The 134,600-nt window shown below is 53.1% G+C and overlaps 6 protein-coding genes across 26 annotated transcripts; 5 read left to right on the forward strand and 1 right to left on the reverse strand.

Annotated features, from left to right (window-relative positions):
• Positions 1 to 8,983: 8,983 nt before the first annotated feature.
• CCDC136 (coiled-coil domain containing 136) lies at positions 8,984 to 36,279 on the forward strand. 13 transcript variants are annotated; one of them, XR_005029583.2, is made up of 19 exons: positions 8,984 to 9,141; positions 9,927 to 10,034; positions 11,631 to 11,894; positions 11,984 to 12,058; positions 18,292 to 18,615; positions 20,780 to 20,891; positions 21,454 to 21,622; positions 21,860 to 22,000; positions 22,339 to 22,497; positions 22,758 to 22,928; positions 23,314 to 23,499; positions 25,132 to 25,326; positions 25,790 to 26,017; positions 27,393 to 27,848; positions 28,209 to 28,430; positions 29,470 to 29,748; positions 30,394 to 30,693; positions 35,594 to 35,822; positions 35,941 to 36,078. XR_005029583.2 is itself a non-coding variant. In XM_036909082.2 (19 exons), the coding sequence occupies exons 1-18, from the start codon at positions 9,084 to 9,086 to the stop codon at positions 32,366 to 32,368; spliced, it is 3,546 nt and encodes a 1,181-aa protein (XP_036764977.2). In that variant the 5' UTR covers positions 8,984 to 9,083; the 3' UTR covers positions 32,369 to 32,373; positions 35,941 to 36,076. The 13 variants fall into 13 exon arrangements, 12 of the variants coding, with proteins under 12 accessions (XP_036764977.2, XP_036764979.2, XP_036764975.2 ...); XM_036909082.2 differs by lacking the exon at positions 35,594 to 35,822 and adding an exon at positions 32,270 to 32,373 and having other exon boundaries at positions 35,941 to 36,076; XM_036909084.2 differs by lacking the exon at positions 35,594 to 35,822 and adding an exon at positions 32,316 to 32,373 and having other exon boundaries at positions 35,941 to 36,076.
• A 5,352-nt stretch (positions 36,280 to 41,631) lies between these two features.
• FLNC (filamin C) lies at positions 41,632 to 68,586 on the forward strand. Of its 2 annotated transcripts, XM_036909078.2 has the most exons (48): positions 41,632 to 42,262; positions 46,411 to 46,659; positions 48,216 to 48,313; positions 48,462 to 48,612; positions 48,701 to 48,819; positions 49,011 to 49,088; positions 49,259 to 49,421; positions 49,538 to 49,738; positions 50,872 to 51,009; positions 51,396 to 51,522; positions 51,672 to 51,808; positions 51,970 to 52,163; positions 52,257 to 52,370; positions 53,009 to 53,152; positions 53,370 to 53,493; positions 53,645 to 53,805; positions 54,006 to 54,096; positions 54,181 to 54,350; positions 54,555 to 54,672; positions 54,761 to 55,023; positions 55,360 to 55,957; positions 56,680 to 56,853; positions 56,967 to 57,129; positions 57,412 to 57,572; positions 58,229 to 58,396; positions 58,476 to 58,599; positions 59,067 to 59,223; positions 59,299 to 59,488; positions 59,657 to 59,680; positions 59,797 to 60,044; positions 60,460 to 60,540; positions 60,850 to 60,949; positions 61,242 to 61,382; positions 61,638 to 61,766; positions 61,862 to 62,035; positions 62,640 to 62,801; positions 62,914 to 63,117; positions 63,544 to 63,696; positions 63,776 to 63,898; positions 64,013 to 64,252; positions 64,441 to 64,710; positions 64,811 to 64,948; positions 65,229 to 65,344; positions 65,968 to 66,100; positions 66,188 to 66,364; positions 66,520 to 66,738; positions 67,368 to 67,577; positions 67,683 to 68,586. In XM_036909078.2, the coding sequence occupies exons 1-48, from the start codon at positions 41,914 to 41,916 to the stop codon at positions 67,868 to 67,870; spliced, it is 8,154 nt and encodes a 2,717-aa protein (XP_036764973.2). In that variant the 5' UTR covers positions 41,632 to 41,913; the 3' UTR covers positions 67,871 to 68,586. The 2 variants fall into 2 exon arrangements, with proteins under 2 accessions (XP_036764973.2, XP_036764974.2); XM_036909079.2 differs by lacking the exon at positions 60,460 to 60,540 and having other exon boundaries at positions 41,634 to 42,262.
• Positions 68,587 to 71,473: 2,887 nt separating this feature from the next.
• Positions 71,474 to 74,033, forward strand: ATP6V1F (ATPase H+ transporting V1 subunit F). The gene is made up of 2 exons (XM_036909077.2): positions 71,474 to 71,744; positions 73,663 to 74,033. The coding sequence occupies exons 1-2, from the start codon at positions 71,587 to 71,589 to the stop codon at positions 73,862 to 73,864; spliced, it is 360 nt and encodes a 119-aa protein (XP_036764972.1). The 5' UTR covers positions 71,474 to 71,586; the 3' UTR covers positions 73,865 to 74,033.
• Positions 74,034 to 74,261: 228 nt separating this feature from the next.
• On the forward strand, positions 74,262 to 76,639 carry SPMIP1 (sperm microtubule inner protein 1). Its single transcript, XM_036909076.2, has 2 exons — positions 74,262 to 75,126; positions 76,530 to 76,639. Exons 1-2 carry the CDS (start codon positions 74,694 to 74,696, stop codon positions 76,637 to 76,639), a joined length of 543 nt encoding a protein of 180 aa, XP_036764971.1. The 5' UTR covers positions 74,262 to 74,693.
• Positions 76,640 to 83,829: 7,190 nt separating this feature from the next.
• Positions 83,830 to 106,208, reverse strand: KCP (kielin cysteine rich BMP regulator). 5 transcript variants are annotated; one of them, XM_057504749.1, is made up of 38 exons: positions 105,639 to 106,186; positions 103,487 to 103,632; positions 102,722 to 102,911; positions 102,586 to 102,612; positions 101,581 to 101,663; positions 101,263 to 101,356; positions 100,330 to 100,418; positions 98,089 to 98,182; positions 97,880 to 97,959; positions 97,710 to 97,803; positions 97,264 to 97,349; positions 97,109 to 97,190; positions 96,722 to 96,874; positions 96,527 to 96,633; positions 96,361 to 96,454; positions 95,650 to 95,823; positions 95,433 to 95,515; positions 95,190 to 95,283; positions 94,925 to 95,113; positions 94,469 to 94,639; positions 93,049 to 93,225; positions 92,326 to 92,411; positions 92,000 to 92,090; positions 91,789 to 91,871; positions 91,590 to 91,683; positions 90,202 to 90,284; positions 89,473 to 89,593; positions 88,482 to 88,561; positions 88,188 to 88,287; positions 87,601 to 87,689; positions 87,162 to 87,264; positions 86,933 to 87,075; positions 86,459 to 86,631; positions 86,268 to 86,379; positions 86,078 to 86,179; positions 85,153 to 85,317; positions 84,428 to 84,734; positions 83,830 to 84,271 (listed from the first exon to the last, which is right to left on the reverse strand). In XM_057504749.1, exons 1-38 carry the CDS (start codon positions 105,724 to 105,726, stop codon positions 84,003 to 84,005), a joined length of 4,596 nt encoding a protein of 1,531 aa, XP_057360732.1. In that variant the 5' UTR covers positions 105,727 to 106,186; the 3' UTR covers positions 83,830 to 84,002. The 5 variants fall into 5 exon arrangements, 4 of the variants coding, with proteins under 4 accessions (XP_057360732.1, XP_057360731.1, XP_057360733.1 ...); XM_057504748.1 differs by having other exon boundaries at positions 103,466 to 103,632; XM_057504750.1 differs by lacking the exon at positions 102,586 to 102,612 and having other exon boundaries at positions 103,466 to 103,632.
• Positions 106,209 to 120,571: 14,363 nt separating this feature from the next.
• Positions 120,572 to 130,907, forward strand: IRF5 (interferon regulatory factor 5). 4 transcript variants are annotated; one of them, XM_036909066.2, is made up of 9 exons: positions 120,572 to 120,703; positions 124,950 to 125,155; positions 127,318 to 127,507; positions 127,847 to 127,914; positions 128,423 to 128,456; positions 128,636 to 128,905; positions 129,150 to 129,542; positions 129,631 to 129,749; positions 130,035 to 130,907. In XM_036909066.2, exons 2-9 carry the CDS (start codon positions 124,961 to 124,963, stop codon positions 130,278 to 130,280), a joined length of 1,515 nt encoding a protein of 504 aa, XP_036764961.1. In that variant the 5' UTR covers positions 120,572 to 120,703; positions 124,950 to 124,960; the 3' UTR covers positions 130,281 to 130,907. The 4 variants fall into 4 exon arrangements, with proteins under 4 accessions (XP_036764961.1, XP_057360736.1, XP_057360735.1 ...); XM_057504752.1 differs by lacking the exon at positions 120,572 to 120,703 and adding an exon at positions 124,316 to 124,478 and having other exon boundaries at positions 128,684 to 128,905; XM_036909067.2 differs by lacking the exon at positions 120,572 to 120,703 and adding an exon at positions 124,317 to 124,478.
• Positions 130,908 to 134,600: the final 3,693 nt, after the last annotated feature.

Below are 134,600 nucleotides of genomic sequence, written 5' to 3' on the forward strand. Positions count from 1 at the left end.
CCCACTGCTTTATTTATTTATTTATTTATATTAAGGTATCATTGAAACACACTCTTACGAAAGTTTCACATGAGCAACATTGTGGTTACTACATTTATCCATATTATCAAGTCCCCCCCGACCCCACTGCAGTCACTGTCCATCAGCATAGTAAGATGCTATAGAGTCACTACTTGTCTTCTCCATGCTGTACTACCTTCCCCGTGACCTACCTATATTGGAGAACCACTGATACAGATTTAGACTTATAAATTCCCAGAAACAAATGGGAAACCATCAAGAGTTTATTTTTGCAGTCGTTCAAATCATTCAAGAAAAAAGGAAAATTTCCAGTCATTCTACTTATTCAGAAAATAGAAAAGCCCTAGAAAAAGAGGATATTTCCTGAATAATTACAGAGTTCCCCCCCCCATTCTTTTTAGAAGTTTATTCATTTGTATCCCCACCCTTTCCAGAAATAGCTTAAGGGAGGCTTGCAGGAATATATGGGATACAACAAGAAATCATGAATTGAATGTAGGAGCAAAAGAAGAAAAAGAAAACAAGAGTGGGGAATTCAAGAGTCAGGATTGAAACTGAATATGACCACACATTTGTGCTTTCTAGCATCTACTCATTTACTTAATTCAGTGTCCAGAAAGTCAACGCAAACCAACTGTTCTTGGAATTATGACCAACAAGAATGCCTCCCCTCCCCAGGGACTTCACAAAGGAGATGCTGGTGTGATACAGTAAACAATGTCCTCAACAACACTCCTGATAGATGCAACAACCAGTTTCACAGGAGCGGGTCTTCTACTGTTACCCTCAACATGGACTCAACACAAACCATAATTCAGAGCCAAACATAAACCAGAGCCATTAGGCTGGGGACCAAATGAGCTACTCGGCTCCACAAGACATTTCAGCTCACTGGACACCTAATTATTGTTTGTCTCTGCTTGGATTTTTATAATTTAATTTCTGCTGTTGAATGAGTGGATAATATAAGTGCCCGGGGCTCAAAAAGCACAACAAAATACATAGTGAGAAATCACTTTCTTTCCCACCCAGGCTTCTAAGCCATCCACTTCCCCTCTCCAAAGGCAGCCAGTGTTCATTTTTTGCTGTGTTTTTGATGCGTAGGGGATGACAATGAGCTTGAGATGATGTGTTGTGGCAATGCTGTCTGTCAAATACTGACCCGTAAGGCTCTCCAAACAAATGATGAGATAAATAAGGGCATGGTCAACATGCTCTTGTGAAAATGAGGAATTGTCCAAGGATTTGCCTAATGACAAGCTGTCCTCACTCTTGGAAGGAAAAGGAGGTAGCCCCTAGAAGTAGAGCCAGGATTTTCCCCCAGAAAATTCCATCTGTGGCTTTTCAAATGGAGACAGACAAGTCATTGAGGGCCTAATGTCCAACTCCCTAGAGCAAGGGCACAGTAATGTTAGCCTTGAAAAAAATGTATGACAGGTGCAAGGGGCTTCCCACAAGGCAACACTCCTCTCCCAAGACCCCTGCTGTCCTGCTCCTGGAGACACAGGAAGTACACAGGGCTGTTCGGTGGCTGTCTCAGCAGAGGAGAAGGGATTGCTGCTGTTTAGTGGGCAGAACAGTGCTCACACAAAGAATGATCCTGCCTCAAATTCCAACAGCACTCCCAGAGAGAAGCACTGGCTGGGACCCTGAAACATTCTCAGCAAAATCCCCCTAGGAGCCCTCGCTTGGAGCAACCTCACTCCCTGGCACATCCACCAGGAGGAACAATTCGGGGAATGTGTACTGAGGTCATGGAATGACACACTGAGTGTGCTGCTGTTTATAAGCCAGTTAAAAGCCGGGGAACAGCTACCCAAAATAGTCTCTTTGGTTTTAGAATAGATGAGCTGTTGCCTTTCTTTCTGGCCATGATTAGTGAGCAGACCAGTTGTCTGGTCCAGACACTCCTGGATGGAGATAATAAAACTTTAGCCCCTGGGCACAGAGAAAGGCTGGCCAATCCATTCTCTACAGCAAGGATCATTCTTCTTGCCTATACAAGAGAGGGTTGACTCATTAGGAAGCCTGCTTTAAGGCATGGAGGATGAGAGGGTTTCTTCAGGCTTTTGGTTTCTAATTAGAGCTAAGAAATGGGGATCCTAGGATTGCCACTATGATTTTTGTGCACTCTCCTGAGACTTTTTCTTTCACTCATTCACTTGTTCATTCATTACACAGACATTTCCTAAGTGATGTCTACCATAGCTGTGCTTTGAGGATGAAATTAGATTAATCTGGTAAAGTGCTTACACAAAGCCCAGCACACAGAAATGCTTGGAAATCATCTGTACTGTCAGCAGGATTGCCAAGTGCCAGGCACAGGGCTGGAGCCAAAGGCCAGTAAGTCAGAGCTCTGCCCCATGGAGCTCGTGGCCTCACAGAGGGCACCCCCAACCCTGGAAGCAAGCAAGGACCTGGGGATGTGATGGCTGTGGTATAGGGGAAGCACAAAAGAGCCTGGCAGAGCCCACTGGGATCTCTCCAGAGGCCCCAGTCTCTAAGGTGTGACTTCCCCCTCACTCTCATTGGGGAAATTCCCAGCCTGGAGACTCCCAACTAGGCCACCTTTATCCTGTTAGCATGTTCCTCCCTGTAGCCTCTCTGACCATGTTGAGCAGTGCAGGCTGGGGAGTGTAGGGAGTGTGGGTTTTTACAGGATGTATTCCCATCACTGGTTTTCTAGAAAGGCTGGATAGCACTGTGTACTGCATTTAAAAGAGGCTTTAATTCAGATAAATGTGCCTCTTACAAGATGAATTTAGACAAGTTTCCTTCTCTTACAATGGGGATGACACCTTTATCATATGGTTGCTATAAGGACAAGTAAGATCTGGAAAGCACAGGACACAGTGCCCAAATCATAGTAAGCATCCAATGGCAGCTTTCCTATTGTGTATTTCCCCTGTCTTCATGTTGCTCCCATAATCCTTTTCTTTTGTACAGCACTTGACAGTGTGCAGAGTAGACACTGTCTCCCACAGACATTGTCTCACCTGATCCTCAAATTACCCCATAAGGCAGATAGGGTAGGTGTTACTTCTCCAACTGACAAATGAAGAAGATGAGTAATTTAGCAAATGTCACCTAGTCAGGGTGATCTCTGACAGTCTTCTGGGTCCTCACCTAGAAGATTGATAGGTTTGGAGGATGTTTTCTGATGGTCTGATCAGGAGGTAAGAAAGAAGAGTGGTTCTTCATTGGGTGCAAGAGATGCCACACAGGCTCCCTCAGCCCTGGGGGTTCCCCCTTGAAAGTGAAGGCTGTGGGAGCCTAGCTTCTTCTCTGCCTTACCCCAGGAACCCCATCACCCAGTACCATAGTAGCCCTGGGGGAGAAGTGTTGGGCCTTGGAAATGAAGAGGCCTAGCCTAAAGCACGGGGCATCTGTGTGGCTCTGTGGTGGGTTGCGGAGGTGCCGGAGAGCCGAGGGGTGAGGCCTGTCTGCTGGAGCACAACTGGCCTGGGTTGGGAGCCAGCCTGGAAAGAGAAGAGAGGCTGCCTCTCGGAACCACAAATTTCAGCTGCTGCTGATGTGGTAGGGAAGATACATGTGGTTGAAGGGGCAGTTAGCTGTGTCTTGTTGGTCTAGGGGTATGATTCTCACTTAAGAGTGTAAGAGGTCCTAGGTTCAAATCTTGGATGATCCCACATTTTCTCTTTCCTGGATTTTCTTTTTTTCCCTTGTGCCTGTTAGGGGTGTCTGCCAATTTTAGGGTAGAGGTACAGAGATGGCCTAATGATGGGTAAGTAAAGGATCCTGAGGACAAGCTGTGAGTCATCTCCCCATTAAACATGGCCTGGATATACCCCATTATTTCCACTGAGGCCAAACAGAGGAGAGGGCAGCATAGCACCAGAAGTCGAACCAAAGAAAGTACCAACAGGTTGCACTGTGTTGGGCAGAAACCTCTCAGAGGGCATCAGATAAAGAGTAAGTGATTAGGACAATTTGGAAGGTGGCCCTGAGCTGGAGCTGAAGAAAAGGCAAGCTCTCTGTGTATAACCCAAACTATGCACTGGGTTCAAACTCCAAAGGCTGGGATTAAAGTTAGAATTCTGAGTCTCAGTTTACATCTTGGTAAAATAGTAACAATAATACTTATATCTCAGAGTTGTTGGGAAGAATAAGTCAGAAACTGTATGTGAAAGCCCTTTGTAAACTATAATGCACCTTACAAGCATAGTGATTGTTAGGATTAATACTAAAGATATAGGGAATCTAGAAGGAACTTCTGGCAACATGACAGACTAAACTAATGTAGCTATTTCCTCACCCAGCTCCCCAAAGACACACAAGGAAAACTGCATAAAATAGAATTTAAAAATTAAAATATGGACAATTGCAAAAATTTGCTTTAAAAAAGGAAATTCCCAGATAACAAAATTAAAGAAAGAAAACAAAGCCAAAGAAAAAAGAAGAGGAGGCTGTGACAGTGGCCCATGTGGGTTTCAGACCCAGATATATGCCCAGGGATCTGGAGCTATATTTTAATGCTTCCAGTTATAAGATATGTGACTTCAGCCCACTAGGGACAAGGAGCTGGGACTGAACCCCCTTCATAAAGCTTAGAACTAAAGATCTACTTTGTCCATGGAAAGAAGACTAAAAATGACACACATGAGTCCAAAAGAGCAGAGAAAAGGTATAGAAATACAAATCAACCATGAGAAAGTGAAGTTTGCCTGAACAAATGCTTGTATTGTATCTGGATTTATGTTACCTGAATGATGCTAGATCCCCAAGCGAAGAAATTAAATGTAAATCTGGTTTAGGATCCTTGAAACCCCTAGTAATAACATAATTCCACGAAAGTGAGAAAGAGTTCTGTAAGAATGTCTTCATAACCCAGGGCATATGAGACTTTCATTAAAAACAAAACAAACAAACAAACAAACAAAAAAACACCTGCTGAAGAAGAGTTCACAATAAAAGATTATAAGTCAGGCAAGGAAGCAATCCACCATATGTAAGAGTCAGCAGACACAACAGGAGATTTAACACTCCAAGAACTGTGCATACTAAAATAACATGAAAAACACTATATAATAAGTATACTTAAAAGCATTAAAGATTAAACACCAGAAAATAAACCATAATAAAAACATTGTACTATAAAAAAGGCAGCTTGAGAACTGTGCATACTAAAATAACATGAAAAACACTATATAATAAGTATACTTAAAAGCATTAAAGATTAAACACCAGAAAATAAACCATAATAAAAACATTGTACTATAAAAAAGGCAGCTTGAGGGAAAAAAAAACAAAACATTCATAAATGAAAGACATATACCATTGACATTTAAGGACTCAGTGATACATTAAACAGTAGACTAGACCCAGCTGAAAAGAGAATTGCTAAATTGGAAGATTGAGCTAATGAAATCATTCAAAATATTGGGAGACAGCAGAAAGTGATGAATTGGAAAATATAATAGTTAAAAGACATAAGGGAAGAATGAGACATATATATTTGTTATATAAATATGATTATATTAATTACATATAAGTATGTGTGTGTGTGTGTGTGTGTGTGTGTGTGTTCCTGAAAGAGACATAAAGAATGGAAGAATATCTATCTATTCCAACAGATAATGGTTCAGCATTTTCCAAAATGAAAGAAGGACACAGGTTGAAGAGACATGAGTTTATGAATACATTGTGGTGAAACTGAAGAATACTGAAGAGAGAGAAAAATCTTAAAAGCAACTAGAAAAAAAAAGCCTGTTTGCCTACAAAGATAACAATTATATTGGCAGCTGACTTCTTACTAACAACAAAAGAGTTTAGAAAAAAATACCACATCTTCAAAAGGCCAAGAGAAAATGGTTAACCTAAAATTCTGCGTCCATTAAGTTTCCATTTAAATGGTGTGAAATAAAGACATTTTAAGACAAAGACTGAGACTGTGTACCACTTAGCAGCTTTTCCTAGAATCCTACCAAAGGATATACTACATAAGAAGGACACTGAAATAAGGAGGACTGGAATTCAAGAAGGAATAGTAAGCAAAGAAATATATAAATATGTTAGTGAATATAAACAAGCATGGAAAGCCACTGTTAGTGGAGTGTAGATTGATCTTACTGCTTTATAGAGCAATTTGGCAATAACTTGTAAAGTTATTGCATGTATATGCATGTATTCCATGACCCAGAAATTCTACTTCCAGGTATCTACCTTAGAGAAGCATTTACATATATACCGAGGAGGCATGCGCACCACTTCCCACTGCAGCATTGTTTATAATACAGAAAACTGGATACAGCTTAAATGACCATTAGCAGAAGAATGGATAAATACATTGTGACATGTTCAAATAATGAAATAGTTTTAAGCAATTAAAAGTCATGAACTGGAGCTACATGAAACAACATGAATAAATGTAAAAAAAAAAGAGAAAAAAACGTTTGCAGAAGAACGTGTGCAATAAAATAGCATTCAGATAGACTTCTAAAACAAGTCAATACTCTGTATTCATGGGTCCATACTTTTTTTTATATCATTAATGTACAATTACTTGAACAACATTATGTTACTAGACTCCCCCTATTATCAAGTCCCCCCAACAACATACCCCATTACAGTCACTGCATGGATCCATACATTTTAAGTAAAACTAAAACTTTAAATAGAAGGGCTATCTCTGAATCAAATGTGGCAAGAAATTAAGTTGCTGTATTTCAATGGTATATACATGGGTATTTGTTGTTATTCTTCGTACTGTGTTTTTCTGCATGCTTAAAAGATTCACATTTCTTTTTTTAACAAAGGGATATAGGTATTTAGAAATAAGGGTAAAGGGGGATAAATGGCAGCATCAGTCCTCAGAGAGGATGATCTTCTGGGATGGGATTAGGGGGAGGCTGAGTCCTGAGTCCAGGGATTACAAGGATTAATTCAGATCATCCCCCTAAACTGATTACCTGGCTGGCATCACCACCACTTCTGGCCTGTCAGAGATTCATTGCTGCATCACAGCCTACTTTCCCTGTACCTGCTAAGCCCTTCCTCTTGCCTCCTGACTTCACCCACACCCTCAGCCCAATGCTGGTCTGGCCAGGGTTTGTCCAAATTTGGGTCCTGAGAACTGACTGGCTCCAGTCTCCCCTGAATGCTCCCCAAATCAAGAGTGAGAGTGACCTGCACCCCAGGAGCCAGGGAGAGATTAATCCTAATATTCAAGATCAGAGCTCCCTAAGGAGAACTTGGATCCCTAGGTGTCCCGGTTGACAATTTCCTTCTCTACCCCTCTCTACATCAGCCAAGGTCAGCAGTCTGATCAGAATGTGAAGGAGCTGTACTGGGCCCAAACAAACAGCCACTGGGCTTCCAGCATTAGGCCCCTGTCAGTCCCTGGAGCTCTGTGCCCCCCACTCTCCCAGTGCCAACCCCTTTCCACTATCCCTGACAATTGCCCTGCTCCTCAAGTTTTGACAGGCCTGATAACTGCAGCAGGCCCTCTTGTTTAACAGCCTTTCCCCATGACTGGAACACCTTGACCACAAGGTCTGGTATGGAATCCTGTCCTCTGGGGAGCAAATGAAACCCCCTTGATCTGGGCTGTCAAAACACCAGGCTTGGGTATGAAAGAAAAAACATGGGAGGGAGAAAGAGGCTTACTAAGGTTAATAGGCAACAGTTAACTCCAGAAGTGTGAAATCATATGTTAGATAAGACAGAGCATTAACTGTGGAGTTGGGAGATTTACCTTTACTCGTTTGTTCTGTATGTCAGGTACTTTGTCAGATGCTGGAGATACGACAATGACTAAGATACTTCCCAACCTTCCAGAAGTTGGGCAGACAGAAGAGTAAAAACCTGACCTGGACAACCCGGAGGCAAGACAGGGTGGAGCACAGCAGGGCATCTAATGAGCTAGGATGGGGCCTCAGGGAAAGCTCCCTAGAGGTGACTCCCACCTGAGGGTTAAAGGATAAGTAGGTGTCCAGGCAAAGAAGGGCATTTTTTTTAAAGGAGGAATATGGAGGGTTTGTGAACTTGGGAGCCTGAGGGGGTGAACATAGACAATATATGCCCATGACCCATGTGAGTAGATATGCAAGAGAAGGGATGCATGTGTAACCCTGGTTTAGGAATCTACTGGTACTTTTCTGGATGTGCTGGAATGGCACGATTTCCATGTACAACCACTTCTTTCCTGGCAGAGACCTGCAGAGATGTGAGGACAACTGCTTTATCGAGATCCTGCACTCGGTTGACGTTCCTTGAATGAATGATTGAATAAGTGAAATAGGCCCTCTGGGCTTCCACATCTCCATTAGAGTGAAAATCTGCAGTGCCCACTTTAGGCAGGCTACAGGGGCAGGGTGAGTAGTGGTTGTTGCTCGCGGCCAACTGGATGTGGAGCTAGGTGGGAAGGCGGAGTAGGGGAGAGAGGAAGTCCTCGGGGAGGGCTGCGTGGGGCCACGGAGCGGGCCCTCCTAAGAGGGCTCCTGGTTCTGGCTTGGTGGGGGTGCGGGGAAAGCAGAGAGATCGGGCCCGCGGGTCGCACATCCCCGCTTGGGCTTCCGTCCTTGGGCCCTCCCGGAGCTCTGGAGAGCCGAGAGGCCACTGCCGCGGACTGGGCAGGCGGCCGGGGGCTGCACGCTGACTGCAGAGGTAGGGGACGACGGCCCTCCTAGGTGCGAGGGGGAGTGTCTGCGCATTCGGAGGAAACAGGCCTGGAGGACTGGTCCATCCCTGTCCTCTCCCATCACTGCACGGGACACGGCGTAGGGGGGGTCTCCGCGCGCAGCCGACTCCGGCAGGGACCACCGCCAGAACCCAAGTATCTTGTCGCTCCCCTTGGGGCATCCTCAAGCCCCGAGTCGCTATCGTCCGCTCCCCTTCTCCCTCGCCCCGGGCCTCGAGGGGTGTCGCCGGACGCGATAGCTCGGGCCCCGAGCCGGGAGGAGGGCGGGCTTCCGGGCGGGGGCGGTGTCAGGTGGCCGGACCAGCCCCGCCCCCTCGGCCCGCCCTCCCTCCCTGCGCACCCCGCTCGGTTCCCGGCCTCGCGGCTGCGGTGTCTATTCCGGGCGGCAGCGGCGCGAGCGGCCATGGAGGCGGGTGCCGGGGCCGGCGCGGGTGCCGCAGGCTGGAGCTGCCCCGGCCCAGGTCAGAGCCGCCCCTCCCTCACCTCTTCACCGCCGCTCCTTCCTCTTCTCCATCGCTTCCTGCTCCAGACCCCCACGTCCTCCTTCCCCCGGCGCTCCCCACCTTGCAGCCTCTGTCTTCTCCCACCCAGCACGCCCCCACCCGGGCCGGGTCTCCATTTTTCCGGACTGGGTAGTGCCCACACCGGCTGCATCCTCCCTGGCCCTCTCTCCCTTGAGCCTCCCCCATCTCGTCTCTCCAGCCTGATGGTGCTTCCAGCCATGGGGGCTCCAAACACTGCACCCCCTTCGGCCCCGAAAGCTTCTGAGCGCGGGGCTGGGGTAGAGAGGAGAAGGTCTAGTGAGACAAGGCTGGAGAACGCATCGGCCCCGGCCCAGAACCCCTTCCCAAACGTCCCCTATCACCTCGTCCCCTTCCACGCGCCACCTCACCCTTTTAGCCTCTTCTTTGCTGGCTCCTGGCCTCTCTTCCATCCTTGCCCATCTCCTCCCTGCCCGCTCTGGGCTGAAGAGATACACAGCCTTTCTGTCTATGCAAGGGAGAGGGCCTGGAAGGGGGGTGCTGAGGAGGCTGGGCAGCATAGGGTGGGGTCCCCGCATGCCCAGCTAGAGGGGCGGCTTAGGGAGGAGAGTCGCAACGCTGGGCAGACTGAGCCAAACACTTCCATCGGGATTAAAAACCCCAGGGCTCCAAAGGACTAGAAGGCATGTCCTCTTCCCTCCCCCACTGCACCTTAGGCCCCAGCTGCCACTAGCATCCCACAGTCCTTTTCTTCCTGCTCTCAGGACCCACGGTGACCACTTTAGGCTCCTATGAAGTGTCTGACGGCTGTGAGAGAAAGAAAGGCCAGCGCTGGGGGTCCCTGGAACGGCGGGGGATGCAAGCGATGGATGGTAAGTTTGCCTAAAAGCTTTCTCTCCCCCTCACCCAATTTCCCTTTCCTCCTCCTTCCTCCCTCTAACCCAGGAACACTGAACCAGGACACACAGCCCTTCCCCCCAGCTCACCTGAGCCCCCTCTACCCTTTGGGCCTGAGCTCCACCCCTCCTCAGGGCTCAGGCTTTAAGGGAAGGAAGTTCTGGGTGCATCCCTTTGGGGCCCTAACCACCAGCTAACGAGGTTGTGTGTCCCTGGGGAGCTGCCAGAGAAAGAGGCCTCCTTGGACAGAGTTTTGAAGCAGCCTTTCAGCAGGGGGTTAGTTCTCACTGCCTCCCGACCCAGATTGCAAGCTGTCTCTTATTTTTGAAAAGCAGGGAAGTGATCATGCAATTGTTTTTCTCCGTGAACTCTGACTTTGAATGCAAGCTTAGTAGCTTTGGTTTTCTGGGATAGCTTACTGCCCAAAAGCAATTGCTTGGGACAGGGGCAGGTAAGAAGGCCAACCTCCCAATGCTCATGTATCCATCCCTACTGCACCCATCCCATGTGACTTAGCAGGTGCTGACTACACTAGGCCCCTGGAAAGATGCTGATCTGTCTTCCAGGACTTCCTGTGAAGTGTCCTCCCTAGGCTCCTATGCACACTCAGTGTGGGCTCCCCAAGGGGGACAGATGATGGGAGGGGTCCCAGATGAATCTTAGGTCGGTGTTACTGGGGAATGTAAGATGGATTCAGAATTTTAAAACAAAGCAAATAATCACCATCTAGAAAAGATTCTGCTATTTAGAGGAACTGCATTGCAGCAAAGGAGGGGGTACTCACCAACCAGAGGCTGGGGACCAGCACACCCCAATTTAATGCACAAAAATGGCAGCCTTTCTTTTATACAAGGGTACAACCTCAGACTTCCCCCTGAAAACTGCCTTGTGGTCAGCAGGAGAGGAGGAGCCTCCTTACAAGCAGGGAGGGGAGAGGAGACCTCCTGAAACTCAGCAGGGAAAAGGAAGGTAGACCTTGAAGAATTTTTCAAAAAGGCTATTTGATAGCATACATAGAAAGGGCCCCAGTGTTTGTCCAGTAAAACATTTAGAATAATTTCATTTGGATGTTTTCTTTCTCTACCTACTGATAGACAAAGCTTTCTTATGGAAAGGCTAATTTCTCACAAGCCACCTGAATAATTTTTAAATTTTCTACAAACCACAAACTAACTTTTGCCCCATTTGGCCTAAAGACACACTGAGTGTCTGAATCCTCTCTTGACTACTTGTCCCACTACCCAGAGACCACCAGGACTGGAAGAAGCAGGTATCCCTGTGCAAGCTCCACATGGCTGAGCCAGCACCCAGCTGCTCAAAGACAATAATAGAAGGTCACTGGGTATAATATTTGTCCAGAAAGGGCCTGGGAAAGGGGTGACCGGCTACCTCCAGACTTAACCCTCACACCTGAGGACTCACCATGAGTGTGGGTCCTGCCCAGGGGCTCCTTGGGGAACACCAGGTGGCACTATTCTACCATCTCTGCCCTGGGACCGTGAGTTTGTGGGCCCTCTAACTGTGGACAGGAAGTTGGCTCTGACTCCCTGGTCCATGGCTGTCTCCCCTAGGGGAAGTGTTACTCCCAGCTCTCTATGAGGAGGAAGAGGAGGAGGAAGTAGAGGAGGAAGAGGTGGAAGAGGTGGAAGAAGAGGAAGACCAAGTACAGAAAGGTGGCAGTGTGGGCTCCCTGTCGGTTAGTAAGCACCGGGGCCTGAGCCTCACGGAGACAGAACTGGAGGAGCTGAGGGCTCAGGTGCTCCAGCTGGTTGCAGAGCTGGAGGAGACCCGGGAACTGGCCGGGCAGCATGAGGACGACTCCCTGGAGCTGCAGGGTGAGTGCCTGTGATGGAGTCAGAGGGCCTGGGCCCAAAGGCTCTGTGTTCACTGGATGCCAGGCCTGCTGCTCCCCCTCTCGCTGCAGGGCTCCTGGAGGATGAAAGGCTGGCCAGCGCCCAGCAGGCGGAGGTGTTCACCAAGCAGATCCAGCAGCTCCAAGGTAATTCCTGGCACTCAGCAGGAGGGAGGTGGCCATCCAAGTACTTTTGTCCTGAAGCACAGCAGACAAACATAACCTAATTCGGTACTTTCTCCTCCTTTTTCTCTACTGTTCTCACCCTTTCTCCTTGTCTCTTCATTCTCTTTATTTAATCACCTTTTTTGCATCTCTGTCAGGCTCTTCTCTCTTCCCCTGCCCTTGCTTTCCTTCCCATTTCACCTCTTCTTCTGGTTAAACTCTCCTTTCCCTCTTCTCCAGCCTCCCTTCACACCCGAATCCCTTTTACTTTGTTTCCTGGTCAGTGCCAGGATAGGTAACCAGGGCTGAATTCCAAACCATATTGCTTTTTCCTGTCTCTCCAGTGGCACAATGGGAAGAGCAGTGAGCCAATGACAAGTGACTGGAGGGGATTCTATATATCTTTTAAGGGAAGCAGATGAGAATGCTTCTATTGCTCCCTAGGACCGAGCTTGTGGCCCCAAATCCCTTCCTTCTAAGGCCTAAGGCCTATGTCCCTTTGTCTTGGGGAAGCAGCAAGGCAGGCGTCCCACATTCCACTGCACCATAAAGAGGTAGCTTTGTTACTTCTGTAGGCTTCCGGAAGGTTTAGGGGAGCTGCCCTAGAAAACAGCAGGGCCTCTCCAGGGAGAAGTGAGATCAAGCCAAATGAGAAGTATAAATGGAGAAAAAAGGGAGGTCGGGAAGCAGGCCAGGAGAGGAGCAGGCAAAGGTGGAAAGTGGGAGGGAAAGAGATGGGGAAAAAAGATGTAAGCAAAGGTAGATGCAGGAAAAGTAGACAATGAAGGCAGGGAGGGTGGAGGAAAGAAGTGGCAGGAGATGTGTTCCACAGGGAATAGAGTATGAGCATTGGTCTCAGATCACCTAGATTCTTAGGCCCAGCTCTGCCATGTAACATGTTTTGTGATCTTGAGCAAGTCATTTTTATCATTCTGTGACTTGGTTCCTTATTTGTAACACGAGCTAATTTACTCATCAACCATTTACTGAATGCCTTTATACTTGGAGGACCAGCTATGAACAAGAGACTAGATCCCTGCCTTAATGAAGACTACATTCTAAAAGAGGAGAGGCAGAAACTAACAGTAGTTCAGGTGTCAATAAATGCTCCAATGACAATAGAACAATATGATATAAGGAGATGGGGTGAGATGGGAGTTTATCATTGATAGGGTAATTAGAAGTGTCCTCTTTGAGATGACATTGGAGCTAAGACCTGAATAATGAGACAGATCCAAGGGAAGAGCACACCAGGCAAAAGGAATGGTAACTAAAAGCTCAGAAGCAAGAATGAGTTTCATGTGTCTGAGGGACAGAGCAAAGGCTACTGTGACTGAAGCAAAGTGCATGTGGAGAACTCTGGTAAGAGAGAGATCTATGGGGCAGACAGAGATCAGATTACAAAGGGCCTTGTAGGCCAAATGGCTTTTATTCTAAGTATAATGCAGAAACGTGGGAGGATCTTAACCAAGTCTAGAGTGATACGATCTGCTTTACATTTTTAAAAGGGCACTTTGACCACTGTGGAAGTTGAATGGAGGGAGATGAGTCCAAACAGTGAGGCTGGCCAGCACTTTCTGCAATAGTCAAGAGATGATGGTTGCTTGGATTAGAGCAGTAGACATGGAGATGATACACAGTATCTTTGGAAAGTGGAGCTCTCAGGGCTTCTGATAAACTGGATAGGGGGTTAGGAGAGACATGAAAGGTAACTGCCTTGAGACACTGGATGAATGGTGGTGTTATTTACTGGGATGGGGAAGACTTTGGCAAAGAACAAATTTCAGGGCTAGGGGAACCATTGAAGACATGTAGATGTTGAGTTTGAAATAGCTGTTGAAATGGCTAAGTAAGTATGTTAAGGAAGGAGGCAGATGGATATATAAATCTAGAACCAGGGGAGAAATCGGGGCTGGAGGTATAAATCTGGGAGTCATTAACATATAGATGGCATTCAGATCCATGGGAGATCACCATGAAATAACATGGAAGAGGAGAGAAGAGGTCCAGTCCCAGGAATACACCAGTATTTAAAGGCCCAGTACAGAAATAGTAATGAACAAAAAGATCAAAGAAGGAGGAACTAGTAAAGCATTTCGTCCCCTGGAAGCCTAGAGCACAAATGCTTCAAGGAGATAATGATCAATTGTGTCAAAGTTGCTACTGTAGGATGGTCATTGGATTTTACTTGATGGAGGGTAAATGACTGAGTCATTATTACAATGAAGATAGAAGCCTGAGTGGATTGGGACTGAAGAGGAAAGGGAAGGTGAATGGAGAAGGTGAGTACAGGTAATTCCAATCCTCGTGTTTTGCAAAGACATAAGGGAAAGGGGAATGAAGTAAAAGGAGAGTTTTTTGTTTTTTTTTTCGAGATAGGGACACACTAGGTCATGATGAAGGAAACCGTCAGCAGAGCAGAAAAAGGCCTTTGCTTGGAGAAGAGGCATTCTTCCTCTCAAATAGGAGGGAAGGCAGAGACTCTTAAGTAGACATGCAGGTAGGCAACGATCTGGGAAAATAAAGGTCTAGAGCGATTCCCTATTCAGTAGGGTTGTTTCTAGCATTAGATCTCACCCAAGCAGGCGGGGGCTGGGGATCTGGCGAAGGTGCTTAAGCCCCACCCCGCGTGAGGAAACACAGGTCGTCCCTGCGCACGCGCGTTGCCCGTTTCCGCCAAGAGGGGGCGCGCGCGGCCTCAGAGGTAGCTGGTGTTGAGAGGCCGTTCCGGCCTCCACAGCCCCACGGGGTCTGGGACTGGCCGGCGGCGGCTGGAGGCCCCCTAGGGAGACCGCTTGCGGCGAGGGGGCGGGGGGTGGGGACGACGAGATGGAGGACATAACGAGTGAGTACGAGCCACTTATTTGCCCCGCAGTCCTACTCCCGGGCCCTCAGCCTCGGCCCCGGCAGCACCAACCCTTCGTCAACCGGCGACTGCCCTTCTGATCCCGGGTCTGGCCCTTCCAACTCCCAGCCAGCGTCTGCCCCGCCCCGTTTCCGGATAAGCTCCGCCCCTAGGGCTGCCAGTCCCGCCCCCTGCCGGCCCTGCCCCTTTGTGTTCCTAATTAATAGTTTTCGGGGCTGAGGAAGACCTCCCTCCATTCCACAGTGGGTCTGGAAAGCCATTCTTTAGGGCCAAACTGCTAGGGCTTTTATCTTTTTTTCCATATAAATGAAGTAAAAGATTCATTTTTGTGTCTTTCCTTCACTTTGCGTAATGTTTATTGGATCTACCCGTATTGTATGTATATGTAGTTCATTACTTTTTTTCTGCTGAGTAGTATTTCATTGTATGAATATACTGCAGTTTATCCATTCTTTTCTTGATGGAAACTTGGACTGTTTGTATTTGTCAATTGTGAAAACTGCAGTAGTCGTTCTTGTACATGTCTTTTGGTGGACATTTGCTTTAATTTCTGTTGGACAAATAACGAGGAATGAAACTGTCAGGATAGGTGTGTGTATATATATATGTATATATATATATATACATATATATATATACACAACTTTATAAAAAACTACCAAATAGTTTTCCAATGTGGTTATACAATTTTACCTTCCCACCAGCAGTGTATGAGGCTTCTGATTGCTCCACAGCCTTGTTCACCCTTTAATTTGTTCATCTTTTTAATTTCAGTCATTGTGGTGGCTGTGCAGCAGCATCTCATTGTGTTTAAATGAGCTTTTCCTCTAAAATAATGAGAATGAATACTTTCTCATGTGTTTATTGGTCACTTGAATATCTTCTGTGAAGCGGCTTTTCTTTGCCCGTCTAAAAAGTCAGATTCTTTGAATAGTCTGCATTCAAGTGCGTTGGCAGATCCGTTTGTGAATATTTTCTCTCTAGTCCGCAGATGGTCAGTTCATTGTCTCAACAGTGTCTTTCACATGCAGAAGTTTTTAATTTTGATAACATGTAATACATCTTTTTTTTTTGGTATCACTAATATACAATCACATGAGCAACACTGTGGTTACTAGATTCCCCCTATTATCAAGTCCCCACCACATACCCCATTACAGTCATTGTCCATTAACATAGTAAGGTGCTATAGAGTCACTACTTGTCCTCTCTTTGCTGTACTGCCTTCCCCGTGTCTAGGGCTTTTATCTTAATGGCCAGATGACCTGTGTGTCTCCCTGACTTGCCTGTGAGGTCCAAGAGGCAGACAGCCTCTGTGCTCTTCAGTAGTGGGTAGAGCAAGGACTTTGTTCTTTTCAAATAGGAAGGAAAGCAATGAATTGCACAGAATTGATGCATCAATTAATATTCGTTGAACAGACCTAGGGGAGGAGACAGCTGGCAAAAGATGTGCACAGAGCTGTGTGTGTGTGAGCTTGGGAGAGAAGGGTGGGAGATACCCCTGGCCCGGTAGACGCTCTGTCCATTCAGCAGCTATATTTGCAGTACGTCCACATTTTTCTTCTTAAGCATCCAATTGTGCTCTGATTTTTTTTAAATCCAAACATGTAATTCTGTACCCATAATAGATACTTAGCAAAAGTTTGTTGAATAGATGAGCCAGCCCCTGCCGTGTTTACACATGAATACAGCAAATATTTATTGAGCTTCATTTTGCCAGGCCCTATGACTATCCTGGAGCTGTAATGGTGAGGAAAACAGACATGTTCTCTGCCTTCATGAATCTTATAATCAAGTGAGGGGGAGACCAATGTTTCTCTCACACACACACACACACACAGTAAGTCCAAGGTACTATGAGATGTTTATTACAGGACTTAGTTTACTGCTTAATTTTTTTTGAGGAGATGGGGTCAGGGGCTAGGGACAGTTGGAACCTGAGTAGTGAGTAGAATGAGCAGGAGCTGGGGACAAAGGGATGTTGGATGGTGTGCTTCTCAAAGGGTTTTGTGGAAGGTCTTGTCCCTCCCAGCCTAATCTTCATTAATCCCCTAATTCTGGCTTCCAAGGCTTGAATTCTCAATTGGTGTCAGTGCATTATATTCTCTCTCACTTTTAGATTCTCCTGATCCTTGATGGGTACCTGTGTCCAGAAATTCTGAGATGTTCCACAGATAATTGAGAGCTCTGACACATTTTTTTAAATATAAATTAAAGTTTATTATAAAATACAGGCTTTTTGTGAAAATTCAAACAGTATCAAATGTGTATGATGTGAAGGTGTAAGTCCCCATCACATGCTATCTTGCTTCTTAGAAGCAACTACCGTTTATGGTTTGGGACATAGATCTTTCCAGATCTTTTGTATGTTTTTATATATTTTCTATATTATGTATTATACATATAAATACTTCTTTTCAGATATAGGATAATACCATATATTTTACAACTCATTTTTTACATTTTACATTTTCACATTTTAACTCATTTACAACATTTTCATTTTACATTTTAATATATTATGGAAGCCTTTTCATGTCTTCTCTATAGATCTGCCACCTTTTAAAAAATGGCTCCATGATACCTTATGTAACCATCATCACTTAAACAATCCCTTATTGATCAACATTTAGGTTTTTTCCTCATGTTTGGTTATCATGTGAACCCACATTTCAATTTCAGCTATGAACTCTAAATACACATTGTTTTGGGTCCAGTACAGGCAGGTCAAGGGAACTCTCAGGCTCTGTAATATCTAAGCTTTTAGACTGAATAAATAAAATGAGAATAGTCTGTAAGTTTTTTGAGTCAGAATTTTTGGAAAGATTCAGGGTATCAGGAAAATACTGTAAATTAGGTTTCATCTTTAACTTAGAAGCATTTACTAGTTTTTGTTTTCTGTAGCCTAGGTTGTTTTTGGTGTGAAGCTTCAAAATCTACTTTTCTATTGCACCTTTCTACATAGATTCCCTGTCTTTTCCCTTCCTAGGTATTCCCTTTATGCCATACCAGATGAAACTATATGTCTCTGATGGGGTACAAACTTGGTTGTCAGGAGTTTCTGGATAAGAAATAACTCTGCCTTAATAGTGAATCTGTGGCATCTTACTACACTGATGGACAGTGACTGCAATGGGGTATGGGTGGGGACTTGATAATATGAGTAAATGTAGTAACCACATTGTTTTCTCATGTGAAACCTTCATAAGAGTGTATATCAATAATACCTTAATAAAAAAATTTTTTTAAAAAGAAAGAAAAGAAATAACTCTGCCTTTAACTTTGCCTCTAGAACATCGTATATTAGTTCACTAATCCTCTTGACCATCCCAACCTGTGGGCTTTGCAGGTGAGCTGCAGTCTCTGCGGGAGGAGATTTCTCTGTTAGAGCGTGAAAAAGAAAGTGAACTTAAGGAAGTAGAACAGGAGTTGCACTTGGCCCAGGCTGAGATCCAGAATCTGCGGCAAGCAGCAGAGGATTCTGCAACTGAACATGAGAGTGACATAGCATCCCTGCAGGAGGATCTCTGCCGGGCGCAGAGTGAACTCGAAGACATGGAGCGCATTCGGGGAGAGTATGAGATGGAGATCACCACCCTCCGTGCAGAGATGGAAATGAAGAGCTCTGACCCATCCAATAGTTTAAGTGCCTCAGATTTCTCTGAGTTGCAAGGTATGAGAGAGCAAGACCTCCTGGTCAGTAAAGTCAAGCAGAGGGAGGTAGTGTACAAGAAGATGGTGGAAGGTAGTCTTAGGTCATAAATTGGAAACCTCTAGAAAAAACTCTCCAAGTTGAATTAAAGACTATAAGGGAGAAAAACTTACCAGATGTCATATAGCCAGGCCATAGCATGAAGATGTACCCTGAAAATTTTCCCTTGGAGAGTCATTGGGCATGTGTTGACTTGACTGTGGGAAAGAACCTTCCTGGGAAAGTTTCCAGTTCTAGGATGGGAGTAGAGGAAACTAGAATAGGATGGGAGTATAGGAGCCTGTCACCTTGGAAAACTCTTCCTGCTACTCTGGTGGCGTGGTGCTTTGCCTGGACTGCTTTATGGGGGGCCTCCATTCCTGTGGCCAGGTCCTGGGATGTTAACTCTTGGGTTTTTTTAGACTTCTTCAAAGCAGAAGCTTTAGAGGCAACAAATCAGAGCACAAGACAGCTGGAGAGGAAGAGAGGTTATTTCCAGTAATACATGAAGTACTCAAAAGCTTAGAGTTCTGCTTTCAGACAGTGAGTGCCAGCTAGTTGCTAGGATTCATGACATCAGAGAGTTTGCCTTTGTTCTGAAGCTAGATTTATGATCTGGGTATAATAGGAGGCCCTATATTAGGCCAGGTTGAGCAGAGGCAGTCAACAGGGCATCAAAAAACTGCAAGTTTTCCCAACTGTGTTAGCCTCTCAGAAGAGCCCTTGACTGAAAGTGCTAGGAGTGGGAGGCTGGTACAGTGGAAAAGCTTGGGCTGAAGCTAAACAGACGAGTGCAGAATCTTAGCTCCACTAAGTAGCAGGATGAACTTGGTCTGGTTATTATCTCTCTGAACCTAAGTTTTCATATCTATAAATACTGGTTAATAAAACTTTACAGCTAGATAGGATCCTGGCACAGAAAAATGTAGAGAAATCTGAATAAAGTATAGTGTTTAAGTTAACAGTAACGTACCAATGTTGACCCATTAACCCTGATAAACGTACCTGTGGTAAGATTTTAACAACAGGATAGACTGGGTGAGAACTCTCCCAGGGAATTCTGCACTATCTTTGCAACTTTCCTGTAAACCTAACGCTATTCTAAAATTTAAAATATTTTTTAGAAAAGAAAAAGAAAACCATACAGGGCTAATTGGGGGATTGAATGAAATGCCTAACATGCTGAAGTAATCACACACTAACTGACTCTGAGGCTGAAGTCATCAAGTCTAATGCTTAGCACATGGTTGGCTTTCATTAAAGATTAGTTTCCTTCTTTCTGTGGTAGTCTACAGTATTTCAAGGACATTTGGTAGGAATAAAGAGGGAATATTGGAAGTGAATTTCAGGGAGTTGAATCTTATGGCAAGTGAGATAGGCCTTGTGTTCTAATCAGAGCAAGTTAATATATTTAAATAGGAGTAGAATAAGTATTCAAGCAAAATAATTCTTAATCATGAAGAAACAAAACAAATATGAATATTTGTATTATCACAGCATTAAAAAGTTTTGGTACCTGGCACATAGGAACATGTGCTAGAGCATTTCAGCCAGATCTCTGATGATGTTTAGGGATGATATGTGGGTCCGGTGGGTTGGAGTTTTCTGTCAGCAGACAAAAAAGGTCATTAGAAAGAATTCTTGACTTCATGCAGGCAGTGTCTTCAGTGCAGTAATCAAGGAAGTGAAAGGACATTCTGGTGCCTGCCGTTGTCTCTGAAAGGCCAGGACTGGCAGTGTGACATCGGGCAGTTCACATCCCTCAACTTTTTGTACTAAAAGAGTAATAGGGGGAGGTAAATCATTAACAGTTTAGTGGAAACCGAAATATAATAAACTAAAAACTTAATTAAAACCCTCACAAGCTCCTAAAATCTCAGGACTCTGCATTGGTTGGGATTTTGAAGATGGGCATACAGAACAAATCTGAGAAGATGAAGAGAAAGGCAGCTTCCTGAAAGAGGACACAGATCGAGAGCAACGTGGAATTTTCTGGGCTCTCCTAAGCCTCTTCATGTGTTATCTCTTTAGAAAAAGAGAAACTATTCAGCCTTCTCTGCTGGCAGATTTCTATTCAGGAAAAGTGGAGGCTGGCCATCAGTGCTTCTTCCCCTGGATCTCACATCTCTCTGCTTGTCCTTTGCAGAAGAATTGCAGCAACTGCAGGAACGCTACCACTTCCTGAACGAGGAGTACCAGGCCCTGCAGGAGAGCAACAGCAGCCTCACAGGGCAGCTTGCAGATCTGGAGAGTGAGAGGTACAGTCATGAGGCTAGTAGAGCTGTGTACAACTCTGCCTTGGGCTTTTCCCTGAGTAGAAACCATGAAGGCAGATGCCAGGCCTCTGCTCCTAGAGGCCTGGTCCTTTCCATAGTATCCAAAGGGTATGATACTGCCTAGAAGCAAGCATGAGGATCCAACCCAAATGCCTCAGGACTGGAGTTCTAAAATTTAGTTTTCTTCCATTCTAGGCATGGGGGTCTGGTTTGCTCTGCTCGAGAGTAGATCAGAAGTGATTCCTTTGTTGTCCATACAGACTGGATTTAGTCTGATGGCACAGTGCCTCCAGATTGAAGCTGGCTTGACACCAGGCCCAGTCTCGAGCCCTGCTGAGCACTCTTAAGGGCTCTCAGAGCCAAACATGCCCTTGCATACTGGGACTTTTTCTATAATCTTCTAAGTGTGTTTGAGAGGTAAATCACAATAGAAGGTTCCTTACCATCTTTTGACTAAAATGAAGGCATTAGCACCAAGCACACTTGTCAGGTGATGTCAGCTAGAGATCTTTCCCAAACATGGCTCTGGGGTTCTGGATTACAGGACACGGAGAGCAACAGAAAAGTGGCTGGAGTCCCAAACAGTAAGGAATATGATATCAGCAGGGTCTCAGACTTCGGAAATGGATTTCCTAGAACCTGATCCTAAAACCCAGTTGTTGAGACAGCAGCTGCTGGAAGCTGAGGAGCAGATGCAGGACATGCAGAATAAGGTAGGGGAAAGCAGGCACCTTTCACTGTCCTTCTTTTACCTTCTTTTGTGGTAGACATATCTCCTTAGGCATATGGTTGCAAAGGAAGCATGCACTATGGCCAGAGGTAGTACCCTGGGGTCTCGCTTTTCTGATGTAAATATTCCAATAAAAGGAAAGACATACTCTTGTCAAGTCTAATCTTTGAGTGCCTGTGGTACCTGTAGTGAATCAGACTTCCTCTTGTTTCCCACACAGTGTAAGGAATTATGTTGTGAGTTGCAAGAGCTACATCAGCATCGCCAGGCCAGCGAGGAGGAGCAGAAGCAGCTGCAGAGGGAGCTCAAGTGTGCCCAGAATGAGGTGCTTCGGTTTCAGACTTCCCACAATGTCACTGAGGTAAACCCTGGCAGGGGAAGGGCACTTGGGGAGGGCAGAAGGGCCTACCTGGAGTCACTGCTTCCAAAGGGGACAACAAACGCAGAGTAAGGCTGTGCTCTGCTGACTCTTGCCCTGCAGTTAGGGCTACAGTCTACTGGAGACCCATTGGAGAAGTCGTATAACTTTGCATTCTAGAAGTGGTAGTCATTTTTAAGATCTGTGTCAGAGAAGAAACCAAACCTAGACCTGTGGGAGCCCCTAAGGATGTCTTCTTCTGGAAAGGAACCAGACTGGTCTGTAGAGGGGTCTGCTGTTTCTTGGCAGTAACTGTTGTACCCACATCCTCCCCACCACAGAATGAGGAGTTGAAGTCCAGACTCTGTGCCCTGCAGCAGAAGTATGATACTAGCCAAAGTGAGCAGAGTGAGCTCTTGAAGGTCCAACTGCAACTTCAGACCGAGCTCCAGCAGCTCAAAGTCATGAGACACCCAGCTGTAGAGAGCCAGAGTGAAAAGGTAACAGCAACCAGAGGTGAGGGGCAGCTTCGGCGCTAAGAGGTCCGGGGAAGGTGGATAAGGGTAGAGAGTTAAAATAGCTCAACTGCCCCACCACTACCCCTCCACCCCTGTGTGGCACCTTGAGTCCTGCTGAACACCCAGTGAGCAAAGGGCAGGAAGAAGTCAATTCTTAGGCTGCCCATTTGTGAGGGCAGCTCAGCAGAAGAGCAAGTGGGTTGTGGATCCCAGAGGTACTGCCCGAAGCCCTTCCACCACAGGAGTCACAGTGCCGGCTACAGAAGCTGCAGCTCCAGTACCAGCACATCGTGTGTGAGAAGGATAAGCTGCTGCATGTGCAGCAGCAGCTGCAGGACAGCCTGCAGTACCACAAGGCCGAGGTGCAGCACCTCAGGGACACGGTGGCCTCCCTCCAGGACAGCAGTGAGAAGGTAACAGAAACCTCGGTGTGGGAGGAGGTAGCAAGGCAGCCTCCTCTGTGAGGGTAACTACAAAGGAGGTGCGGGAAGGGCTGGAGTTCTGCACACTGGCTCTCAGTGCCGGGATGAAGAGGTGCTTAGTAGGAAGGTGAACTCAGCTTCCTTTGATTTTAAATCAGGAAACCAGCCTATAAAAAGGAAGCACTTTCCCCACCTCCCAAAAAAGGAAGCCCTGAATGTTTCTGTGCAGAGACTTAGGGACTGGTCCATCTCAGGAAGCCCCCATTGGGATGAAATTGGGACTGGAAAGGACAGAGTTGGATCTCCTTAGTTCCCGCCTGAGAGGAGAGAGCAGGGGCTTTTGGGATGATGGCGGGGCCTGCCTCTCCTGCCCCAGAATGCAGAGTTGCATGCCCAGCTCCAGGAGATGAAGTGGCTGTACCACAGCAGCAAGGATGAGCTGGAGCGGCAGAAGCACGCGTATGATCAACTTGAACAGGACTTCCTGCTTTGCCAGCAAGAGTTGAAGGAACTCAAGACCACTGAGCCCATCCTAGAGGACAAGGGAAAGTGTGCTAATAAGGTAACTGTAATTAAGAGAGGTGATATCTCCTGGGCACTTCCTCTCGGGAAAGGAGGTGTAGGGGCAAAAGATGAAGTCATCCAGCCACAGGCCTGATGGGCTTCCTGTACAGTCACAGCTGAGTGTGTAACAGAGGCAGAGAAACAGAGGCAGAGCCCCCGTGCTATTAACTTTAAAACAATTTTCCTTGATTCTGACTTGGAGTCTGACCACAGCTTAAGATCAGTACTTCTGAATCCAGTCTGAACACCTGAATGTTTTACACATGATTCCATGTGTGTAGACATTTATACTTCGTTATTAGAACTCTAGTAATGTCTTGTCATTCATGGAGAAAAACATGCACGTAGGCCCACATACACAACTTTTACTGTTAGAACTAGTAAGAGAAGGTCCAGTTTCCTGAGGCAGATTGCAAATGCGCTTGTCAGATGGCATGGTTTTATGCCCAGGGTGCTGATTGGGTGTTAGAAGGACCTAGGCTCTTGCAGGATTTATTCTTTAACTTCAGAGTAGTTAAGTTCTCTAAGCTTGAATTTTACCCTCCTTAAATTGATCAGAATACACTCTTATCTCACTTCCTTCTGGTAGTAAATTCTGACAGTGATAAATACAGCCTTCCTTATTCATTTTCTCTCTTTCCATAGTATGTCATATGCAAGTCATTGTCAGTTACCCTGTGTTGAGCACTTTCCACTCTGATCACTGATAGGATATAGAAAGGTGCTGAAGCATGATGGAAAAAAGGCATAAGAATCTCAAAAGACAGTGGATTTACATTCAGCTAAATACTCAATAGCTCCTGCCACAGCAAACAGCAGGCTGTGCCCACAGGGAAAGGCCTCCAGAAGCCACAGAAGTGGGGAAGGTTATTTGGGCACCCCCAGCAGTCCACCTGCCCCTCTGTGCCCAGGCTCATGTTTCCCTCTTCTTCCATTCTCACTCAATTTAGGGGGCCCACAACCTTATCATCACCTCTCCTCCTAGTAGAAGAGACTGTGGGAAGGGAGAAGCATGCCGACATACAGAGCCAACTTTTTCTCTAGTCCTAAATCAGCACTGCGATTAGTGTGATACTAGATTTGGGATTTTGAAATGGGGCTGATTTTAGTCTTCGCAACCCAAATTCAGTAGTAGCTTGGACTTGTCTAAAAATTTTAGAAGAAGACTATGACAGCAAAAGTGGGAAAAAATTTAGAGTGAAATTAAGTCCTTATTGGTAAGGAGCATAATTAGGTATAAAACAACTGGAGATAATGAGAGTAACAGGAGCTAGAATTCCCAGCAGGTTGGGAAATGTTATACCAAAGGAAAGGGCCAGAGAAAAGGAAGGTGGGGAAATGAGAAGGGTGGGGCACTGATTACACTCCCTCTTAAACTGCTCTCAGAAGGCCCTGTGTACAAAATCTGGAGCACAGCCAAACACCAGTCCCGAGCACACTGCTGGGGTTCCCCATTCAGCGCCTACACTTGTACAGGCACCGGGTGGCGTGGGATGGTCAGTCCAAGGTGACTGTCCAGGGAGGGAGACCCTGGTGAATCACAAGAGGCAGGAGAGTGCTCTGCTAGCCAGACAGTGCAGGGAAACACCTGCCAGGGTAACCACGCCTCCATGCCCCACCCTGTCCACAGTGTGATACCCTGCTATACAGACTGACAGAATTGCAGGACAAGTACAAAGCCAGCCAGAAGGAGATGGGGCAGCTACAAGTGGAGCAGTGTGAGCTCCTGGAGAATCAGAGGAGGAAGCAGGAGGAGCAGGGCCAGCTGCAAGAAGAGCTGCACAGGCTCTCGTTCCCACTACCCAAGTCTGGGCTCTTCCGTAAGGTAACCATAGGCAGGGAATGGCTGCTCTCTAGGGAGAAGTTGCTTTGAGAAGCCTCCTCAGGTGTGACTGTCCTTGGAGAAAATAAAAGGGTGGGTACTGAACTCTTCCTTTTCTCAACCAACCACTCCTTACTTTCTCACTAGTCTCCTCAAACCAGGTAATTCAAGATAGCTGATTAAGGTTTTAAACCTTAAATACTTGAATCCAGCATTTTATGTTTCAATATTTAGTCCGTCTGGAGATGTTCCTTGAAAGCCCTTTGTAAGTGACAAAATACATCCAAACATACAAGATAATTACTACTTTGTAAGCAGTTCTTCATAGAAAGATGCCCTGTCCCAAGATGGGCTGTGCAGGGCCAACGCAGAGACTCTGCTGGGAAGGGTCCCCACAGAAAGGAAGTGTAGGTCTTTCCCTGTCACCACCCCAGTTCCTGCCCCTTGCTTCCACTCCACCTCACAGAGTCAGGAGCTTCTGACAAAGTTACAGGATCTCTGGGAACTACAGCTACTCTACCAAGGAATGCAAGAGGAGCAGAAAAAAGTGATACACAATCAAGAAAGCGTATTAAAAGAACAATCAGAGCTGCACAGAGAGCTGCACCTTTTCAAAGTATCTCGTTTCCGAGAAGTGTTGGAGAATCCTGAGGATTCCAAATCACCTAAGTCTTCAAAATGTGGTCAAAATAAGGTAACCATAGTAAGAGGCAGGGAGGCAGCTCGGGGATAACAGCCTGGTAGAGAAAAGGGGCACCCCACAGGTCACAGTTGGGAAGGCATGGTGACCAGGAGTAAGGATGAGATTGAAGTCATGCTCTTTCCCAGCTACGACCACCCACGGACCCATTAAGATGTGGCTTTAGATTGCGGCCTGAGGACCCCACCCACATGCATGCCCAGTTGAAGCACTGTGAGTGCTTAGAAGCTTACAGATCCAAAGTCTGTAATCTCTTGATAATTTGACTAAACCCTTTCAACATAATCATTTTCCAGATGTATAATGGCAATTTAGTGTTTGTTTGGATTCCTTGGGGCTGACTCTAAATGTGTCATCCTTTTCTCATGAGCTGGTTGATAGTTGAGAAGCACACGGTTCAGTGATCAAAGACCTTAACATTTTGGTTTTTGAAGCAAATTTAGGGCCATTTATTTCCAAGGGAAGAACTTCTAACATGTGGGTTTCTTGGTACTGATCACACTCTTCATTGGAACTTTGGTGGCTATAACAGTCAGTTGGAGGGTTGCATCTCAAGCACCAGTGTGGGGTCATGCCTCTGCGATCACAATGAAGATTTATTTCCACATAAGACTATTCAGGGTTGGGGGATGAATTTGGTCTGAGGTCTTAGTGTAGACAAGGAAGAACAGATAGGTAGTTTCAATTTAGGGTAGATCTATTCATTCAGATGTTAGCCTGGACAAGGAGAACAAGGGAATAGCAGAAGTTCAAGCTGTGAGATTTGCTCAGATTCCAAGGGCATCAGATTGTAGCCTGGATAACATGGAGACCAGAAACCAGGTACAAAATATCTCCTTAACTGATTAGATCTCATCCGGGGCATCAGGAACTAAGAAGTCAGGCCCAGAGGGCCTGGGAAACATGCCTAGAGCCCTGATTCAGAATTGGGCAGGAGGTACAGTGAGACCTTGATTCCAAGTCCACAGCTTCTGAGGAAGGATTCTTCATATGCTTATATTCAGGGCCAGGCTGATTTTAGAATTGGGGATGGGGGAGGGTACTGAGTCTAAAGGTGAGGGTAATGGGTACACCTGACTGAGAAGAGGGTAGGCTAGGCAGCCACGGCGTTCATGAGGTCCACACAGTTCTGCTTCAAGGAGAGGATGTGGAACCAGCAGAAATGGGAGCCTGGAAGTGGTGGAGTGTCTGCCCCAGGGACAGTTTCCCCAGTGAGCATGAACCCTCACGTGCCCATTCCTTAGGCTGCGGTGAGACAAGCTTAGGTGTGAGGTTGCTGGAGTGCGCTCTCAGACTCCTGTGCGACAGCGGAGCTGCCAGAGGTATGGCAGTAGGGGGTAATGACAATGTCCCCCTCCGCTCCTGGCAGTCCAAGATGATCATCACCCAGATGCAGGCCCTACAGGAGCTGTACGAGGCCAGCCAGACTGAGCAGGAGCTGTTGCAGCAGGAGCAGGGGCGGCTCCTCGAGGAGCGGGCGAGGCTGCAGGCCGACTTGCAGCTCTGCATGGAAGAAATGCAGCTGCTCCAGGTCCAGGCCCCTTCTATGAAAGTGAGCCTTGAGTCCTACAAGAGGTCCTATGGTAGCATGGCCACCAGCAGTGAGAAGTGTCACAGTAGTTCCTGTAGCAGCACTGGTGATGAGAGCTGCCACAGGAGCTATGGCAGTGGCAGCAGTGCCTGCGAGGCCCAGAGCAGCAGCAGCAGCGGCTCTGACGCCTGTTGCAGGAGTCATGGTGGCAGCGGCGGCTCTGACACCTGTTGCAGGAGCCATGGCAACAGCAGCAGCACTGACGACAGACCTGCTGAGCCTGAAGACATGGAGGTAAAACTACCAGGTGGGGCCAGACAAGGAGAGGAGGCCGTTCCTTGTAAAGGCGGGAAGGGCACAAGACATGAGCTGGGCAGTGGGGTCAGAGGTGAGCTGGGTACTCCCTGGAAATAAATGAGGCCCTCCACCCCTCTGGTACGGAGGTGCTTCCACCCGGCTGGAGGCCAAGATTTGGAACTTTTCACCAACAAGGCCATGGTGCTCTTTGCAGGAAGAACTACAGAGGGGACCTAGACACTTCCAGATTCTTTTGGCCATTGTTTTGCACCCAAGGAAAGGCTCAGGGAAGAGAATAGGGCAGAGGGCCAGTGGTTCTTGGTGCCTTGGTGCCGTCTTACTCCCCACCCTCCACAGCACTTTGAAGACACAGTGGCCAAGGTGCTGTGCCAGCTGCAGGGAGTGCAGGCCGAGTACCAGCTCAGCCAGGAGGAGAATGGGCTGCTGCAGGAGCGCATGGGAAAGCTTCTGGGCAAGCAGAAGTTGCTGAAGGAAGAATTGGACACGTGCGAAAAGGAATTCAAGGAGTTCATGAGAAGCCTTGAGAAGCCTGTTGCCTCCCAAAATGACAAGAATGAGGTAACTGCTAGCAGTTCTTTTGGAATCCCTGGAGCCAGAGGAGGTCACAGCCATTTCAGAGAAGCTAGGGAGGGACAGGAGCCCACTGCCAGCCTGCAGAGCTGTCCTCCTGATCAGAGACAGAGCAGGGTCTGACTCCCGGGAGGCGGGGCAGTCCGCTACATCACTGGTGGGCGTCTCTCAGGTGCCCACTACACTGGGATTTCCTGGCTATCAAGACTGAAAATTTTTCTTTTTCCCTTTGCCGCTTATTTCTTTTGCTCTGTGTCCAAGAGCACTTCTGTAGAGTTGTATTTTTTTACCTGCCAATTTTCTTTAGTTATTTTATGTGTATTTGTCATATCCAGCTAGATTGTAAGCACCCCAGAACAGGGCCTTGTCTCCTTTGGATCTCATAATGCCAAGAAGAGTGCTCTGCATCTGCTAGGTTGGAGACAGAAGGCATTGTTTCTGCTTAAGGATAGTCTACAGTCCAGTGGGGGTCACTGTGTGTGCATGGGAGAGGTTCAGAGAGCAATAAACACCTGGGCCTAGTTTGCTTGGTATTGGAACCTACAGAGGAGACCATGATGTGCTGTCAGATCAGGACAGACCAAAACAGCAATTAGGGAGCAGGGTTACAATTTGCCTGTTTCCAGGGCAAGGTGCTGGAGCCCAGGTATGTGGTCAGGAGCATGCAACACAGTTTCTTAGGTAATTGTACCTATTAAAGAAATAACTTGGGTGAAGCAGGAGTTTCCATTTAAAAAAGCCTATTTAATAAACAGGTTCAAAAAGAGTAGCCCAGTAGTTACTCCCCAGCCACAATAAAACATAATTTAATCATCATATTTTGATCATGTTAGATCATGAGGTATGATCAGGTGCCTCAAGAGAGGGAGAAGCTATTTCTAGAACTGCTTCAGAGGTTCACTTTCCACAGCTTAATGTTTCCTTTATTGCCTGCTTCCCCATGGGTTTTAGCAGAGAGATTGCTTTGGCAGTGACCCCCAGGCAGGGCCCAGGCTGAGTGTGGTAACTGGCCCTCCACTACCAACAGATCAAAGAGCTGCAGGCCAAGCTGCGGGAGCTGCAGCTGCAATATCAGGCCAGCATGGACGAGCAGGGGCAGCTTCTGGCAGTGCAGGAGCAGCTGGAGGGGCAGCTTCAGTGCTGCCAGGAGGAGCTTCGCCAGCTCCGGGAAGAGAAGTCTGTCACCAAAGAAACCAAAGGAGAGACTGGCAATAAGAATATGAACAAGAATGCTAATGGGGTTAAAAATAAAAAGGTGACCAAGCCAAGCCTGGACAGTCAGGAAGACAGTTGTGAGACTGGAAAGGTGAGTATTAACCTTGGAAGGTGGAGGAGATCCTGAGAAGAAAAATCATCCACCCTTGTTTCAGTCAGGTGAGACATTTTGTAGAGAAGCTTCTGGTCTAAGATGGTTCCACCTTAGTAGCAAATTGGTACTCCCTTTCCTGTGATTAAGGGGCAAGTGGAATACAGACCACTTAACTCTGGAGATGTAGCCCCACAGGACCCCAGCCCTGGGCCGATGACTGCATCAAGTAGCCCAGCCCAGTTTTCTGGGGCCCTTGTTCTTCCTGGGTCACATGCCCAAGAGAAAGACCAAACAGATGAAGAGAGGAATTTATTCAAGCAGTGTATACTGATAAGTGAAAGAACTGAGTAAAATAGGAGTCACCATGCAGGGGTAGGAAGCGGCAGTTGAGGTGCAGTGGTGAAGAATCTCGCTCTGGTAGCTGTCTGAAATGGCTAATGGTCAGATAGATGTATTGGTCCAGAGGCTGGGTGTGACTGCCCTCCACACTATGCGCAGGGAGATTGACTCAGTCCAGAATGCCTGTTGCCCATGCGCTGGGGCATGCTGGGAAACAGTGTTCTTGAGATAGTCCACCGTCCTGAGGGTAGGGATCTTCGTGGGTAACAGCATCCCCCATCCTGCCCTGCCCGTGCCCCACAGAGTCTGGAGGTGGTATTGTACTACAAGGCTGACTCTGCGGACTTAGATGGTCTAACAAAAGAGGAAATTGAGGAAGGAAAGGAGGACATCAAAATGGGAACAAAGGAGGAGTGCTGGGATGAACTAGCTTCTGAGCCATCAGACCTGCCAGGGATGAAGTCCATAGAAGATCAGGAGGGACATGGGAAGTCCCAAGACCAGGACGACAAGAAAGAAGACAACAAAGATGAGGATAACAGTGACTCTTGTCCTGAAGCTTCAGAGGAAAACAACCCCCTCAAACTTTCTAAGAACAAAAAGGTAACCACAGCCACAGGCTGAGTCAAGTGGGAAATGGGCGGGTTCTTCACCCTCCTTCTAGCGCTGCATTAAGGGTGCTGACATTGTGAGACCTTCTTCAGGATATTTCTGTCATCCTGGGCAAGTCACTCAGTCCTGCTTTCCCTGGTGCCCTATTAGGGTTAACCTTTATTGTTAGGTGTGTGGGGAGGCTTTTATCACCCGCTAGTCTCTATATATTGCAGGGCATGAGTTGGGGGTGATCAGCAGTGATAGTCAAAATACTTCAGTCCATACAGCAAAGCCATCAGCCAGTCCAGGGAGACCTAACCCTTTAGTTACTGGATCTTCAGAGGTTGGGGTGGGAGTATCCTGGGTAATTTGCCAACTGTTCAAAAGTACTTCAGTATCTTAACTACTGATACATCTGTGAAGGCATGTACTGCTGAATTCCTCCCCTGGTTGGGGTTAATTTGGAGCTCTGGTTCCCTGAAGAGTCTGAGTACTTCCTTAGTAAGTCCTCAGTTTCCAGTACAGCCTCTTTCCCTCTAAACACCAGGGAAGAAAATAAGTTTGTCATGGTGGGATGTCCCATCAACTCTAAGGCTATCTGGAACTTTCCAGCATTTCACTGTGGTGCACTGGCTAAAGATCCCATGTGCAGTTCTCTGCTAACCTTAGTGGTCCTGGCAGAGGACCATTACTTAGGATATAAAACTTAGGAGAAACCACCGCCTCTTACCCAGTGTTACATTTTTTTGGAACCGTCATATTCCACCGCATGCTGGTTCAGAGCTTCATATATTTCCTTGCCTTGGGTACCACATTTCTAAATACCACACCAATTTCACTACTTCAAAGTCAAGCCCATTCCTTGCATCTACACCTGGAAGTGCCCCTTTGGCTCAGGGGGTCCTGCATCTTTTGCAGGCAGCTACCGGCATGCATGTTATTACCTGCAAATTCAGTTTCTCTCTGGAAGATTGTTGCAGTCAAAGAACTAGCCTTCTCCATTGTTAGCTTGTTGTAGTGCATCTTGTCTCACAAGGACAGCATTAGACTCCTAGGGGATGGTAGGGACCAAAACCCAGAACCTGAGATTTGATGGAAATCAACCAGACCAAGTGGGCTAACAAAGGGACAGGTGGCCTGGCAGAAGACTGGCTCTTCCTAGGGTGACCCAGGGAAAGTGTATATCCTAGTCATCTAGGGAGCCCAGCTTTACTCTCTGGAACTTCACTTTTCCAGAGTTACAGCCCTACAAGAAAGGTCTCAGTGCAGAGAAGCCCTGATTGACAAGATATGAGAGGGATATGACAAGCCAGAAAATGACCCACTGCTTGGTTTGGACCTAAACTGCCACTAAACCATCAGTTTTGCATCTTCTGCAGGCTACCAGTGGGAAGAAGCAGTCCTGGGCAGTGGAGAAGAAATACTGTCACCCTCACTTACCTGTTGTTTAACCTCTTGATCTCTTTCTCTTTTCCCTTTGTTTTCTCATCTCCATTATCTGTTGGACTCATGTGTTTATGTCATTTTTACCACCTCTTATCTCCTGGCCTCTCCTTGTGCTTCTTCCTCATTTGGTATGTTGCAGCCATCCCCTGCCCCAAATCCCCCCATCTTCTCCTTGCCTCTTGTAGGCCTGGTGGTCATATCGGCTTTGATCTGGTGCTGGTGGGCTGAGATGTCCTAATGCAGGTACTGGAATAGTGTCCCTCCTTCTGAGGGGTGGAGGGAGGGTGCAGCTTGCCCTGGCCTCTCCTCTTTCCCATTTCTCTCAGCTGCTTGCTTCTTGCTTTTGCCATTTTTTCAACAGATAGATACTTGGGTTTGAGTTTTAGTCCCAGTTTTTTCTTGGGCTACTGTGAAGCCCATAATACCTCTAAGCACATCTTCGTAACACATAGGAAGCTAGAGTGCCTACCATTGACATGGTTTGAGTATCTGTCATCCTCTGGCTGGGAAAACTTCTGTTGATCCCAGCACTGCTTCTGCTTTCAAAGCTGCCTGACTAGCTGATGTCTGCTGCAAGGCTAGTCTGGGCCTCTATCTTTATTTGGCCCCAGAGCCAAGTTCTTACTACTGTCACCCCCCAAGATGGCAAAGAAAGGAATCACTGCCTCCTCCATTGGGTGAGAGAGGGGTCTGGAGAACTGTGATTCCCAGGGGCATTGGTATGAGAACAGCCTCAAATTGTCCTTCAGACTTGGTGAAAATGAACAGAAACCCCTACCATATTGTGTACTTTCTACTGAGAAGTTCTCTGGTTTGGGACTTTGGGTCTCCAGAAAAATCAACCAAGAATACCAGGAAATATTTTATGGTTCTCTGTTTATCACTTTTGGGGACCAGAGTCTATTGTAATTTGTTTCTCAGGCTAGGCTCTCTGGAGAGAGTGTCATACTGGTGAAAAGTTTTCACTAACCAAGATGCAGGTGTTCTCAGGGAACCAAGGTTGATGTATTCTGGGCACCTTCCAGTTGGCCTCAGTCATGTAAGTTGGTCTGCCAGCAGGAGGCAGAATGTGGTCTTAGGGCCCAAAGTAGAACCCTAAGTTTCCACCTGCCTTCCAGGACCCATGAACTGTTCTCTCTTGGCCTGTTTGGGCGACCCCACTACTCCCACTCCCCCCACCCTGTAAATGGAGAGTAGTTGACTTAATTCACAGGTTCGAAGCAGCAGCCAAAGCGCTTCTCATCATTTTCTTTTCTCCTTCCTCCCCCCACCCCTCACTTTTCTTCCTTCTCTTCAACCTTTCTCCTTCCTTTCTTTTAGGCATTACACTTACTCCCCACCAACAGTCTTTAACTTCCTTTAGTGATAAGCATCTTTCCCTGTACTTGTTCCTCCCCTGTATACTCCCAGATTTCTAAGTCCCTATGGGATGAGACCCTGAGCATTCGGCCATCGCCTTTCGCACTCCCTCAGGCAGGCCCAAGCAGAATGGGTCTCCAGGAAGGATGTCCTTGCAAGGCTCCCCAATATGCAGCTCCCACCCAGGAAGGGAGGCCGTGTAGTACAGTAGAAAGTGTGGCTGACCAGTAGTCAGAGAACTTGGTTGAGTCTGTCTCTACTTGATACAGCTTAAGCCCAGTGGGCAAAATGCATACATTGAACGTTAGTTTCTTCAATTGTAAACAAAGGATGAGAAAACCTTTGTGTCCCTTACATGAGGAGCAGATGAGCTATGTATATGGAAGTACTTCACAAGTGATAAAACACCACAGAAATAATGAAAAGCATACATTTACATAATACATATTATATGCTAGGCACTGTTCTAATCACTTTACATATATTAATTCATTTAATTCTTGCAACAACCCAGTGAGGTAGCTGTTATTATTGTTTTATATGTGATCAAACTAAGGCATAGAGAGGTCAAGTAGTATGGCCAATAAACTATGAGTCAGATTCTAAGGACTTAATATCAGTGAAACAAGTAAAACTCCAATCCTGTTTTCTCCTTATAATCTCTCCTCATTTTGAGCAGTTTTCTTTGGTTGCTTCCTGGTAATTAGGAACACACCATAGTTCTCCTCATAACTGCCAAATCACATTGGCAAGTTATTTCATGTATTGTTTATAAAACCCCTTTGCACATTGCATATACTAAGCATCCTCTCCCCTGCTCTGCCTCCAGTTGACTTTTTGGATCCAAAGCAGAATTTTCCATTCATCCCTGTTAGGTATAGTCCTTGATCAACCTGTGAAGTTTGGGTTTTTTAAAAAGTCTTGACCCTGCGGTTTAAAAATACTCACCTTCCCTACCAGTTTCACATCATCCTCAAGGGCGGCAGGCCCACCTTCATGTCTTCATCCACATTACGGGCAAGGGCTGAGCCTTGTCTTCTCTCCAGTCTCTTATCCATCTCATTGGTCACTTAAATAGTCACACAGCTGCCCTGTCATCCCACTCTTAATTATTTCCTCATATTCTCTCCAAGGATATCATTGAAAATCTTGTCAAACACCTTAAGTCCAAAAACATGACTTCCTTGATCTGTTAATTTAGTAATCCAGTCTGATGGAAGGCCTGACATGACTTAGTCCTTTGGGACACTCAAACCAGCCCTTTACTCAGCCTGGAGTCTAGCCTCTACCCAGGATAAAGGGCACCAGTTCACACTTAATGGGTTTCAGCTCTTTCCTTCCTGAAGAACATCAGACTGACATTGTTAGCAATGCACATTAGGATATAAGCACCTGAACTTGTAAATGGTTTTTCCAGCTCCCTTTCCAGTTACTTTCTTACAGAATTACTGTCTATATTCACTTCCAAAAATGTTTTGCTTTCTGTTTCATATCTTCTGTTCTTTTTAATAACTGTTTCTACAAATGTAGATGTTCTTTGTTCTTTATAGTTGGCTTAAAATCTTTTTAAATCCATTATTCTCTGAGTGAATGCATTCTTAGCATTAATGAGCTATACTCTGTCCTTACCTAAAACCATCTCCCTGTTACTTTAGTTGGTGCCAAACTCAAAACCCAAATCCTGCCCTTCAAGCAATACAGTAAAAAAAGTAATACCAATAGCAACTATTTCCCCAAGTATGTATTGTCCAAGACTTCACATTCCCAAATTATGCTTGTTTATTGTCCCATGAACCAGCAGCAGGATTCGCTATGGTCAGCGGAGCCTGAAAGCCTCAGCACACTAGCACATGCTCAGGAAGTCGGTCAACACACTGTTGACTTGTGTTTCAATGACCCTGGCATTTGCCTCCCAGAGCCAGTGACTGGCTACTCTGAATTTCCTTGAACCAACATCATTCTCTGGAAAAAGTCTGATGGTGTGAGCCTCATATTTGCCTGCACTCCGTGGTGCATTTTCATTTCCCCCCAGTCCTCTTATCCTCTTGACTCCGAGTTCTTTTCTCCTCCATAAAGCTAATGAGGTGTTGCTGTTTTCCTACAGGCCCAAATTTGCCCTTTCTTACCAGAAAGGCATCCAGTCGTTTCTCATTGCAACCATTTGGGTACTCTGAAGTCTGGCTCCTGAGCTTGCTTTTGTACCCAGGAGCCAGTATTCTCCCTCCACGGGGCACAGATACAAGCAGGCACCTCAGATGAGCCACATAGTGTTGTTCCCATTAACTAGCAGGGCCAGGACTAAGACCACATTGTCTCCAGCAGTTACCCAGGAGGTAAGAGACTGGACCGTGATGTTCTGAGGGTTTCTCCAGCACAAGTAGGCAGGGGATCTCTGGCTTAGGGAAGGGTTCAGAAGGCCGGACACTCACCACTTGTCTTTGGTCCCCACAGAACATGTCTGGGATGTGGAAGCCTATGGTGTTCTTGGCAATTGCGGCTGTGGCTCTGTATGTGTTACCCCACATGCGACTGCACGAGACAGGGGTCTACCTCACGGAGTGATGGCAGACCTGGGCCAGCCGAGGGGCGGATCCCCAGTGCATTACCCTCAACTTTGGGCAGGACACACTGTACCAGAGCCCCTGCCATCCATATGCCCCATGTGTCCCCATTTCCTTAGCCTCTGTCACCCAGGCTAGAAAGGCTTATGGGGAGCTGCTGGCTGCCATCTCCTGCCTTGTATAAGAACCTGGGTTCATTGTAATTAAATATCAACCTAATTACATGAGACTTTGTGGCTTTTTACTTGTTAAATACCTCACAACACAACAGGAACAGAGCGGTTCCCCTTAGCCAGGTACCTCATGTAACGATCTGGCTCCTAAATAAATTTCTTACCCTATGAACAACCTCAGAAATGAGGCTGACTCCTTGTGCTGCCAGGTGAACCCACCTGAGCACAGAGAAATGGAATGAATTGGGTACTTTGTGTGAGGGAGGCCAGATGACCAGCCCTCAAGATCTGTGCCCACACATACCTACTGGGAGAAGGATGCCCTGAGAAGATCAGCGTGTGAGCCTTTGTGGCTTAGTCTTCATGACTTCTCTAGGGATTCACTCTCAGAGGTGGCTTATTAGTCACTCAGGGTCCTGGCGCTAAAAAAGCTTTACCTGAAGAGTGTTTAATGAAGGGACTGTATAGAAGGCAGTTAGGAGAACCAACAAGGAATAGCAAGGTCCCCAGGCACCAGCAGTGGCATGTGACTACCACCCAGGCCTGAAGGGGAAAGCGAAAGAGCAAAAGTTAAAGGTCTGAAAAGGGGCCCAGACACACACTGGCTGTGGGGGATTGTCAGAGCCAAGGTGAAGTGAGGAGTTTAGTACTTCCCCACCTTCTCTTCCTACCGGCCACCTTCCTGTCGGTGCCTCTCATTGGATGATCCCAGCTGGGAGTCAGAGAGCAAAGGTACCCATGTGACACAGTCCTTCAAATTCAGCCTTTCGGAGTTGAGAGCAGGACAGGATTGAGAATGGATCTGAGTGGGCTCAGGCAGAATAATGAAGCTAATTTATGAGTGTCCTTGTTTACCTTCATTCCTGTGGAACCCTTTGTGATTGGTGGTTGTCATCATGGATGTTTCCATATGAAAGCCCCCAAGTATTTTGTAAGCCACAGTGGATAGAAAGGCCCCCATGTTTGCTGGTTTCCTGGGACCCCTGTCTCCTTTCCGCCCAATGCCAAAGGAGTTTGTTTCATCCACCCAAATATCTAAAGCAACACATTCCCATAGAGTGTGTCCTGTGGTGGGCCCTGCTAAGCACTAAATGAGTTAATTTATTCCGTAGCCTTTTCCTAGGGGAAGTAGCAAGGACATTTAGAATTAGGAGATTTTTAAATTGTGTGCAGCCCAGAAGATTAACAAGACTGAACTGAGAGTCCGTCCTACCAGGCTTGGGGGCAGTGCTGACATGGTGACCAGCCCCTATAAACAAGGCTGCTTCTAGGCAGATGGAAGGTGGTGCCATGTGTCCCTTTGCTTCCCTCTAAATGAAGATCACCCTGGTTTAGGGTGGCCTAGGCCCTTGCTACTCAAAGTGTGGCCCACGGACCAGCAGTACCAGCATTGTTAGCCTGTTAGAAAACAGAATCTCAGGCTCCATCAGACCTGCTGACAAAGAAACTGCATTTTAACAAAATTTGAGAATAACTGGCCACCATTATGTTAGATTTTGTGTTCTCAGTTGTAACCTAATTGAAGAAATTCCTTCACAACCCATTTGGTGCTACTGGCCCCTTGCTATTGAGTGTAGTGAGACCCTGCTTTTTATCCACTTTACTCTGGCCAGGAGTAGGTTGTAAAATGTGGTGAAAGGACTAGAAGATTATCCATCACCAAGGATCACTGATTTAACTTGGAATTAGAAGCCAGGATAGAGGTCATGGTCTGTTAGGCAGTTGGCCCCCAGGCCCAGACATAAATCCTTAGTCCTGCTTCTCCCCAGCCTTTTTGCTTTAGAATACAGAGCTCTTCAGAGCATTTCCCCCTACTGGCCCATTTTACCAGGCCAGTATTTCTCTAAATTGGTTTGAGCTTAGTGCCTCATAGTCTTATTGATACACTGTTTCCAGAGTAGAGGTGTCTCTCTGTATTGAATGTGACACAGTCACTTGAGCTAGCTTTACAGGGGTGTCTCTTAGAAGCCACAGACAGGCATGCACCAAGCTGAGGTACACACAGAACCAAGGACTCAAAACACCTTCAGGGGCCTCCATCTCCCTGCTTTGCTGCCGTCTGCATAACTGCTTCCTTTCTGTTCTCTCACCTTTCCTGTCCTAGGCCACGTGGTAAAGTGGTAAAGCACACCATTGCCACCCTGTCAAGACCCAGCTGCTAATGGGGGCAGAGAGGGAGTGTCCTAAGATCAGAATCACTCTGGTTCTGACTCGTCAGGTGGCATGTTAGGATGCAGCAAGGGAAGAGGGGAGCAGCGTGAAGTCCCTGTCACTGGACTCTACAAGGACAGCGGCATAACTGAGGTCAAAACCCACGAGGTTCCCAAGACACCAGCAGAGGAAACTGACTTTTCTCTGATCACCTGTTAGCTGGGAAGCACAGTGCTAATAATTTTACATGCATTAAAAAAGAATATCTATGAGGTACTCCTGACTCCATTTTACAGATGAGAAAACTGAACCCAACATGTTACCTTACATGCCCAAGGTAGTGGAGCCAGAAGTACAGAGGCTGGAATTCAGCCTGTGGATCTTTTCACCCTACCACACTGTGCCTGGCAGCCAGGTCGGGGCCACAATCAGTATCACTGAGTGATCAAAGTGCCTGCTGTGAGCCTGACCAGCCCAGTATCATTACAGATGACTATAGAGATGTCCCTAGCTCTAGAAAAATGAGGTTTTCAAACATGGCCCTTTGGACCTGCTCACTCAGATTTTACTCAGCCCAAGTTAAACATGGCCAATGTTGATGCCAATAAGACACCTAGATGGGAGAGGCAGGGTCAGGTGACAGGTCAGACAACTGGTCTTCTGAGACAGGTCAGTGGGTTGTGAATTAGGGGGCTATAAACAGCCTGCGGCCCCAGCCAGCACTGCCCCAAATATGCAGCTGATGATACCCCCTGTAAGCCCCTCTGTGTTCTCCTGCCTGACTCAGGGAAGAACACATCTACCCTTCAGGGAGGGGGCCCCACTTGGCAGGTTCCAGGACCAGCATTGCGCACGGTCTGTTCCAGGCCGTATGGCCCAGCCCCGGGCCTGGGCTCATGGGCTATATTGAGGGCTGAGTCACCAGCCTGCACTTGGGTCAGGCTGACAATAACTGGCTGGGGCCTGAGTCAGGCCCCGATTTATCCTGGAGAGCAACAGGCTCAGGTTTCTTGCGGAGGGGGTGAGAAGGGTACCCTCCTCTGCCCACCATTCACCCTCTCCCCTGGAGAGGAGATGGGAAGAGGGAAAGGGGAGGCTCTACTCAAGAGTTCTTTCTCCACTTGCTGGCTTCCCTCTGAACTCTCCCCACCTTAACAGAGGTTCTTACTTTACTGGAGGATCTCAGGTAATGCCCACAAAATGGGATGTGAGCCATTAGGGTTTGTAAAGGGACTCAGCTCCAAGTGAACCCACCTTACCCCTTTCTCTCCTCCCCAGCAGCTCAGAGAGAAGAATCCATCCTTTTTTAGATCTGTACCCCAGTTTCCTCATCAGGGCTCCAAAGACAGCCATTGCTGAGCCCTGGGCCAGCATCTCAGATTTGGTGTCAAAAGCCTACCTTTTTACACACACACAGAATTCCCTTGTGAGACACAGCTATGTGTCATGTGTCCCCAGGAGCTGGGCACTTCTCCACAGGAGAGCTCAGCCTTTCTAGTAGACAGTCAGCCCTGAGGCCTGATGGTTGGACTTGGCCACAGGACAAAGGTGGTGCGGGGAATGAGAGTTCTGAGATGGGGGGGTGCCAATAGGAGAGTGGAATTCCTAAGCGCCTCGTCACAGGCAGCCAACAGAACATGAGCTGCTGGGCCCAAGCTATTTATACCTTGCCTGTCACTATCAGGGCCCCCAAAGTCCCCCTTCCCAAGCCATGCACAGTGGTCCCTTTTCTGTTTCTGGACCTTTCTCTACTCCTCCTCCCTACCTAATGAGAAGGGAAAGAAATCACTCATGAACTCCTTCATCAGAAGCTCTGACCCCCACTAAATTCAGCCCTGAACTTCTTTCTGAACTTCATAATGGGGATTGCCCTCATTCTGCCCTGGGAGGCCAGCCCTCACAGATGCCCACTATCCCCTTTCTTTTCACTGGGCCTGGGGGGAGAAGAGGAGTATGGTAGAATGATTCACCTGTAAGGTTCCACAACCTTCTCAAACTTCAGTCATCACACAGCTTGACTTAGGGGCTGTCTGGCCCAAGCTTCCTGGGTGTAGAAGCCTGGGAAATCTGAGGCAGTTTGGCCTAAAGCGGTTACCAGGAGGTATGGAATACATATATGCTACAGAATTGCAGAATATATGTTCTCTTTAGATAACTATATTCTATAGCTCTTTCACCTCATCTCGGGCCAGCTCCTCTGAGTGCCTCAGTTTCCTTGCTGTCACCATTCCCTAAGCCTTCAGCTGCCCTTGGCTTACCCTGAGCCCAGTCCTGCCTAGACTTCCTGGCTGGCTCCCTCCGGTTCTCCCTGCCCACTAGCCCCCGTCACGTTTCCCCTTGGCTGCTCTGGGCAGGGCTCTCCCTGTTTCTATCTGGCTAAGCTGCCCTGTCCTTGGATCTGCCCTGTGGCCCAAATGGGCACATTGCCCAGGGGGCTCCCTGGCTCTATGGGGCAGATCTCATCACCTTGGTTGAGTCAGACATTGGGTTGGAGGGGAGAACAACACAGTGTGACTCACTGGGTACTCTTTTTTTCTGAGCTCAGCTTCATTCTGAGGGGATGAAGCCAAATAGGCTGGTGACAGGGACACTGAGTTAGAGGCAGCCTCGGTCTTTCTTCTGGAACCCTAGGTTGGGCTTCAAAGGAGGCTTTTCTACCTGTAAAGTAGAGCACCCCTCACCAAGTGTTCTCCTTAATTGGCCTGGACAGTGTCCCTACTTCCTCTCAGTCCATCTCTACACAAGCACACACACTTCCCTTCCCTGTCTGCAGGTGGACAACACCCTGGGCCAGGAGCCAGGACTCCCAGGCCCTGTCAACAGCTCTGCCACCAACTTATCCAGAAAGTTCTGTCAACACCAGATCAATGTGTTTTGCCCTAACCCCGTTTGTTTTTGTGTTTTGGCCTCAGTTTCCCCATTTATCTCTTTAGTGCCACGGGGTGTGGAGGGGGCATGTTTAATCTCTGACTGGCAATGCTTAGTTTTGGGGTGTTGGGTGCCCTCACCCCGCACCTTCCAGCTCTGCTCCCCACCTCTCCAGTGCCGAGACCTGGGGTCCGGCCGGGGCCGAGACCCTGGACCGCAGACCCGGGTCGGGGGCCACTCCCGTCGCCCTGGCCGCGTGGGGGAGGGGAGGGGAGGGAGGAGGCGGGGCCGGCCGGCGCGGCGCGGCCCCCACCCGCGGGCCGGGCGGCATTCCTGGGAGGCCGGCGCTCTGACGTGGACCCGGGGGCTGCGAGCGCGGCGGGAGGGGGGGCGCGGCCCGGGGGCTTCTTAAACCCCCTGGCCCGGCCCGGCCCGCACTTCGCGAGCACCGCTCCGCCCGGGGAGAGAGAGGGAGAGAGAGAGAGAGAGAGAGAAAGAAGGGCCCAGGAGCCAAGGAGGCCCGCCGAGTGCGACCAGCCAGGGGCGCGAGAGAAGTTGAGAGCCGCTCAGCGCAGAGCCGCGAGTCCCGCGTCGCGCCCCGACAGCTCCCCAAGCCCGAACCCAACCCAAGCCCGGCAGGCCGCGCAGCCCCCGCCCCAGCTCGCGCCAGCATGATGAACAACAGCGGCTACTCGGAGGCCGCGGGCCTCGGCGACGAGGTGGACGACATGCCGTCCACGGAGAAGGACCTGGCGGAGGACGCGCCGTGGAAGAAGATCCAGCAGAACACGTTCACGCGCTGGTGCAACGAGCACCTCAAGTGCGTGGGCAAGCGGCTGACTGACCTGCAGCGCGACCTCAGCGACGGGCTGCGGCTCATCGCGCTGCTCGAGGTGCTCAGCCAGAAGCGCATGTACCGCAAGTTCCACCCGCGCCCCAACTTCCGCCAGATGAAGCTGGAGAACGTGTCCGTGGCCCTCGAATTCCTCGAGCGCGAGCACATCAAGCTCGTGTCCATCGGTCAGTGCGGGCAAGGAGGGCACGGGCTCGGCGGGGAGGGGGAAGTGCCTGAGAACCGGCTGGCTCACGGGGACAGGGGACACAGGTGCTGGGTGGCGCCGGGAACTGAGACCGGGCAGAGCCCCCTGGGACAGAGAGAGGACTCTGACCCCGGCTCTCTTGCCCACCTACACAGGCCACACGGGCACTGCCTGCACACCCGTCTCAGGATAGCGGCATCCTGGGGGCTGCCCCTGGGAGCCCAGACCTTATCGTTTCTGCATCCTCCAGCTTCAGTCTGTCCCCCACAGACTCCCACCAACCCGCCTCTATTCATTGTTCCCTCCCCTGCCGCGGGGGAATGCCCCCCATGCTTGAGAGGACAGGGCCAGTGCCCATTACTGATTCCTGGGGACGTCTTCCCCCAGACAAAGCCAATGGCTTCCCAGCCTCCCAGCACCTCGGTGGAGGCAGGTCCCAACCGCTGTCTGATCCAGGGGCTCTGGGACAGAGGGAGAGAGCTGGTGACTGGTTAGACATGGGGCCGGGGCCCTTTGCAAGCTTGTGATTAGCAGCTGGGTTTAGGTCCTGGGGCCAGGGCTGGCAGGGCCCAGCCCCAGAAACCTAAAAAGGCACTGAGTGAAGGCAGGGAGCCTTAACCCTTGCCTGTCCTCCCGATTCAGCTTGCGCGGCAAGGGGGCTCCCTCCAGTCCCTGCCGGGCCCCAGCCTCAGCCCACCCCCTAAGCCCGGATTGGCTGCAGCTAACGGTCCGGACTGAGGGGAGGGAGGGGCAGGCCTGTAGAAGGGAGGAAGTCATTGAGTGTAACCAGATTTGGAAGGTGTGTCAGCGCTGGGTGGGGGTGGGGAGGCCCTCTAGGCTTAGTAGAGAAGCTAAGGGTGGGCTTTGAGTGGCCAGAGGCTGCTTCTTCCCTCACAACCCTTAAGAGTTCTGCAGTGCTTTACAGGAAAGGGCCCCTTGGGGGTGCCCCCCTTAGGGTACCAGGGGGTTGGGTGCCTCCTCCACCAGGCTACCCCAATGTCTGCTCACCCCCACTCTTCCTTAGGGCATCTCTAGGCCTCCTGAATTAGCAGCTGAGGTCAGTCTGGGGCCCTTTGCCCTGTCCAGTCCCCTCTTTAGTTCTTACCCCTCCTGCCCCAATACTACCCCCCCACCCCACCCGCTCTGGCTTGGAAATAGTCCTGCCTCCGTGACACAGCAGATGTCTCTGAGCTTTCCAGAAGGACAAGCCTGAGGACGGGGGGTGGGGGAGGGGGCCTTGATGTGTGTAGTGGGACTGAGGGCTGTGCATGCGTGCGTGCGTGCGTGTGTGTGTGTGTGTGTGTGTACACGGGAGGTCAGAACCGAGTCAGCCCGGGGCGGTCGTCTTCCTGCATGCTGAGATTTGGCAGACAAGATTGGCTGTCTGTCCCAGGTGGGGTCTCCAGGGTAGAGTCTGGGGCCTCACCAAGGCTTTATGGGAAACTGCTCAGCCGTCCCCTCCCCTCCCCTCCCTGCTGCGGGTGCTGGCCCTCCCCCGGCCTCATCCTTCCTGAGCGCGCACCTCTCTCCTCCCCCGTGGTCGTGCCTGGCTCCAGCCCCTTGACTCCCCACTGGAGGGGCCGGCTCAGAGTAGAGGGGGAAGAAGCAGAAGCTGGTTTGGGAGTGGGAGGGAAGCTCCTTGGTTCCCACTGAGAGGAAGGGGAAGAACCACTCCGCATTTGGGCCAAGTGGCTCGCTCACTCGTGCTGATGAGATAAGCTGTCAGCAATTCAGCAGGGCTGATGGTAGAGGGAGGCGGCACAGGCTGCTGGGGCTGCTCAACCCTGAGGAGATGTAAAGGGTCCCCTGCTCAGGGAGCCTGCGTCCTCTAGCCACCTCTGTCCCACTCAGTGGTGGGAAGGGGCTGTCCAAGGGGCCTCCTTTGCGCATCCTCTCAGGACTGAAATTGAGAATCTGGGTACCGTAATGGGGAGACAAAAAGACGTCTCACCTCCCTTTCTAGGAGCGGGGTGGGAGCTAAGAAGTACAGGAAAGGGCCCCTCGGAGGAGGGGGCCTGAGCCTGGGCTGAAGGAGCTGTGCCCCTCTTACCCCCACCGCCCCAGGTCCAGCCTCCGAACAAAGAGGCCTCTGAGGCAGCTCTGTCCCGCAGCTGCTCCACAGTTGCTGTTCCTTCTCCTGGAGCCAGCAGCCGAGGGAGGGGCTGGAGGGGCAGCAGCTGTCCCGGCCCCTCCCTCACCCTCCACCCCAGGCCTGGGGTGGCCTCAGGGACTGGCTGTCAGGCTCCTCCCTCCCCTTTGGGGGTATCCCCAAGCAGGAGAAACTGTAGCTCCCCTCCTCCTGGGGCCTCTGAGGAGGGGAGGGAGAGGAAGGTCACCGCTTCCAGAGCCCAGATCCACCCATCTCCTACCAAGGCACAGTGGACCACTTGCTGTCTGGCCCAGAGCCAGTTGCTGGGGAGAAATCTCTCCCTGCCACAAATATGCATGACACCCCCCTGAAACCCCAGCAACCTCAAGGCCTCCCTCCTGGGGCTCTGGCTCCAGTTTGCAAGAAGCCCCTCTGGGTAGGGAGCACCAGCTCTGGAGGCCATCAGGGTCGTGGAAGCTGTGGGCACTGGGTGTGAACACTGTGTGAAAGTATGTGGGCCTGTGTGTTTGAGAGAAAATGCACTGAAGCACCAGGAGGCCGGGAGCGAGTGTGTCATGGAATGTGCAAGCTGCCAAACCATTGTGCTACAGTGGAGCCAGGGGGAGAGGGGGCAGGCAGAGAGCTGCTGGGGAAGGAAGGATGAATCAGTGAAAGGGTGGGGGAGCCAAGGAGGCCAGAGCCCCAGCCAGGGGGAGGCTGAGATTCCCCTCCTTGGGTCAGGTGGGGTGGGGTGGGGGAGGCCGGGGTGTCCTAGGCTCTTGGTCTCCTAATGCCATCCTCCCAGATCTAGAGGGGGCAGGAAAAGAGGTGTAAGGGTCGCTTCCAGCCCCACCCTTTCCCATCTCTCAGGCAACACCAGTAAACAAGGCTGATTCTCCCGCCCCATCCCAACCTCCTAGAAGCAGTGCTCTGGGAAGCTGATGGATTTCAGGCTTGCATTGTCCTTTGCTAATAATTTGGTTTTGAACTAATATCCAGATATCTATATTCTAGGCCACCCTGGCTCCTGGGTATTTTTCTCTGGCTGTTAAAGGGGAACTAGGTCCCCCATTCCTCAGAGGGGAAGGGATGGGTAGAGAGTCTCTGCTTTTGGAATTTGAGTTCACCCGGGTGATATTTCCCCTGGCTCCTGTGAAATTCCCCTGGCCCCCAACATTTGAAAACATGATTTTCAAGCCTTAACAGAGCGTGCACTGTACCCCTTCCTCCTCCCGGAACTTTGTTCCAAAAGTCTTTTATGGCTTCGGAGTAGAATTTGGCTGGAAGCAGGTGGTCCTACTCCTCTCCAGCTTCAGTTTTTCAAATACTCATTCAATTAATTTATTTATTGAGACCACACTAAATTCTAGGCTCTGAGTATAGAGATAAAATCCTGGGCGGGGACTAGAGTGAAAGACACCAGACACAAAAGAATATATACTGTATGATTATATTTGTATAAAACTCTAGAAAATGCAAGCTAATTTTGAGTGACCAGGAGCAGATCAGCTGTTGCCTGGGAAATGGGGACAGGGAGGGACAGCAGGAGGACTCACCGAGGGATACATGCAAGGAGATTTGAGGAAGGACGGATATGTTTATTACCTTGACTTGTGGCAATGGCTTTATGGGCACAAACCCGTTGTCAAAGCTTATCCAGCTGTACTCCAATACATGCAGTTGGTTGTATGTCAAGTACACCTCAGTAAAACTTAAACAAAACAAAACAGTGTTTGCCCCCCAGAAGCTTACAATTTGGATAATTGCAAAGATGGCTGTAACCTGATAGGAAGCCCACTCACCTGTGATAGAGGTGAGAGGGTCTGCAGCAAAGCCTGTTGGGAAGCAGCCTCATTCCCAGTGAGGGATCCATAAAAGGGTGGGCAGGTTTTGCGGGCAGGAGAGAATTTGGTAGGCAGAGAAGGGGGTTGGTTCAGAAGTGGGAGGCCTGACCATGGTGGGAGCTGGGTGGGAGCTGAGGGGTCTGGGCAGCAGAGGGTGGGGACCCCCTGAGCCAGCTTGTCCCCTCTGCTCTGCAGACAGCAAGGCCATTGTGGACGGGAACCTGAAGCTGATCCTGGGCCTGATCTGGACGCTGATCCTGCACTACTCCATCTCCATGCCCATGTGGGAAGACGAGGATGATGAGGACGCCCGCAAGCAGACACCCAAGCAGCGGCTGCTGGGCTGGATCCAGAACAAGGTGCCCCAGCTGCCCATCACCAACTTCAACCGTGACTGGCAGGACGGCAAAGCTCTGGGAGCCCTGGTGGACAACTGTGCGCCTGGTGAGTGGGCCAGTGAGCTCACCATGGAGCTTGTAACCCAGAAGGGCAGCTGGGACTACTTGATGGTTGTCAGAAAGGCATATCTCAGGGCTGGCGATCAGGGCTGCCTGTGGGGCTTGCCCCTGCTCTAGCTGAGAATCACTGCCAGAGTCAGGCTTTTTCTGATGGCATGTCAGATCCTGCAGTGGCAAGAAAAAGTTTAGAACTACTCATTTTACAATGATGCTGAGGTCCAGAGAGGGCCAGTGACTTGTCCAGGATCACACAGCTCATCTGTGGCAGAACTGAGCTAGGTTCTAGGGCCTTGTTTACCTGCTACATGAATTTCCTATTTTGCCTCATGGGTGCCAGTTCTGCTGAGCTAAGAGAAAGGAAATATGGGGGCACTTGTAGCATAAAGGCCAGGAGTTAGAACCCAAGGTTCTTGTTTGAGAAGGGGCTGAGACCCAGGACAGTGTGGGCTGAGGCTGGTGTGGCACTGCCCAGCAGCAGGTGACCAGCCCTGCCCTCTCTCAAGTACCCCTGGCCTAGTCAGGTAGTGGCAGCTCAGGGCCCATGAGAAGACTGGCACATTACAGGCTTGAGCCTGTCCCTATGTGCAGCTCTCTTTTTGACCGTCATCTCTGGAGAAGATAGGTCTACCCTGGGTCTGTCAGCTCTGCCTCTGGGTAGCTCTGTCCCCGTGGGAGAATCCTCCAGCGTGGGGTCAGCTGGGGAGCAGGGACTGGGAGGTGGGGGCACCAGCCGCCTGGGAAGCATTCCCAGCTGCTGAGCCATTGCCCACCGCTGGTGGCGGCTGCCAGCAGTGAGCTCAGCTGTTCCGGCCAGTCATGGATTCCAGCCTTTGAGCTGGCCCCTCGCCGCCAATGAGCATCAACACCCAACTCCAGCTCTGGGATGGACCTAGCAAGCACCCCCTAACCTCTGCACCCCTTCACAGGAGTGATCTAGGGCTGCCTCAGCATTATTCCTGGCAGGGCTGGGTTCTGGGTGGGCATAGATGAGACACCATTGGCTCCCAGCAGGCCCTTCAATGCCTCGGCTTCCCCAAGTGGGCAGTGAGGGAGAGGGAGTCTTATGTCCTAAGACTGATGTGGAAGTGCTTGGGGATCTAGGACTCGAGTCAGCTGTGAGACCTTTTGGAGGTGGGTCAGCTGCATATGTGGGGCAGGGACTCTGTCCTCTGTCTATCTCTGAGACAGATGAAATGAGGCAGGAGGGCCCGAGGGGTGTCTTCATGGCATTTGGTGTTCAGGGTCTGTGTTGGGGCCTGGGCAGGCAGGAGGCTGGCTGGCAGAGCTGGTGCCAGGCTGCATCAGCCAGGGCAGAAAGGCCTCATTGTTGGTGCTCGGCAGGGCTGCCATGCCTCTAAACAGCAATGGGCATCCTAGCTGCAGGCAATAACATCAGGGGCCAGCAGGAACGTGGCTGGTCAGGGCCCTAGAGCTGTGTGGGAGGGGGAGCAAACCCCCAGCCTGTGAAGGTGTTGATGAGCAGATATTCTGCATTCTGGCTGACTGCTTTCCCCTCATTGTCTCCCTCCACCACCTCCCCAGGCCTCTGCCCTGACTGGGAGGCCTGGGACCCCAACCAGCCCGTGGAGAACGCCCGGGAGGCCATGCAGCAGGCGGACGACTGGCTTGGGGTGCCCCAGGTACACTAGAGATGGGGTAGGGGGAGAGGTTGGGCAGAGGACCAGGATGAAGTTTGGGTCTTTAAGGATGCCTGGTCAAGATGTGGGTAAGAACCAAGTTTTACCAAGTGAAGAGGACACTCCCTAACCTTGTTCCTCCCTCTGGCAGGTGATTGCTCCTGAAGAGATTGTGGACCCCAACGTGGACGAGCATTCCGTCATGACCTACCTGTCCCAGTTCCCCAAGGCCAAACTCAAGCCTGGTGCCCCTGTTCGCTCCAAGCAGCTGAATCCCAAGAAGGCCATCGCCTACGGGCCTGGTATGTGTTGAGCCTGACAGCCCTCCGTGGACAGCTGGGCAGAAGCCTGGATGGATCTCCCTAATCTGCTCTGCCTTCTGCCCATCAGGCATTGAGCCCCAGGGCAACACCGTGCTGCAGCCTGCCCACTTCACCGTGCAGACAGTGGATGCCGGCGTGGGTGAGGTGCTGGTCTACATTGAGGATCCTGAAGGCCACACCGAGGAGGTATGGAGAGGGACTGGGAATGAGAGGGATTAGCATGGGACTGGAATCAGAGACCACAGGCTAACAACAGGAATGGTGTGGGGATGGCTGTCAGAGACAGTGCTATGCTGGAGCCTGGGGTAGGCTTCACCATAGGGGCCACCAGGTGGAGAGGCTACAGCCACTGTGACAATCTTTTCCCTTCCCAATAGGCCAAGGTAGTTCCCAACAATGACAAGGACCGCACCTATGCTGTCTCCTATGTGCCCAAGGTTGCTGGGTTGCACAAGGTATCTCCCATTCTGTTAGCTCTGTGAGTGGACCCCTCTCTCAGCTTGCACCCCACCCTGTCCCAGTAACCCAGCTGCTCCCCTCTCATCCTCCTTGGCTCTGCTCTGACCTTCACCCCCTCTCAGAACTGCTGTCTTCTAGAAGCTAACCTTTGAGCCCTGACCCCCAGGTGACCGTGCTTTTTGCTGGCCAGAACATTGAACGCAGCCCCTTTGAGGTGAACGTGGGTATGGCCTTGGGAGATGCTAACAAGGTGTCAGCCCGTGGCCCTGGCCTCGAGCCAGTGGGCAATGTGGCCAACAAACCCACCTACTTTGACATCTACACTGCTGGTGAGGATGGGCCCCGGGGGGTGTTGGGCCAGCTAAAGGGGGTTGGTCTCAGGGTGATGGAGCCTGGAGCAGCTCCATGTGTCCAGAGCAAGGCTGACGGCCTCTGTCTGTGTCAGGGGCTGGCACTGGCGACGTTGCTGTGGTGATCGTGGATCCGCAGGGCCGGAAGGATACAGTGGAGGTGGCCCTGGAGGATAAGGGCGACAGCACGTTCCGATGCACTTACAGGCCTGTGATGGAGGGGCCCCACATGGTGCATGTGGCCTTCGCTGGTGCCCCCATCACCCGCAGTCCTTTCCCTGTCCACGTGGCAGAAGGTAAAGGCCCTTCACCCATTCCCACAGTCACCCTCGCCAAGGCCAGAATGTGGAGGGAATTGTCACCAAATTCTGGGTCTGAGGATTTATGGGAAATGAAGTGCCAAGTTCAGGGGCAGGTGGAAAGCCAGTGAAGGCTTAAAACGTGCAGAAGGAACGGCTAGGGCTGGGGCTCTGGAGAGGTCTCCTGATGATCTCACCATCCCTCCAGCGAGGGAGGGTCAGGAGACCACCGTGAAGGATAGCAGACAGGTGCTACTGTGGAATTGGTGAGGGGGAAGCAACAGGGTCACATGGGTCGGGGCGTACATGAAGAGCACCATATGCCAGGCCCTCAGGTGGTGACTCCCCAACTTGGTTCTCTTCCTGCCACTCAGAGCCCTTGCCACCGCTTGCCCCCTCTGTGCCCATCATCCACCAGGCCAAGAGAGTGATGCCATGTTAGTACTGTCCAGTGGAGGTGGGGCCAGGCATGGCCAGGTGGGGTGGAGTCACCCTCCCGTGGTATTCCGTTACAGGCCCCAGGTTCCATGCCATTGCCTGTGTCCCATGGCAGGCCTGAATTACATGTTATTACCTGTTTGGTGGCACCCCGTGGGTTCCATGCCATTTGTCATGTTCTCTGGTAAGCTGAGGTCACTGTTTTTTGGCCTGTGCTGAGTAGCAAGGTCTGGGTTTATTGCCACCGGCAGTGTTCTGTGAAGGGCTGATGTCCATGCGTTGCATGTGACCCGTGGCAGCCTTTCTGACATCCATGGCATTGCTGGGCATGATTTAGTCCCCAAAGCTGCTGTGGTGGCTGATGGAAAAGGCTCAGGTGGGTGCAGGGCCCTTCCCTGTCTCTCTTTGTCCCACTCTCTGCCTAGGCTCTATCATGCCTGGGTCCCAAAGGCACTGACTCTGAGAAGCCCAGCAGGAAGGGTTTCTTCTAACTGGCCTGATGGGGGGCCTGTAGCCACTCCCGTCCCAGCATGGCTTCGTAGCTCCAGTTGTGTTGGGGGCTCCAGAGAGCACAGAGGAGGATCACATGAGGCCATGGCCTGTGCACAGTGGCGGCGGGGACGAGTGGTGAGGAGTCAAGGTTCTGTCCAGACCCCTCAGCACCCCAACCTGCTTTCTCTTCCTCCCCCCAGCCTGCAATCCCAATGCCTGCCGGGCCTCTGGGCGGGGCCTGCAGCCCAAGGGTGTGCGTGTGAAAGAGGTAGCTGACTTCAAGGTGTTCACCAAGGGTGCTGGCAGTGGGGAGCTCAAGGTCACAGTCAAGGGACCAAGTGAGTGCCAGGGCCCAGGAGGGGGGCTGGGGGAGCAAGGAGGAAATAGGGCCAGTGGTTCTGGCTCCCTGAAGGCAGGAACAGCCAGCATTACACTTCCTGGGGAGACTGCAGGGAGACACTGGCCAGAGGCACCATGGGACCTTAGGCACAGTCTCTCTGCCTCAGTTTCCCAATCTGTAAGATGGGAACGATCCTCTTCGCCCTACATGCTATGCTGGGCTGTTATGCACGGGGATGACATATGGTCCCTGCCCAAGTTTCAGTGCTGCCCACTGGTAGCACTGCCCTCAGGCTGGGCCTGGGTCCCCAGGACTCCTTGAGGGGAGTGAGGAGCTGGAACTCCTAGACCACTGATCTACCTTCCTCACCCCACTTCTCCTTAGAGGGCACAGAGGAGCCAGTGAAGGTGAGGGAGGCTGGGGATGGTGTGTTCGAGTGTGAGTACTATCCTGTGGTGCCTGGGAAGTACGTGGTGACCATCACATGGGGTGGCTATGCCATTCCCCGCAGGTAAGCCCTGTGCTGCCCTGATGCCATCCTGTCTGGGCCGTCATAGGGTGGGAGGAGGGGTGGGCCACCTGGGACTCTGAGGGAAGACAGGAAGGGTACCCCTGGTGGGTGCACCTCCCGGCACTGACACCAGCTCCCTCTTGGTCCAGCCCTTTTGAAGTACAGGTGAGCCCAGAGGCAGGACTGCAGAAGGTCCGAGCCTGGGGCCCTGGCCTGGAAACTGGCCAGGTGGGCAAGTCAGCTGACTTTGTGGTGGAGGCCATTGGCACGGAGGTGGGGACATTGGGTAAGTGGCTGGGTGGCAGCAGTGGGAATGCTGGGAGCGTGAGGATGAGACAGATGGGACACTGGGTCAACTGGGGCACGGGTCTTGGGGAATGATGGGGGCCCTGTTCAAGTGTCCAAGCTGCCTCTTGTGCCCTCTGACTCATCCCATCTCGCACCCAGGCTTCTCCATCGAGGGCCCCTCGCAGGCCAAGATTGAGTGTGATGACAAGGGGGATGGTTCCTGTGATGTGCGGTACTGGCCCACGGAGCCTGGGGAGTACGCTGTGCATGTCATCTGTGATGATGAGGACATCCGAGATTCACCTTTCATTGCCCACATCCAGCCAGCCCCACCCGACTGCTTCCCAGACAAGGTGTGGTCCCAGCTGCGATACACCAGCCTAGGACGGGGTGAGCAGGTCCTCCTCCAGTCCCCAACCTGGCCCTCCTCTCTTGCCCTTGCACAGGTGAAGGCTTTTGGGCCCGGCCTGGAGCCCACCGGCTGCATTGTGGACAAGCCTGCAGAGTTCACTATCGATGCCCGTGCGGCTGGCAAGGGAGACCTGAAGCTCTATGCCCAGGTGTGGCCTTGCCCAGTCTTGCTGCCCCCATTGCCCTGGGCAGGAGCCCTGGGAGAGCAGAGGCAGATGAGAGGCAGGGGTATCCAGGCAGGAAGTTACAGCATCACGAGACTGATTCTTATGGGTCCCTAAGAACTATGGGAAGTTGTAAATTTTGTGTTTTCTTATTGCTGACAATCTTAAAAACATATTTTACCAAAAGTATATTTTTTATACTAATACTTTTAAATTAAAAGATGATTTGATTGAGTAAGACACTGGCTTTCCAAGTCAGTTTCTCAAACTGGTGTCTGTTGAGCCCTAGAAGTTAATGCACAGAGTCTTGGGTCCAAGAGGATGATTTTTCTTTCAACAGTTCATTACTCAATTTTAGGAACATTGATTTAGCCCAGCCTCACCCCTACCGACACATTCAGATACCGAGGCCTGGTGACACAGCCACACAGATGGCCAAGAGCCAGACCTCCTGGTTCCCAGGCTATGCTCTGGCCACTAGAGCATGTGGCACTAGGCTCTTGTGGCCTGAGTCCCTGGTGGGGAGGGGCCTGTGAGAGTGGTGGTGGCTAAGGATGGCACCTGAGGCCATGTGCTCTGAGGGCACCAGAGCCTGGTAAGACCTTTGCTTGGTGATTCCACAGGATGCTGATGGCTGCCCCATCGACATCAAGGTCATCCCCAATGGCGATGGCACCTTCCGCTGCTCCTATGTGCCCACCAAGCCCATTAAACACACCATCATCATCTCCTGGGGAGGCGTCAATGTGCCCAAGAGCCCCTTCCGGGTATGTCCTCTGCATCATGCCCTGTGCCTACTGCCAGGGGCCCCAGAGGAAAGACGGAGCCCCATGTGGGAGATGTTGGCTCTCCTGGTCTTCATCACTGCTTTCCGCCTCAAGGGCCCCACCAAGAGGCTGACTGGTCCTGCCGAGGCTGGAGTGGTAGTGCTGGGGAAGGGGCCTTGAGGGAGGGGCGCTGTGCCAAGCATCCATCTCCTTACAGGTAAACGTGGGAGAGGGCAGTCACCCCGAGCGAGTGAAGGTGTATGGCCCCGGCGTGGAGAAGACGGGCCTCAAGGCCAATGAGCCCACCTACTTCACGGTGGACTGCAGCGAGGCGGGGCAAGGTGCGCCCAGCAGGGTGGGGCTGGAGTGGTTCTGGGCGGGTGGGCTCATACTCTGGTCACAGCTGGTTTCTGGGCACAGCTCTAGTGGGACCTGGCTAGTTGAGGAGCTTCTTGAAGCCCCATTCATGGTCTTGTGCCTGCCCCCCTTCAGGTGACGTGAGCATTGGCATCAAATGTGCCCCTGGTGTGGTGGGCCCCGCAGAGGCTGACATCGACTTTGATATCATCAAGAATGACAACGACACCTTCACAGTCAAGTACACCCCCCCCGGGGCTGGCCGCTACACCATCATGGTGCTCTTTGCCAACCAGGTACCCACCCTTAGCTTTTGGTAATCATCGGTGTCCTACACCCATGTCTAAGCCAGCTGCGTGAGATGCCGTCATGCGCGGACAACTCCACAGCCACTGACTGGCACTTCCTGTGTGGGGGCAGCATGCCTCTGAGGAAAGGACGGGGGCTCTCTCAGAAGCTGCCCTTGTCCACCTGACCAAGCCTTTTCTCCATCCAGGAGATCCCGGCCAGCCCCTTCCATATCAAGGTGGACCCATCCCACGACGCCAGCAAAGTCAAGGCTGAGGGCCCTGGGCTGAACCGCACAGGTAGGTGTCTGGGCAGGGGCTAGGCTGGAGCTGGGGCAAGGTGGCCACCAGGCCCTCACCACCCTTTTGGGGTGCACTCCCCAGGTGTGGAAGTTGGGAAGCCAACTCACTTTACGGTGCTGACCAAGGGAGCCGGCAAGGCCAAGCTGGACGTGCACTTTGCTGGGGCTGCCAAGGGCGAGGCTGTGCGAGACTTTGAAATCATCGACAACCACGACTACTCGTACACCGTCAAGTACACGGCTGTCCAGCAGGTGTGCCCCGTCCCATCCCGTCCCGTGCCCCTGTCCATCCTGGCTGACTGGGTCCTGGGCCTCCTGCCTCCAGTCTCATTGGGCCAGTCTGGGTCTTGGCTGCCTTCTGCCCCCCATTCTCTCTCACTGTGGATCTCTGCGCCTCGAGTCCACATTGGCAAGGGCATGTTGCCAGCCTGTGTTGACTTCCTGTTATACCCATAGGGCAACATGGCAGTGACAGTGACCTATGGTGGGGACCCTGTCCCCAAGAGTCCCTTTGTGGTGAATGTGGCACCCCCACTGGACCTCAGCAAAGTCAAAGTTCAAGGCCTTAATAACAGTAAGTGGGGTGAGAGCTGCCCTGGGAGTGAGGGGTGTTGTTGGGGTGGGCTGGAGTCTGTTCATTGTGTCCCTTGCCCTCTATGCAGAGGTGGCTGTGGGGCAGGAACAGGCATTCTCTGTGAACACACGGGGGGCTGGCGGGCAGGGCCAGCTGGATGTGCGGATGACCTCACCCTCCCGACGACCCATCCCGTGCAAGCTGGAGCCTGGGGGCGGAGCTGAATCCCAGGCTGTGCGCTACATGCCCCCTGAGGAGGGGCCCTACAAGGTGGACATCACCTATGACGGTCACCCAGTGCCTGGCAGCCCTTTCGCTGTGGAGGGTGTCCTGCCCCCTGACCCCTCCAAGGTGAGGCGATGGGGCTGGTGGGGGCTGGTCGCTGGGGGCTGGTGGGGATGAAGGATGAGTCACAGGAGCAGAGGCCAAAGGGCCTGCATACCTGGAGTGAGCACAGTGAAGGACTTGAGGCCCGGTGACCCTCCATCCCAGAACCTGCCTTTGGGACAGCCTCGTTGTTGAGAGTGTGGCCTTTGATCAGACCTGGGCTTGAACCCCAGGTCTACTTACTGGGACAAATTATTTATCTCTGCCTCCATTTCCTCATCTGTAATTGTCATAAGGACCCAGGAAGCCTGGGCATGGGAGCGGCGTGCTAGGAACCCACGAACCTGCCCCTCTCCCTAGGTGTGCGCCTATGGCCCCGGCCTCAAGGGCGGACTGGTGGGCACTCCAGCCCCGTTCTCCATCGACACCAAGGGGGCTGGCACAGGTGGCCTAGGGCTGACCGTGGAGGGCCCCTGTGAGGCCAAGATCGAGTGCCAGGACAATGGTGATGGCTCCTGTGCTGTCAGCTACCTGCCCACAGAGCCAGGCGAGTACACTATCAACATCCTTTTCGCCGAAGCCCACATCCCCGGCTCCCCCTTCAAGGCTACCATCCGGCCCGTGTTCGACCCAAGCAAGGTGCGGGCCAGTGGGCCAGGCCTGGAGCGTGGCAAGGCTGGCGAGGCAGCCACCTTCACAGTGGACTGCTCGGAGGCGGGAGAGGCTGAGCTGACCATCGAGATCCTGTCGGACGCCGGCGTCAAGGCTGAGGTGCTGATCCACAACAATGCTGACGGCACCTACCACATCACCTACAGCCCCGCCTTCCCCGGCACCTATACAATTACCATCAAGTATGGTGGGCACCCCGTACCCAAGTTCCCTACACGCGTCCACGTGCAGCCCGCTGTCGACACCAGTGGAATTAAGGTCTCCGGGCCCGGGGTGGAGCCGCATGGTGAGTGAGGGGGAGTCAGGAGGGGGTCAAGTCACCGGTCAGGGAGCCAGGGCCATTGGTGGGATGGAAGGAAGCAGGCATAGGGCCTTAGGGGAGCCAGTATGGGGTGAAGGGAGACCTTGAGGGCAGCCCTAGGGTCCTTAGGGTTCAGACACCCAGAGGAGTGGCCAAGGGCAAGGACGGGGCACGGAGTTGCTCTTGTGACAGAATTGCATCTGCCCATGGGCATCTTTCTGGGGGAGATCTCCACTTTCATTAGCTTAAGGGCTCCCTGACCTGAAAAAGCTAAGGACCCCCCCTGTAGAAGGTGCAGAGGGAATGCTTTGGGGTATGGGTGACAAGGGTCAGGAGACAGTTTAGCTCAGCTCAGTAAATGTGAGTGGATCACCTGCAGGGGCCAGTCCCTGGGCTGGGCATGGGGTGGGGTACACAGATAGGGGGATACACAGACGGAAGACCCACGCCTATCTTGGGGGCTGACAACCTGGGGGTGATGGCACGAACAGAATGTCATCGTATGGGGAAGGGAGTGAAGGCAGAGCCTGGGAGAGACTGGGCCTGGAGCCCACAGGGGCACAGAGGGTGGCCGGGCTCAGGTGGGGAAGCAGCATCTAGAGAGGAGCAGCAGCCTCCGAGTTGGGGTGGGGAGAGGAGGGGCGGGGTGAGCGGCTGGGTAAAGGTTGCCCCCAACCCACACGGAGCTCTCCTCTCCTGGCACCCAGGTGTCTTGCGTGAGGTGACCACTGAGTTCACCGTAGATGCGAGATCCCTCACAGCCACAGGTGGGAACCATGTGACAGCTCGAGTGCTCAACCCCTCGGGCGCCAAGACAGACACCTACGTGACAGACAATGGGGACGGCACCTACAGAGTGCAGTACACAGCCTACGAAGAGGGTGAGGAGCTGGGCTGGGTGGGACTGGGGCATCTGGTCACAGCTTTCTCAGGGTGGCTGGGTGGCAGGGAGGCACATGCACACCCTGACCCGCTCTGTGTGGCCGGCCTGCAGGTGTGCATCTTGTGGAGGTGCTGTACGATGAGGTAGCTGTGCCCAAGAGTCCCTTCCGAGTGGGCGTGACTGAGGGCTGTGACCCCACACGAGTTCGGGCCTTTGGGCCAGGCCTGGAGGGTGGCTTGGTCAACAAGGCCAACCGCTTCACTGTGGAGACCAGGTACCCACCCCCTTCTGAAACCTTGACCCTGCCATCATGGTCAGCCTGACCCCAGCCGCTCGCCCTCCTCCTTTGCCCTTCTGTTGTATGCCTCACTCCCTCTTCCCCTCTAAAGGGTGACCCAGAAGCAAACCTCCCCGTGTCCCAGATCAGCCCCTGTAGCTTGTCCTTCCTCAGCCAGCTCCAGGCAGCCTGCCCTCCTCTCCGCCCAGCCCCAATCCAGCTGCTTCTCCATCCCTACTCACTGGCCCCAGTGGAGCTGACAGGGGCATCATCTTGCAGGGGAGCTGGCACTGGGGGCCTGGGCCTAGCCATCGAGGGTCCCTCAGAAGCCAAGATGTCCTGCAAGGACAACAAGGATGGCAGCTGCACTGTGGAGTACATCCCCTTCACCCCAGGGGACTATGATGTCAACATCACCTTTGGGGGGCGGCCCATCCCAGGTGTGTGGCGCAGGGGGTGCTAGGGGGAGGGAGGGCCTCGTGGAGATTCGTCCCCAGAGCAGGATAGCCATGAGCTGGCCTAGCGGGGAGGCCACAGAGTAAGCAGGCCTGTGCCCTGAGGCCATGGCCAGCACAGGGCAGTGGGTGCCAACCCCTCCAGGGGTTGACCCTTTGTCTGGAGTACCAGACCTTGTAGGTTTGTGGGTTTGTTCACAGCCTGGGCCAGTCCTGCTAGCTCATGGACAGCCTCTCCCACTCTTTGGCTCTCACTGCCCGCAAAGAGCTCCCCTTTGTCCTGCAGGGCCCAGCAGCTCATGTCCACAATTACTGCAGGACTTGGGCCTGCTGAAATCGTCATTAGTCTCCCTTCACTTTACTTATTTTTTGCATGAGAAAATGCATTTTATTTTTAAAATATTCCATTTTTAACATTTAGGAAGGCCTTCTTCCAGGCTTGTGGCCCAAATGAGGTTTGCTCTGTCTCTGTTTGCAGCCTACTTTATCTTTGCATTTTCTTAGCAAGTTCTTAAGCATTTGCTCATGTTGGTCTGGCCTCCCTGGGGCATTTCAGAGGCAAGAAAGGCTTCTTCCTCTCTGGTTTCTCAGTGTCCGGCCTCCAGGCAGATGGGTAGGGGCTGACGTCTTTCTCCTTGCAGGGAGCCCATTTCGGGTGCCGGTGAAGGATGTGGTGGACCCTGGGAAGGTGAAATGCTCGGGGCCAGGGCTGGGGGCTGGAGTCAGGGCCCGGGTACCCCAGACCTTCACCGTGGACTGCAGCCAAGCTGGCCGGGCCCCGCTGCAGGTGGCTGTGCTGGGCCCCACAGGTATGGCATGTTGGGGGCAGGGTGGAGGGAGGTGGGACAGGGTGCCAGGAGGCTCTGCTGACCTTGCTGCCTTGCCTAGGTGTGGCCGAGCCTGTGGAGGTGCGTGATAATGGAGATGGCACCCACACTGTCCACTATACCCCAGCCACTGATGGGCCTTACACTGTAGCTGTCAAGTATGCTGACCAAGAGGTTCCACGAAGGTGAGGCCTGGCTTTGCCCCCACACAGTGGCTGAGCTCTGGAGTACTCCTACAAGGACCACACATGCAGGCTACTGCCAGGCCTTGGGAGGTTCCCTTCCCACCTGTCTTTAGTGCATCTGCTCTTCCTCGGGACTCCCAGCCCGTCTCCGCCCTGGAGGCAGCTCGGTTTCAGGGGCTCTCCTGAGGCTGAGATTTGCCACCACGTAGCTACAAAATTAGTGCCTTGGGAGAGGGCAGCCCCTCCACCCTCCTCTTCAAATAAACCACAGCATCTTCTGGGGAATGGAGAAATGCACAGGCTATGTCAAGGGTGTCCTGAGTGACCTTCCCTCAAGACCCCAGATGTGAACTGGCCCCTCTTCTCTGCCCCTCATTATATTCATGTCTGTGGGGAGGACTCCAGGCCCAAGATGACATGGGACCCCACTCCTGACCCCCAGCCAACCGTCCCTTTTTCCCCTCAAGCCCCTTCAAAATCAAGGTGCTTCCAGCCCATGATGCCAGCAAGGTACGAGCCAGTGGTCCTGGCCTCAATGCTGCTGGCATTCCTGCCAGCCTGCCTGTGGAGTTCACCATCGATGCCCGGGACGCTGGTGAAGGCTTGCTCACAGTCCAGATCCTGGTGAGTCCACCTGCAGCCCACCTGGCAGGTCAAGCTGTGGGCACATGCAGGCCTTGACCTCTGCTGCTTCTCCAGGACCCCGAGGGTAAGCCCAAGAAGGCCAACATCCGAGACAATGGGGATGGCACATACACGGTATCCTACCTGCCAGATATGAGCGGCCGGTACACCATCACCATCAAGTATGGCGGTGACGAGATCCCCTACTCACCCTTCCGCATCCATGCCCTGCCCACTGGGGACGCCAGCAAGTGCCTTGTCACAGGTAGGCACCCACCCCACCTCCCCTGACCACGATCCAGCTCCCCTCACAGCTCTTCCAGGTGCCTGGCAGTCCCCATGGGACTGCTGGTCAGAGAGCCTTCCCCTCCCCCCTCTCCTGCCCACCCCCTTCCCTGGTGCTGCAGAGCCTCATTCTCTTCTCTGTTTCCAGTGTCCATCGGAGGCCATGGCTTGGGTGAGTGCCACTCTTCCTCTCTTCTTGCTGTGGGCTGACGTGGTGGGGGCAGCTGGGAATGGAGAGGGTCTGGGCACAGCCCCCACGGACCCCTGACCTGTCTCGTGTGTGTGCAGGTGCCTGTCTGGGCCCCCGCATCCAGATCGGGGAGGAGACGGTGATCACGGTGGACGCCAAGGCAGCAGGAAAGGGGAAGGTGACATGCACAGTGTCCACACCTGATGGGGCGGAGCTCGATGTGGACGTGGTTGAGAACCACGATGGTACCTTTGACATCTACTACACAGCGCCCGAGCCGGGCAAGTACGTCATCACCATCCGCTTCGGGGGCGAGCACATCCCCAACAGCCCCTTCCACGTGCTGGTAAGCTCCGTTGCAGCTAGGCTAGCGGGTGGCTGGGAGGCGGGGCTGGCCCCTGAGCAGCAACACAGAGTCCCAGGATGCTCCAGAATGAAGCCTTTGCTTTCCTGCCACCTCCCCACCTGGGAGGTGAGCACAGCCTGGCTCTGGCCCCTCTGGGGGTTGATCAACTCTCTCTGGAGGAACTTGCCCTGTCCCTCTCTGATCCTTAGACCCACTGTCTCCATACATCTCCCCAAGGTGGCCCTGCAGGATGATGAAGCCCTCCAGGGGGTAAATAAAGCTCCCAAGAGACCCATCCCGACCCCAAGGGAGCCCAGGATTTCGGGTCTGGGCTGTTCTCTGAGCTGGCTCCTGGTCACTCGAGCTGGCGTGTGCAGCCTGCCACACCATGTGCTCTCCGTGCCTTGCCTCCCAGGCGTGTGACCCCTTGCCCCACGTGGAGGAGCCCTCTGACACGCTGCAGCTGCACCGGCCCAGCGCCTACCCCCCACACTGGGTACTGCCGCCTCCCCCGCTGGGCAAGACCTTGCCTTCCTCCTCCATTTCTTCTCTCTGTTCCTCAGGAGCCAGGGCTGGGACATGGTTTGGGGGCCATCGTGGGGAACAGGAGGGAGCTGGGCCGGGCCGGTGGATCCCCAAGCTGGGCACGGCCCCTCTTCTCTCGAGGCTGACGCATCTCTCCTGCTGCACTGGTTTCTCCACTAACCATCTTGTTCCTTCCTCACTTTCTCTGACTTCAGTCATGGCTCAGGCCAATCTCCCTCCAGGCCTCCCCCAGCCAATAACTGTCCCTCCCACCTCACAGGCCACAGAGGAGCCAGTGGTGCCTGCTGAGCCAATGGAGTCCATGCTGAGGCCCTTCAACCTAGTCATCCCCTTCACCGTGCAGAAAGGGGAGCTCACAGGTACTGCCCGGGGGCCCTGAGGCAGGAGGGGTCAGAGGGAGGACACCAGTCAGGCCCAGGCCTGAGATGGAAACTGGGGCCCAGAGAAGGGAAGTGAGCTTCCTGTGCTTACACAGCAAGTTGGGCAGAAACCCAAGCCTTCTGTCTCCCAGTTCATGGTTCATCCTGCTGCGCCAGGCCGTTTCCTGATGCTGACCTCTGGGGTGGAAGCAGAACCACACGGGAGCAGGCCTGGGACAGCAGGGGGAGTGGAAAACCCGGGGTTCCCCACATAACTGTGTCTGCCCTGCAGGGGAGGTGCGGATGCCCTCCGGGAAGACCGCCCGGCCCAATATCACCGACAACAAGGACGGCACCATCACGGTGAGGTATGCTCCCACTGAGAAAGGCCTGCACCAGATGGGGATCAAGTATGACGGCAACCACATCCCTGGTGAGTCGGGTCGGGCTGGGCTGAGGGGCGCACGGCGACTTCATTCTTGCCTGCCTTTCAACAAACATTGCAGGCACCACGCAAGGCTCTAGGGAGGCAGAAACCTGATGGGAGGCAGACATCCTTCTGCCATCAGGCCCCTATGGCAGAGATGTAGGGCCCAGCAGGGAAGTTGCGAGAAGGTGGTGAGGGTCGAGGTGGGCTCAGGCACCCTTGTCCTCACTAGTGACCCAGCCCCCTCTCTGTCCACCCCAGGGAGCCCCCTGCAGTTCTATGTGGATGCCATCAACAGCCGCCATGTCAGTGCCTACGGGCCAGGCCTGAGCCACGGCATGGTCAACAAGCCAGCCACCTTCACCATTGTCACCAAGGATGCTGGGGAAGGTGAGAGGAGCAGTAGGCAGAGGCCTGGGGTGGGGAGCCAGCCAGGTGCAGGGCGAGGGCAAGAACTCTGATCTCAGCTCCACTCCTACCTACAGGGGGTCTGTCCCTGGCTGTGGAGGGCCCATCCAAGGCAGAGATCACCTGCAAGGATAACAAGGATGGCACCTGCACTGTGTCCTACCTGCCCACAGCGCCCGGTGATTACAGCATCATCGTGCGCTTTGACGACAAGCACATCCCAGGCAGTCCCTTCACAGCCAAGATCACAGGTGGGATGGCCACACAGGCACACCCCCAGCACACCGTGATATGCAAGCCCAGCATGCTCAAGTCACCAAGGGCATTAGGGTGGGGACCCCTTGAGGTGTGAGAGGTCATTTTTGGATAAATAAAAGGAATGCTGTATTAGGGTTTCTTTGTAGCAGGTGAGACATATCCAACCACCCACCCATGCTTTGAATACCACCTCATTTAGTCTTTGAAGTAATTTGTCAAGTTAGAGTGTCCATAATCCTTTTTGATAGATGAGGAAACCAGTAGGCCCAGAGAGGCCGAGCAACTTCATTAGAGCCACACAGCAAGGAAGGAGTCTGTGCTGTCTGGTCCAGTGTAGTGTTCCTACAAAACCATGTTACTCAGGATTAAAATCCCATTTAGGATTGAGGCATTCACAGGGCAGGTTAGGTGCTGGGCCCATCTGTAATCTTTGCCAGCTAACGTGAATATAGACTCTGTCTCCCAGGCCTTGGGCCTCTCTGCCTGCTAGCAGACCCCATCTGTTGAGTCTAGTGGGGTCTGCCAGGAGGTTCCCTGAGCCCCAAGGGCACACCTGCCTGGAGTCACAATTGCCTGACACACCAGCTTCTCTACCAGGGGACGACTCAATGAGGACATCACAGCTAAACGTTGGTACCTCCACGGACGTATCGCTCAAGATCACCGAGAGTGACCTGAGCCTGCTAACGGCCAGCATCCGTGCCCCCTCGGGCAATGAGGAGCCCTGCCTGCTGAAGCGCCTGCCCAACCGGCACATTGGTGCGTGTGGGGCTGTGGGGAGGGGCCTCGGGAGGAGGCAGGCCCAAGAGGAGCTGTGGGGACACTCTGCCAGGCCCCAGGCACACCATGCCTGACCCACCCCTCTCCACAGGGATCTCCTTCACCCCCAAGGAGGTTGGGGAGCACGTGGTGAGTGTGCGCAAGAGCGGCAAGCACGTCACCAACAGCCCCTTCCAGATCCTGGTGGGGCCGTCTGAGATCGGGGATGCAAGCAGGGTACGCGTCTGGGGCAAAGGCCTATCCGAGGGACACACCTTCCAGGTGGCAGAGTTCATCGTGGACACTCGTAATGCAGGTGCTTCCCAGAGACTCCTCATTTCAGCTGATGCCGCCAACAAGGACACATCTTTTCCTGCCCAGGGCCCTCCTGGGGATGAACTTCCTGGCCCAGTTTCTATTGGGATTCACATTCTGGGGTCCACCTGGGGGAAAGTGAATGTCCCCTGTCATTTCTCTCACGTTTAAGAGAACACTCAGCTGTTCTGCATTTCTGTCTTTTACTTCCTGGAACCCAAGAGACCTACCTTAGAGAATTTTCCAGACTGTCTGATCCTCTGGGTCAGCAGCTGGTTCACTCTAACCCTCGCTGAGCCGTCTTCTTTAGTAGTTACTATGTATGTTGGGTGCCCATTCCAGATAGAGCCTGCAGTTTGGAGAGGGGAGAGCAGAGTGGCAGTGGGCAGCAGGGACTGAGGAAGCCATTTCTCTCATTTTGTGCCAGGTTACGGGGGCCTGGGGCTGAGTATTGAAGGCCCTAGCAAGGTGGACATTAATTGTGAGGACATGGAAGACGGCACATGCAAAGTCACTTACTGCCCCACTGAGCCTGGCACCTATATCATCAACATAAAGTTTGCTGACAAGCATGTGCCTGGTAAGACGTGGCTGTGGCTGGGTGGGGAGAGGCCAGAAGGCAGGTAGAGCTGCCTGGCCCACCGCCCCTTCTCCCGCAGGAAGCCCCTTCACTGTGAAGGTCACCGGTGAGGGCCGCATGAAGGAAAGCATCACCAGGCGCAGGCAGGCGCCTTCCATTGCCACCATCGGCAGCACTTGTGACCTCAACCTCAAGATCCCAGGTGTGAGCCAGGAGGAGCTGGGGCAGGGAGGGCAGTGGGAGGGCTGGCGGGCCCAGAGCCTACCCCTCAGGCTCTCCGTCCTGCTTGCTCACCCCTTGCTGCCTCCTCCCCCAGGGAACTGGTTCCAGATGGTGTCTGCGCAGGAGCGTCTGACACGCACCTTCACACGCAGCAGCCACACATACACTCGCACAGAGCGCACAGAGATCAGCAAGACACGGGGCGGGGAGACCAAGCGTGAGGTGCGGGTGGAGGAGTCCACCCAGGTTGGCGGAGACCCCTTCCCCGCCGTCTTCGGGGACTTCCTGGGCCGGGAACGCCTGGGCTCCTTTGGCAGCATCACCCGGCAGGAGGGTGAGCAGGGCTAGGGTCCTTGCAGGGAGGCTGGGCCTCCTGTCCCCTGCGACAGGACAGGGTGGGGAGGGTACAGCCAGCCAGCCAGGGCTGGTGTGAGTGTAGGTGAGGGTTTTATGGAGGAGGGAGGCAATGTCTGGGGAGGCCGGGAGCAGCCCAGAATGGTCCTGACAATTTGTCCCCTGCAGGTGAGGCCAGCTCTCAGGACATGACCGCACAGGTGACCAGCCCGTCAGGCAAGATGGAAGCTGCAGAGATCGTCGAGGGGGAGAATAGTGCATACAGTGTGCGCTTTGTGCCCCAGGAGATGGGGCCCCATACAGTCACTGTCAAGTACCGTGGCCAGCATGTGCCTGGCAGCCCCTTTCAATTCACTGTGGGGCCGCTGGGCGAAGGCGGTGCCCATAAGGTGCGGGCCGGAGGCACAGGGCTGGAGCGAGGTGTGGCCGGAGTGCCAGGTGAGGGGCAGGTGGCCATGAGTGGGTGTGGGGGCAAGGCAGCCAGCCAGATGGGCAGTGGTACTGAAGAGCCACCCCTGCCCTGCTTCCCTGTCCCCAGCTGAGTTTAGCATCTGGACCCGAGAAGCTGGTGCTGGGGGCCTGTCTATTGCTGTGGAGGGTCCCAGCAAGGCAGAGATTGCATTTGAGGATCGAAAAGATGGCTCCTGCGGGGTCTCCTATGTGGTCCAGGAACCAGGTGGGTGTCTGAGATGGGTGTGGGGACTGGGCCTGGGCCTGCCTGACCTTCCCAAGTTTCTGCTCATTAACCAGGCAGGAGGTGGTTGGGGCTGCAGAACTCCCCCTTCGCCGGGGCCCCTGCTCTTTCTCTGCCCCGTCTCCTTCTACCCTGCACCCCTGGGAATGCCTGTCTCCAGACCTGAGCCCTGAACCAAGCAGCCTGCCCTGGGGTGAGGTGGGGAGGTTCCACCCTCGCTGTCCCATCCTGGGGACTATGCTGACTGGCCTTCCCTCCCCAGGTGATTATGAAGTCTCCATCAAGTTCAACGATGAGCACATACCAGACAGCCCCTTTGTGGTGCCCGTGGCCTCCCTCTCAGATGATGCTCGCCGCCTCACCGTCACCAGCCTCCAGGTGTGTGTCCAGGTGTGGGGGCCCCTCTGCCACCCTGAGAGGCAGGAGTGGAGGATGGCACACCCATGTAGCCAGGACTTAGCAGTGACCTTGGGAAGGCCAGTCAGATGTTCTCTCTCCCCCAGTGTCAGGAACAGTAAATGCCCCCTGCTGGCTGCCCCTTGTCAACCTCAGAGCCCTCCCCTTTCACCCTCACTCTCTCTCGGACTGGGCTCCATCCCCCACGCCCAGATTCCTCTTCACCTCCCTGTGCTCATTTTTCCGCACTGGCCCACCTCCTCCAAGGAGCCACCCCCAGCCCCAGGCAGGTACAGGCCACACTTCTTTTTCTTCATCCCAACTACCGAGTGCCTGCGGTCCCCACAGCACTGTCAAGCACTGGCCCCCTTTGCCATGTCTGGGTCTGACCTCAGCCAGCACGGCCTGGAGGGCCCACCTCCTGGCAGGTAGGTGCTGAGGCCTCAGCCCTGGCCCCTGCCTCCCACCTCCCAGGGCCTCACTGGCCTCCCGAGCTGGGCCAGGCTCGGGGTGAGAGGTGGGAGCATCCAAGCTGGGCCATCAGGGAGGATGGCATTAGGCCGCAGAGGGAGCTGCAGCCTGAGCACCCTGTGGCCCCCCCACAGGAGACGGGGCTCAAGGTGAACCAGCCGGCGTCCTTTGCGGTGCAGCTGAATGGCGCTCGGGGTGTGATCGATGCTAGGGTGCACACACCCTCGGGTGCGGTGGAGGAGTGCTACGTCTCTGAGCTGGACAGCGGTGAGCTGGCCCTGCCCTGGCCCCCCGTGCCAGACCAGAACCTCCTGGGGAGGACAAAGGCTTACTTACCAACTCTCTGCTCCACAGACAAGCACACCATCCGCTTCATCCCCCACGAAAATGGCGTCCACTCCATCGATGTCAAATTCAACGGTGCCCACATCCCTGGCAGTCCCTTCAAGATCCGCGTGGGGGAACAAAGCCAGGCTGGGGACCCAGGCTTGGTGTCAGCCTATGGTCCTGGGCTTGAGGGGGGCACGACTGGTGAGTGCCTGGGGCTGGGGAGAAGTAGATCTTGGGGGTGCTCAGCCTCTAGCCCAGAGGCAGGGGCAGTGCTAATGAGCCCTGAGTCCTCACAGAGGCCTGCTCTGGGGGTCCCAGACCTTCCTGCCTATAGCCTTGCTACCTCTGGCCCCCAGGTGTGTCAGCAGAGTTTATTGTCAACACCCTGAATGCGGGCTCAGGGGCTTTGTCTGTCACCATTGACGGCCCCTCCAAGGTGCAGCTGGACTGTCGGGAGTGTCCTGAGGGCCACGTGGTCACTTACACTCCCATGGCCCCTGGCAACTACCTCATTGCCATCAAGTATGGTGGCCCCCAGCACATCGTGGGCAGCCCCTTCAAGGCCAAAGTCACAGGTGAGTGCCCCAGGTTGGGGGGGGTCTCTCCAGCCCCGTCTGCGGCCCAGGCCATCCCAGCCTGGATGGCTCCACAGTCATTCATATCCAGGTCACAGTCTGCCCCAGATACCATGGGCAAGTTACAGTAATAAAATGAACCTGGCTTACACAGCACACCATTCTGTGGAGTCATGTACAATCGTTTTCAAAAATCAAAGTCACCTTCTCCTTTGTTGTCCAGCGCTTATCTTTTCCCTGCAATGGCTCCCCCAGCTTTAGCTTAACTTCCCGCCCTCCTGGCTTCCTGCATTACTGGCTTCCAAGACAGAGCTCAGTAAATATTTAGCAAGCTTTCCTTTGGGAAGCTGTGTGAAGGATTAACTGGATACGTGATCCTTTTTAAAGCAAGATGCGTACCCTGTAACTTGAGTTCCCAGACAAAGCCTTAGAAGGATGGAGGATGGAGCCATCAGAGGCCTGAAACCTCAGGATAGGCCTGACCTGGGGCCCAGAGCCTGGGCTCATTTGGCTGGGATACCACAGCCAGAGGAGTGTGGCCCAAGACCTCCAGTGTCACCCAAGGGCCTGCTGCCCAGGGAGGGGCTGGCCTCTGACCCAGCTTGTGGCCACCCTACTCTGCCCCTCAGGTCCCCGGCTGTCTGGAGGCCACAGCCTTCACGAAACATCCACGGTTCTGGTAGAGACTGTGACCAAGTCGTCCTCAAGCCGGGGCTCCAGCTATAGCTCCGTCCCCAAGTTCTCCTCGGATGCTAGCAAGGTGGTGACCCGCGGCCCTGGGCTGTCCCAGGCATTTGTGGGCCAGAAGAACTCCTTCACCGTGGACTGCAGCAAAGCAGGCATGCTGGGGGCAGGGCGGCACATGTGCACAAGAACCCAGGGCAGGGGGTGTAGGGGGCCTCAGGAACCTGGTGTGAGCCTCCCCTCTCTGCCTTCCTCTCCAGGTACCAACATGATGATGGTGGGCGTGCATGGGCCCAAGACCCCCTGTGAGGAGGTGTATGTGAAGCACATGGGGAACCGGGTGTACAACGTCACCTACACTGTCAAGGAGAAAGGGGACTATATCCTCATCGTCAAGTGGGGCGACGAGAGCGTCCCTGGAAGCCCCTTCAAAGTCAATGTGCCCTGAATCCTAGAAGTGCCTCCCCCAGCCTCGGCCCCGCCTCTGGCCAAACACACTCACACACACACAAATGTACCACACCCAGATGCACACGCGCAGAATCTTGACACCACAAACACGTGCCTTGGGGTGTGAAACGAATGGCATGGCCTCCCCCACCCTACCATGCCCCCAGGGCTTGGAGGGCCTTGTCTGTCTCAGGACAGTGTCCCTCCCATCAAATGTGACATGATGGCAGACTGGGGGTTGGGAAGGGCCAGGGAAGCCCTGAGTTTTCTGCTGGGGCTGAAGCCAGTGGGGGAGCATGTGTTTGGGGTGTCTGCGTGTGTGAGGGAGGTCACCCTCAAACCATACTGTTGGCCAGCCCTCCTTGCTGTGAAGGACTGCATCTGGCCCCTCTGGTGGCCACGGCTCCTGAGTGTTAAGGACTTGGAAAAGAAAGCACAATCGGAGGAGAAAGAGACCCAGAACCAGTGGCAGCATTGGCACGTGTCCTGGTCAGGGCAATTTATAGCTGCCCTCGCCAGGCTTCCTGCGGGACTGACTTCTCTCTCTCTTTTTTTTTTATGGTTGCACAGCTCTGCCCCATGGGGGGCCTTTTTTACACACTGCGAGGCCCAGCTTTCTGGGGGGACTTTTGCACATGTCATGCAGCTCTGCTAGGAGCTGCTTAGGTGGAAAACTCCAAATAAAGTGTGGCCTGTCGCAGAGGCTTGACTGTTCCTCGCGTGTGTGTTCTCCATGGCTGGTCTGTTGACACTGAATCAGGCCCTGGGGAAGCAGAGGCTGCCTGGCTGGCTGTCCCTGGAGGACTGATCCAGGCCAAGGGGGAGGGCCTGTGGCAGGCAGCCACCCCACTAGGCCATCTATTTGGTAAGGCCTGGGATCTTGACGGCATGTTTGAAAAAACCAGGAGGGTAGGACTCAAAAATTTGGGATTGGTTCTCAGATACCTGGAGACCTGACAGGTGGGAAAGGAGGTAGACATTATGTTCTAGAAGAGGCCGTAAGACCACTGGGCAGGTCAACTTCCATTCAGCCTGATCTCAACAGTGTTCTCAAATTAGGACCTTGAAAGAGTGAGCACTCTTCAACCAGCAGGGGGCGGTGGAACCACATGCAAACACAAGAACCTTCACTCAGGTCAGTTCCAGAGTCAAATATGGGCCTGCTCCCTCCCCATGTACAGGTCAGGGCCTGACCTTGCTCAGGGCCTCCCTCTCAAACCGGTCCCCTCACTTAAGGCCCTCCAGGCCACTCTCTCAAACCTGCCCTCCATACTGCAGCCAGAGGGTGTCACGTTAAAGGGATGATTCTCCTCTCCGGTCAGGGTCATTCTGTGGCTCCCACCTGCTCCAAGCTAACTCTTTCTAACAAGGTCTCTAGATTCAGACAGCGGCTTCTCCTCTTGTTCATTCAAGAATCCCCCAGAGTCAGGCAGTGTACCCACTCCCCACCACAACCTCCACCTGCAAATCTTCATTGCCTCTAGTTTCCCAGCACCTGGGCTGTAATTTGGGTCAGTGACCAGGAACACCCTGGCCTCTCTACCTGCCTCATCTTTCCTGGCCAATGGGAAGCCTCCTAGACCCCTTCAGCTCCCAAGTCCCAAACTGCCTGAGGCATATCTCTGACTGCACTGACTACCCTAATCTGTGACCACATATCTACAGGCCAGCCTCCCCTGCCAGACTGAGCTCTGCGACCCTGAGAGGACCGATATGGACAGGTGTGACTAGTGAAAACGTGAATGAGCAACTCAGTAGCCAGAGCAGGGCAAAGAAGGTTTCACTCAGTTGATTCCCTAACTCCAGACCTGACCCAGACATTTCGGGACATGGTGGTGGCTGGGCCAGAGAAGACCCAGCTCTGAATCCCCCTCCTCCCCTCTTCACTCAATAGCCTACCTGCCTCCTCGCTCCTTCTTAAGTTTCTTCTTGCTCTTCCCACTCCTTGCTCTGAATCCAGCCCCCTCAGGACTCCCAGGGTTTCTCTTTACTATATGTCTGCTCAAGGCCATCAATCGTATTTTATCAATCTTGTGTCTTCAGCCTCTTCATGGTCACATTTGATAAATGCTGGTTGAATCAGAGTGAAGAATGTGGTGCTGTCCCAGCTCCTTACTTTACTTGATAAACAAACCCATTGAAGGTGGGATCCATTCTCTTAAGTACCCAACAACTCATGGCCATTGAGGGACAGTTCTGGGCCAGGTGCTTCCACACACCTGCATGGTCTGCGCTCCCTCCTCCACCCCCAGATGTGAGTCTTTTCCTGGATGGTTTGCTGCCCACCTCCTCAGCTTCAGCTGCCCTCCACCTGTGTGTTAACATGTTTCCAGACATCCAGCCCAGCTGCTCTCCCCCAAACACAGTGTGGCCCTGGGTGCTGCACATTTAAGGGCTTTAGCTCACTTCATCCGAATAGCCCTATGAGGTGGGCATACTATTATCTGAAGAGGCCCTGAGAATTTTGGTGATAAGTCCAAAATCATACCTCTAAGAAATAGGGCCAAGATTGAAGATGAGACATGCCCAAATCCCAAGCCTATCATACAGATGACCACCAGACCATTTGGGTGTCTCAGGCACGCTAAACTTTGAAATCACATGCCAAATGCCAGGATGACTGTTTGTTAAAAGGGAAAAGGAAAGAGTGGACTTTTCCCCTTCAAGCCGTTCATCTCAGAGTTCACTCTCTCAGAAATGTTACTCGTATCCACCCAGCTGCAATGGCCAGAAACCTGGAAGTCACCTGGGTTTCTCTGTCTCACGCCCCAAACACAGCCAATCCAAAACCCAGCTTTGTCCATTCTGTCTCTAAATATCTCCTGACTCCATTCACTTCCCCACATTCCCATTATCACCACCTGAGTTCTGGCCACCATTATCTCTTACCACAATGGTTTCTCTGGCAATCTACCCTCTGCACACAGAACCCTAACAGTGCTATCTCTAGAACATGTATCTGGCGATATCATTCTCTTGCTTAAAATTCTTCAATGGCTTCTGTGATAACTTCGTCCTCAGGATAACTTCTTGATTCTTTTAACTTTTCTGGCTCTTTTGCTCTTTAGTCACTAAGTCTTTGCATATGCTGTTCCTCTTGTCTACAGCACCCTCCTGTCCTCATTTCTATCTCCTGCATCCTGCTGGTAACCGTCTTTGAGCGCCCCTCCTCCCCGTGGGTTAGTAAACTCTGAGGTGCGCTACCATGTACTTTTCACATTTTAGCAAGTAAAACGCCGCTCTGTAATTGCCTGTTCACTTGACTCTCTACCTCACTAGTTAATATCATCAGTAACTTGTTCACTCCTGTATTGAACAAATATGTACTAATTAACTATAAACCAAAGTTAAATACTTACATGCACGATACAGGCCCGACCTTGACCTCGAGAACAGACACTATATTCTCTCTTCTTTGTGGTCTCAGCATCTAAGAGCAGGGGCCTCAACTGGCTTGTCGAACGCTCCAGCGAGAGCCCGTGGTGCCGCGCAGGCTTCTGGGAGTCGTAGTCCCGGTTTCAGACATCTCTTTAAGGCGCAGGCGTAATCAGATTGAGGCAGTTTTCTATTAATGCGCAGGTTCCGGGTGGGAGTGGTGGAACTGCGCATGTCTAAAGGGTGGCTGAAGGGGGCGGTAGAAACAGACCACTCACTGCGGAGGCGGGGCTTCGGCGAATTCAGGTGATCCGCACTGAGCTGTTCCCGGCAGCAGCGATGGCGGGGAGAGGGAAGCTAATTGCGGTGATCGGAGACGAGGACACGGTGACTGGCTTCCTGCTGGGTGGCATAGGGGAGCTTAATAAGAATCGCCACCCTAATTTCCTGGTGGTGGAGAAGGATACAACCATCAATGAGATCGAAGACACTTTCCGGTACGGTATCCCGGAGGCCTGAACGGGAACCTATGCTGCCTGGTTGGGAGCGCGGGGAGACGGCCTGGGCGGCGCGGGGACCCGGCGGGCGGGGCCCGCACTGAGCTTCCAGACCTTGCTGGCCAAAGTGTCAGACCCGGGTCTAGAGGGTCAAGGAAGTGGGTCAGCCCACTTTTCTGGAGCGTAGGCCTCCGCTCCATGTTCACTTTTGGGGCTCGGTGGGACCGCGGCTGTGTCAGGCCCACGAGCTTTCCCCTCATATGACCATGTGTCAGGAAAGAAAAGGAACAGAGCTCGTGACGGGCGCCGCCCCTAGGCCCAACCTGCCCACCGCAGTAGAGCGTCGAGAGCGCCCAGCCCTTACAGGGGGCCCGTCTCTATCCTCTTCAGTTCACCTGTAAAGCAGGCTCCGAGCCTCGCAGATAAGCAGTTGCTCCTTTTCGGAAGTGCCGCGTAAAGGAACCACACACACGCAGTTATGGATACCTAGGCAGAGAGATTGGGCTTCTATTTACATCTACTTTAGAGGCTCACAGTTCTTCTGTAAGGTCGGGGCTATTCCACTTACAGGTGAGAAAACTAAAGTTCATAGACGTTGAGGAAGGCACGTACCAAGGCACAGCATTCGGAAGAGGTGGAGTGGGGATTTGAACCCAGGCCCAGCCCTTTCTGCCTCTCGTGAGGCAGGTCCATGCTCTGCCTGTGGGGCTCTTCTCAGTCTGCCTTGGAATGTCCCATTGTCCTGAGCACAGTGGGCAGAATATCAGGATTGTGTCCTGCCTTCGGCTAAGACCTTAACACTTAAGTTCTCATTTCCTGTCCAGGGTCAAGAGTGATGGCTTCAAAGTGTGGGTGCAAGCATGTCCTTCAGTCCAGGGGGTGTCCTGGTGACTTGAATTGAGGATGCAGTTCCCTACTTTTTCCCGCACCCCTTCTCTAGGGCCCCTGTTGCCAACGGTTAGACCACTCTTACCTGTTTCCCTCTAACCAGTCCAGCTCTGAGCTACTGGCTGAGACTGGTTTCTGCTGCCTGGGGTTTAATAGGCCCTGAACTGGAAGGCTGATCTCTGGGCTGATCTCCAAGCAATCTGGTAAAGTGAACTAAGTTGTCATTGGAGGACAGATTTTACTCCAGACTTTTCCATTTTTTGGTTTTCAGCCAAAAAGGATCTCAGAGTTCATCGAGTCTAGCCTACCCTAGTGCCTGCTACAGAGCGGGTGCTCAGTAAATAGTTTTTAATGAATAAACAAATAAATGAATGGTTGGGTGATCACAAGAAAGGAAGATCCCAGTGCCAGGCCCTCTTTCTGCATAAAGTAAGATTTTCTTCTTCCTATGTTGTGCTCTTGGCTCATGACAAACTTCCCCTGTGATCCATCCCCCACCCTTACCAGCATAGACCTGGAGACCTTTAGTGGTCTCATCAGCCCCTTTAAATTTTTAAAAATTTGTTTCCCTTTGAAAAGTTAGTGTATTCATGTGGTTTGTAAATTAATGTTTAAAAGATATACACATTGAGAAGTTTCTTTGCCACCCCATCTTCCGCTTCATTACCTCCCTCTCCCATCCTGTAGCCACTTATCTTTCCGCTTTTTTAATGCACATACAAAGGGACAGACGTATATTCTCACCCTCTCCCTTTCTTACACAAGACAGTGTACAGGGCACACTGGCATGTACCTAATCTTCATTCCTAGTTCACTTGGAAGCTTTCCAAGTAGGGGAGGTAGAAGCCAACCCTGAGAGCCCTAGCCCTCAGCTTTTGAATGAACTTGATTCTGGTTAGAATGGAGGAAGTCTAATGTAACAACCTTTTCCCTTGTCTTCTGCACCTCTGGGTCAAAACAGTTCCCCTCTGCAGCCCAGCCTCACCACCTCGGAATGGGCTGCCCTGGACTCTCTTCTGTCTCCCAACAGGCAGTTTCTAAACCGGGACGACATCGGCATCATCCTCATCAACCAGTACATCGCTGAGATGGTGCGGCATGCACTCGATGCCCATCAGCTCTCCATTCCTGCTGTTCTGGAGATCCCATCTAAGGAGCACCCCTATGATGCTGCCAAGGACTCCATCCTGCGCAGGGCCAGGGGCATGTTCACTGCCGAAGACCTGCGCTAGGGAACTCCGCACAGCCCTGCAGCCTCTCCCCAGGCTGCCATCAGCCCTTCCCTTAATTTTTGAGCCTCTGATTTCCAATTACCTGTCCCTTCTCACAACATTGAGAGGCTAGGTGAGGTGCTTCCAGGTGGCTGGGGCTCTGCCATTAAAATCAAGGCTGGTTAGGGAACAGGAAGTCTGTGTGTCTTCTCTCTCCACTACCTCTTCCCTGTGCTGTTACACAGTGTCATTGTTGATGTTAAATTAAAGTGATGAATTTGCTCCTCTCTAAACTGAGACTGAGTGCTAGACAGGACATGTGTGGATGAGGCTGTTGGGGGATTAGATTGTCAGGGCTAGAAAAGGTTCTGCCAATGGCCCAGACACAGAAGAGTTGGACCACAAAGATTGTGCCAAGAGGTCACAACTCAAGGACTGGTCCCCTGAATCAGAGATGACCAGCTCTGGCTGGGAGGAATGGAAGGCAGTTTGTGCCCAAACCCCTCGCTCACCTACTTCAGGCTGCACTGGGCTGGGAGGGGACCTGATCGCAAGGGGTGGGAGCAGAAACACACAAAAAACCTGGGAGCCTGTGATACTAGACCGAGCCTGGGTTCTCCAAGAGGTCTAGGGATCAAGGCTTTTAGCCAGTGGGCCCTGGCCCGAGGCCACCTCAGGAAACAAGTCTGTGAGGTCTGCTGAGGGCTAGGCAAGTAGAACCCTGGCTCTGTGTGAGGTGAGGCTTGGTTGCCAGGTGACTGTCCCTGGGCAGCCACCTGCTGTCAGATTCTACTTGCTGTGCTTGCCCCTTGGCTGCAGCCACTCTGGTACCACTCTTTCCCTTGCCACCATGTCACGGCAACTCAATATGGACACACTGCGGCAGAACTTCTGGAAGGAGGAATATCTGAGGGAGAAGATGTTGTACTGTGAATGGCACCGCAAGTATGGGTCAATGGTGAAGGCCAAGCAGAAGGCTAAGGCGGCAGCCCGCCTGCCCCTCAAACTGCCCCTCAAACTGCCCACTCTGCACCCCAAAGCTGCACTCTCACCTCCACCTGCCCCCAAAGCAGTCCCCTTAAAGGCTCCGAGCCCTGGCCTGGAGGCACCTATTCAGTCAGAAATGTACCCGGTGCTGCCTTCCACCCGGGCTCTGCTGTATGACGGCATCTCCCATGACCTCCAGGGGCGCTACCACTACCTCAACACCCGAAAACTGGACTTGCCAGAGAAGCGTTACCTCTTCCCCATCACCACCAACTTCACGTATGGCTGGCAGCTGGGTGAGCCCCAACCCCCCAGAAGTTATTCACCTCACAAACGTAGTGCCGGTCACCAGCTAGATGGCGCCCTCGGCACTAGGCCCACGAGACACACGGATGCTCCTTTCAGGGGGCATCTGGGCCATAAACATGAAGGAAATGTCCGAGGGACAAGTTCCCTGATGAGACTAGGGAGTGATGAGGGAGGAGGACAGGAGCCTGTGCCGCTTGGGGTTGTTGGGTTCTCAGGGCCTGAACCTGAAAACTAAGTGACAAAAAGGACTTTAGATTTTACTGTAAGTGCAAGGGGAGGCCATGGGGGGCTTTAAGCAGGTGGATGATACTGATTTCCTCACCCTGACTCTTCAGTAAGGGCTTTTTCAGGGGAAAGAGTTGGCACTGGCATATGAGTGAGGCATGTACTTTGAGTTATCCTGGCAAGGGAGGAGGATGGCTTGGGAAGAGGCAGAAGTAGATCTGAAATAGATTCAGGATATGTTTTGGAGGAAGAATCCATGGAACTTACTGATGGGTTGAAGTTGAAAAAAAAAGTGGCAACACCAGGGTGTTTGGCTGGTGCAGCTGGACAAGGAAACGGGAGAGGAGCAGGGCGGGAGTGTGTGTGGAGAGAGGCCCCGTGGCCATGTTGCACTGGAGGTGTCAGTGTATGAAGTTGCCCTCTGGAGCAGGGCCAGAAAGCCAAAGACACAAATTTGGGGGTCAGCAGAATGTAGGTGCTATTCAAGCCTCTGAGACTGTGAGCTCACCAGGCGCCCCAGATGGAGAGGAGCAGAGGCACTCGTGTAGTCTGAGGTGCAGTGTTGAGATGCAGTGTTGAAGTGTGGGAAAGAGAACATGAACAGGAGTGTTGTGCTGCAGGACCGCTGGGCGATGCTGTGTCCCTTTGCTACCTGCGGTTGTGACTTTCAAGTGAGACTACTCAGTCATGTGTTTTTCTCTGCAGGCTGGAGAAAAGGTGGATGGTAGGGGATAAACACAGTTGAGGTTTTGCCTGAAAATGCCCCCACTTTCCCCAGGGCCCCGAAGGGAAGAAGTTTCCAGCAAGAGCAGGAGGCAAGCCCCAGAAGGGGAGCAGGACATAGAAGGAAGCTCCATTTCTCCCAAAGTTCTGTTGGTCCCTGGGACAAGCAGAGCTGGGTGTCCCACCATGTGCCTGCATGGTGGGGCCTGAGGCTGGGGTAAAAATGGTACACAGCTGACCAGCATTCTGCTCGCACTGCTGCTCTGAGCACCCAGCCAGCTCCATTTTCCCATAGCCCCCACTCCTCAGAAGCACTTTTTATTTCTTCATACTTACAAACTGGATAGATTACAGCAGATTCCTAGGACCACACAAGCAGGGGCCTGGCTCTGGGAGTTCCTCTAGCAGAAACCCATTGCTGGCCTCTGACATCTTTTCCCAGGCCCCCCAGAGAAGCAAGAACTAGTCTCCTGCAAGATGTGCCGCACTGAATCGTTCTTCCGCAAGAACGGGGTTTTCGCGCTGCTTGACTCCCGAGACCTGGCCCTCTGACCCTCTGGCTGTGGTCCAGGCAATGGCCTTGCTGGAGGAAAGAAGAAATAGCAGGCCTTCTGGCCGGGCGAAGTTACTGTGTGTGTCTGTGTGTCTGGCCCTCCTGGGCCCTAGGGCAGCATACTGGGCCTTTCTGAAACTACCTCTGACCTGCACTTGCCAGTTTTTTCCTTAACTCCCATCTCCAACCATCCCGTTAGGATTCAGCAGTGACTAGGCGGGGCTGGGAAGGGCAGGCCAGCGCTACTCTCCAGCAAAGGATCCTCAGCACCGAGAGGCCACAGTAGCTGCTGAAAGTTCTGGGTGTTCCTGAGGAGAGAGTGGCCTGTCATCCCAGATGCGAGGGAAAGGGTACCACCGCCACCCCACAAGCTTCTCCGTCCTCCCCTCACCTGGCCCCAGGGCCCGCAGCCGGCCGTCCTCTCCCGGAGCATCTGGTAGAGCTGCTCGCGCAGGGTGCGCCACTGTGTCGCCGCGTCCTCCTGGGACGGTGCCAAGGGCTGGATGGGGCCAGCAGGGGGCAGTACTCGGGCAGGCCCGCCCCACCCGCCCTCGGTAGTAGCTAATCCAAGGGCGTGATGCACGCACTTGGAAGGGACAGAGGTATTGCCCAGCTCAGTCCCCTGCCTGGGCAGGATCGTTGTAGCCCCACCGCCTTCCCTTGGGGGGGCTTCCCTGTAGCGGAAGCTGAGCTGGGCCGTGTGGGGGCCCCAGGGAATGCACCCGGCACTGGAGGTTCCTGGCGATGTGCAGGCGTTCCAGGACCTGGAGGGGGCGGGGGCGGCTGTCAGCGGCCAGCCGGCCGCCCGCCCCTCGGTGTCCCGCCTGCGCGCAGGCCGGCCCGGCGCGGGCACACACCCGGAGCCGCTGCTGCTCGCGGTCCTGCTGCCGTCGGCGCCGGGCCGCGCCGCGCAGTCTCCTGCCGCGCGGCGCTCACGCCCGCAGATACCTTCTCCTTGCCCGGGGACTCGGGCCACGAGGCTCTGGAGGCCTTAGAGCGCCCAGCGCTGCCTCTCGGCTCCTGCTGCACCGGGGGATCGCGCACCAGCTCTGGGTGTTCCTGGAGAGCTGCTGGGCGCTCTTGCTGCCCGGAGGCCCCAGTGCTCAGCGCCGCCAGCATCACGGCTCCAAGGACCTGGAGCCGCGGCTGGGGTGGAAGGGGAGCCTGCGTCCCTTCCTGGGCTACTCTCTGCTCTCCCTCGGCCGCTACCGCCTCTGGTCTCTGGCTCTCTGTCTTGCCCTGCATCAGCTGGGTGGTCTTCCCTCGGGGGCCGGGGCTCGCTCTTACCGCAGGCTGCAGTACCTGTTCTCCCAGGGACCTGCAGAAGTCCCTGGGAATTCCCAGGGAGCCGCCTTCCTCCAGGGGCAGTGCAGGCGCCTCTCCCTGAGCCACCTCCCAGGCTTGTGAGACACTGCTTCTGAAAGACTCGACCATCTTTGCTTCCAGGCCCTGAGGAGTCTCCTTACTCGACTCCTGCAGGGCCTCCATTCTCGGGCATTCAGGGCTATTTTCTTTTTGACCTTGAAGATCTTTGTTCTCACTCTGGGAGGCCTCCCACCTTTCCCATCTCTCCTCTCTCAAAGCCTGCGGAGGCTCCCCACTCTGACCCTGGTGTTTTTTCTCTCTGCCTCCAAGGAACTTCTTTGTTTTGCCCCTGGAGGGCTCCCCTGCTCTGACCCTGGGGGGTCTCTTCTTTCTGCTCCTGTGGGTCCTCCTCTCTCAGACTCTGAGGCATTTCAAAACTCAGCAGTTTCTGAAGCTCTGCCCTCTCCTGGCCCAGGCTCCAGCGCAGCCCCTCAGGGGGATCTTGGGGTTCTGGCAGGCCCTGGGAGGGCAGGCCTGAGGGCTCTGGGGCCCTCTGAGCAAGCTTTCTCCCCCCATGGCTCCTGGATGGTGGTTGAGGGTGCCTCTGGGTCATGGGCTCTGCCCTCTCTCCCCTCTGGGACAGGTCCTGGGAAGGAAGAACTCTTTGGGCCCTGGCTGATGAGGGAAGCCCCATGCCAGGGCCACCTCCCCCAGGGGAGCCTGCGGACCCCAGTGGCTGCTCCAGTGGGCCTCACTCCCATTAGGGCCCTTGCCTGATTGCTGAACTCATTAAGCCCACTGTGTGTAGTGTAAAAGGTGCTTCAGTGATGGTCCCTTCTCCCCCAGCCCCCCCAGATAAAGAAGGTGGCCTCCACTTCACCCCAGCAGCCACCTCCCTGCTATGCCCAATCTGAGATGGCCCTTGCCTAGGATGCTTTGACCTTTTCACCTTGAACTCAGAGCTTCCTGGGTCCCCAAAGCTACTTCTGGTAGTGGGGTTCAGTTCTTGTGGGCAACCTGAGGGAGAAAGACCAATGTGGGAGCACTCCGCTTTCATCCCAACCCCTCACACACATGCAGCTAAACTGAAACCAAGAAACCTAGGCAGTACCCAGCACGTAAGGGGAGGCAGACTGCCTGAGGGCTGATGTTTGAACCTCAAGGCTGTCAGAGTTCATCAGTCACCCTTTATTTGCACAGCCTGCTGTGTGCTCCTTGTTAGGTGTGCCTGCCAACAGCTGACCCCACCTTCCTCATCCTTCCTGAGCCGACCACCTCAGAGGAACCTGCACACCCTCATGAGAGCCATCAGGGGGTGCCTGGGAGCGGAAAGGCCTGCTTGCCAGGCTTACCAGTCCTTTAAGGACACCCCCCACCTCACCCTGGTGTGCCCATCCAGGCCTATAAAGAAACCCACTGTATGAACCTTACTTTACTGCTCTTAAGGAAAATCTTCTTTAACTCTTTTCTTGGCTTCTGACAGGAAAATCAAACAAAATTCAAGAAATGAAATTTTAGGCTGGAGCCTGGCCTAAAAACTGCAAGTCCTCATAATTAACACAAGGAATCTCTCCTAAAAAGAGATGTTGCTGCTCCCTTGAAGCTGTGAGGAAGGAGAGTCGTTGTGCATCTATAAAACTAGTTAAAAGAAGTTGATTTCATAAGATCTTAAGTTAAAAACTTTCATAAGAATAGTTCCTGTTTATGCAGTATGGACATGTGACTATTCATACTGGTAACCAAATGGGTATGTTCTCTGTGAAATGTCTTTTGAAGAATTTTTGAACAAAGGAGTCTGACAAGACTCCCAACCTTTAGAAATTATTGCCATGAACTGTGACAATATCTCCAGCCTCCACCTCCCATAATTCTTATCTGTGGTCTTACTAGGTAATTTATTTCTTTGGAATTTGCTTGTAAAAATTTCTCTGTCAATAAGAAGACAAGCATTGGCACTTTCCTCTTCTCTCACATGCACGATGGAACAATAAAAAGTGTGTGGCTTTGCTAGGTGCATTATTTAACAAATAATTTGAGAATCCGTTTCATTTAAATTAACAGGCCCAGGGCTCACAGTGTCCATCCCACTGAGTTCTGATAGCCTGTTTGATGTCATGCTCTCACTAGACTGTGGTCTCCTCAGAGGTGGGGACCAAGTGATGGGGCCAAGTGTCTTGTCCCCAGTGCCTGTCTTGAGCGTGGCAAATAGGCAGCAGGAGCTGCTATTCTATTCCCTCCTCCTGGGGCAGCCAGGGACGGTCACTCCCAGCACTCTCTCCCTTGAGCCCCAGCTTAGCTTCAGAATCTTCCTGGACACAGTGCCTGAGACAGCTGGTTCCAGTCAGGTAGAATTAGCACATAAAATAACACCTACTTGTTAGGTGTCCCTGGCACCCAACAGAAACGTATGAGATGAAGAGTGAGTGAGGAGTGGTCTGGGGTCCTGGGACTTGGGGTGAGGCCTTCCCTACCTGCTCTCCATCTGGTCTGGCCACCCAGTGTAGTGGCACCTGCTCCCCTGGCTGACCAACCTCTCATTAACATACAAGGTGTGGGCTCTGCAGGCGCACCACGGCTCTCCCAGCGTGGGTCCGTGTTACTCTCAGCTTCACCCTGATCTGGGGCTGACAATGGGTCCACTGCTTGCCCCCTGCAGGAGTTCAAAGGCTGCCTCAGATACACCTTTTGAAGCCTGTGGGCTCTGGAAGTGGCAGGCAGCCTGGCTGCGAGTCTCCCCACCCCAATGCTCTACCTCAGCCCACGGCAGCCTCTCCCAGCCAATGCACCCACCACTGGGTCCTGCAGGTTGGAACTCAAGGGTTTCCCTTCCCTGGGGCTGTGGGGCAACCATATGCATGCAATTGAGGGCCTCTAGGAGGAGCCTGGGGCATGAGGAAGAGGTGCTAGGCAGGGCTGTGGAAGGAGACAGGGAAAAGGAGTCAATGCTTGGTCCCTTTGTGTGGCCACACAGAGTGGACAGAATTCCCTGGGAGCAAGATTCACCCCTCTGGGAGCTGATGGTTCTGGCTCAACAAGTCACCAGGTTGGGACAGTGGGGACAACCTGGAAGTCTGGAATGGTTGAGGGGTGGGGGGGTGCCCTGGCCCACAGACCATCATTCCCCAGTGCGGCAGGCAGCCTCTGTGATGGCCCCAATGACCCCGCCTATGACCCCACCCCTTGCTATCCATGCCCTTGTGTGACCCCCTCCTCTTTCCTCCCTGTGAAGGGAACACGGATCTCTCCTGCCCACTCGATGCCCTCCTGCCCTTCAGATGAGACTGCAGTCCTGGCCAACAGTGTCAGCTGGACACTTCCTTAGTGGTCACCATTATCACCCTCTCCTGCTACAGCTGAGGATGCCTCAGCCCAGAGAGGGCTACCAACTTGCCCAAAGTGCTCAGGCAGTTGGTGGCTGAGCTGGGACTGGGAGGCACAGTCCTAGTTCCCAGTCACCACAGCACCCTCCCATTTGGGAGGCTCAGCTCAGCCAGCAGCCCAGGAGAAAGGGGCCTCTGCCCTCTGTGCCTGCCAGTCCTGCTTTCCTCCCATGCTGCGGCATGTCAAAAGGCTTCTGGGTATCACCACTCAGTTGATTTGAACAAGATAGTCATTAATGGTGGAATGCAGCAGCAGCCGACTTACAGTGAGCAGGTCCTGTGCACAGGGCAAGGTGCTAAACCCTGTAGATGATGAGTTCACTGGTCCTCCCAATGGCCCTCTGAGAAAGATCATTACCCTCCCCCTTTTGTAGCTGAGGAATCAGGCGATTAGCCCAGGCTCCTTCCACTTCCCTTACCACTACGACCACCCCAATGTGACACGGACCCTCCTGCCCTCAGCAGCTGCACCTCTGTGCACCCGACTTTTCAGCTGCTTAGAGCCCTCGCCTGTTCTACCATGGGGCTTGCTACGCTGGCCCCAGGCACACTGGAGCTGCAGAAAGATGGGGTGCTAGGGTGAGAGGGGTTACCCACCCTGCCTTCTGCATACCCTGCTGCCAGCCCTTACCTGCTTCTGGGCCTGGCAGCTTTGCTCCATTTCCAGCAGCACCGCAGGCAGCTCCGGGCCCAAGGGACAGGCCTGGCCCTCTCGCACCTGGGGGTACGAGGCGCAGTCAGGCTCCCGCCTGCCCCTCAGAGACAGTGCCTTCCCTTCTCACTGCTGCAGCGCAGCCCGGAGCTGGCCCAGGCAGGCAGGGTACCTGAAGAGGTGCTGGTACAGAGCCAAGGCCTGTTTAGGACTACAGGGAAGCCTTAGGCCCCCAGGTATGGCTGCCTGCTCCATGGGGTAGGGGCCAGGCCTCCCTCCTCTCCCTCTGCAACTGGAGCCTGGAGAAAGGAGGAAGACAGGAGCAAGGAGACAAACCCCCCTGAACTCAGTAATGCAGGGCTCTGACATCTGAGCAGGGCCTGGACCCCAGCCAAGTCGCACAGAGACTCTGGCCTGACTCTGATACAGGTTTCTTATTCTTGGGGGTGGCAGTGTGGGGTGAAGAGTGTGACCCTACCGGAGGGAGAGGTGTGTGCATCTGTTTGTAATCCTGAATGAGTATCTGTTTTACATATACATGTACATATACATATGAAGCTGGCAACTGCATTATATAGGCATGTAATATGCCCAATATGGGCAGCAGCTACCAATAGCTTGCTATATGCCAAAACTATAGGACACAAAACTCTATGTACATGTAAACATTCTGCAAAGCAACTCTGTGAAGTAGGTGCTGTAATTATCATCCCACATTCACAGATAAGAAAATGTCCCCAGAAAGCAAGCCCCTAATAACATGTGGCAATGTCTCCCTCATATGGAGACAGATGGCCAGGTGGTAAACTGGCTCTGGGAAAACAGGGTCCCTGAGTGTGAGCATCGCACAGGACGATGGCGAGCATGTGATCCAAGCTGTCCGTGTGCAAAGTGCTGTCCATCGGTCACTGTGTTTCTTCCTCGCCCACATAGGAGAAACATCAGATGAGGGCACAGTTTGTACCGGTTACAGCAAGGGGAGTGAATGAACACACAAAGTGATCTATGCTCTTCACATCCTCCGCTGTCACGAGCAGCCCTGGGACCCTCCCATGAGAGAATGGAGCCAGCTCTGCGGGCCACAGCAGAAGCAGGCAGACTAGTGCGCCAGTGCTCTCAGTCCAAGCCAGGGCTCTCTCTTCACTCCCATTGAAGTATTAGGGACCTGGCAGTGTGACAGAGTCCCCCCCCCCCATCTTTTAGCCAAGGTCCTAAAACACCAAGGTCACACAGCCACTAGGTGGCAGAGAGAACTTAAAACAGAGTTCTCTTTGAAAGGAGACTTTTCAAAAAAACAGTTTTTTTTCTATTTCAGAACCCATGTTCTTTCCCCTACCAGAGGTTGTCACCGCACACAGGTGTGGCTGTGAATGCACATGAAAAACATCTTCTGTTGTTCCTGCTCCCCGCCCCCAGACATGGGGTCCCTGTGTCACCAGCTCTTAGAGTGGCCAGGGGTGCCTAGCATACAGTAACCCCAAACCAAGAGGAAAGGGGATGTCATGTGAAGACTGAACCCCTTCTCCAGGTTCCTCAGCCCTGCAGAATTCCACATGGATCCCGAGGGACCCACATGGCGGCCACAGGCCGTGCTTACTGCACAGTGTGAGCGCAGGGCTCAGACAAGGACACCTCGGTCCTCTTTCTGCCTACTGCAGGGTGTCCCAGGCAGCAGCAGCAGGTGGGGGCAGCCCAGGGACACAGGTGCAAGGAGTGAGCAAGGTCCAGGGCTCAGTCCCCACAGCTGTCACCGCTCTGACACTGGAGACATTGACCACTAGACCCCATGTTCCACACAGCCCATAGCACCACCCCAGCACCAAGAGGAAACACACATACACACAAGTCAGCCTCACAGCAGGCCCCAAGTTTACTGCTTCTGACTGAACACAGCTAGGTCTTTGTGGGACACAGGTCCAGGCCCCCAGTGCCCAGGTGGGGCAGTCTCTCCACAGCTCTAGCCAGGGTGGGAGCTGTTCTCCAAAGGGTGGCTTGTGGCCTGATGTGTCCCAGTGTTGTCCTGGCTCAGGGTGCCCCCTGGGGCTCCTGGCTGGGGCTGGGCACAGCACTCGGTGGCTGGTCGCCAGTGAGTTGGACTGGAGGACAGGCCTCTGGTGCAATGCAGTGGGCCTCGTGCTCTACCAGACCTGCAGGGCACTGGCAGCCGGGAATGCAGGGCCTCAGGCAGTGGGCTGCCAGCTCCCCCAGGGGGACATGCTGGTTGAAGCAGGTGCGGGGACAGGGCGGGCCACACTCATCAAACACGAAGCCACGGTCCAGGGGGCAGCCCAGCACTGCAGGCGGAGTGGAAGGCAGGGTCACAGGGACACCCCCGGCAGCATTCCAGTGCCCATGCTCACCCTTGCAGCCCTCCCTGTGTCTTCCCTACCTAGACCTGAGCCCTCTGTGCCACCCCCTTTCTCAGCCCTCACTGGGCATTGTCCCCTCACCACAGAAAGTGGGGCCCCGCCAAGCAGGGGTCACCCCTGCCTGGCGACAGTGGCTGGCGTAGGCTTCTAGGGCATCACAGAGGCAGGTGTCAGCTGAGGAGCCGGGGCCACAAGCACATAGGTCATACACACAGGCGGCAAAGAAGGGCTCTGGTGGCACCACAGCATGGCAGCGGCTGAACGGGGAGGACTTGAGCACCCCACACCGGGTATTAGCCTCCCGCCTGGCACGGTAACCTGCTGCCCGGCACGGATCCACCTCGAGGCCCTGGGAACAGGGCTGACCAGGTCCCTGCCCCTCTGGGACCTAGGTGAGGAGAGTGTCCCCAGTGAGACAGCATCTTTGTGGGCTATGTTCTTCAGAACAGTTTCCAAGTATTTTGTTTAAGCTTCAAAAACCTTCCCTCAAGAACAGCAAAGGAAGCATCAGCTACTTTATCCTCAGCCTCCTCTTACAGAAGAACAAAGCGAAGCCCAGAGCAGGTAAGTAACTTGTCCATGGTCACATAGCCAGTGAGTGGCAAGGCAGGGCTTGGGATTCAGATGATGACTCTTTCAACGGGCCAGCCTGCCTCCCCCGGAACCATGACAGCTGGAAGCCCCCAAACCACCCTGAAGCCCCAAATACCAACCTGTGTCCATCCCCCCCTTTCCATTCAGAGGGTTGCTCTGAGACTCATGCCCAACTGTGCCCCCCCAAGGCATCCAGCTCCTGTGCTGCTCACCTGCCAGCTATTCCCAAACGCAGCCTCAGTGGGCAGGAGCAGCCCCTCTGGGCCCCGGAGATCATCCTGGGCAAAGCCATTGAAGTTCCCGCAGAGCCCGCAGACCTGGCCCCGGTAGGAGCCTGGCACTCTCACCTCCACCTGGGACCGTCCATCCCACAGCACCTGTGTGGAGAGGCTGGGACTGGGGAGTTGGGAAGGGTAGGGACCCCAAGACACCCACTGTCCAGCCCCGTGCCCTAGGTCAGCATGCTGCATGCTGCAGAGGAGAACAGGCGGCTGGAGACTCCCTGTGGAAGGGAGGCTGCCTTGTGGTGAAAGCCAAGTGGACACCTGCTGCGTGAGCCCTGGGGCAGATACAGACGTGCAGAGCTGCCCACGGCTCTGGCAGGAGGGCACCTTCTGCGGTCCCTGAACTGGGCCCCCAGGGGAAATGCAACCCACTTCCAGAGATTCACTTTCTCGTGGGCCTTAGGGCCTTACAGAGGACAAAGCAGAGTGCAGATCAGAAGTGTAGACAAGCCTTATTTTATGAATTTACAAACTGTGCTTCTTGCTGGAAACAGGGAGTGATTTACTGTTTGACATGGGAGTTGGGAGGAATCTCAGAAACCACGTGGGAGACCTTGACATCCCCTCAACCCATCCCCCATTTTGCAGATGAGAAAACTGAGCCCTAGAGAGGGTTGGTATGGCCTAAGAGCTCCAGTGTGTTGGTAGCCCAACCAAGATTGGAAACGTTGCTCAGAACTTTCACTGCACCCAAGGTTTCTGACCGTGGTTCCTCTCCTCCCCTCAGAATCCAGAGCTCTCATCTCCTGGGCCTCCTCTGACCCACTTAGCTGGTATCTCCAACTCCCTCCACAGATTCAGAAGCCTGAACAGGGCCAAGGCTCCCACACACCCCCTCACCCTGGTACGGCACCTGGAGCCCTGGCTGGGCGTGCAGGATCACTGTGCGTCCCTGCAGCTCCACATACAGCAGGGGCTCCTGCAGGAAGGGTAAGGCCACAGGGCGCCGGTCCACCTGGAGAAGGGGGTAGGAAGTAGGAGCGACTTCCGGACCCAGCAGTGGACAGCGCGGGATCAACGTTCCAGCTCCTCGCTCTGCTCACCGTGACCGCCCCGCCTTGCAGTAGCTGCACCGCCAAGTCTCCCAGCAACACCGTCACCTCCTGGGTCCAGGCCACGCCCCTCCTGCCCCGGTCATCGTTGGTCACGTGCACGCTGCGGTGTAGTGGCCCAGGTGTAGTGGTCAGCAGGGACAGGTGTAGAGAGTTAGGGAGAACGGGAGGGGGTTGCGCACCTGAAGTCCCCTCCATGGCAGTCCTTGGCCAGCACATAGATGCAGCTGCCCTGGAAGTGCAGCAGGCGGCCATCGAAGGTGCGGTAATGGGGGTCTCCGAAGGCCATGCAGGAAGCCGGCCGGTGCAGGCAGCGGGGGCAGCAGCTGCCGGGTCTTAGGAAGGGGGCCTCGGCCTGGCCTCAGCCCCAGACACCATTAGATTATAGCCCTACCCACCGTGCCCTATGCAGAGCCTCCCGAAGGATCGAGGATCGCCCGGGAGTCTCCGGGGGCCTCCGACTCAGGCGCCCAGGCTCACTGTGAGCAGGCTCAGCGCACCACCTCGTGGCCACACTGGGAACTGCAGGACCCCGGTCCACTAAACCGCTCCGCCTCGGAGCTGTCCCAGCCCAGCCTCCTCTCTCCCGCCTGGTCGCACTTGGATGGCGGTGCCACGCGCCCACTTACCCCACCGCCCTAGACCGAGGCACTCACGGGGCCACAGGAGAGCGGCGGGCAGCGCTGGCTCTGGCAGCGCACGGTGCCAGCCACGCAAGAGCAACTGGTGCAAGCATCCACGGCCCACCGCTCCCCAGAGGCCACTGCCCGGCCCTGGTGTGTACACGACTGGGCAGGGGCTAAGGGAACAGGAGAGTGGCAGGGTCAGCTGCCTGTCCCTTACACTGGGTCTCGCTCACCCCTCCCCCATCATCCTGGCCCGCACCTTGGCATCTTTCACAGCAGTTGCCAGCCTCTCGCACCTTTGCCCAGCCGTAGGGACAGGAGAGGGCCTGGCACTCCTCCTGGTGACACTCCACGTGGCCCCCCTGAAGACAAACGTCTTTGCTCTAGGGACTTCCTGCAGGGCCTGGGGTCCCGGGCCTCACACATCTGGGGGCCTCCTGGGTCACGGACAGAGGCAGCAGCCCCTTCTCTCTCGGACACTGACGCACAAGGAAACCCGCTTCATGTTCAAGCGGGGGATGAAATCCAGCCCTCAGCTCCTTGCTGCAGCTCAGGGGCCTATGCCCGTGCTCACCCAGAGGGGGCACCTTTTCCTCATTACCGCAAACACTCGGTATTCTCTGGTCCAGTGTCCTGAGGCTCCTCCCTTTATCCATTTACAAGGTTCTCCACCCCCTACCCTCCCACCTCCAGCTCACATGGCAGGTGCAAGTAATGCAGCTGTTGTTGGAGTCCCGCCAGCTTGCTCCGTCTGCCACTCTCCGGCCCTCCGCCTCCACCACACATTCTGAGGAGGAAGGAACAGGGATGGGGAGCACTTTTCAACTGCACCCATCCTCCCTAGAGCTCACCCTGAAGGTCCATAGCAGGGGACTGCCCCCACCCCATTCCATTAGCACCGTGATGGTGTTGATTTCTTCAACCAGTGTTCAGGTGAGCTACTAGATGGCAGGCCCCGCATCAGTGCGAGCGATGTCTAAAGAGCCCCGGAAGCTTCCTCTGGGCTGCCAGTTCAACAGTGCAATGCCCTGCTAGTGGCCCTGGGCTTCCTGAGCCCACTGACAAGACTCAGGCTAGGCCTTGAGAATCCAGACTTCATTCCCTGCTTCCCTTTGCCTTGCGGGTCTCTTCTCCACCCCAGTAACCAGCCTTTGATGTGTACAAAAGAATGAAGCCTGCATTCAGAGTGCAGACCCCCGGCTGCCCACTTGGCTCATGGATGTCCACCCTCCTGTCTCCCTCCTGGGCTTATGCTCTGAGGATGCAGGTCAAGGCTGGCACGTACCCAGGCACATGGGGCAGCAGCTCCCAGGGGGGGTATGGTGCTCTGACAGGGGACAGCTGAGCTCAGGACAGGCCCGGTGAATACAGAGCCAAGTCCGGTCCTGTGGAAGGGTGTGTGAACGCCATAGGTAGAGAACAGCAGGGAGGGGGCAGGGTATAGTGGGGAGTAGGGCCTAGGCCAGGGGTGACATTTGGGACAAGTGAGTGACTGAGGAGCCAAGAGCTGCTGTAGGAGAGGAATCGCAGTCACAGCGGCAGAGGAGGAAGGAGAGGGAGCCCAAGGTAGGGCGCTTACCTGGCACCGACAGGTGTGGCAGGGGTCGGGCGGGGCCAGCTCAGCCCCCAGCAGGCCCTGTGCGCAGTCACTCAGTGTCTCTGTGGAGACAAGAAGGCAGCGGAGGAGGGGGAGGGGGGGGGCCAGAGGGTGAAAGCCCACCTCACCCCACTTACCCACTGGGCCCCAGACATCTTGGGCCCGGGGCACACCCATAGCTCCAGCACCTTGACTCCAGGAGGATAAATCCTCTTTCCTTTTTGGTTTAGCAAAGAAAAGTTTGGTTATTTTAAAAAGAACTCTGCTAGGCTACAAGGTGTGGGGGTGCTTGGAAACAGACGGTGTTCCTTCCTCAGGCTGAGATGGCTAAGGACCGCCAGGCTGCCTGGCCCGTCCCTCCTCCACTTCCTTTCATACCGTCTGGCTAGAAGAGCTCGAGGACGCACAAAGACCCAGAGAGGCATGCCACGTTCTAATCCGGGTGCCTGTGTATTTGGGGAAGATTGATCAACCTCTCTGAACCTTATTTTTTTCATCTGTAAAAAGGGAGTAATACCTCCCTCACTGGGTAAGTGGGAGAAGTCAATGATACTATTGAAAGCACCAAATACAGTGCATGACATGCAGTAGGTGCTTAATAAATGTTAGTCCTCCTCTCTTTCCCGGAAGCACATCCTAGCAAATGTTGTTAAGAATAGCTCTCCCCACTCTTTAGCCTCTGTAGTCTACACATCACTGCCCTCAAGAAGCCGGCACAGGTCCCACACGCAGCGCCACCTGCTGGGCAAGACGCTCCACAAAATGCAGAGTCAAGGGATTCTCTTGACAGCTTCCCCAGCTCCTGCTGGGGCCCTGCAGGCCTTACCCACCCGGCATGGGCTTCCAGAACAGTCCACTGGACCCGGGAAAGGGCTGGGGCTAGGGCTGCAGAGGAGAGATGGCTGGCTCTTCCACTGTCACTCTGGGAGTGGCAGCCCTCCCCTCTTATCTACCCCCATATCTGGGGACTTACGGGCACAGGTCGGGCAGCAGTGCTGGGGCCCAGGGGGCAGGAGCTGGCTGGTGGGGCAGTTCACGAGGCTGGGACACTGCCTCCGGTGACAGCGAAGGCTGGGAGGCCCCTCAGGCTGCAGCTACAATGAGAATGAGTGAGCAGGGCCATGGAAGGCTTCCTGACCATGGAAGCCAAGAGTCTCCCTCTTCGCCTGGACTCCAGGCCCCTCCATCTGCCTGCTGCACCTCCTCCAGGATGTACCTCGGGCAGGTAAGACTGAATGCCTCCCTAGACTTGCTCCTCGCCTCATGCCCTAATCTCTGGAAACGATGTCCCTTTCTTTTTCCAGTCTCTTGGGCCTGAATCTTTGTGTGACCCTTGACCCTCCTATCCTCTCCCATGCCATCCTCCTTCCCTTCACTGCCCAATCTCCTGACATATGATGTCAGTCACCAGCTCAACACCCTTCCATTACTCACCATTACCTTTCAAACGGCGTTTCCCCAGTATGGCTCCCAAACACTTCTCAGGTGTCTCACCCACCTCCTACACACACACCCTATACTGCCGCCAGGGGGGTCTGCCCACTGCCCCCCACCCGGCACCTGTGCCCTGTGTCTAACACCTGGCACAGCGTAACCCCCAACCCCGCCGTCCTCCTGGCCCCAGGGAACACTCCTATCTCTGACCCCCACGGTGCCTGCTCCCCACAGGTTGCCTGCTCCACAGTGACACCCCCTCACCTACCTCACAGATGCACACTTCACAGGGGTCTGCCCCAGGCTGGAAGCTCTGCCCTGGCTCATACTTTCGACCCTTGTGCTCACAGTCTTGGGGGGTGGGGTAAGAGCAGAACAGGACCAGGGAGCCTTTAGTTTGGCAGCAGTGCCGGCGGGGTGGGGTGGGGGTCTCTCCTCTCAACCCCCAAGCACAAGGGATTGAGGTGTGTGCAAGAATTGGGGCCACTTCTCCTGTTCAGCCCATTTCTGCCGCCCAGCCCAGTACAAAGGTAGGGAGATGGTGACCAGGCTTTGCCTCCCTACTTCCCCTGCCCCTGCACCAGGTTTCCAGGTTCCTTGGTTCCCAGGTTACTGGAGCATCGAGGGTAGCAGTCCCTGGGCTCCTGGTGGGGCTGGGCGCAGGAGCTGATGCATTGGATGCAGGCACAGGTGACAACACCCTCATGACAGCCCCTGACCCTCCACCCTGGGTGGTCAGCAGGGCATGTGTGTGCCTGGAGGGGGGCTTGCAGAGATGGTAGGAAGGTGGCCTGGGGCAGAACTCCTGCCCGTGGTGGAGAGGAAAGGACTGGACCAGGGTCAGAACCCCTGGGTTCTTATCTTGTTCTGTGTCTGCTTGTTTTCTAGGCCAAGTGCCAGACGGCAGGCACTATTCATTGTGGCCCAGCACTGGCAGCAGCACCTGGCATGTAGCAGGCATGTAATACATGCACGTGGAATGAATGAAAGTCTCTATCCTTAACCATGTGCCCAAGGGAACTTAATCTCTCCAAGCCTCAGTCTTCTCATATGTTAAATGGGGATTTCATCTGTCCTGCCTTCCTCAGGGGCAAGTAAGATAACACTGTGCTGGCTCTGTGGAAGCTACACCAGTGCAGTGGCGCATGGGGCAGGGGGCAGCAGGCAGGTTACGAAAGGCTCATATTCTAGAGCCAGATGGACTCAGTGCAAATCTGGCTCACCACCTACTAGCTGAGTGACTGCAGGCAAGTTGTGTTACCTCTCTGTACCTTGGTTTTCTCACCTATAAAATAGGAATAACAATAGTACCTATCTGATGAGATCATTGTATGGATCACATGAGATGAAGCATTAGCTCAGAGTCTGGCATGTTGTATGTGCCCAGTAAATGTTAAGTATCATTATTATTATTATGAATGGAGTGTTATTAAAAGGAAGAGGGGAGCTTGGACAGTGAGATTGTCTGGGAAGGTGGGAGGCAGGGAGAGGTTGGAAGAGCTGAGGGTGAGCAAGGGTGAGAGTTCAAGAGCTGAGGTGTGAGAGGGCAGGTGGGTGGGCAGGCAGGTGGGAAGGCTGGGAGGAGAGAGGTGGGGCAGATGAGTGAGCATCGGGCCCAGGGGCAGGAGCCAGGGGGCAGCCCCAGACTGGGCGTACCTCTGCAGCGAGGGCAGCAGCTTCCCTGCTCTGTGACCTGCTGTGTGCAGGGCAGGGGTGGGCACCGCAGCCGCATGCAGCTGATCTGGCCAGCCTGCAGGAGAGGCAGCATCAGTGACTTGCCCCCTTAGGCCAGGTACTCCAGAGGCACCATGGCCCAGCCCCTGTCCCAGGCTCCTCTGCCCACTCCCTACCATACCTGACAGCGACACCGCTCACAGCTGCCTGGAGGCCCCTCCAACTCCTCCCCGTCCTGGTGCTCCCGGCCCTGGGAGATGCAGCCTGTAGGCAACACATTTCCTGGCTGGGGGCTGTGCCACCTTGCCCTGTCCAGCCTCAGGCCTGGCAGAAAGGGAGGGAGGAGAGGTAGGGATGGGCACGGGGGCTGGGGCACATGGAGGGCAGCTCACTGTGGCAAACAGGGCAGAAGCAGGGTCCTGGAGAGGGGTGGGGGCAGAGGACTGGAGGACATGGCTTCTTCTGGCAGTGCATGGACCCTTCCTGGGGAAGAGAGGTCAACTGCCACTTCCTGACTCCTGTGTCATCGCAACCTCAAAGCAGGCTACACGCTGCCTCATGGCAGGTGCCCTCACTGGGCCTGCCAGGCCCAAGCCACCTCCCTGGCCCAGGAGACCTGAATCTAGTGCTGTCCCACTAGAGGGTTCCCTGTGAGAACCTGGGTGGAGGAGACAGCCCCTCCCTGGCCTGAGAGAAAGGTCAAGGGATGAAAGGTTACCTGGCAGGTGCAGAGGGAGCAGGTGGGATCAAGCGGGTCAGGAAGGGTCTCTCCAGGGGCAGCAGCGACCCCGTGATAGAGGCATCCTGGCAGAGTGGGGTATGTGGTAGAGGAGGTGCCATCAACGGAGCCCTCCACTGACACACACACTCATGCACGCACACACATGCCCAGCTGGGATCTCCGCCAAAGCTTAGGGAGAGAGAATATGGCCTGGAGTGGCTGAGCAGGTGAGGGGTGGGAGGAAGGAACTTCAAGGGGACTGCAGGTGTGAGGTTTGCATGCATGAAGGAATGAGGCCTGGAGGGGGCATGGAGACTGCTGTCTGTGGGGCCCCTGTGGGGCACTCCGGAAACAAAGGCAAGACACCGGCTGGGCTGGGGAGGGTGGGCTAAGGAAGCCAGGTGGGAAGGTGCCCCTCATAACTGGTGACTCAAGGGCAGTGGAGCACTGAACGGGTTTGAGTCTGATGACCCGGTATTTTAGGAAGGCAGCAAAACAATTTAAGACCAGGAAGGTCTAGAAGCACAGGACCAGTTACTTGGTGAAACCATCAGTCTGAGGTGGCAGCAGGGACAGAGAGGAGAGCATGGATGTGGTATGAGGAGTCTGAGGAAAATGCAGGGTGGGTTCGCTGTGCAGCTGTCTTGGGGTGGGGGTGACAGTGACTCTAGGCCTCTGGGAGCGCCAGCAGGGGCAGTGGAAGGGCGGGTGACGGCCTACCCTGGCAGGTTGGGCAGCAGTGCCCAGGCAGGGTGAGCGGGTGGCTGCAGCCCAGAGGCTCACAGGGCCGGCGGCCACAGGTCACGAAGCCTCTGAGGCAGGCACACAGGTTGCAGGGCTCTCGGGGATCCAGGAACTCCTGGCTGCTCAGGTAGGACTCCCCTAGATACTCACAGCCTTTGAGAGAGGACAGGGAGAGGCAGGGGGAGGGCAGAGGGGTGAGAGGGGAGCAGAGCTGGGGCCTGGCCTCAGTCCAGGGCCTCGAAGACCCAGCAACTGGCATGGGAGGGCTCAGTCCTTTGCCGGTGGGCAAAGGAATCTCAGGGGTGGTCGGCCAGCAGAAGGGCAAACTTTCACCCCTTCAGCCTGCAGTCTATAGGGCAAGACCCACATGGGATCTGTCCCTCAGGTTAAATATTCAGCAGGCCACCGCCCTGCCAGACTACACCAATTTTCCCAACCTGGGGGAGCCAGAATAGCCTGAGATGACTTGGGTGGTGCGGAATGAAGACACCCCATTTCCAGGGCTCTTTCCAGCCCTCTGATGAATCAGGGCTGGAGAAGGGGCCCTGGGGTGGGCAGCCTGTCCTTAGCAGCTCTCTGACACTTACTGACCTCCTATTTAAAAACGAGGGGGGGCTTTGGGTAATTATGATGTGTCAGTGTGGGCTCATCAGTTATAACCAACGTGCCACTGAGGTGGGGGATGTTGATAATGGGGGAGGCTATACACGAGCGGGGGCAGCGGATATGAGAGCATTCTCTGCACCTTCCTCTCAATTTTGCTGTGAACCTAAATCTGCTCTAAAAAAATTAAGTCTTTAAAGAAAAAGAGGGTGAGTCAGGCTCAAACCCTTGGCAGGCAAAATTATCTGAGTTGAATTTAATATTGTATTTTTAATTGTATTAATTTTTATGGTAATCTTCTATTCCTGGAAAATCTAACTTTCCATTTACAGTATGATATAAAGACTTCTAAATAAATTTAAATCAAAAAGTGAGTTAATTTGAAGAAAAATAGTAAGTTAAAAAAGTTAGGGGTTAGGTAGCAAAAGTTGCTAGGGTGGTTGGTATAAGACCAAAGACAGGGAATTGGGTCTTGTTCAACCCTCTTGTTTAGAGGGGTTGAAATTAGGCTCAGAGTTACACTTAAAAATGGTTAAGATAGTACATTTTATGTTATGTGTATCTTACAAAAATACACATTTTTAAAAAGTATTTTTTAATTGAAAAAAAAAAAAGATTAGGCCTAGAGAGGTTGTGAAACTTATCCCAGGTCACACAGCTGAATAGCATAAGCAGCAGGAGAAAATCCAAGTTTTAGTCCAGTGCTTTTTTCTTATTGTAATAAATATTCTGGACCCACTGAAGGGCCGTATAGAACGACGCCGCCCAGCCCTCCCAGCCCTCTAACCCTCACCATCACAGGCAGGACAGCAGTCACCCCTGGCAGGGAAAGGGCACTGCGCAGCGGCACAGGTCCTGGGCTCGCAGCTGACGCTGCCCTGCCAGCAGAGGCAGATGTGGCACGAGGCAGTGGGTGAAGGGAAGCGCTCCCCGCTGGCAAACTCCTTCCCCTGGTACAGGCAGCCTAGAGGGCAGGCCATGCCGACAGGGGAGGGGTGGGAGGGCATGGTGGCTGTTGGCCAGACCCACAGCTGTCCCTCCACATTCTTAGTGAGAACCCCGACTGGGGAGGGGCAGGCTTGGAGGAAGGGGGATACCTGGGTGGTGCCACCCCTGGGGCTGGAGGAAGGGGGACATGGAGTAAGAGGGGCACCAGGGAGGGTGAGGTCCCAGGGTGGAGCTGGAGGAAGCAGGTGGCAGGGTGGCGAGTGTGCTGCCTAAGTTGACAGGGGCACCGTCAAGGTGTTACCGTCACAGGAGGGGCAGCAGGGCCCCTGGCGCGGGTGGGCACAGGGCACAGGTGGGCAGGGCAGCCGCTGGCAGGACACAGAACCATGGAGGCAGAGGCAACGGTGGCAGGGGTTGTTGGGTGCAGAGAAATGCTCCTGGTGCCGGGCAGGGACCGCGCTCCCGGGCCTCGGGCAGCTGGAGAAGGCGGCTGCAGCAGGAGAGCGCGGGTCAGGGCATCCAGGGAGAGGCTGCGGAGGGGCGGTCCGGCGGGGTGCGGCTCCTACCGGGACACTGCAGGCAGCACTTTCCTGGCAGCTGGACTGGCTCTGGACAGGGCGGCGGTGGGCAGCGGCGAGCCAGGCACTGCACGTTGCCGCTCTGCGACAGACAGGTGGACCACGACAGGCCCCATTAGTGGTGGGAGGCCCCGCTCCTTCCCACCCCTGTCTTGGTGGGCCTCTCCTGGCCTCCTGAAGTCCTGCCCCTTTTCCCCGGGACTCCTCCTCCGCCTCAGGCAGCAGACTCACCAGACAGTGACACAGGCGGCAAGGGTCGGAGGGGTGGGGGAAGTCTGCTCCACTGGGGTACTCTTTCCCGCCAAAGGCACATCCTGGGGGAGGGAGCAGCTAGAGGCCTGGGAGGGCCCTGCGCCCCTCAGGGTATGCTGCCTCTCCAGCCCTAAATTCCCAAAGAGGGGGCCAAGCTATCCCAGAAGACCCCCCGGCCCCAGCCCATCCACCTCACCATTGCAGTCGTTCTGGCAGCAGGGACCAGGCAGCGGGTGGGCACAGGGGGCCCTGGGGCAGGCCCGAGGCTGGCAGTGGGCATGGCCTTCCTGACATTGGCACTCTTGGCAGGGGTCTCGGGGGTGAGAGAAGCTCTCACCGTCCACGAACACTTGTTTCTCCAGGATGCAGTCTGGTCATTGGGGGCAGGCAAGAGTGGGGGCACAGACTGTGCAAGTGCCACTTGGAAGCTGGCCCCGGGGAAGGAGTGGAGGAGGGGCATTGTGTATACAGGCATGGGTATCTCTCTGAGCACATACTTGTGTATGTGTGCATGCATTTGTGACACACACCCTAGCCCAGACTGCCCATGCAGGCAGGGGTGAGGCCACACAGCATTCCGGTCCCTAGGTCCCACATAGCAAACAGACCCAATTGTTTGTTGCATGAACCTGTGTTATACAGGTAGACACAAAAATTTATCTGAGTAGGGGGGTGGGTACTAGAAGAGGAAATAAAGAATGAGAGGGAAGAGTGGTGTAGTAATACGAAGGGATAAATCTCTGCTCTCCCTCCCACCCATACCCTGTGAATTCCAGAGAGTTCTAAGCTGTGTCAGACTGAAAACAATGCAGAAGATTGTTGCTTTCTAAGGTGTCTGTTGGACCCATGGGGCCCTGGGAGAGCAGGGTCTAGGGCCCCCAGCCAGACAGGGGCAGTAAGCACATACCTGGGCACCTGGGGCAGCACTGGCCAGGGCCACTCTGGGGCCTGGCACAGGTTGTGGGAGGGCAGTCGACCAGGACACACCTCACAGTCCCATCCTAGGAGCAGGGGAGAGGATGGTGAGGGTGGGCCCGGGGGGTGCCCAGCAGGGCAGCAGCCTGATGAGGTACCTTGCAGCGGCAGGTGTGGCAAGGGCTGTCTGCATCTGTGAAGTTCTGCCCATTGGCGTACACTTGGCCGTGGTAGGTGCAGCTATCACAGCCGGGGCAGCAGGCACCTGTGTGGGGCAGGTGGCCAGAGCCCAGCTGACCAGGGTAGGCTGGACAGCGCAGGGGAAGAAAGCTGGGTCAGGGTGGGGCACTCACCAGGGGGCTGGGTAGGGTGCTGGCAGGGGACTGGGGAGCAGAGTACAGCCCCGCACACGGGCACCCCATCTTGACAGGAGCAGGCTGTGCAGGGCCGACCATCAGGCTCCCACTGGACGCCCTCTGCAAACTCCTCTCCATCGAGTGTGCAGGCTTCAGGAAAGGGGGCTGTCACCATGCAGCCCAGACACCTCCACCCGTCCCTGACCTCCCAGACCACAGGACCCTGCCCAGGACCCTGGCTTTGCCATCGCCATGACAGCATCTGAACACACACTGGAATGGCTGGTGGGCTCCCCTACTGTGAAGGAAACACCCCTTCACATGCAGTCACTGGAACAGCGCCCCTTCGTGGCAGTATCTTCCCCTCTCCCTCCACACACACACCTGGGCAGAGCCGGGGGCCAGAGTCAGGCAGGGAGCAGGGGGCAACCGGGCACTCCTGCTCCTCACAGGAGACATCGCCAGCCTAGGAAGGAAGCTGGGTGAAGGGCCCCCAAAGAATGAGACAGAGCTGGGGTGTGGGAAGGTGGGCTGGCTACCTGGCAGGAGCAGAGAATGCAGCGGCCACCCTCCTGGAGTCTGAAGGTCTCCTTGCTCTGATACTGGTGTCCCTGGAACTCACATCCTGGACAGGAGGACCAGGGATAGGGCTGGAAGCTGATTGGATAGCCTCATGCCACCTTGAGGCAACCCCCCAAACATGGTGAGGATAGCCACTGTGTCCTCTAGGAGGCCCTGCCAGCCTCCCCAGCCTCCGGAGGGAGGGCCCCACCATGGTACCCAGTTTGCCATGAGAAGGTTAGGTGAGAACACGCCCGTCACCCATGGTGATAGGAGCTTGGGTTTATCAAGGATTTCTCCTGTGCTATACATAATTCAAGAGGGCTCCCCATAGGTCCAAGGGAAGCAAACCCCACCCTTGCACCCGGAGCCTCTCTTGGGCCAGTGCTTGCCCCTGTCCTGGTGACTCGAGTCCCCCACTCACCATCACAGCCTGGGCAGCACTGCCCAGGGATCCTGCCGGGGTGCCTGCAGGGTGCAGGTGGGCAGGGTGGAGGTTTACACTGGACACTCCCGTTCTGCCAACAGGGCCTGGTCAGCATGCAAGAGGCAGGCCTGGCAACCAGCTCCTCCCTGCCAGGCAGCCACACTCACAGCGCAGTGGCAGTGCAAACAGGGGTCCTTGGAGCCCATGGATTCCCCGCTGTGGTACTCCCGCCCATTTAGGAAACAGCCTATTGGGAAAAGGATGCCTTAGACCTTCTTTAGGGGTCCCCCACTGCCCATGTCCTGGCCTTCATGGGAGACCCGACCTGAGCAGACCATACTCTCTGAGCCCCTCCGGGCTCCACCCTCTGACTCACCATCACACACAGGGCAGCAGGTGCCTGGGAGGGGCCGGGCAGGGTATGGGCACAGGCTGGTGCATTCTCGCTGGCGGCACTGGATGTGGCCCTCCTGGGACGGGGCAGAGTGGGCAGGACAAGGGGCCATCAGAGCTCAGCCAATTAACAGAAACAGTTTTGAGTCCAGCTATCCACTTATTAGATATTGTTATGACTTAAACTGTGATCTCCCAAAATTCCAAGGTGAAGTCCTAACCCCTATTACCTTGGTGTGACTGTATTTGAAAATAGGGTCATTGCAGATGTAATCAGTTAAGTTGAAATAAGGTCATCCTGGAGTGGGGTGGCCCCCAATTCAATGAACAGTGTCCTTATAAAAGGGAAATTTGGACACACACACACACACACACACACACACACAGGGAGGGCAACTTGTAAAGGGAGAAGGCCAGTGACATCAACAGTTGCCAGGAAGCTACCAGAAGCTTGAGGAGAAGCCTGGGGCAGATCCTCCCTCACAGCCCTCTGAAAGGATCAACCCTTGCTGACACCCTGATCTTGGACTTCTAGCCTCTAGATGGGACAGTAGTTGTTTAAGCCACTCTGTGGTAGTCTGTTATGGCAGCCCCAGGAAACTAATGCAGATGTATGACCTAGCATGCTCCTGAAGTGCTCTGTGACCCAGTTTGCCCATACAGAGGGAAAGGCAGTCATAGTCCTGTCCTCATAGCCTTGTATTGGGAATGAAATGAGATAAGGTGTCTGGCGTGGCTTCCAGCTCTGGAAGCTGGCAGTTAAACAGTAGTTGCTACTATTCCCCATGGCCTTTCCCAGACAAACCCCAGCCCCTGAGTTCACACCTGCATCTGGACTCACTACCTCCAGCCTCCTAAGTGTCTAGGCAGCCAGTGACTCTTCTCACAACTTGGGTGTGTGTGTGTGTGTCAGTGTGAACAAGCAGGGGAAGCACATGGCTGCAAAGGGCTTGGGTGCCCCCACGGCCTTCACGGTGGAGTCCTCAGTCCTTGGCAGGCTGTCAGGCAGCAGTGTGGTTCTGGCTTCAGCACCCACGAAACGTTCCTCCTCAGGATGCACCCTGCCTGGACATTAGGCCTCCATGTGCCCACCTCCCGGAGGCTTTGCCCTGACCGTTTCCTACACTTGGTGTTTCAGTCCCTGTGGGCGGCTGTAATACCCCATAGATTGGGTGCCTTATAAACAACAGACATTTATTTCTCACAGTTCTGGAGGCTGGAAAGGCCAAGATCAAGGTGCCGGCAGACTCTGTGTCTGGTGAGGACCCGCTTCCCGGCTCCTAGACAGCTGTCTTCTCCCGGAGGAGTTCTCACCGCTGATGAGAGGAGCTAGCTCTCTGGGGCTCCTTCTATAAGGTCGCCAATCTTACAAATTCAGGAGAGCTCCGCCCTCGTAACCTAACCACCTCCCAAAGGCCCCACATCTAAATACCACCACTTGGGTGAGGATTTCAACATATGAATTGGGGGTTGGGGGGACACAAACATTCAGTCTATAGCACCTTGAGTGTCTTTTCCCATTTCTCCCTGTTCAAATCCTACCCATCCTTTAAAACCTACGCAAATACCCTTTCCATGAAGACATTACAGATCTGTGCTGCCCAATAGAAATATACTGCAAGTCACATGTTACTTTAAATTCTCTAGTAGACAAATTTCAAAAAGGAGATGAAATGTAATCTTAATATATTCCACTCATCCCAGTGTATCTAAAAGATGATTTCAACACGTAATCAACATAAAGTATTAATGAGGTAGTCTACATTCCTCTTTTGTACTAAGTCTTTGAAATCTGGTGTGCATTTCACATTTAGAGCCTGTCTCAAACAGATGGCCTCATTCTGAGGGCTCAGGGCCAAACGCAGGAGGGGCTGCAATGGGACAGATCTGTTCTGGATGCATCAAGTCAGTCTCCCTCCCTGGAGCTCAGCCACAGGGCACACACCCTGCCCTGCTCCAGCCCACCCGTCCCTGCCCCACCTTGGAGCCTGTAAGCTCCTTGAGTTTGATTTACAAACCTATGTGGCACATCTCCTGTGCTCAGAGCTGGGCATACAGAGGAGCGCGGTCCTGTCCCCACCCTCACAGCGCTGAGGATCAGGCCCACTCCATCTCCATCCCCCCCTGTGCCTCTGGGATGTGCTCAGTGGAATGAAGGAATGAACACAGTGGGCCTGTGGGCAGGACGTGGCTGGGGGGAGCACAGGAGTAGATCAGGGCTCACCAGGCACTGGCAGATCCGGCAGGGGTCCCCAGGTGCGGTCCACTCTTGGCCATGCTCCCAGCGAGAGCCGCCTTCTGTGCAGCCTGAGACTGGGGGCGAGAGGGACCGAGGGGAGGCCTGGTGGGAGCCGGCCTGGACCGCGGCTTCAACCGGCCCCACGCCCACCTGCTTGCCCCCAGAGGGCTCTCTCCAAAGCCCAGCCCAGGCCAGGCCACTGTCTAGGTTCCTCCGGGGCTCCCAGTGCCTTTGGCAATGTAAGGTCCAAGCTCCTCAGCCTGCCCTTCCAGGCCCTCTGGGACCCAGCATGACCATGTCCACCCACCAACTCTCTCCAGCCCCTCTTTATCTCTCACTCTCAGTTTTGGCCCTTTGTGCCTGCTTGTACCTTCCCGCCTCACACTGAGTGTCAGTCCCAGGCCTTTGTTTAAGCTGCCCTCTCTACCTGGAATGCCCTCTGCTTTATTCTGCCCTTCACCTAGCTAACTGCTCTTTATCCTTGTTTGCTCAGGACACGTCTTTCCTTCCTGCGCGCAGGCTGGATTAGGTCTCCTTCCTCTGAGTTTTTGCAGTATCTGGGGCCTGCTCTAATCCTTCAGTGGTGTGCGACTCAGGGTCCCCTCTACTGCTCTGCCTTGAGGGTCTTATGTGCACAAAGCAGATAATAATAGTCAACATTGATTAAGGTATATATCATTATCCACACATTACAAATGGGGAACAGGAGGCATGGGGTATCTCCCTCAGAGGTGCACAGCCACAGCAAGGGATGGATTTGAGCCCAGACATTCCAGCTCCAGAGCAGGTTTGGTCAGGCACTGCTTTCCCACCGACCAAACCCCCAGGCCAGAGGCCAGCGGAGTGGGCCCTGGAGTTGAGGAAATGGTGTGACAACCCCGTCCTGGAGCTCCACCAGGGAAGGGTCTAGGCTCTTACCTCGGCAAGCTGGGCAGCAGTGCCCAGGCTTCAGGACTGATTCAGGGCAGGGGCGGGGTGGGCAGCTCATGGGCACACAGTGAACCAGGCTCTTCTGTAAAACCAACAGCTGTAAAACCTCTGGGTCTGGCTCCCAGGGAGGGCAGGGTGGGCAAGCATCGGGCACCCTTGCAGGGGTGGTGCCAGGGTCAGGGTGGCAAGTGGACCTCACTGGCAGCGGGTCTTGGAAGGCATGCTGAGGTGTGGCAGATGTGGCCCAGGGTGGGGCAGGGGGTGTCCAAGGAGGAGCAGGGCCTGGGCGAGGGTGTGGGTACTCACCAGGCAGGAGCACCAGAGACAAGGGTTGGAGCTGGACGGGAAGCTGGTCCCCTCCTCATACAGCTTCCCCTCATACTCACAGCCTGGGGAGGGTTACCAGGATGGCAGGCTGGTCAGCAAAGAGCAGGGTGAGTGGACATCACCCGAGGGGAGGCATGACCCAAGTAGTCCTGGACCCTCTGAGGCTAGGGGCGGGGAGGGGGCCGTGTGGTCACCTGGCCAGCAGACGGGGCAGCACTCCCCACATGGGGTGTAGCTCTCCAGGCAGCTGAGCTCTGAGCATGAGGGCCCCTGGCACTGCACGGTCCCTCCCTGCAGGGCAGACACTGAGCCTCCCTCCCTCTCCACTGCCCAGCTGAGTCACTCTGCTGGCCTTGCAGGCCTAGCAGGCTCAGGCATCAATGCCTGGGAAGGAGAAGCAGCCCTGTGTGGCCCCCAGACTGGGCCTGGCACTGCCAAGTTGGAGGTATGCCAAGCAGCAGAGAACATGGGTGGTGGCTGGGGCTGGGCTCTGAGTTCCCTTCCCGGCAAGTGCAGATGACACAGGGCTCTGGGTGCCACATGTCCCCAGCCCTGTGGCCTCCAGGGAAGTCTGCAAAAGCAGAGCCAGGCCCCAGGGGAGACTAGAGGACTGGGGTAAAATCACCACAAGGTGCCACATCAAAGGGGCAGCATTCAGGTGATAACATCTGAGATTTTACATTTTGTGTGTTTACTACACTTCCTAGCAGATGACAGTAAAGTGTCCAACTCTAACATAATCAGCAGATTTCCATTATTTTACAACAGGTGGAAGTGCTGAGGAAAGGGAGCCTTTTAAAATTATTTTGCCAAATTATCATATGGGTTAGCAGTGGCCCTAGGGCACTAGTGCCCCAGCTGTACGTGTGTGTGTGTCCCTTTACTTGGAGATCCATCCACTTCCAGGACCTCATTCCTCATCTCTGGCCAAGACTCCCAGGCTACATTTCCTGCCCTCACCAGTCTCCTGAACCCCTGACTCACCTTTTGCACTACCAGCTGAAATTCTTCCTGGAGTAGGGTGGCCAGACAAAATACAGGATGCTCAGTCAAATATGAATTCCAAGATAGACAACTCATACTTTTTTAGCATAAGTATGTTCCAACTATTTGCACTCACCACGGCGACAGGGCAGGCCGGGTTTGGGGCTGCAGCGTGCCGCCCTGTCCTGGCAGACACAGACTGTGCAGGCATCAAGCTCCCAACGAGCCCCCTCCGGCCATGCTCGCCCCAGCCCCCAGCACTGGAGAGAGGCTGGGAGACACTCACAGGATTCCAGTTGCCTCACCCTCACTTGCAGTTCCCTGTTCTGGGGGACAGAGGAGGGCAGGTAATAGGAGGTGCTAGCTCAGTGTCCCCCACCACATCCCACAGCTCTGTGGGGTATGAAGACTGCGGCAGAATGAGAAGGAAATCTGACAGTTCCAGAGAAGTGGGTCCCTCTGCATTCATCTGGCTCTGAAAGATGCCTCGAGAAAGTCACAGATCTCAGGGCCTGGGGTCTGCGCAGGCTCCCAGGGGAGCAGGGGCCCGCAGGCCCTTCCTTTGGAAGCAAGGGGATCCAATCCCCTCTCCACAACAGTAAAAGACCTTTATCCATCCAAAATCTTTCCTCATGATGCTTTATATATAGTAGGCGCTCCAAAATGTTTGCCCAATACATGGCAGAATATGAAAATCTGGATTGACATTTGTATGAAAGAACCAATGTTATAACAAGTGTTTAGATAAGAACCTTTCCATGTGTATTTAAAACAAACCTCTATTTTAAGGCCCCGGGGGCCCCCAAGTCCAGCCTTTCTTTCCTCCCCCTACACAAGGCCTGTCCGACCCGATCCACACCCAACTGGCCTCTGCTGGCACCTGCTCTCTGAGCTTCATCACCTCCGCCTCCAGCCTTCCCCACCGTTCCTCCAGGGGGTGCTCCTGCTCGTGGGGGGCCCCAGCAGGGGCTGAGGAGTGGGCTGGTGCCCGCTGCTGGTCGTCATGGATGTCAGCATGCCCAGGGGGGTCCCTGGGGAAGGCCCCACCTGAAAGGTGCAAGAATCCAGGGTGGGCCTAGGAGTGAGGGGCTAGCAAGGTTTCCTGGCTTCTGTCTTCCAAACCATGCAGGGGAGGAGGGTCACGCTGTGCCTCACCCCTGTCCACCTGCCTACCCCCAATCCAGGAAAGGAGGTATGGCCTGTGAGGGTGCAGGAGTGAAGGCCTGGAGGAGGAGGGAGCCCTGAGTGGACAGAAATGACCCAGCCTAGCCTCGTCAGGTGCAAACCCTCCCTGCAGGCTCCCTGACTCTGAAAGCTCCCCAGCCAGGGGAGTATGTCCAGGTCACCGTCTTCACTTGGGCCAGGGCAGTGGAGGGTCTGGAGGGAGACAAAGAGGAGGAGGGACAGTGGAGGGTCTTTCTCAGGGAGACAACTCATTAGTGAGGTGGGGCCTCAGGTGGCTGAAAGGCGTTATAACAGACACAAGTCCTGTGGGGCTGGGGAACAATGCCACCCACTGCCCATTCCCTGCCACCACCAACTGGGGTTTGGACATTCTAGTCCAAAACTTCAGCTGTCTTCTTTCTGCCAAACCTGCTGTGGCCTGAATTTCTGGGCTTGGTTGACTCCATCCCCACCCCTCAGAAATCTGGGTTCAGCTTCCTGCTCCTGTGCCACCCCTCAGTCTCTGGTCTCACCCAGTTGTGCCCAGCCCACACCCCTCTCCCCTCTCCCTCTGTCTCCACTCAGAAGGCTGGTCACAGCTGCCCCCTGCCTCCACTTGCTCCCCTTCTCTGGCACACGTTTCTGAACCACACATCTGAAGGTTCCCAAGTGTCACCTTTACAAATGCCACCCATCTTTTCAGCCTGCCCTCCTACCCACCATATCCAGGGTTCTAATGATAGGGAAAAACTTACAAGGACAGCAATCTAGTCCAGGTGGCTCCCTTCTGCTTCTCAGCAAAAACAACAGAACCCTCCCTTAATTCCCGCTCTGCCAGGCACTCACCACCCAAGCTCACTCCCCCTTGTGTGCTTGCTGTGCATGTAGAAGTGTTGCACATAAGGAAGCAGAAAGATATATATCGCTCCCTTTGCCTTTGTTTGGGGCTCAGACCTTGGGAGATTACTCCCCTCTGAGCCCGCCGGTGTAAAATAAAATCTCAACACTCCAAGACCTCTGAGAGCTGCTTGGTTCTTCCATCAGAGATCCAGTCAAGGTTTTTCAGTTTTTTTGCGTAACACTAACACCCCAACAGGTGCGTGCACCTGAACCCCTTGTGCAGGTTCCCAGCTCCCTCCCTTGCCAGGGTAACCTGTCACCCAGACAGCAGTGTCCTGCTACGGCTCCTGTATCTAGGTTCCTTTCCAGCCCAGTGACAGGTGGCCAAGGATGGGGTCTTAGCATCTTAAACTCTCCATCCCAGCTTGACACCCCGCTCCCCCATGGTTCCTCCTCTAAGGCCACTCCTCCAGGTTATCATAAGAAGGCACAATAAGGGAGTCAGGGAGAAGCTGGGGGTACTCTGGGACCCTCAGCAAAGACAGGGCCCGTCTCCTGCCTGGAGACCTGCACAAATTGCTCCTGATTATTGGGCAAAGCCTGATCCTCCCGTGGAACCGTCCTCAGCCCCCCTCTCCTCAGCCCACGCCTCTTTTCCTGCCCGCCCCGCCTAGGGCAAGGCCAGACACAAAGACAGAGTCAGTTCCAACAGCGGGCCTCCCTTCCGCCTCCTTTTCCCCTGCTCTCAAGATAAATAATTAACCTCAGACTCCCAGAATTCACGGCAACCGTCTCCCCCAACCGCTGCCTGCAGGAATTCCTCCGGAGGCCACAGCAGGAAGCCCCCTCCCTCTCCTGGACCCCGGGCCTTATCCTCCGTGCTGCGCCCGCGGTGCTGGCTCCTCCGCCGACGGGGAGGACTGCTGCTGGCCTGGAGGCGCATGCACCCCGAGGCAGCCCACGGAGGCCCCAGCTTGTTCCTGCAGACTGGACTGAGCAAGAGGTGGGGTCCGGCCCGGCTGCCCCCAAGCCTTCCAAGCCCGACTTACCCCCGCCTATTCCTGGGGCCAGAGCCAGGCTCACCAAGGTGGTGAGCTGCAGGACGAGGGGCGGCGGAGCTGCCGGGGACCCCGCCATGCTCGCTCCGCCTCGCTGTCTGTGGTCGTGGCTCCGCAGGCGCTGGGGGAGGCGGGGTGGGGACACACCAGGCTGCCTCCCTCCCAGTCTTTGTTCAGGGAGGGCTTCTGGCGTCTGTCATCTCGCTGGGTGGTGCCTGCCTCCCCGATGGATACCTCAACCCCTGAGCCCCAGTCCCGCCTCAGAAGGGCAGCAGCCCCGCAGGAAGCTGGGAAGGGGTGGGCATGAGGTCTGCATACCAGCTCGGGGAGACTCGGAAAATAAACACAAGTTCATGGCTCTCAGCCTCTGGGGCAGCGGGTCTCCCTGCCTCCTTGGGTTACTACACCGTGCTGGGGTTCCCAGCTCAGCGCCTTCCCTTTCTTGCCTGTTTATAGGAGAACTAGACTGAACAGGGTTCAAATCTCTGCTCAGCCAATTCCAGGGGCCATTACATAGACCCCCAACTGGGCTTCAGTCTCTGTTTGTGAACTGGGGATAGTAATGCCTACTTGCAGTGAGGATGAAGTGAGATTATATAGGTAAAGAATTTCCAGTAGTGGTTGGCCCATGCTGAATCCTCAATAAACAACAGGTGCTGCCTCAGTCTCTGAAATGAAGGACTTCCAGAATCCTCCTCCTTTCTCTACTGGACTCTACTGAGCCCCCCCCACCCCCCGCAATCTACCCCAGTGGCCCCAGGCTTGCCCCCAAATGCCAAAGTTTCCCTTCGCTAGCTGGTCCCAGCCCATTTGCCAGTTCCTGAGCTCTGGCCTTGGGGGTGAGCCTGGGCAGGGGGGCAGGGCTGGGCCCTGGGCTTAGCAGGCAGAGAGGGCCCAGGGGAGGAAGGAAGGAAGGTTGGCCACGTGGGCCCGAAAGGCTGGGAAACTCCTCAGTGCAGCTGGAAAGCCGGGGGAGGTGGGGATGGGCCCCAAGCTCACAGCAAAGAGACACTGAAGGTGCAGCCCCGAGACCTGCTGGAGCAGCTTCCCTCCCTGCCAGAAGGGCCAGCAAATCAGAGGCCACCCCTCCCCCCAGCCCAGGCAGGGACTAAAGGTCCCGTGCCCACTCTCCGTGCACCTCCAAAGAGGACAGCATCTCTCCCTAGGAGGGTGGACCCCTAATAGGGCCTGAGCTCTTGGCAGCAGGGGGAGGGGAGGCTGTGAGCCAGGGCAGAGGGCTGGCCTCCACTGGCCTGGAGCTAGGCTCACAGGAGCAGAGGAGAGCCAGGGCTGGCCAGCCCGAAAAGAAACAAGGAAGCGGCGACTCTCTTCCTACCAGGGCTAAGGAAAATGGTGCACGTCCCCCGGGAGCCTGAGGGGAGGAGCGCTAAGAGCAGGAGCCAGGGCAGATCCTGGATCCGATGACCCTTCCTGCTGGGGACCTCCGGCAAGTCATTTAACTTGCAGTGGCTAGTTTTTCTCAGCTGTGATGTGTAGCTCTAATAGAACCCACCTCATAGAATATTTATAAAGGTGAAGTGAATTAATGACTGAAAAGATCACTCAGCACATTCTTTATCAGCAGCAGAAGGTAGAGAAGCTTCTGGAAAACTCACTCTATGACATAAAAAGCCAGGACTGTGAGGAAAGGGTATTATTTGGAGAGGCATTTGAGATCCACTGTGATCACTGTGAGCCTCTTTTGTGCCAGACATCAAGGCAGATATGGGGATATAGTGTGAATGAAATATTGTCCTGCCCAGAATGCCCCATGTGGGCCAAGGGAAGGGGGAACGGGATTCCTGGCAGAAGGCGGGGCATGAACATAGGACAGTAGATGCACACACGTCAGGCTCAGAATAAAGGGCTCATATTTCTCTGCTAGACTAGTGGAACCATGTGCAACCATCCTGACCAAAACCCAGCCCTTTCTTGAGAAAAGAAACATTCTGGTCAGCAAAGAAGGAATAACTAGGGCCCAGGCTTGAGTCCTTACTTGGTAGGATGGATGGCTGCACATCTTGGTGTGTGGGACCCAGGGGGGGCATGGGCACAGCGGGGTGTATTGCTGTCTTGCCAATGGATTTCAGCCCCGGGCAAGTGCACTATGGATTCAGTGTGACCAAAGAAATGACAGAACGTTCCTGGGGTGAAAGGGTTATACCCAACTTTATTTCCACAGTGGCAGGTCAATCACTAAAATCCCGTTCACTCAGAGCGAGTCTGCACGCAGCAAGCCATTCTCTGCCTCTGGGCCTCTGTCCTCGGTGCTGCCACCAGCCCAGCCTCTGCTCTCCTGCAGCTGTGCCACCGCGTTGCCCAGAGCACTGGGCGGAGCTCTTTATATAGAGTCCATAGCAATGTACTGCCCACACGTGTGTAGTGAGCTAGCCAACCAGGGCCAGGTGAGAATCCCAACCACTGGAACCTTCATTTTATCCACAGTTGCTGTGTAGGGCAACAGAAGGGCTCCAGGCTTTAGAGTTGGTGAGTTCTGAGCTCAGTTCCTGCTCGGAGCTGTCTGCTCCCCCTTTCTCCCACCCCCACTCATTCTCCTCCCTAGGGGCCCAGCAGGCTGCATCACTCTGGCTTTCATGCCCTCTGGTTTCCTGTTGTGTCAGCCAGTGAGAGGCACAGGCAGGGCCTGGAGGGCAGGGGAGGAGAGTGGCTGGGGCATCTCTCTCCTCCTCCTGCTCCCACAGGCTCCCTGGTAACACTGCTCCTGCCCTTTGTCCCCTCAGCCCATGTCCAGTGGGGAGACATGTTGGTAATCCCTTGTCTTCCACATTCCCTGTCGGATTCTGTTCCCCATGTCTACAGATCTGTAAAGTTCTCTTTAGCTAAGTCCTATTGAGGAGAATTCTGTTCTCTCCTGGGTATTTAGCCAATGTTAACCTGCGCACTTAGTCCATTGAGTTACTCTGCCTCCCTGAGCCACAATCTTTCATCTGTGAAATGAAGTAATCACCCTTACTGTAGGTAGGAGAGTCCAAAGAGGGGATGACTTTGGAATGTGTGCCTGACACATATGTGGGAAGACACCCAACGTAAATTTCTTCCCGTTCCTTACCTACTTGCGGTTGTGCCATCAAATAGCAGCAGTTCGGTTTTCTCTCTGGATTTGGTAGCTGGAAATAAAGTTTGCTGTGAGGAGGGCATAGTAAATGATTAAGGCTTTGTGCTCCATTTGATATCTTTGAAATCACAGCAGTTGTGACAGATGAAATAAGATGCTGCAAAGCTATCACTATGCCTGCACCAGGCCCTCTCCTCACTATCCACGCCCACCCCAATGCAACCAATGGTAAGTTCTCCCGCACCCGTCATCTGGTTCACACAAGCACATGCAAGCGTGTGAGCACCATGTGGCTTCATTTGGAGATGGTATTTTGGAATAGGCTGTGCAGGATCCCAGCCCCCATCGCCACCCCTATCCCCATCCCATGCCAACTTGTCCCTGAGTCAACTCTCTCAATGACTCCCTCTCAAGCCCCCAATTACCCCGGGACCCTCCCTCCTTATTCACAAGATCATGTCACCCCCACCCCCACCACAACCCCCTGCAAAGGTAAGCCCCAGCTGAGCAGCTGTCAGATGCAGCAGGCGGGGGTGCGCTGTTTATTGTATATCTGAGATTCTAATTCCACAAGTGTCTCCCACAGCCTGGCTACCCTTCCCCAAAGTTCAGAGTAAGTAGCCCACCAGGAAGGGCTAGAAGCCCACCAGGAAGTAATAGTCCCCTTCCAGGAAGGACCTCCTTTGCCGGTCCCTAAAATGCCCACAGGAGTCCACCTTGCTATGTTCCAGGCACGGAGCCACCCCGCAGCATGCCCATGCAAGTCCACAGTGTCAGTCCGCACGCCTGACCATCACTGCCCACCAGTTAACACTCACAACTGGAACTGAATACTTCCTTGTTGGATTGAACCCACTGGGATTTTAGGAGTGTGTGTGCATTTTTTGTTTTTGTATTTGGCAGAGTGACCAATGCGATCAGATTGCATATCTGAACCCTGCAGCAGAGCCGGCACCTTGCGGGTGGGCAGAGGGCTTCCAGGTGCCCACACAGGGACTGCCAAGCCTAGAGGGGAGCTTGCTGATCACTTCTGTGCCTATTCCCGCACAAGGCCTCTCCACTTCTTTTGCTGATGTTGTTTTCTCAAAGAGCTCAACAATCTCCTGGGGATCTCACTAGGGCTTGGAGAAGGTAAGAGTGGGGAAAGAGGGAGGTGATATGTGTGGCTTCCTGCCTGCGATTCACCCCTCTTCCCTCCATTTCTCTTTTTCCTGCCCCCCATGGCCCTTGTGGGTGAAGAAACAGGCTTGGAGAGTTTATGCAGTTCAACCAGGCTCACTCAGCTGGAGAGAGAGGAGCCTCCATCCGTGCTGTGACTAGGGCCTGCTGAGGAGGTCTCTGCCTGCTCCTTCCCCACTACCCATGACTTTTCTGCACCTCAAGGCCCCCCTCAGCTCTCCCGCAACACTTGACCTACCCTCCGTTACAGGATCCAGGCTTCCTCTCCCTTGTGCACTGGGCTGGGGCACCCTGAGGACAGGTGGATTTGCCAGCTCCTCCCCTCCCCTACTTTCATCCCAGGCTGTTGCCTTGGGGGTTGGCAGGTACCAGTAGATGGGCACACACAGGGGTCTTTCCTCCCGCTGTCTCAGTCCCCAAATCCAAGGACTGGGTAATGGGTACTGAGTCTCAGCAGATCCTTTGGTCCCTAACCCTGTGACCCTGGCTCAGAGCCCCAGAATTCAGACCCCGAACAAAGTCAAGGCCTGCCTCAGAACTGGCCCAGTGTAGTTTGTGGTTCTGAGGTCCTTGATGGGGGCTGGTGAGTAGGGTGCACTTGCTCAGGGCTCTCTGCTTTGGCTTAGCTCGGCACCCCTCAGCCATTCTCTTGACCCCCTTGGCAGGTAGGCTCTGAGCTGCCCACACTCACCTTCCCCCACAGGCTGGTCAGAAAAGACACTGTCTCGCAGGAGTCTGGGCCCAGACCAGCCAGGGGAGCTCTGGCCAAGGGCCTGGCCCCATCCAGCACCATAACTTCACCCCACAGATTAGAGACAAACAAGACCTGAAATGGGCTGAGGGGAGGGGAATGGCAGCTGTCCCTTCCAGGTAGTACGAAGAGAAGGGGGTCACACGACAAGGGAGTACAGGCCAGGGGATCAAAACCACAGCTGGGGGCATCTTGGGGCACCAGATGTCCTGGCACCCAGTAATGACCACAGGTTCCCTTTTTTTGTTGTTGCTCTTTGGTAACAGTTTTATTGAGATACAATTCACATACCATCAACTTACCTGTTTAAAATGTACAATTCAATAGTTTAGTATAATCACTGAGTTGTGCAACCATTACCACAATCAATCTTAGAGTATTTTGTCACCCCAGAGAAACCCTGCACCCTGTTTTCCACCACCCCACTTTCCACCACCACCCATACCCCAGTCCCAGGCAACTACTTAGCTACATTTTTTCCTTTATGGGTTTACTTGCCTATTCTGGACATTTCATCTAAGTGGGTCATACCACATGTGGTCCTTTATGTCTGACTTCTTTCCCTTAGTATAATGTTTTCAAGGTCCATCCATGTTGTAGCATGCATCAGCACTTCATCCTTTTTGATTGCCAAATAATATCCTGTTGCAGGTCTATACCGTATTTTCTTTGTCTACCAGCAGTTTCCACTTTGGGGCTGGTATGAGTAATGCTGCTGTGAACTTTCATGTACAAGTTTTTGCGTAGACATAGGCTTCAGTTTCTCGTGGGTATGTAGCTAGGAGTGGAATTCCTCAACATATGGTAACTTTATCTTTAACCTTTTGAGGGACTGCCAAATTGTTTTCCAAAGTGGCTGAACCATTTTATTCAGTGATAAGCATTCTTTATATATTCTAGATAACAAGTCACTTAGCAAGTATATGGCCAGCCAATATTTTCTTCCACCCTGTGGGTCATCCTTTCATTTTTTTGATGGTATCCTTTGCAGCACAAAACTTACATTTTGGTGAAGTCCAATTAATTTTTTTTCTTTTGTTGCTTGTATTTTGGGAGTTATATATAAGGAACCATTGCCTAATTGAAGGTAAGGAAGATTTACTGCTATGTTTTCATGTAAGAGTTTTATGGTATTAGCTCTTACATATAGGTTTTTTATCTATTTTGAGTTAATTTTTGTACATGGTATGAAATATGGTTCTGTTTTTAGGTGTTTATATGTTTATAATTATTACCTCTCTAATGGATTATGATTTATCATTATAAAATGTACCTCTTTATCTTTAGTAATTTTCTTTGTTTTAAAATCTATTGGGTCTGATATTAGTATAGCCCTTTCAGTTTTCTTATGATTCCTGTTTGCATGATGTATCTTTTTCTGTCCTTTTACTTTAAATCTATTTGTAGATTTAAATTTTAAGTGTGTTTCCTGTAGAGAGCATATTGTTGGATCTTGTTGTTTAATCTGGTCTCATGATCTCTGCCTTTTCATTGGATTGTTTAATCTGTTCACATTATTGATATAGTTGTATTTGCATTTGTTACTTGTTTTGTAAATATCTCATGCTTTTTTTTTGTTCCTCAGTTTCCCCTAGATTGTTTTCTTTTGCATTGTGAATATTTTCTAGCATAACACTTAAATTATTCCTTGAATGATTTTTTAAAGCTTTTTTTGTCCTATTTTCTTAGTGGTTGCTCCAAGGCTTACTTGTAGATGGTTTAATATACTATACCGTCTTCCGGGTCCATCCAGGTAAGCTGTTCCCAGAAAAGGTCCTGGGCAGAGCATGGGGGCAGGAAAATTGTCTGAAGAAGGCTGGCCTTGGATAAGGGGGCCACTGGGAAGAGGACGGAGGCATTGAGATGGCCACACGGTGGCCCCAGTGAGCGATACAGATGCGGCTTTGATGGTGCTTTCTAAGGGCTGCACAGCCCTCAGAACACCTCAGATTTCATGAGTCAGATGTCCACACCCAGGAAAGCACGTGTCTTAAAATCTGGGAACGGCTTATTGGTAGCTCTGCGGTCAAGATCCCCTGGCAGCTGCCCTTGCTGCTCCATCCTGCACATGCAGCAGCCTAGACCCCTGAGTTGGTCCATATGCCCCCGCAGACTGTGGGGGTCCAAGGGTGAACCCTTGGACCCATAACAGCTTTTGCCAAACCACCAGCCCCACTGGGAGGTGCAGGGTGTGGGAGGGTGAAGCATATGGGGCAGAGTATCTGTACAACAGCTGTGCACCTGTCCAGCCCAGGGTGAGACCCATCCTATCCCTGCACTGCTCCTCAGCTGCCACCAGCCCTACCTCCCAGGGCACTGTGAGAACATGCATGGTCCTAAGGCCAAGGCCAAGCTCTGTGCCTCCTACCAGGAAGCCCAAAATGGGGAGCATGGCAGCTGCTCTGCAGATGTGCATACTACACTAATCAGGGTGACAGTTCAACCTGCATCTCCACCCTGCTGTCCCTGGCCTCCCCAGCAGCACCAATGCCTGACTGAGCCCTGTGAACCTGACCTAGGTCTCTGAGTGGCCCAGCTGGAGAAGGTGGGGCTGGGGTGGAGGACAGCTCCTGAGTAGGTTTCCAGGAAGAGGAGGAGGTGCAAGGCTTCTCACTCCGTGCTGCACAGAGCAGCCTTCCCAGTGCCCAGTGTCCCACCCTGCCCTCATCTTGCCCTCCCCATGGCCTCTGCTGCTCTTTTTCAGGATCCTATGTAAGTCCCCAAAGTGGGTGCTTGGGGCATAGTCCTTAAAGGCCTGGAAGGGTGGGAATCCTGAGATAAATAACCCACCTGGTTCTTTGGGTTAGGGTAGCCATGGGCCCCAGGGTGTGCCCCCCACTCCCTCAGGACAGTCCTCCTTTCCCAGTGGTTCTGTTTTCTCTCTGCTTGCCACCCTCCTCCAGCCATTCTCTGCTTTTTTCTGCCTCACTCATGCTCTACAGCAGCTGACCTCCTTGGCCTGCATGACGCAGGCTCCCTTGGCCTTTGGATTCCAGGTGGATTTGGCTAATGAGAAGCATTGGCAACAGATAGGAGGACAGCAGGATGGAAAAGACGGTGCCCCCCATCTTGCCTTGGCCACCGATCTGGGCAGGTGGCCCCTCTGAGGGTGGTGATGGTTCCCTGCTGATACTAGGCCCTGAGTGTCTAGAAGTTCCCAGGGGCTTCTGTAACCCTGTTGATATCTCTGCAAATGCTCTAAAATCACCTCCATGAATGCCACATGTGTCCTTCCAGGACCTGGACTCACACACCTCCACCCGGAGCCAACACACTGAGAGCAGGCTTTTGTCTGGGTTCCTGAATGGTCAGGGAGCCTGAGAGAAGTCACCAAATCCCCAGGGATCATGCAAGGCCTTGTATGGGCTGGGGGAAGGCAGGAGTGGGACCAGGAGGGCAGCTGGGGTCTGGGCCCACAGAGCCAGGCTGGAAGGAGGCAGAAACAGAGAGGGTTGGAGGCAGGACACATTTTTCTTTTCTTTTCTTTTTTAAATTACTTAGAATTTTTATTTTATATTTACTTAAAGAGTTCTTTAAGACGTTTATCATATAGTCAGTTTTTTTGCTTGCCTAGGAAAAAACCACAAACCAAATAAATTTGTTCAGCTATTCCTAAAGCTTCTTGACATTTAGAATTTGGATCTTTTGAATCACTTTTAAATTTTTTAGCATTTTTAATTTACATGCAATAACATTCATTTTTTGGTGTACCGCAGTCTGAATTTTGGCAAATACTGCAAGTTGTGGAGCCACCATCGCAATCAAGATAGAGATCTCTTCCCACCACTTCATGCTGCCCCCCTTGTGGTCAGTCCACCCCCTGAACTCCACCCCAGATCTGGGGTGGGATCCTAGTTTCTCATGGGCCTGTCCCCAGGGGTGAGGCAGCTGGGGGAGTGGGCAGTCTCTCTCAGGGACCACGATCAGTTTTTGGACACACAGACTACACTTGCTGGGCACGTGGGCCACCTCTTCCACACAGACAACACCCCCGAGCCTGAGTGTGAGGAAGGAGGCCCCCAGTAGCAAACTCTCTCTACTTCTCTCTCGCTGTATGTGTTGGGCCCAGTGGAGGCAAAGATAGGGAGTATGTGATAGAGGGGCAGCCTGTGGGGGGATAGCCTTAGGGAGCTCCGGGCTGCCCAAGTGCAGGGATCTGCACACCTCCCTGGCTCTGCCTGCCCCAGGGACTCAGCCAGGGCAGCTGGTCATAGCAAGGCAGCCACTCAGAACCAACAAAACACAGGACATGTTCTACAGGGCAGCTGCTCCTGTGTGTATATTATTATCACTTCTTTTGCTGTGTGCCAGGCACTGGGCTAGACTCCCCCTTCACTGCTGAGCAGCCGTTCCTTGTTGCTGACGGTACAGTACTAAACAGTTTATGAATGAGGACACTGAGCCCCAGAGAGGCTGAACGCTGTGTGCAGGGTCACACAGCCAGGACCTGAACCCAGATCTGTCTGACTCTAATGTGATCAGATGTCATTCACAGTTTAGTCTGGGTTGAATCCCAGCGCCTCATTTCACTAGTTGTGTGCCTTTGGGTGAACGGCCTAACCTTTCTGAACTTCAGTGTCTTCATCTATAAAACCTCCTCCTGCCTTGTACAGTTGTCAGGAAAATCTAATATGACCCTGATTTGGTGCAGAATAGATTAAATGTTAAATATTGTTGTGGGTTGAATTGTGTCCCAAATGCATATGTTAAAGTCCTAACCCCTAGTACCTCAGAACGTGACCTTATTTGGAAATAGGGTCATTGCAGATGTAATTCATTCTGATGAGGTCACTGGGGTGGGCCCTAATCCTATACGGCTGATGTCTTTATACAAAGGGGAATCTGGGCACAGAGGTATGGCACAGGAAGAGCACCATGCCAAGAGGAAGGCAGGGGTCAGGGTGGTGCTTCTACAAGGCAGAACACCAGAGGTAATACTAACAACCCAAAGAAATAAACCAAGCAACTTGTGCAAGTTCACAAGATTAGCAAGTTACTCGGCTTGTTTTTGAAAATTGGGGCTACCAATAATTCCTGCTTCATAGTGGCTGGTTGGGGCAATTAAAAGCAATAATGTATGAGAAGTACTTAGCAATGTCTAGCATGAATGAAGGACTCATCAGTGCTTATCCCCACAACTCTGTTTGGTTACCAGCCCCCAGAGCTCCCTCCCCTCCTTCTTCCACCTCCATGAAATGCTCAGCCTACAACCCCCATCAAGCCCGCCCCTTAGAAGGCCAGAGAGGGGCAGCTGGGGGCATCCCCCCAGCTGTGAAGTTCTAAAAGGCCACATGGGGTGAATGTCATGCCTCTCTGTCCCATTCACATGCCTCAGCTCCTCCAGGCCAGAGAACACCTTCTCTGGAGTCCCAGAGCCATCCTGGGGTCTCCTCCCATCCAGGGTGGCTCTGTCATTTCCTCACTGCCCTGAGGTCCATATGCAAGCTGAGGAGAGCCTCCTATGCCCTTGGGCTGACACTGACATCCTGGACAGAATTGAGTCCCCTCCTTTTCCACCTCAGAGAGACAAAAGTCCTGAGGTCCTGAGACCTGTTCTAAGCTGCAGGGTCTTGAGATGGATCTGGCCACCCTGGAGCCTGTGGCCGCCGAGGCTCCTGCAACCCATCAGTGACGGGTAATCCTTGTGTACTGGGATGGGACCTCTCTCCCTGGTGGGGATACCTATAGACTCTGGGCTTCAGCCAGGTCTCTTAGGGACAAGGGAGGACACTGATGTCCAGAGCTAGATCCTGCAGGGCTGGGGCAGCCTCTGTCCCCGCAAAGCAAGGGCCCAGCCATTCCTATCACAGGAGCCCCAGAAGGCTGGGGTTTCCAGGTTGGACTTCCTCCTCTTTCTTTTTTTCCTCCTTGTGCAGGTGTCTCATGCTCTACAGCGAGGCCTCCAGACAGGCAGGACGGAGGGAGGCCCTGACCCCTTTCATTACAGAGGCCCGTAGTGGAGAGGGAAGTGGTTTGAGTGAAACACTGATCTAAGCAGATTTTAGGAGTGCTTAAATCAGACCAAGCACAGCCGGCAGGGGCAGGTGGGGGACAGTGAGGATGTCTAGACGCTGGTCGGCAAGGGGGCGGAAGCAGCAGGAGGGCTGTGAGATCGCAGGGAGAGGCTTGGCGGGGTGTGGCAGCATGCACAGGACGCTAAGCCTACAGTGGAACCCAGGGCATAATCAGAAGTCTCCACCACAGTTATTTAAAGGAACTGATAAGAAATCTAGGCAAGAGTGAAACCCCAGGATCTGAGAGTTTGAATGAGGGAGAGATTGGAGTTGCTGAGGAGTTGCTGAGGGCTTCAGGGCCTGCATTCAAGGTCCAGGGCAGAATCCATGGGAAGGGGTGGGACCGGGTTGTAGGGGGTCAGGGAGAGGGAAGGTGCTGACCACGAAGGAGAAGGGAGATAGTGTTTTTTTCTTCACAGGGCCAAGGAGCAGAGGAGCAGAGCTGTGCATCTTCTTAGACCTCAAGCCACTTGAAAAAACAGAGACCTGCAGATTGGAAGAGGTGGGGACATGAGGTCTAGAGGCATTCATGTAACCATACTGACCAAGTGGGGAACTTCCAGGTCACACCCTAGAAAGCTCTGGGGAGGTGGCAGTTAGTAAGAAAGGGGGAGGAAGCCCCAGCTATGACGTCCTGGGCATCGATAACAATAAAACTACGACTTATGTATTTACAGGAGCCAGAGTGGCTGAATTAAAACCTAAGTCAGATCATGTCATGCCTATGCTCAGCTTGCACAACGACCCACAAGGCACCCTCCAGGTTTGCTGCATAAGCATTCACTGTCTACCTTACTCCATAGAATGGAAGCTTCAGGAGGGCAGGGTGGTTCAGGTAAAATAGATGTTTGCTTGCCACTTTATTTTGGCATGTGGAAGCTGCTCACTCAGCAGTTGTTGAATTTAGGCCTCACTGCCAACCTCTGATGGTGATATTATCATTCTCATTTTACCAGTGGGAAATGGGGGATCCAGTAGATCCCCCATGGTTTGCTCAGAGTGACACAATACCTGAATGGTAGAGCCAGGGTGTGACTCAGCCCTGTTGGATTCCAGAGCTTGGTGTCCAGTGAACAAGTTCTCAGTAATGGGGGATATTTGAGGAACACGCCAGCCTGGGGAGCCAGGGTCTGAGGGGGCTGACGCACTGGAGGGTAAGTAAAGGCCACTGACATCAGCAGAGGCCTGCAAAAAAGGGGAAGGTCCAGAGCTGGGTGGGCTGATCTTGTCCAGCTGCACCTTGGACCTCTGTCTTCTCTTCCTACCACTCACGCTGGGCTTCTTTCAGTTCCTGTTGGTGACAAGGTTTCCCCCACATCCCTCCACCCACTCACACACACTTATGCACCCTGGCTTCAACTGGAATCAGGCTTCTCACCACACCCTCCATCTGACAGCGGGCTGCCCCTGCCCTACCCCCACCTTCACCCCAGGCCAGGGGAAGAGAGGGCAGGGGCTGTCTCACCACTGGGAGTGAGGGGCTTGGACATACATCTCTGCTGAGGCTCCTAGGGTTATGGAGGCCAAATGTCCCTGTTCCCATGTGCCCTGGCCCCGCTGGGGGAACTGGGAGTGACTGCATGGGGGCGGGTGTAGCCTCACTTCCCCTTTGCTTGGGCCTCCATAGGCAGCACTCGGGGGACCCTCCCATTTTGGAAGAGCCTGAATGATGCTCTCTGCTCCTGCCCCTTCCTCCTTATGCCATGTCTCTGGCCCAGAGGGGTCTTGGGTCAGGTTCTAGTGTCCTGGGCAAGGCAGGACCCAAGCCAAATGGAGCTCCTGCCTAGACCCTACCTTTGGAGCCTCCCGCCAATGCTGTGAGCTCAGAACCATAGTTTCACCTTACAGACAGGCAATGAAATTCACAGGACCTGCCTAAGGTCACTTAGCCTGAATGCAATAGAGATGGACGCAAGTTCAGGTTTGGTTACACATAGCCCCTGCATGGTCACAGTTTCTAAGAGTGGGGACCTCACCTGAGCTAGAGGGACAATGGGAGGAGGGCAGGGTGCAGAATCCCAGAGTTTCATGGTCCCTCAGACTGTGTACTGGGCACTTAACAATAAAAGAAGGCTCTTGTTAGCCATTGCACCAGATACATTTTCTGGACCAACAGGTTTTTCTATTAAGCATAACTGATCTCCACTGAAAAAGGTTCCCATTTTGTGAAGGCCACTTTCAATTAATTGGCAGCTTCATTTTTACAGAAAAAAATATAAAATAATCTATCTCTCCACATTTTCCCCATTTACACCTTAAATGTTAAAACTGAAATAGTGAAATAGTCAACAGGCACAGATAATAAAATATTTATATATAATCATATTTCCATTTTATATTAGGGCTGGGGTTGGGAGAAGAGGGAGAGAGATGCAGAAGAGAAGAAAAAAGACAACACATAGTGACTGATGATAAGAGAAGGGGTGAAGACCAATCCAGGTATTTCAGGGCAAGGGGAGGAGATGGCCAAGGTTCTTGTTCATCAACTAATACTATGGCTTTGTTAAAAACACAGGCTCTAACCTTTAAAGGGCAAATAGGACTATCTAGAACATATATTTTAGTTGCTATCAAAAATGTAATAATCAAGTCATAGAAATGTTCATTTATTTTTTAATTTTTTATTTTTTTTATTGAAGGGTAGTTGACAACAGTATTGCATTACATTAGTTTCAGGTGTACAACACAGTGATTCAACATTTATATACATGATAATTCTAGGTACCAGCTATCACCATACCAAGCTGTTACAATATTTTGACTATATTCCTTATGCTATACATTACATCCCGTTACTTATTTATTTTACAATTGGAAGTGTGTTTATATATATATATATTTTGTGAGGGCATCTCTCATATTTATTGATCAAATAGTTGTTAACCACAATAAATTTCTGTATAGGGGGGTCAATACTCAATGCACAATCATTAATCCACCCCAAGCCTAATTTTCGTCAGTCTCCAATCTCTGATGGAAATGTTCATTTTTAAGTATTTCTTATTGAATTTTTATTTAAAATTACTTTAGAAAACAATGAAAAGATAGGAGTATTCCCCGAGTTAGCTGATTCGGGGGGAATCAGACATTAAGGTCGTAAGGGAAACCGGTGTGAATGAACTCGGGAGCTCCAGCCCCACCCAGCAACGGAAGTCAAGGTAGGTTTTCCAGGTGAGGTGAGGCTGAACAGAAAATTTGGAGTCAGCGTTACCAAGACTGCTCCAGGAGAAGGAACAGGACATGTGAAGGTTGAGGCCTGTGAGAGAGGCCCACTTAGGAACCAAAACACGTTCAGAAAGGCAGAAGGATGGTCAAGGTAGCGGTGACTGACGAGGCAGGACAGGAGGCCTAGCGCTGACCCTGAGAGACCTCGAAGAACAGTCAGGGGGAGCTGGGCAGGCAGGTGGCAGGTTCGAGAATTAGAAAGGGACAGAATGGTCTGAGGATCCTTGTCTGCAGGCAAGACATGGAGGGGGTGCCATCGTCTGGGCCTTGGGGCGACCCTCGGAGGTGGCAGGCGCGGGCGGGTGAGGACTGGGTCTATCTCTTGGTGGGCCCCACCGCGCCCTCGTGCGTCGCTCGGTTGACGGCCTGCTTGTATCCGCACAGATCTCCCCGGGGACGCGGGCTGGGCAAGCGAGCACTGTGGCAGGATCGGGTGCGGGGCTGGGGTTTTCAAATGACCATTTGGCGGTTCCAGGTTTCCGAAGGAGCCCAGTCGTCGGTCAAGGCCCCCGCGCTGCCTGCAGTCTCCCCGGAGGCCCCCGGCTGCAGAGGGGCTGGACCTGGCCCTACGCTCAAGCCTGGCCCTCTGTCGCCTGTCAGGGAGGGGGCTGCACGGGGTCCTGCGGGGGCAGGGCGGGGCGCTGCCCGCACACTGAGGTTCGGCCGCCGAGGCCCAGGGGCGGGGGCGAGCGATGCGGAAGTGCCAGGCGGGCGGGGGACGCGCAGGAGGCACAGGTCTGGGAGAGCGCAGCTCGGCCCCGCCGCCCGGCCGGTGCTCCCGGGCGCAGCCAAGCGGGCGCACCGCAGACAGGTAGGTCCCGGCCCGCGCGCCCCCGGGGCACCTGCGGGGGGCGGGCGGCGTACTGGAGCAGGGCGGGCACGCGGGAGAGTTCGGTGTCCGGCGCAGCGTGGCGCCCGAGCTCGGGTGGGCGCCTAGTGCAGGGTGCGCACCTCCGAGTGCCTGCTAGGTCCATATCAGCGCGGGGTGCCCCTTACCGGCGGCCTTCGTCCCGGAGGCCCGGGCGGCAGAGTCGGCCCCGCTGTCAGGGGCGCCAGCTCTTCTCTCTGTCTCTCCATCGCCAAGGATGCGGAGCGCCCGGCCCCTGGCAGGAGTCTGGCTTGGGCTGTAGAGGGGAGAGCCACGACTCCCCCATTCTGTTCTCTTCCCATCCCACTTCCCCGGGCACGCCTCACTCTTTCAGGCAAGAGGGTGAGGTTTAAAGAGGTCATCCAAAGGCAGGAATTTGGGCAGTGTGTGTGTGGGAAAATGGTGTCAGGAAGAGGCGCCGTCTTTTGACTGGTGGCCCAGAAAAGGAGGTTCTAACCCTCCTGGTAGAGAAGAATCACTGGACACAATTTTTCTTGGGCTAATTTCTTTACGTCCTAACCTCGAACTTAAAAACGAAACAATTAAAAGTGGAGGGAAAGTGAGACTGGTGTGGCCGTGACGCGGGTTCGGAGATGGCAAATACTTGCGTCGGCTGTTTCGGGGACCCCCGGGGGGTCGGGAGCCGATAGCCCGGAGCAGGGGCGTGGGCGCGGGGCGCCACCAGCCGGAGGTGCTGTCCGAGAGGCAGACCGAGAGCCAGTGCGCAGGGGGTGGCGAAGCCAGCTGGCCGGGAGGCGCGGGCAACCCCCCAGGGCGGAACGAGCGGGGCCGGTCCCGAGGGCAGGAGCACCCAGGACGAGTGAGGACGGGGGCGGAACCAAGGCAGGAAGCTAGAGGCCCTCCCGAGGCGCGGCCGGGCCAGAAGCAGAGTCCCCACCCTTTCCTGAGCTGTCTGGCCCGGGGCTCTCGGGCTCGCGGCAAGTCTAGGGGGACACTGGGAAATCACCCTTTTGGGGCTTTCCCCCTGCATCTCGGCCATTCCCCACCGTGCCGCCTGGGGCAAGCTGAAAGAGGCTTCTTCCTGACGCAGCTGCTGCCCCTGAGCCTCAGCTAGTCTCAGGGTGGGGTCAACGCACCTCAAGGGGCAGGATTTAGAGTCATGCCTGGTGCAGGAAACCCCTTGCCTTCTCCCTCGGCTTGGTGTGAGGCTTGCGGGGAGACAAGGTGAACAAACTCCAAAGGTGGCAAGGAGTTGCTGCTGCGCCCACTATGGGGCAGGGGGAGCTGCAGAGCTTCCTCCCGTAGGGGTGGGTCACTGGGGTCCACAGTGTTCTAGGCTCCTGGGACTGCAGGACCCCGGCTAGTTGTGGGGCCTCCCACCCTAGTAGGGGCCCCTGGGGTGCCCCTCTAGATGCTTAACTTTTATGTGATTCATTTACTGGGGCTTCCTCAGGTCCTCAGCCACCCACACTTCTTTCCTCATTTCCATGGAAGCTAATGGAGCTCCTCCTGGCTCTCCCCACTCTCCAGGGGTCAAATCCACAAGCCTAGCTCTGGGCCTGTGGAGATCTTACCTCAAGCCTCCAGGGCCCCCAGAAGGCAGAGCTGTTGAGCTGCCAAGAAGTCAGCTGAAGTAGCCTGGCTAGCTCTGCCACCTCCCCCATAAAAAATCCAGACCTCTCAGCAGCAGGGAGGGGATGTGGGATGGACTTTCTGAGGGTGTACCATACTTCACCTGGGAATTCACCTGGAAATTGGGGCGACTGCTTCTGTTGGGAGGGAAGATAGGGACTGGGCGCAAAGGCATTGAAACTCGGAACTTTGGATGGTCTGAATTAGATCTCAGCCTGCATCTGGGCAGGAGGAAGCCTCCTTGGGAAACTGAGTTCTGGGGCACTTGGCTGCAGGCAAGATTCTGTGAAGCCGAAGACCTCTCTGTGGCATGCTGGACAGATCCTTCCTCTGCCGTGGCCCGGCTTGTTGCCAGAGCCTCTTGTTCTCCCTTCCATAGGCTACCTGAAGGGACTGCACCTTAATGACATGAGGGCAAAGTTGCAATTTTGAAACCTTTGTATTGAACAGCAGTGCTGGGCCCGGTGATGTGGCGGGACTCACCCTGACTTCCTCCTTGTCCTGACCGAGGAGTGTCATCAGGGAAGCCTGCCTTTCCTCTTTGTATCGACAAAGCTTTCTCTTGTCCACCTTTGCTTAGCCAGAATTGCCTGCTACGGTGACTTTACCCTCTACTATAGGACGAAGGCCTCTCTCAGCGGGGGATGCGGGGAGGGTTACAAATGTAAATATGGTGGGAGAGACTACCGGGTGCTGGGAACCACACTAGATGACCAATGGCCATCAGTAGGCTTGGGGCTGGGTAACGGGCTGATTGGGGACTTGGTCTTGGGGACCCAAATGCAGATCTTCTCCATGTCTTTTCATTCCCCCAGTTCACAGTGAGTCAGGTTTCTGAGTTGTCTGATCTGGCCACTTTCATTTCCCCTGGGGCTGGGTGGAGGCTGATATAGAAAGGGGAACTGAGCCACCAGTTTTCTGAGGCCCAGGGGCAGAGCTGGGAGCTCTTGCACTCTCCCTGTCCCAGCCCAGAGCTGGACACTACCCTGAGGGGAAGCCTTCAGATGGAGACTCCTTAGTAGCCTAGAGGTGGCACTTAGCAGTACAATCCAAAAACATACTGGGCAGGGTATTTCAGGGGAAACTGAGGCTCAGTGCCCCAAGGTTGAAGCATTCCTGGAACAATGGGGTCCAGGCCCGAGCAATAACCTTGGCCAACCTCTCACCCAAGGTGAGCCAGGAAGCCAACCTGGGCTTGAGTACCCACAGAAGCTGGTTGCTCTCGGTCCCATAGACCACAGCCCAGCCTTTGGTTGGATGGCTTCAGCTGCTAGAAAATTCTTCAACTTGGGTCTAGTCTGCCTCAGTGGAGGCTGTCCTAGTGTTAGCTCAAAACCTAGTCCCTTTTTCTCATGATGGTACCTCAAACGTTAAGGATGGCTCTCATTCCCACCTACTAACCCAGATGCGCCATTTCCCCAGCCATTCCTCCCCTGATCGGCCTGCCCCTGTGGACCCTCACCTGTGCCCCAGCCCCGGCAGCCTTCTTCTTGGGTTGGGGCTCATCCCCCTTCGAGTCAGAGGAGGATCTGGAGAGAGCAGGGCTGGTGGGGGGAGAAACAGCTGGAGCACAGAATGCTTCCAGCATCTGGGGTGTATCAGTTGGCTAATAAGAAAGTCCTACTGTGGTCCAGCAAAAGGAGGGTGCCAGGGGTGTTAGTGTGGAAGGAGGAAAGAGTGGGAGACACTCCCGCCCTTGAGGGGAAGGTAAACAAGATGGTGGGGGAGGGGGCAGTGCGAGGCTGAGTGCGAGCCCAAACCACTCACTAATTTCAGCCAGGAGAGCTCATGGTGCTCCAGAGGGTGGAGTGTGAGAGCTGGGTGCCCCCCACAGGGGCAAGTGTTGGCACCTGTCTTCATATCACCCTGGTTCCAGGCAGCAGGGCCTCCAGGAATGCCCCCCTGCCTACCCTAATCCTTTGCCACCCTCATTGCCACCGCCCCTCTCCTTACTTGTGGAGGGTCTTCTGAGATGCCAGAGGTACCAAGAAAGTGGAAGAGAGGCATGGTCCCGGGGGCAGTGCATGCCCTACTCACACATGCAGGGCAAGAAGAAAGCTATACAACGAGCAGAATCAGCTGGAGACTGGCTTCAGCCTGACCCCACGGAGCCCTGGAGCACATGGTACACCAGTCTGCTCCTCCTGGGGACACCAGGGGACTGGCCTTTTGTCCCCCTGGGTCAGTGACTCACAGACTGGGGGCTGACCCCCCAGAGGGGAGGGCTTAGCCTGCAGTGAGGTAGCTGAGGGCATTTCTCCGAGCTTCTGTGCCATGCCAACCTCATGGTGGTGGGGGATATGATGTCCTGTCTGGGTGGAGTGAAGCACCCGCCGCATGCCCTACAGCTGTAAGCCCCCTCCTTCCTTTCCACACAAAGCACAGATGCAGTCCCCCAATTAGAAAACTATCGGTTGGGAAAGGAAATTGGCTTTGGGCACCTGGACAGACGGAGGGGCTCCAGTCCTGAGGGCTTGGAGGAGGGGAAGGCCCTACAGGCCCCTGGCATGGCCCCTGGGGACCCTCACATCCCCCTGCCTCAGGGAGAGGCTTACTGCAAACCTGCTGATGCTCCCCCTCTGCCTTTCCCCTGCAGACTCCTTTGCCATGAACCAGTCTGCCCCCAAGGCCCCCCCTCCAACCCGCCGTGTGCGGCTGAAGCCCTGGCTGGTGGCCCAGGTGAACAGCTGCCAGTACCCAGGGCTTCAGTGGGTCAATGGGGAAAGGAAATTCTTCTACATCCCCTGGCGCCATGCCACGCGGCACGGCCCTAGCCAGGATGGAGATAACACCATCTTCAAGGTAAGCCCGGGGCAGGAAGGGGTGCTGCCTGAATCTCTCCAGGAACCCCCTCCCTGGAAGAGGACCCCCCTATCTCAAGCAGCCCCTCTCCCCACTGCCTTGGTGCGGGTGGCCCCAGGCCTGGTCTGAGGGGAGGCAGGACTATCACAGGGTATATACACTTTTTTTAAGCCTGATGCTCAGAGCAAGGTTGGGGCTGAGGGGCCCCCAGGAGACCTTCTGTAACTCCTCTTCCCACTCCTTGTTCTTGTCTCCTTCTCATGACACGTGGGTACATGTGCAGCGCACAGGTTTGGTGTACATGTACGCTAAGAGAAGACTACAGAAATCCCCCATAATCTTGATGCTGGGAGGTAAATACTATCAGTATCTTTTGCTGATATTTTTGGTTTTCTGCATGCATGTGTATAATGAAATGTAAAAATGGAATCAAACCATATATTCTTATTTATAACCTGCATTTTTCACCCAACATTAGGACCAGCTTCCCTTTCTAACACATGCCATGTCACTTTTAGTGACCACTGAATGTTGTATTGGAGGAACATTAGCACAGGTTAGCCACCCAGGCCCAGTGTGTGGACACTTCAGAGTGCTCCCAATGTCTCACTGCTGAAGACCACATCGCTGTGCACATCTTCTAAATGTCTAAACTCTTTGCACATCTGGAGGTATTTTCTTGAAGGTTAGTTCCTAGAGTTAAACACTGCTGGAAAAAGAATCCTTATCTTTAAAACGTTGGAGATGCATTTCATAGTCTTTGCCCTTGATACTTACCTTCTCAAGATTAAAAAAAAATTTTTTTTTTGTTTGAATAGGTAATATGGTCACACAATTCAAAATGAAGCAAGTGGTTTACAGCAAAGTCTCCCACCCACTCCTGTCCCCAGCCACCCACCCCGTCTCTAGTGGCAATTAGTATGATCGGTTTGTTTATCCTTCCAGAAATTTTTGTGTGTATACGAAGATATACCACTTTTCACAAATGGCAGATGTATACATACTCTTGTGCACCTTATGTTTCTTAAAGATCATAACGTGTGTCAGCGTATCAAAAGCTTCCTCTTTGTTTTTTTTTTTGCTGCTCAGTATTCCATTCTAAAGACTGGCCATAATTTTTTTTTATATCATTAATGTACAGTTACTTGAACAACATTATGGTTACTAGACTCCCCCCATTATCAAGTCCCCACCACATACCCCATTACAGTCACTGTCCATCAGTGTAGTAAGATGCTATAGAGTCATTACTTGTCTTCTCTGTGTATACTGCCTTTCCCGTGTCCCCCCCCATATTATGTGTGCTAATAGTAATATCCCATTTCCCCCCTTATCCCTCCCTTCCCACCCACCCTCCCCAGTCCCTTTCCCTTTGGTAACTGTTAGTCCATAGTCCATTCTTGGAGTCCATTCTGTGTCTGCTGCTGTTTTGTTAAGACTGGCCATAATTTAACCAGCCTCCCTTGATGAACATTTAGTTATTTTGGGTCTTTTGCTTTTACAAACAGTGCTGTGATGAATAACCTTGGATGTGAAGAATTTTGTGTGAATGCTTCTGTATCTGTAGGATAAACTAGAATTGCTAGGTTAAAGGGTAGAAACATTTGTAGTCCTGATTATCAACCAACTGCCCAGATAATAACAGCAACAGCTGAAGTGTACAGAGCTGCTTCTAAGAGGAGGCACAGCCCTGAGAGCTATATGGACTCTTGAGTCTTCCTTCACTCTCCTTGAGCCTTCATTTCCACCCTAGGAGGTGGGCACTATGATGGGAAATCAAAGCAAAGAGGGGCAAAGTGACATGTCCCTGGCACATAGCCGGTGGGTGGCAGGTTCCGGATTCAATACCCAGTAACACTCCAAATCCCATGCTCTTATCCACCGTGTTACACCATCCTCCTTAGAGACTGAACCTAGTTACCTCACAGGAGCAGTGAATGCAATGCCTTTCAAAGCACCTGGGGCTCCCTTTAGCCTGTCAAGCCTCGAGGGCTGGAAGAACTGGCATCTATCTCCTGCCTTGTAGAGGGCATGGACTTGGCCTGCGCAGTGTGTTGCTGAAGGTCTTGCCACACAGCCATAACTCCCATTGGCCAGAAGGGATTGGGGCTTTCATGGGGGCGAGGTTCTCTGTGGTTGCCTGTCTTCTCTTCCTGACCCAGGCCTGGGCCACGGAGACGGGGAAGTACACCGAGGGGGTGGATGAGGCTGACCCAGCCAAGTGGAAGGCCAACCTGCGCTGTGCCCTTAACAAGAGCCGTGACTTCCGCCTCATCTATGACGGGCCCCGGGAGATGCCACCTCAGCCCTACAAGATCTACGAGGTCTGCTCCAGTGGCCCTGCTCCCGCAGGTATCATGCCTGGACTGGTGTGGGCCATCGAGGAGGCTGGCAGGAAGACCCAGGGCCCCCCCAGCGTGCAGTGGTTGGGGATATTCTGCTAAGTCATAACGCCCATGGCTCCCAGGAGCCTGGATGGGTCATCTGTGGGGCCGGGAATGGCTTGGCAAGCCCAGGGCCCCAGGTGCACCTTGCGCAGCCTGCTCTGTTCTTGCCTCTTGACTCCAGTGGGTGCAGGTCTGGTAGCCAGGGAGCTGGGGTTGGGGAGGTCCCAGTGATTCCTGCTGGGTGTGCGGCCCTTCACCTCACTCCGTGTGTGGGCAACTTTCTTTTGTCTCCCTCACTTTGCAGAGTCACAGCCCAGTGAGGATTGCACTTTTGGTGCAGGAGAGGAGGAGGAGGAGGAGGAAGAGGAAGAGGTGAGCTCAGGGCCGTTCTTCCAGGGTCTGCCCGCGCGGATGCGGTGGGCCTGGCGAGGGCGCTCCTGCTGCCCTACTCTGCTTTCGACGAGGCAGCGCCGTCCCTCCGGAGCCCTGTGGCTCTCTGTAGCTCTTCTCTGAGTTTCTTCTCTCAGGATTCTGAGGATAGGAACCACCTTGAACCTCACTGGGGCTATGTTAGTACAAAATACGCTCACATGTTAAAACAAAACATGTTGTCTGGCTGACCTGCACAGTGGTCAGGGCTGAGTAGGTATTAGCTGCAGAGGGCAGACGTGGAAATCGAGGTGCTAAGAGCTCGCTGACCTGCCTGGGACGGCAGAGCTGGGACTGGAGGCAGGGTCTGGCCTCCGCTAAGCTCGCGGCTGGGGAACTGCCTTGTGGCTCTCACGTGTTGTTTCTTTAGCAACAGATCAATTTGATAACCTGTCCTCCCTTCTCTCTCTCTGGCCTCTTCCCTCCTCCTTTGCCTGTGTCTTCCCTTCAGCTCCAGAGGATGTTACCAAGCCTGAGCCTCACAGGTGGGGCTGGGAGCTGGTGTGGTTGGGGGCCTAGTGTAAGGAGAAACCTGCAGGTACCATAGGTACCAGGGAGGGGGCTGACTGGAGACCGGGGAGAGGGCCAGGCCTGGGAGCAGGTGGGGCTTGGGAGGCAGTTCCTAGAAGTGGCATTAAAGCTCTGTCCACCCAACCCTCTGTAGAAGCAGTACAGCATGGCCCCCCCATAGCACCTTATTCTTTACCCAAAGAGGATGTCAAGTGGCCACCCACTCTCCAGCCGCCTGTGGTGCTGGGCACCCCTGCTCCAGACCCCAGCCTTCTGGGCTCTGCCTCCTGTGACCCTGTTGGATTTGGGGAGCTTCTCCCTGAGGTCCTGCCGAGCCTGCAGCCCGGGCCCCTGGCTGTCAGCCTGCCCCCAACCAGCGAACAACTCCTGCCTGACCTACTGATCAGCCCCCACATGCTGCCTCGTAAGGATCCGTGGGTGGGCAGGGTAAAGCAGTGCTGGAGGGTTGGTTTGCAGGGAGGGTGGAGGATGGCAAGAAGAGAAGAGCAAAGATACCCCTGCCAGCCCCTTCTTGGGTTGGGGTAAGTAAGTGGGAGAGCTGAGAGACAAGCAGGCTGCTGGGCAGAGAGGGCAGAGAAAGTCAGTGGGATGCAGAATGGGGAGGCGAGAGGCTCACAGACTGGCCGGGTCTGCATTTTACCCCACAGTGACCGACCTGGAGATCAAGTTCCAGTACCGGGGGCGGCCACCTCGGGCCCTCACCATCAGCAACCCACAGGGCTGCCGGCTCTTTTATAGCCAGCTGGAGGCCACTCAGGAGCAGGTGGAGCTCTTTGGCCCCGTGAGCCTGGAGCAAGTACGTTTCCCCAGCCCTGAGGACATCCCTAGCGACAAGCAGCGCTTCTACACAAACCAGCTACTGGATGTCCTGGACCGTGGGCTCATCCTCCAGCTACAAGGCCAGGATCTGTATGCCATCCGCCTGTGCCAGTGCAAGGTGTTCTGGAGCGGGCCCTGTGCTTCAGCCCATGGCTCACAACCCAACCCCATCCAGCGAGAGGTCAAGACCAAGCTCTTCAGCCTGGAGCATTTTCTCAATGGTGAGGGCCCCACTTCCTGATCCTCCAGCCTTCTCTCTTCCAGGGGCACAGCCATGGCCTCTGATGAAGGGTCTTGATCTCACTGTAGAGCTCATCCTATTCCAGAAGGGCCAGACCAACACCCCACCACCGTTTGAGATCTTCTTTTGCTTTGGGGAGGAGTGGCCTGACCGCAAACCCCGAGAGAAGAAGCTTATCACCGTACAGGTATAACACCATCTCCATCCCAGGTCAGCTTTGGCTGGAATATAAGGGAATCCTGGGGCTAGGCCCTTCCCAGGGCTCTCTGGGCAGTGTGAACTTGGTGATCAGAGATAATCAAGGCCTAGGGCTGTTCACACATAAGTGGCCTTTGTACAAAGTAGAAATCGGTGCCCCTTCTTCCTGATGGATGTTGTCCACTCCCCACCCATGGGCGGATGCCCTCGTGCACAACTGGTTTTGACAGCTTGGCCAAGGTTCTCCCTGTCCTGTCTCCTCTTTGTCCCCCAGGTTGTGCCTGTAGCAGCTCGGTTGCTGCTGGAGATGTTCTCAGGGGAGCTTTCTTGGTCAGCTGATAGTATCCGGCTACAGATCTCAAACCCAGACCTCAAAGACCACATGGTGGAACAATTCAAGGAGCTCCATCATATCTGGCAGTCGCAGCAGCGCTTGCAGCCTGTGGCCCAAGCCCCTCCTGTGCCAGGCCTTGGTGCTGGCCAGGGGCCCTGGCCCATGCACCCTGTTGGCATGCAATAATAGGGCTGCAGATAGTGACTGGCCCAGGCTTCTGGGATGGGTGTGCAGACTGATGTGGAGTTCTGACAGTCCCAGGGCACCTGACTGGCTGGAGGGTCCTATCTGGGTCTTCTGGAAGTGGATCTGGGCCCAGAAGGAGAGGGAAGAGAGGCCCAAGTTCCAGTTCTGTCGACAGACGCTGAGGGAAGTTGGGAGTATTTTGCTTCAAGGGCTGTCTTCCTGCGTATCCCTCTACTCTGCGAGCATTGGCCCACTGGCCCTGGAGGCATGTAGCCATCAGTGCCAGTGAGAGGGAGAGGAAGCCCTGACCCTGGGGTCTAGTTGCACAGAGGGCACTGCCCCAGAGCAGCCTACTCTTGTGGTTGCCCCCATTTCCTCTAAGAGTGGAGTGCTGTGGTCCAGGGACACCCTCCCTCTACTCCCCACAGGGCCTTTGCTGGGCATGGGCCTGATTTGGGGGTCTAGTTTTGAGTTTTGCTTGCTTCATCTTTCTCCTGAGATAGATATGGGCACTTGGGTTTATACCAGATACTTAAGGCTGGCAGCTACCTCCCTCCCTGAGACTCCAAGAACCTGGGGTAAAGTGGAATTTTATGTATTTTTGGATTAATAAATGTTCACAATAGACTCAGCTATTCACTTTTCCAGTACTTCTTCCATGCTCTTCTCCCAGACCCTAGTTCTGAGGCCAGCTGGCCCTTTCCCTGAGCACCTGCCCTCCATCTCTGGGGCCACCGACACAGGGAGGGCCTCCCTGCCTCCCAGGTGGGTGAATCGGTGGGGCCTTCAAGCACTCACCTGGCTGGCTTTGCTTTCCAGGAGGAAGCTGCCTGAAGCAAGGATGAGGAGTTTTACATGTGTGCAGAGTCAAAAATTCTATCCAAATCAATTTTCCCATAAGAAATGGTGAAAAATGGAAGGGTGCATATTTAAACTACACTTAGGACCATTATTACTCATTATCCTCATGTATATTCATATGCTATTAAATATACTAGGATAATACATGCAAACTAGTAGCTTATCATTTGAATGTGGCTCACAGATGCACTGGCCTGTGCAGGTGTGAACAATTTTATCTTTTTATCATGGAAGACTAAACATTTGTGGAAATAGGGAGAATGATATGAAAGCCCCATATAGTAGCTTGGACAATTAAATTCATAGTCTGTCTTTCTCATCTAAACTCCCATTTATGCCCCTATCCTGAGATTATTCTGAAACATGTTCTAGACCTAACATTTCATGTGTAAACAGCATAACTCTAAAAGAAGCATATTCTAAAAAACAAAACCACAGTATCATCCCAACTCTGTGAAGAAATTCATTTTATCAACTATCTGGTCTTTAAAAATTTAGGACAGGTTTTATTCCCTTGCAATGTAATTGTTGAAGAAGCTGTATTATTTGTTCTGCATTTTGGTTTTGCCCAGGAGCTGCTGATTGCATTTCTGTTAACATACTTTGACTCATGTACTTCCTGTGAGTTGGTACTTTGATCTAGATTCTGGATTCTTAGGTTTTTGACTACCTACTAGTGAGTATTTGAGTTATTTCCATTTTTAGTTATAGTACATAACGCTGCAGTGAATAGGCTTGGGTGTACTTACATCTTTTCATGATTTTGCCACTGTATCTCTGGGATGGATCCAAAAGATAAATATGTGTAATTTTGCTAGATTTTGACTAAGTCCTGATAAATTTATGAGTATGCCTGCCTCCCCACAATATCAACAGACTACATTGTCAATTATTAGGATTTTTGCCAACCTGACAGATGAGAAATAGTATCTCAGTGCCATTTCTCATTATGAGCAAGGCTGGGCTACTTCATATGGTTAAGTGGCCTGTGCAGATTTAAAAAAACGTAAACAATTTTAGAATTGTTTTAGACTTATATTTACAGAAATGTTGCGAATAGAGTCCCTACATACCCCATACCCAGTTTCTCCAATTGTGAACACCTTACATTACTATGGTACATTTGTTACAACTAATGAAACACTGAATGCATTAACTAGGTTCTATTCTTTATTCAGATTTCACTTTTTAATCTAATATCCTTTTTCTGTTCTAGGATCCCATCTAAGTTATCAACATTACATTTAGGCATATGTCTCCCTGGCCTCCACTTGTCTGACAGTTTCTCAGATTTCCCTTGTTTTTGATGATTTTGAGGATACATTTTAGAAGGGCCCTCATTTTGGGTTCATCTGATATGTTTCTTACGGTAAAGAAGACCCCAGAGGTGAAGTGTCACTCTCACCAAATCACATCAAGGGTACATATTATCACCATATTTACCACCATTGATGTTGATCTGATCACCTGGCTAAGGGAGTGTTTCTCAGGTTTCCCCACTGTAAAGTGACTTCTCTCTCCCCAGTTTCACACTACGTATGTATAGGTTTCAGAATTGTTAACTCATAATCCTTTATGAAACCATAGCAAGTAGAATATAGTGCTTATATATAGTTCCTCTTTAGTTATCAGTCATTTGCAAAGGTTAGTACCTTTTCTCCCCACTGGCCTGTATAGTTTCATTTTCTCTATAGACTAAAATTGTCAGTGCTTCTTGATGTCACATATCTGATTTCCAGCTTCTCTCAAAAACTTGGCAAATATGGAAACATTCTTACATTCCCCAAAGGCAATAATCAGCTGGAACATCAGCTGGGAATGCCCTCCCAGTTCAATAGTCCTCTCAGCCTGCTTCACTCTTTCCACTGCCCTACCCCTGAAGGTTTTGAAGTTTGCAACCCTGATGAATGGTGAAGCAGGGAGATGAATAGCTCAACTCTTGAGGAGCTTGGAAGGAACATCTACACCCATAGGTCAGGTGACACTTCTCTTAACACTGCAGGCAGCTCAGGAACCAAATCTTCCTTGGGCTTCTATTTACTTTTTGATTTCTTTAAATAAACAAACAAAATGGCCCACCTGATTGTCATTTCCTATAGAGCTCTGTATTGTAGTAGCTGGTTGTGGATGAATACTACCCAAAAAAGTGACAGGTAACATGCTCCAGAGGCTGAAGACAGGACATGTTGCAGTTCACTCCTCTGTAGCTATGTTAAGTTCTGCTCAGTAGTGGCCTTTGTTCAGGTGGCCTTTGCTGGTGTTCAAATTGGAATCCACAGAATCCCGATGCTCTGGGCTCTTAGCAAACAAGTCCCTCCAGCACCCAGCAGCAACCCACACTTCATTCATCCAAGCTCCTCCTCCCTTCCAAGTTCATCCTTGTCTCCAATTAAGTATTTCATTTTAATTCAAGCCTCCTTCCTCTTAGCTTTCATTTCCAGCCCTAGAGTAAGAGATGACATTGGTGGCTTTTTCCTATTTTTGTCAGAGAAACATTCTTGAAAGGCAATTTCTCATTTGCTGGTAATAGATCTCAAAAAAAAAAAAAATCAGGCACACCTCGTTATATAATAATGGATTTTTAACTCATCTGGATTTTGGCTTTTATCTTTGCTAAATGATGAGTCACACTAGGTAGACACGTACATTGCTTCATGAGATGTTGATGCCATTCAAAAGCACAAGTTCCTTTGTCTTAGCATGTATTTCAGCTGACCTTTATAGAGCGGGTACATAAAAATTACTAGTTACTTTTCTTCAGTACAGTCTTGCTGGGAATAGCCCCAGTGAGTGATTTATGTTCCATATAATCATGACTAACATGTCTTGGCTAAGCTAATCATGGAAATGAGAAAGACAATTCTGTGGGGACTTGCGGTAAGTTCAGGAGCAAGACTCATTCTTCCACTAGATAAGTCACACAGGAACAGTTATCTACATTAGTGTACCTGATCCCAAACAGTTCCTTTTTAGGGCAGTACCCTTGCTATGCCCCAAAGGAGACTATCTTTAAGAACTAGTCTAGAGCATTCTGTAAGACCTGGAGTAAGCAGTTGAGGCCCTGACATCAAGATAAAGAATTCTGGTTTTTCAAAGCTATAGCTGTGGAAAGGGTGCTCCTGACATTAGTGGGGATATGCATTCCACATGCCATTTTTCAGTGGCTGGGGTGAGTTGTATTAAGCCCTTCACATTTTGCTTCAAAGTTTTATTCTTCAACCAGAAAATGACAGATGGGCTGGGGTAATGTGCTGATCTCCAGAAATGGATAATCTCACTCCAAACACTATTCAAGTTTTTTTTCTTCCCTTCTAATAATGCCTATTTAGAGATTATAACTGTGAATACCGTCGATGTTATGCAAGGATTGTTTTACCTATGGCAATTACTAGATGCAGCTCTGAAGCAAAGGTTATTAGCTCAAAGCCCAATCATTAGATACTTAAAGTCCCATTTATA

Source organism: Manis pentadactyla, chromosome 7, assembly GCF_030020395.1.
Source record: "Manis pentadactyla isolate mManPen7 chromosome 7, mManPen7.hap1, whole genome shotgun sequence".
Lineage (NCBI taxonomy): Eukaryota > Metazoa > Chordata > Mammalia > Pholidota > Manidae > Manis > Manis pentadactyla.

What these genes read in the sequence shown, in the direction of transcription:
- FLNC (XM_036909078.2), top strand. Translation starts at nt 41,914, where the DNA reads ATGATGAACAACAGCGGCTACTCGGAGGCCGCGGGCCTCGGCGACGAG. An exon ending in GGCTATGCCATTCCCCGCAG is followed by an intron (nt 51,523 to 51,671) that starts GTAAGCCCTGTG and finishes CTCTTGGTCCAG; the next exon opens with CCCTTTTGAAGTACAGGTGA. An exon ending in CCGACTGCTTCCCAGACAAG is followed by an intron (nt 52,164 to 52,256) that starts GTGTGGTCCCAG and finishes GCCCTTGCACAG; the next exon opens with GTGAAGGCTTTTGGGCCCGG.
- ATP6V1F (XM_036909077.2), top strand. Translation starts at nt 71,587, where the DNA reads ATGGCGGGGAGAGGGAAGCTAATTGCGGTGATCGGAGACGAGGACACG. An exon ending in GAGATCGAAGACACTTTCCG is followed by an intron (nt 71,745 to 73,662) that starts GTACGGTATCCC and finishes GTCTCCCAACAG; the next exon opens with GCAGTTTCTAAACCGGGACG.
- KCP (XM_057504748.1), bottom strand. Translation starts at nt 105,726, where the DNA reads ATGGCGGGGTCCCCGGCAGCTCCGCCGCCCCTCGTCCTGCAGCTCACC. An exon ending in CTGCTGCCCTCGCTGCAGAG is followed by an intron (nt 90,285 to 91,589) that starts GTACGCCCAGTC and finishes CCACCCCCCAAG; the next exon opens with ACTGTGAGCACAAGGGTCGA. An exon ending in GCCACACCTGTCGGTGCCAG is followed by an intron (nt 88,288 to 88,481) that starts GTAAGCGCCCTA and finishes ACCCTTCCACAG; the next exon opens with GACCGGACTTGGCTCTGTAT.
- SPMIP1 (XM_036909076.2), top strand. Translation starts at nt 74,694, where the DNA reads ATGTCACGGCAACTCAATATGGACACACTGCGGCAGAACTTCTGGAAG. An exon ending in CACGTATGGCTGGCAGCTGG is followed by an intron (nt 75,127 to 76,529) that starts GTGAGCCCCAAC and finishes ATCTTTTCCCAG; the next exon opens with GCCCCCCAGAGAAGCAAGAA.
- CCDC136 (XM_036909080.2), top strand. Translation starts at nt 9,084, where the DNA reads ATGGAGGCGGGTGCCGGGGCCGGCGCGGGTGCCGCAGGCTGGAGCTGC. An exon ending in GCAGATCTGGAGAGTGAGAG is followed by an intron (nt 20,892 to 21,453) that starts GTACAGTCATGA and finishes TCTGGATTACAG; the next exon opens with GACACGGAGAGCAACAGAAA. An exon ending in CTGAGCCTGAAGACATGGAG is followed by an intron (nt 27,849 to 28,208) that starts GTAAAACTACCA and finishes CACCCTCCACAG; the next exon opens with CACTTTGAAGACACAGTGGC.
- IRF5 (XM_036909066.2), top strand. Translation starts at nt 124,961, where the DNA reads ATGAACCAGTCTGCCCCCAAGGCCCCCCCTCCAACCCGCCGTGTGCGG. An exon ending in CCTGGAGCATTTTCTCAATG is followed by an intron (nt 129,543 to 129,630) that starts GTGAGGGCCCCA and finishes ATCTCACTGTAG; the next exon opens with AGCTCATCCTATTCCAGAAG. An exon ending in AGAAGCTTATCACCGTACAG is followed by an intron (nt 129,750 to 130,034) that starts GTATAACACCAT and finishes TTTGTCCCCCAG; the next exon opens with GTTGTGCCTGTAGCAGCTCG.